The sequence below is a fragment of the Saccopteryx leptura genome, chromosome 2, assembly GCF_036850995.1.
Source record: "Saccopteryx leptura isolate mSacLep1 chromosome 2, mSacLep1_pri_phased_curated, whole genome shotgun sequence".
NCBI classification, from domain to species: Eukaryota; Metazoa; Chordata; class Mammalia; order Chiroptera; family Emballonuridae; genus Saccopteryx; species Saccopteryx leptura.
The window spans coordinates 211,554,295-211,698,473 of NC_089504.1; the positions used below are offsets into that span (position 1 = coordinate 211,554,295).

Sequence of the window (144,179 nt, forward strand, 5' to 3'; positions counted from 1 at the left end):
GACGGCGCTGCCCATGAGGAGGTCGTTGCCCAGGTGATATTAATGTGTGTCTCTGTGGGCAGGTAGAAATCTTGTAGCTTGGGGCTTGGTTTTGGGATTAAGCCTTTCCCACCCTGTTTGATGTGGGGTGGTACAATCCAATCATGCCTCAGAGAAGTGACTTTGTATTAGAGACTTCCCTATTTTGTATATTGGATTAAAGGTTTGGATTTCTACACTATAAAATAGGGGCAGAACGGGAGCTTGCGCTCTTGGTTCCTGGGATGATTAGCATGAGAGAGCAGAGGGAGCAGAGCAGAGAGCAGAAAGAGGCCATGTGGCCAGGAGAAGCAGCCAAGATGGCGGAGTGCTGAGTGAGATGCCAGTTTGTACAGAGTTTGTATCTGGGATAAGGAAGGAGATGGGGAACTGAGTAGAATAAGGCTGGTGAGCTAGAAACCTTTGCTTCTAGGAAACTCGGATAAGTCAGTGGCTTTGTGAGCACTGAATGTGAGTGGGTTTTGGAGCCCAGTGTGTGTTTTTACTTGCCCGCCGGGTGCAAGCTAGGATGAAAGACTATGGCCCACCAGTTTGTGGCTCTGTTGTTTCTTTACCGACTGTCCGAATCCAGTACGAACCTGCAAGAGCCGGGCTGCTCTGATGGTGGCCCTGGCCTTGGCTGCTGGCTTTACAGATGCATAATCTACTCATTTTTTTTAGTAAAATGATGGTTATATATCTGTTTTCATTAATTGATTTAATAGTTGGTTTAAACAGAAGTGACTCTTATTCTTCCGTAATTTCCCAGTTCCTCAGTGTCTTGTCTTTTTTTAGAACAAATTTGCTATTATCAAAGAGTCAAAGTCACCTAATGTTTCACAGTGTCTTTCGTTCTTGCCCCACCCCTTTAATTATACAGGTTAACCCACGCCAATAGCCATGAACAGGACATTAAAATGTATTATTTTGCTTATATTTTTGGTTTAATAGTGCTTCCTGGATCTCTTAATTCTGTCTGCTTCATTTCAGCAAGTACACTGGCTCCTCCAGATTTCTGAACTAGGCCTTAAACCACTGTTCTCTCTCTTTGTCCCAGAAGCCTTTGTTAATACCAATCTATGTTCCTATGGCTTTCCTCAGAATGTTCTTTGCTATGTAATGTCTTCTCAATTCCACACCCTCATTCTTGGGACTCAGAACAATACCAGGGTGGGAGCAAAAGCACAGTAGCCATTTGACTGCATTCCAGGTACTGAGTACAGCACCGTATGGGATGACTTGGCTTCTGACCCCTTGGGACCCACAGTCTAGTGCAGGGGTCCCCAAACTTTTTACACAGGGGGCCAGTTCACTATCCCTCAGACTGTTGGAGGGCCGCCACATACAGTGCTCCTCTCACTGACCACCAATTAAAGAGGTTCTCCTTCCGGAAGTGCAGGGGGGGGCAGTTAATTGGCCTCAGGGGGCCACATGTGGCCAATGGGCCGTAGTTTGGGGATGCCTGGTAGTGGGACAGGCACAGCATAGCTAAGTTTGGTTTTTGTTCTTGTTTTATTTTGTTTTTGCTAGGCTGCTAAAACCTGCCTTGCCTGTAAGCACAGAGAGGAGGTATGCTTGAGAATTGAGTTCTTCCTGGAAACAGCTCTTAACCAATGCCTGATGCATGGGGAATGGAAATATTAAAGTAAGGCAGCTTGCGGGTAAGACCCCTCCTGGAATACAGAGTGCCTCTGAATTACTGAGCACAAGTTATACTCTGTGGGGCTTTGTTGCTACCATACTCCTGTTTGACCTCTTTCCTTTACTGGTCCCATCTCCTCACTCTTTAATTATGTCCTGGAAATAACTTCAAATATATCACTTTCTCAAAATTCTTATATCAGTGTTAGCTTTGGGGGATCCAACTCTTTGTCAGTCATTTTAGGTACTAGAATTGGTTCTACGAAGCTGGATCTCATGGATGACATTCTGGAATAGGATCACTCAATGGCCAGATGGCAGCAGAGATTCTGTTGCTTGTAGTAAGTGAAATGGCGACAACCACTGGTCTCTGGTAGTATTACAATTGTTGATACTTCCACTTATTGCAAATTGAGATGGATACAAATGAACGGGGATTTTACTGTAATATACAACATCTAAAAATTGAGTAGTTATGGTAATTATAATAAAGTTGGAATTTTTAGTTGCTGCTGATTGATGTACTGTAGAAAAAAAATACTATACTTTAGTTAGCCAGTTCCCACTTAATAAGGGAGGAGGGGATCACCATTTTATAGACACTTAGTTTGTACCCAAGGGAGATTTTAAGGGTGGGGTGGGGTTGTGTGTCTGCAGATGGGATCAAAGTTAAGATATACACATCTTCAAATCACCACTACACACATAGTATTTGACACAATTTTTATTAATTGGAGTTTTTAATAGCAAATAATAAAAATTAGCAGGGATTATTTCAAGAAGAAAAGTATATTGGATGGATGTTAGGTCCATAAAGGCTGAGGAAGAGACTCAGAAAATTGTCATGAACAGGAGCTGGAGACAGGCAGAGCTGTGTAGACAATGCTAATGTCAGTTCCCGTCCAGAAAGGACATCTGCTATTGCCACCACTACACAACTTGGTGGCTCGGCTTCTACAACCTCCAGTCTGATTCTTGGTACTCTGGGAAATGAGTGTGGCTGCAATCAGTGTTAGAATGGGTTTCCCATCATCTTTGTTTCTATATCTTAAAGATTCCAATTTTAGTATATGTGCTGCTGAAGTGAGCACTCAAGAATTCCAAAATTGAAAATTAGTGAGTTTTTCTGATTGGACAATCTCAGACTGTGTGGCCGTGGGTCATATACAAGCTGCCCGTATAGTATGTACCTTCTGAAACTTAGGAGAATGTTTTTGACAGTCAACCACGCTTTGTGCATGATGCCAATTCATTCCTTTCTACTGTTGAGTAGTATCCCATTTTATATGTATACAAAAATTTGTTTATATCCTAAAACATCCTTGCCTTCCTCAAGTTCTCAAAGGCATTTTTCTATGTTTTCTTTTGGAAGCTTTATCACTTCCACATATGTATTTAGGTTTATGACCCATTTTGATAACCTTTTTGTGTTGTATGAGAATTAAGTATTGAAGTTTATATTTTCAACTTAAATACACAATTATTCTCCCATTATTTATTGAAAAAATTCCTTCATTGTATTCTCTTAGAACATTTATTAAAAATCAGATGAACATTATGTGTGAATCTATTACTAAAATTTTCCCTTTATTCCACTGAGCACCATGTTTATCTATTTTAAAAATACTACACTATCTTGATTATTGCAGCTTTATGGTAAGTATTCTCTCATTTAGTATAATTTCCCCAACTTTATTTTTCAAAAAATTTAGTTATTCTGACTATTTGAAATTGCAACATAACTTTTTAATTTGTTAATTTTTATCAAATAATTATTTGAAAAATATCTTGTTAAATTTTTATTGAAATTATCAATATATCAAATGGGGAGAATTGACATCTTAATATTGTCTTTTAACTCATGAGCATGATATATCTATTTTTTTTATTTTCTCTCCATATTTTATAATTTTCACTATACAGGTCTTGTATTTTTGTATTTATATTCATACCTAAACATTTTATTTTTATATTATTAAAAATAGTATTCAAAAACTGAATTATTTCATTGTTTGTTTGTTTTTTGCTGTGTATAGAATTAAAATTGATTTTTAGTATTGATTTTTCAGTATTGTTCTTTAATATTATATCCTGTGACTGTACATCATTGTAAATTTATCAGGATGTTCTAGATACATTTTTTTTTGTAGATTACTTGTCCTTCTTAATGTTGTCTTCAAGTAAAAACAGTTTTTTTTTATTCTGTATGAATTAGCGTTGAATATAGTCAAATGCTTTCCTCCCTTTTTTTTCACTCCTGTTATTATAATTGGTTATTCTGATTACTGTTGGACTGTTAATCAAACGTGCATTCCTGTGATAAACCCCAATTGGTTAGACTGTGTTAACCTTTTTTAGCATAGATTTTTGTGTTCGTGTTTATGAAGAACATTGGTAGTTTTCTTGTAATATCTCTATGTTTTGGCATCTTAGCTAAACTGGTCTTATAAAATGAGTTGGGAATTGTTCCCTTCTCCTTTAATTTCTGAGTTTATGTAAAATTATTTTTTCTCCCTTCCATGTTCAATAGATTTCACCAGTGAAGGCATTTGAGCTAAGGATGTTTTCTCCTGGATGCCTTTCTTCCCCCTAGTGGTTTTCAACAACATGATTAAGATATGCCTTCTGTGGTTATCCCTGTCTTTATCTTGTTTGTCAGTTTCTCAGATCTGTGGATTTATAAAGGTTACTAGCCAAAAAGTACAAAGTTTTAGTTATGCAAGATGAATAACTCCTTGAGACCTACTGTAGGGCATAGAACATACAGTTATTATAATATATGCTGAAAAACTTTGCTCAGAGATTAAATCTTATATTAAGTGTTTCATTACTCAATAATCATAACAAATTAAGGTGGGAGAAAATTTTGAAGGTGATAGATATGTTTAACGGTATAGACTTTGGTAATGGTTTCATGGATGGTTTCCAAACTCATCAGATTGCAATACATTAAATATGTACTGCTTTTTATTGGTCAGTCATGCCTCTATAAAGTGGTTTTCAAACATAATTTGGAGAAATGTTGACCATCTTTTTTTTATTTTTATTTGCCTTTTCTTTCTCTTTTCTGACAGTCCTTTTCTTCCACAGGTAACAAAGGTTCTGAGGTTCTGTTTATATATTTTTCAGCTTTTTCTTCTCAGTATTTTAGTTCTCATTTCCTTTGTTATGTCTTCAAGTTCATTAATCTTTTATTGTCCAGTTTCTAATCTGCTGTTAAGTCTGTCCAGTTGATTTCCCCTCTCAGTTATTATGTTATTATGTCAACTCTAATAATTACATTTGTTTTCTTAAATCATTCATTTCTCTTATTATTTTAATCTTGTTTTTATTTAAATCTTTGAGAATATTTCTAATACTATTAAAATTATTTGTCTGCTAATTTATCATCTTTGTTATTTCTCAGTTTATTTTTGTTAAATATTTTCCTAATTATGAGGTAGCTACACTTTCTTGCTTCTTTCTAAATACAGTAATTTTTATGTAATTAGAAATATTATGAATGTTATGATGATAAGGGTATGGATTTTGTTGCCTTTTCTCAAAGAGTCCTGAAATATATTTTGACAAGAAATTCAATTCCTTGTAAATTATTTTGAATTTACCTTTCAGAATTTTTAAGGTGGCATAAAGTAGTCTATAAAGTAGTTCTGGGATCTCTATTGAATTCCTGAGGATTTTCATTCACCCTTTCTCCAATTTGGATGTCTATACAAAAATAGTCGCTCACCCTTGTGTAGTTTGAATGTATTCAGCTTATATATCCCCGATAGCTTTTTATTTTTACTCAGACTTCTTGCATTTTACTCTATGCATTACTTATTTTATCCTACACATGCATTGCTTAGCAGTTGACTAAGGTCTTAAGGGACCCCATGCAGATGTGTGGAGCTATTTCTTTTGAAATTTCCTCATTATCAGTACTCTGCCTTGTGAATTCAGCTGCCTCATGTTTCCCAAACCCCATCCCTGTCCCCTACCCTAGTGGGACTGCCATGATTTGCTTGGGCTTCTCTTTCCTGGTCTGAAATTCAGCATGTGCTTCCAGGAAGAAACTTGCACTAATCATGTAGGCCACCTCATTTATTTCCCTTCTCTCCAGTAGCACAGTCCTGTTCTACCCTTGGTCCAATGCCTGAAAATAGTGGTTTCCAATATTTTGTCACTTTTCTCATTTACAATGGGAAGGTAAGTTCAGTTTCTTTGACTGTCACCGGAAGAAGTGAAAGTTTTTTGTTAACTTTTTAATATCTGTTTTGAAATGTAATGTGTCAAGATAATAGTTCATGATATGAAAATATACTTTCAAAATTCACTTATTTCATATATGCTGTCATAAATAGAATTAGTAATAGAAGCTTTTATTTTGAGAATTTTTACATATATGTGACTGTTGGAATAATAATATTACTTTAATTTTGATAATGGCATTGAAGATTAAAATCTTTTAGCACACAAATTCCTAAAAGCATCCTTAAAGCAACCAAATGTATTTTGAATTTTTGTTGTCTTTTATTTATAGTTTTCAAAGTATAATTCATATTCTTTAGATTGAACTAGAACTGCTGGAAATTTTTCATTTCTTTACCTCACTTTATATACTGGAATCATATTCTCAAATAGAATTCCAAAACAAAAAGACAAGAGAAAATTATAATATCAGCATAAAGGGGACAACTAAACATCAGTGCCCCTTGGCAGATAATAGATAAAGGTGAGTTTCATGTTTCTTTTTGGACACTTTAAATAGAGTCTGTGCCCATTCAGTACTTCAATGAGCCCCCTTCCATTCACAGAAATGTATAATCAATGCTTCTGACTCTGGTTAGAGTCTCACTTGGATCCCTTTATCGATGCTCGCTCCTTGTGTCCCTTCTGCTCTTGCCCTAAGTCATACTGGCACAGCACAGGGCTTTATGGGTGGGACCATTCCAGATTTCCTAGCGAGGACAAGTCCTGTGTATTTGCTGATTCTCTGAATCTCAAAGAGGTGTTAGTGTTGGTCAGTGTTTGTGGTGGGAGGGGAAGCAATGAGAGAGACTGGGCATGATACCTCGCTTGCCATGGATGAGGAGACCGAAGTATGAAGTGTTGTGTGGACATGAATGTGGACTTAGTCTCTTTGAATCAATAGATGAAAGGCTTTTGTTAATAAGACTGGCAGATAATTCGACTTCTAGTTATGAATTATTGTTTTCTACCACAAAAATGCAACAAGACAGGTGACTACGTGATTTCTAATTAGTTTTGGTGTTGTCATCATCATCATCACTAGTTTGGTCATCTCTCTGTGTATGTGTTTTCTTTCCTACATAAATAAAATAACTAACTGTTCTAGTGTGCCAACTCTTCCAACAAGCTTGGGCCATATCTCTAATTTGGCTCCACATAGACCAAACACTGCCTCCAACCGAATATTAGGTTCCGTTTGACTTCTCTTTTCTTAGGTCTACAATACTCATGAGTGTTTCATGAATGATTTCAATATATTTTTTTATCAAATTAAGTAAGCACTGAGTCAGCACTCAATCTCACTATCTTGGGTCAGTGTTACTGGTTTAAAGAGGTCTATTTGCCTGTGCTCATCAAAACCCAAGCAAATGCAAACAGGAGATTGTAGCCAAAAATGTAAAGGTTTATTTTTTAAAAAGTGACACCATGCCCAGAGTCACTGGTGAGCTTCTGCTTAAAGATCTGACTTCCCAATGGCTTCTAGAGGGTGGGTTATATCAGTGACTAAGGGAGTTAGCATCATGGTGAGGATCCTAGTCTCTACTGATTAGTAAGCACTAGGGTAAGGGGTAGTTGATTGTTGCATCTGGTCCTGACATCAGCCATGGTTTCACTCTCTCTGGTTTTGCAAAGATGTGGTTGGTGAAGTTCTGCTTTTTTGTGTCTGGAGCTTACACAACGAAAACCTAGATGTTATCTCTAGTTTGACTGAAACTCTGTCTCTGTGGTCAGTAGACCTAAGGCTTTGTTCCTAAGATTATTTGATGTCAAGCAGAACCTCACTCTCCCAACAGTTTAACAATTAAGAAGGTGTATGTATAAGACAGAAGGTGGTGGGTGAGTCAGGGTGCTGGATGAGGCCAGTGAGAATCAAAAGGAAAGAAAGAAGGCCTTATTAAAGCAATGAAGTTTCTGCACAGTTACAGCAGTAAGATAAAATGCTGCCATATTTGAAAGCATTTACAACAACTACACAGTACTATTTTATGTATAAGACAGTGGTTTTTGATTGCCGGTCCATGGACTGGTGCTGATCCACCAGAAATTTCATGCCAGTCTGCAGAAGGGTTAATTGCCTGCCCTGTTGTGTGAATATTATAGAGTCTATAATCATTGAGTATATAAGAGAAATACAGAGAAATTAAATTAACAAATCAAAAGACATAGTATGGGATAAGAAAGTCAAAGAGTGAATATACTTGAGGCCTCTTAACTTTTCAAAAGTGAGGAAGCCTAGATCCCATTCCAGTTGGTGTTTTTTTGTAAGGCTTCATTGTTGTGCACTTCTCAACTCACCTGGATATGTCTACTTAAATGTTTGAATTCAGTTAATTATGATCTCGTGTTCATTTTGTGATTTTAGCACTCACATTAACTATATATCAATGTTATGATGCCATTTGAAGGGCCCAAATAATTTTCATCTACATGAAAATAAAACAAAGATAGAGCTCCTTAAAGTAATCCTCTCAGATATTCTCATATTTATATTAAATTTAAAGAACACTATAGTTTTTATGTTTTTTGTTACAGAAGTCAGAAGAGTAAACATTCATTCACTTTCCCAACTTTCCCTTCTCACATTCCTTTTGTTTCACTCACTGTCTTTCTGTCTCTATTTTTACTCATGACTTGAGTTTGCTGGTATTCAGCCTGTCATTCATTCATTAAAATGACTGGAAGTGAAGTTCCCTTAGAAGTTCAGAACAAACATAACTGGTTTATTTCAGTGGAAACCCATCAACCAAAGGTGGAAAAAATATTCCATTTGCTGGAAAATTTGCTAATAAGCTTTTGGTTGCTCAAAGACCTGTTCACAATGTGGGACTTGAGGCAAGGGGACCTGGAAGAAGAGAAGACAAAATATAATAAACACAACAGAAACTCATTGGCATCAAACTAGAGTGCATTAGGAAAACACGTTTATGAGAGAGAACTGTGAAAACAGTCTCTCTACTTTGAAAGTAGAACATTTCAGAGATACCTATTATAAAGATTGGAACTAATAGCACTGCCCCAAAGCAATATTTCTGTTTCAGTCCTGAATATGCACATTTTATTCTTCATTCATAAAGAATCTTAGTTTGCAAACAGGATGCGTACCAGACCCTCAAAATGAGCTAAGAATTTCATCTACATAAAGAATCAATGTAAACACATGCCCTTTTTTTGAGTAAAAACAAGTTAAGCTAAAAGGAAACAAATAGCATTTAGCTTATCTGACTTTTTAAAAAATTAGAACTATAAAGTGTATAAATGAAGAATTCAATTTTTAATTAAAAACATATTTTAGCATGTTCTCTTTTTTTCTGGTACATTAATTTTTGTCTTCCATTTGTTGACTCTAATGTGAATTCAAGTAAGTTTTTGGTTTATTTGATTTTTTATTTTAAAAAGCAATGGATTAATTCTAGTCCTTAAATTTGGAAACATGTTTTTTCAGTAAGGTTCTTCTAACTTCCAGGAGGGAGTGGCAATCAAATTGACCCTTAGAGAAAGGGCAGGATTTCAATAACAAAAGGATGGCACAGAGTTCTCCTATTCAGAGGGTATGAGATCATTTTGAATAAAATTTTGTATTGAATTTATTGGGGTGACATTAGTCAATAAAATTATACAGGTGTACAACTTCATAACACATCATCTATATATTGCAGTGTATTTTCACCACCATCAAGTCCCCCTCCATCATCATCTAGCCCCCCTCTACTCTACTCTACCTCCTTTTACTCTCTTTCCCTCCTCTAATCCCCACACTGTTGTCTGAACTTAAAAGTATTTTTTGCTTATTCCCTTCATCATTTTCCTGGATCTCCCCAACTTCGATCTCCTCTGACAGTGATCAGTCTGTTTTTCGTACCTATGAGTCTGTTTTATTTTTTATTTTTGTTAATTTTGTTTATTAAGTTCCACATTTAAGTGAAATAATAGAATAGTTGTCTTTCTCTGACTGACTTATTTTATTTAGCATAATAATCTCCAGGTTTACCCATGCTGTTGCAAAAAGGTAAGATTTTCTTCTTTTGTATTGCTGAATAGTATTCCATTGTGTAAATGTACCACAGCTATTTTATCCACTCATCTGCTGATAGGCACTTGGGCTGCTTCCAAATCTTGGCTATTGTAAATAACACTACAATAAACATAGGAGTGTATATATTCTTAAAATTAGTGTTATGGGTGTATTTGGATATATTCCCACAAATGGAATTGCTTGGTCATAAAGCAGTTTTATTTTTAATTTTTTGAGGTAACTCCATACTGTTTTCCACAGTGGCTGCACCAGTCTGCACTTCCACCAACAGTGCACAAGGGTTCCCTTTTCTCCACATCCTTGACAACACTTGTTTGTTGATTTATTGCAGATAGCCATTCTGACAGTTATGAGGTGATATCTCATTGTGGTTATAATTTGCATTTCTCTGATGATTAATGACATTGATCATCTTTTTATATATCTATTGTCCATCTGTATATCTTCTTTGGAGACATGTTTATTTAGGTCCTTTGCCCATTTCTTAATTGGGATGTTTGTTTTTTGGTGTTGACTTTTATAAGTTTCCTGTATTTTTTTTATATTAAGCCTTTATCAGATGTATCAGCGAATATGTTGAGATGTTATCATTGAATATGGGTGAGGTCCAAGTCATTTTTGATGAGTGAGGGTGACCTTATAGTGTAAGACAAAAGGAAAAGAAGCAAAGTAGGAAATTAGTCTTGTGCATACTGCAGAATGCCAGGACTAAGAGTTTTACTTGAATAATTGGCCATTGGCAGACATAGACAGTTTTAAGTAGTGCTCCAGGAAGAGACAGTGGGTACGCTAAAAAAGAGAAACCAATGAAGAAAAGCTAAATGTTTGTGGAACTATTCCTTGTGCTATGTATTATATAGGCATGTCAAATCCTCCACTGTGCAGTTAGGGAAACTTGGACTCAGAGATGTTGAAAACTGCTAAGATCTATAAATTTAGCATTCAAATTCAAGTTTCTTGAATAAAAACCTATGTTTCAGTAGTGACAAGATATGAGAGCACTTTAGAACTAGAGAGATGGCAGAAGGGAAAGAAATTGGGGACAGGGACACCTCTAGACTGCATCCAGGTAGTCCTCCTGAACTATGATGTTAAAGAACATAAGCAAACACCAGAATTCTAGCTTATTTTTTGTCCAGGTCACATTTTAGAAAGTCAAAATCAGTGCAAAATATCTATGATGAACAACATACCAATAATCTAAGTAAAAACAAACGGCCTTTTAAAATTTAGATTTGCTCAGTAAAAATTAATGTTTATAGCATTTGCCCAAGCTAATATTCAAATACATGCTATGCAATCATTCATATAAGAAATCTGGAGTGATTGCAAATACAAGGATGTTAACATAACCTTTGTCTTAGAAGGACATAATCCATGTGGGGTGGTGAAGTCTTCAGGGTAGGGGAAGAAGCAGATGTACACAATCTTAAGACAAGGCAAAAATAAGATATAGGTACTCGTAATATGGGTATTTAGAAGACAAGGTTTCTGACTGGGAGTTTGTGTGTATGTGTGCCTATGTAATAGATTTGGGCAGTCTTCATGAGAAATATGACTTTAGGTTTGTTAGGAGAGATGATGGAAAGACAAACTTAAGGGATGAAGTGGCAAGGGCACAGAGACTTGGGGCTACAGGGCCAATTCCGGAAAGGAGACAGCTTTTGTGGCAGAATCCTAAGTGTGTATGATCAGATACGCTAGATGGCTGGGAAAGTTGGTTGGAATTTGAATGTTATAAGTACCCATCATCCGCTGGAGTCCAGAGTCTGGTCTTCTAGGGTGAAGAACAGAACTGTAAACACTCTTGAAAGTTCAGAATCCCCACAAAGGAGAACCCACTTTTTCTAAATGCAACAGTGTTTGGGAGGTTGGTAACTCTGACCTGGTAAACTTAGCCAGGAAGGTTTAGTTAAACATGAAGAAAATATGCTACCCCCAGAATTTAGCTTTGAACTGACAAAATTAATTATGCACTCCTACATCTAGATTGTAAGCACAATGAATCAGAACAAAGATAACACATTTTTAGAGATTGCCCTTGGTTTTGATGGTTCCTGAGTGACACTGTTCACTGTGTATCAGGGCTGAATGAAGCCAAGATTGACGCTAATGATTGAAAAGAATTGCTGTGAAAGGAAGCACATCAAAGAGCAATCATTTTTCAAATAGTACAGTCACTTCTGGAGATGTGGCATTTTTTGGCCTTGACTTGAAAGCTGTGGTGTTGAGTCTTTTAGGAGGTGGAAGGTAATGGTTTTAGACAGCAGAAATAAACGAGAACCTCAGGAATCCTTCTGGCTTGGCATGATGGAACCCAGTGGCAAGTATGCTGTATATATCTAAAATAAGTAATAACTTCATAAAAATGTAAGCAGCATTTCATAGTGTGTCCTCCCCTGATCTTATCTGACCTTAACCATAAGGCTTGCGACCTTCTCTCTCTCTCTCTCTTTCACACACATTCTCACACACACACTCACATACACACTCACACACACACACACATGTTCTACTTAATCTCTAAAATACTGTGTATTGTGCTTCCTTTTGAGTTTTGAATGGATTTTCATCTATTGTATTATCGGTGATTTTCTTTCTCTCTCTTTTTTTTAATGCTTATTTTATTGACTTTAGAGAGAGTAAGGGAGAGAAAGGAAGAGACAAAAACATCAGTTCATTCCTGTACGTCCCCTGACTGGAGATTGAACCAGCAACCTCTGCACCAACTGAGTTATCTGGCCACGGTAGTTTTTTCCTTCATTAGGATATTGTGGTTGAAAAAAAAGGAAAGAAAACCCCCTTTTTTCCCCTCTTTGGTCAATCAGAATAGAATTAGTGTTATATTAAATGACCAAGCTTAAGAATGCATAATTTGCCTATATAAAGCCTTTATATAACTCTTAAGCTAATTTTTAAAAATTTCAGTATCTATATATAGTGAATCATGTAAAAACTAAACTGAGATTGCTTATTGTATGACTGTTTTTGCATTTCCTAGGTTTACTATATTTCTGGAATTTCTAAAAATTAAAACATGCTCACTTATGGCACTTAATATTTAAAAACAAGTGCTATTTGCATGCAAAATAAAATGTTTAAAATGCTGTTGAAGGAACAAAACTTTCATTCTTCTCAATTTCTTCATTTGGCCACATGGAAAACATAGTAACTGCCTGTCATCGATCTATGCCATGCTCACCTGAATAATCTATCAATTTTCCCAGTAATGCCCAGAGCTCCTGACTTCTCTGAGGTTATCTGATTCTTGTGTGAGGAAACACACACCAAGTGCCAAAGTTCCAAGAATGAAGCTGCCCCCAGCAATGCTCCAACTTCCATAGCAACAAGGAGAAAAGAGTCGCAGGCATGTGGACCCACATCTAATTGAAAGGTAAGAAGTAGTCCACAGAAAATATGCATCACACAGGCAGAGCAGGACAGAAGTGGTCTACTAAAGCAGGGGTCTTTGACCTCAACATTTTGGACATTCTGAATGGGAAAATTCTTTGTGGTAGAGGCTGTCCTGTGCAGTGTAATATCTTTTGATTCTACCTGCTAAATGCCAGTAGCATCCCCTTCCCTGCATTGTGATAATAAAAAATATCTCCAAACATTGCCAGATGTCTCCTAGGAGACTACATTTCCCCAGAATGAGAACGACTATGCTAGGGGAAAGTAAAGCTAAGCCTTTATAATTGGGTAGCATTGCATACTAAATGCATGAAGTCTATAGCAGTCCATAGCATGAAAGGGGATAAGATGGCAAATATTTATTAAACATTTAAAGTAATGTATAGACAGAGAAAGCATAGATCAATACATTTAGAAAGATTTCAGTGGGGAGGGGAGTGGCAAAGATAACCTCCACAGTAATTGTATTTCTAAAGCACCTGTGTTTGGCAGAAAAGGAAATGGTAGGAACTCTTTTCTGCATTGGTCCCTAATTTGACCAACTCATTAGTTTTAATTCTACTCTTCTGGTTACAAAAAAATTGGAATTTTTCTTTCCCATGATAGCCCATCAACTATTTGAAAATAATTATTCTAAATCCCTTTCCAACTTTTTAATTGAATTTATTGGAGTGACACTGGACAACAAAATTATACAGTTTCAGGCATACAATTCTACAAGACATAATTTGTACAGTTATTGTGCGTTCACTCCCCCCAAGTCAAGTCTCCATCCATCACCATTTATCCAAGCTTTTTATCATCCAAAATAGGATATAATTTCAAATTCCTTCATCTTTTTAAATTTTTTCCTCTAATGGAACTTCAGTCTGTTTATATTACTTTTAAATTAGGATTCCAGGATTGAAAGTGGAACTTGAGACAATTAGAAATGCTTTTGTCTGCAAGAAAGAGAAAATCTGGTAGGAATTTAAACATTTAGAAAATATTATTACAATGTAAGGATTTCAAAGCATTAGTTCAGCTAAGATCACTAGCGTTAGTTCAATTGCTCCAGGACCTAGTCCCTTGCTGGTCATAGGTCTGACCATTATTAATACAGACCAAATATGGGGGGTGGAATGCATGTTAACACTAACGGTGTCTGCAACATATATTAACAATGCAAAATAAAAAGAAAAACACTGTGTGTATGTGTGTGTATATAACTGCGTCAGTATACTTGAAGAGCCTAATTCCTTCTTTGGCAACTATGTTACATGACTGATTGTATTTAACTGTATTAAAGAAACTATTCCACTGAAATATAATTTCCTTTTCCTGGTTTCAGATTCTTGACCACTGGAAACCTGTATTATTTGCTATTGCACCCTAACATTATTACAGCTTATATACATAAGTAATCAAATCTATTTTTGAAATTATCAATGGATTTCAAGATGTTCTAAGCTTAAGAGCAAAATTTTCATTTGCAAGAAGTGGTTTATTAGAAAACTACTATTTACAACACATTTATTTTTCTTTCGGCTACATTGGAATTCCTTGTTTAATTTCTGGAGGTTCATGAATTTTCTGGAAATTGGATGTAGTATTTTGTGTGCATGTGCATTTAGGAAGTGAACCACATCTTTAATCAGGTTCTTAAGGCAGTGTTTGGCTCAAGAAATTTTAAGTTCTTATGTGATATAGATTTTTCAAAATGGACAAATGGAAGGTCAGCGGAAAAGTACTCTGAGAAAAGAAATGTTTTCAAGACATTTGGACAGCTAGAAAAAGCCTATTTTGAAGATATTTCTGCTGCTTTCTACAATTTCTAGTTTTGTTTTGTTTTTTAAGCATCTTCAGTGTCTTCAGTAAGTCCTGGATTTCATATCAAATTCTGTTACTGAACTGGCATAATGGAGACTAGTCAATGTTAAAATCCAAGAAAGGTTTAAGAGTCTAATTTCGATTGGATTATGAGTATAAAAATAATAGGCTTCAGAAACACTACCAATGTTAAAATGGTATTATTCTTTCAATAGAATAATGATGCAACATAAAACTCTTTTCTATAGACTCTAGACCTATTTCCAGCAAATGACTTTTAAATTTTGTGTTAATGGATTTATACTAATTCATCCACTCTCTAATGGGTCCTCTGTAGAACAAATGGTAGAGGAACAGGTAGGATTTAGGAGTGAGGTCTGTCACTTTAAACTCGATTATTGCTACATGAAAGAGAACCAAATTAAGGAGCTAGATACATTTATTAAATAGCACATTTCCTAAATCTTCATCCTCCTAATTAGAGGGGTTTTAGTTACTTATGAAATGACCTGCAGATGACCAAACAATTTGTTATGCTATTTTATACATTTGGTTTAATATATTTTGGAAAATAAAGATGTCCCTCTACACATGCACAACTGATGCCAAAATCTTTCTTTGAAATCTTAAATTGGAGGCTGCCTTAAGTCAGACACTCCTGAAATACACATGTTTGAAATGTTTTTTTTCAGGGAAAGGTGCACAGACTTGGAAAACAAAAAAAAAAAATGTTTTTAATAATAAAATTCAGGCCATGGCCAGGTGCCTCGGTTAGAGTGTCTTCCCCATAAGCCAAGGTTGCTAGGTCAGCCCTCCATCAGGGCACAAATAAGGGCCAACCAATGAATGCATAAGTAAATGGAACAACAAATTGATGTTTCTCTCTCTCTCCCAGTCTCTAAAAGTCAATCAATAAAAAAATTTTAAACTAATAAAAATCAATTCATTTTCCCCACCCACCAATGAAGATCCTCTAGACCAGGGGTCTCAAACTCACGGCCCGCGGGCCGCATGCGGCCCGCCGAACAATTTTGTGTGGCCCGCAGACTAATCCACGAAGTTCAAAATATTTTGGATAAAATTAAGTAAGCCTAGGGGCCTACTTGTATTTTTCATTTCTCTAGCATCCTAGCTAGATATTAGCTTAGTTAACAGCAGTTGTGATGTGAACTACAGTTTCTGGTCGTTTTGTGACACTGAGTAAACTGCCTGTACGATTGTGCTTGTTGTACTGATTTTTTTTTTTGTTTTCAACTGCAGTGAGAAAAGTGTTGCATAACAGTTGCCTTTTGTAGATCTAGTGCAGCCCGCCGAACGGCTGTGATCTTGCTCTGCGGCCCACATGCTGAGTTGAGTTTGAGACCCCTGGTCTAGACTGTACAGCAAGTGGTTTAAGACTGTCTGCCTTATTGTCTGCAGCTTGCTTGTTTTGTACTCAAATGAATATCGAAGGTAATGATTTCCACTTGTTTGTTAAGTAATTATGCCTTTATATTTCTAAACACTGTTGTTTTTAAAATGAAAACCTCCATTGATTTGCATGTAGAAATAACATGTTTACAAAGAAAAGGTAACTTTAAATTAATGATAACCAAACTACAAAGAAGGGCATATTAGATAATCTTTTAACTTCTGAAAGAATCAAGAAAAGATCTCTGAGTGTTGATGATTCACACAGTATGATATTTTAATTAGTTGTATTAAAATGGGATGCTCAAGGACTTCCACGTCCTTGAATGGAATACAGATTCCATTCAGCCCTCTGGAAACACCTACTCCTGCAGCCCTGAGCCACTTTGCAAGAAGAGACCATAGGAAAAGGCTTGAGACTACACTAAAAGGGAGGAGCACAGTTGAGACTCGCCTCGCTGTCTCTGACAGGACACCAGGTATGAGGATAAACCGGTCTGGGGCCCTGTAGTCCAGGTCAGCCACTAAATAAATCTCACCAAATGACCCCAGGAGCATGGAGGGCACACATATGGTCCAACTGAGCCTTGGCTCAGGAAGTCAATAAACTGCCATCTTAAACCACTGAATTTTAGGATGATTTATTAAGAGCAATATATAACCAGAATATCTTTGTTCAAATTTCAATTTATTTGATCAAAACCTTTATTCATTTCTTTATTGCCAATGAAGGATTTCTTAGCAGAATTTTGGAAAACATTGTTCCAGGCAACAAATTCTCCCATTCATAAAATTCTATCCCTTTTGACCCCATTTTCAACCTTGTTTTTGCTTATTCTTATCACTGGCTACAGATTCTCATTTTAGATTAAACTTTAAGTTAATTCTGTCCTTGAGTCAGGGTGTTTATATGATCCTCTTGTCTGGCAGCCCATGGGACTTCCTATCAAAGTTAGCTTGGATGATCTTATTCCAAAACATTGTGCCAGTTTTAGAAACTGATTCTGTATTTATTTTATGCCCCTCCCTAGTATTGTATGCAGTCCCTATAACTGGGTCTTACCAGTTTGTTTTACTTAAGGGTCTAAGCCTTTCTAAGACTCCACTGTAAATTGAGATCCTTAAGTGTTTTCATTTTCTATGAGTGCCATCACAAATTGCCACGCATTTAGCAGCTTAAGATGATACCAATTTATCATCTCTCCATCCTGTAGATGTCCAGGCTCAGCATGGCTCAACTGGGTCTCTGCTGTGGGTTACCATGTTGGAGTCAGGTATAAGTAGGGCTGCATTCCTTTCTGGAGGCTCTGAGGATGAATTTGATTCCAAGCACATTCATGTTGTTGCTTCAATCTAGTTCCTTACAGTTATAGTACTGTGATCCCTATTTCCCTGCTGGCTGTTGGCTGGAGTTTGTTTTCAGCTTCTAGATACCACCTGCGTTCCTTGGGTTATGGTTCCATTTCACCATCTACAAAGCCAGCCATGGAGTAGAAAATCCTTTTCATGCTTCAAATTTCTCTGACTTCTCTTCTGCCTTTCTCTTCTGCTTTTAAGAGTGCATATGATTGTATTGTCCCTCTAGCCCTCCCCAGTCAATCCTGGATAATCCTCCCATTTTGAGGTTTGTTGGTTAGGGACATTAATTTCATCTACAAAATATTTTCACAGTAGTATTTGGATTAGCATTTGATTGGATAATGAAGGGATGAGAATTATGGAGGAATGCCTTTGGAATTCTACTTTCCACAACATGTCTGCTCAGGAACTGAGGATTGATCTTGAAATCAAGGAGCTGAGTTCTTGCTACCAACTATCTACTGCTTTCCTGACCTAACCCTGGCTTGCTTTTTGTCTAACATGTCAGTGCTACATGTTAAAAATATTGCCATTATCCCATTTTGTTCACTTTAAAGACACAGTTGACTATTTTCTGAAGCCCCTTAATGGTGATTATCTTCCTGGATTACCATTTATTCATTGTAAAAGTTCTTATTGAGTCATTACTATATTCCAGATATCTTTTAAAGAGCTGTTACTATGACAGTAAAAAAAGAAAAAAGACTATGCCCTCAAAATTTGTACATTTAAATCCATATATGCATATATATATATATATGATATTAGATATAGGCAAATAAGTATATAATGAAATTTCAAGTGTTGATAAGTGCCATGAGCAACAATGAGGGAGGAATGTTCTAGTCAGGGATTTTAGTGGAGACTTGAAAAGAAAGAAGAAGCAAGTGTCTCTCTGGGAAAGAATGTTCTAGGCAAAGAGTTCTGGACAAGATTTGTGCTTAGTGCAGAAGTAAAAGCAAGCAGATAAAACAGCTGGAGCCCTGGCCCGGGAAAGGAAAGAGGAGAGGAAGACAGAGAGGGGTATTTGAAGGTTACAGACAGTACACTATATATATTTTTTAATAAGATAGAAAGGAGGCCCTGGCCAGTTGGGTCAGTGATAGAGCATCAGTCTGGCATGTGGATGTCCCGGGTTTGATTCCTGGTCAGGGCACACAGGAGAAACACCTATCTGCTTTTCTACCCCTCCCCCTCTTGCACTTCTGTCTGTCTGTCTGTCTGTCTGTCTGTCTCTCTCTCTCTCTCTGTGTAAGTCAATTGGCCCTGGGCGCTAAGGATGACTCCATGGCCTCTGCCTCAGGTGATAAGAAGAGCTTCTTTGCTCAGCAATGGAGTAACGCCCCACATGGACAAAGCATCACCTCCTAATGGACTTGCTGGGTGGATCTCGGATGGGATGCATGCAGGACTCTGTCTCTGCCTCCCCTGAGGAGCCACTGTGCCACTTCACCTGCAGATGTTGTAAGGTACCAAACACTACAGAATTAATATTAATATTTTAAGAGGCTTGGAGAACATTTTTATTAATTTGGGTTAAGGTGTGCAGAGAAATTGTGAGAATAGTCTCTGTAATGTGTGATTGCATAACCAGGATGGCTCTTGGCATTGTGTTGTAAATGTAAAGGGAAGGAAAACATAATTCCCTGACATTCCACCACACCTGTGGGGAAAGGGGTGAATGGCTAGCCAGGTGCAGGAAGAGAAAAGCCAAAATAAACCTTTTCTTATAACTATGAGCCATTTGCGGGCATTTGTCCCCACGGAAACTACCTCTCTTATGTAAATGCATGTGGTTAATACGTCTGACTCTGGACAGAGAGATGACAGATGAACACTAGAAAATATAGGAAGGCCTTTTAATATGTAAAGAGATATCTTTCTACCGTTGTGTTGATTTGTAAATTTTGTTTTCTCCAAATGGATGTATGGCTTGCAAATTAAACATGGTCCTATCATGTTAAAGGACAATTGACTATAACCAATAGTGGTAAAGGGCTCCTAATTATAATTTTTGCTTCTGTACTTTCCACTTACAAAACTATAAAAACTAGGTAAAACAAAGGGCTGGCCTGCTCTCCTTCAGATTTCTGTCAGTGTTGCCACTTGGCCAAGGTAGACAATAAAGCTTTGGTGTGTAATCAACGGACCTTGTTCGTGTCTTCAATGTTTTGGGTCCCTCCAGATTAGGATTAACATTTTGGGGGCTCGTCCCGGGATCGAGGGACCGCTGTCAGTCTGCACACCAGAGCTTTATTGTTCAAACCCAGGGAAGTAGAACAAGGTCGCAATCGTTTGTTTGCCACGTGAGCCCTGGCTGACGGGCCGGGAAGGGGCCACTGGCCGTCTCCCCTCGGATGCAAGGTTGGGAGATTAGGGAGGGCACCCCATTTTTAGGGAACCCCGTTTAAGTTTAGATGTTCCGAGCTCAAGGGAAGTGTGGCGCCTGTTTGCCTATCTGTTCTTGCTGTTTGCTTATCTGTTTTTGCTGTTTGCCTATCTGTTTTTGCTGTTTGTCTGTTTTTGTCACTGCATTCGTCTTGGTCCTATTCTCCCCACAGCCAGACTTGGGTGGCAGAAGCAGCAAAGGTCCGCAGTCCCCCCTTGAATGTATGATTTCTCATTTTAAACTGGCTTATGTTCCACAGGAGGATGTGTACGGGGAGAAATTCTCCAAGGGCTGCCTTCGCACGTTGTGTGAACATGAATGGCCCACATTTGGGGTAAGCTGGCCCACCAAAGGGTCGTTCGACTCAGTCCTGGCTCGGAGGGTATGGTCAGTAATAACAGGCAGGCCCGGGCATCCGGACCAATTCCCCTACATTGACGTTTGGGTCACTCTCTGTGAGCAACCCCCTCCGTGGATGCAGAAATGCTCCCTGAAAAGAAGTAGCAGGCTGTTAGTAACGAGAGTGGCCAGGCCCAGAGAAGAACCCAGGCCAGCAGTCCTGCCGAGCGCACCAGAGATGAGCTCCTTTTGCAGCCCCCTCCATATCAGGAGCCTCCACCACAGGAAGAAACCCCGAATCCCCCAGATGAGCCAGAGAGGGAATCTACAGCTAAGGAGAACAGGGAGCCTTGTCCCGAACCCCTCCTTTCCCCTGCGCACACTAGGCAGGGCACCCCTTACCATGGGGAGGACAGGGACAGTGAGGCAAGCCCTGCCGGGAGGCAGGAGTCCACCCTCCTGCCCCTCAGAGAGGTCCCTGGGGGTGCTTTCTGCTTTCACCACTTCTGACCTGTGCAACTGAAAGCACCAAAACCCTTCTTTTGATGAGAAACCCCAAGCATTAACTGCCCTTCTTGAATCTATTTTTCACACACATAGACCAACATGGGACGATTGCTAGCAGTTGTTGCAGGTCCTGTTCACAACGGAGCCGTGGGAGCATATCCGTGCCGAAGCAAGACGCGCTTTCCTGGCGGGCCAGGAAGCCCCAGACACCCCCGCGGGGCGGGCAGCCCTAGAAGCAGCGCTCCCCACTGAGAGACCTAACTGGGACCCTAACGACGGAGGCGGTAGGGATGTGCTCACAACTTACCACCGGTATCTCCTGGTCGGGATGCGGGCGGCACCCACAAACTTGACCAAAGTAAGTGAAATAATGCAGAGACCGCAGGAATCCCCTGCCGCATTCTTAGAGCGGCTACTAGAGGCACACCGCACCTGGACTCCCATTGATCCCAATGCGGAACCCAATAGGCACGCGGTTAACCTAGCATTTGTTACCCAGTCGGCCCCAGACATTAGAAAAAAGTTACAGAAATTAGAGGGATTTGATGGGGAAACTAGGGAAAAATTAGTAAGCATAGCCACTCGGGTGTATAACAATAGGGACACTGAAGTGATAAAAGCGGCAAAAGAGATAAGCCGGTCCCTAGTGATGGCCCTACAAGAACAAGGGATTGTAACAAAGCAGGGCAGCTGAAAGCAGCGTAGCTGCGGGAAAAAGCATAACTGCGGAGAGCCCCTAGGAAAGGATCAATGTGCCTACTGCCGCGAGCACGGCCACTTCAAATGGGATTGCCCCAAGTTGAAAGGAAAAGGAACGGGCAGCCAGGGACAAAAACCCAAAGCCCTTCTGTTTGCGGAAGAGGACTGACGGGGCCGGGGCTCAATTCCGCTAACCCCCCTTGAACCCATGGTCACAGTCCAAGTAGGGGGAAAACCCGTATCCTTCCTTGTGGACATGGGGGCGGAACACTCTGTCCTGAAAGAACCCCTGGGGCCCTCTCCAAGAACACAATCTCCGTGCAAGGGGCTACAGGGAAAGCCAAAAGATATCCTTGGACCATGGCCCGGACAGTGGACCTGGGACGAGGGTTAGTCACTCATTCATTCATAGTAATGCCCAACTGGCCCTACCCCCTGATGGGACGAGACCCACTGCGGAAAGTGAGTGCCTCCATCACGTTCCAAGGGGGTATGGGAGCCATCGCTTTCAACAAACTGGAGACAATTGCATTCACCCTGCCGCTGGTGAGGAGCACCACCTGAATGAACCAGTAACGGGGCCCCAGACGGACGGACAGTGGAGGACTCAATTCCCCAAAGTGTTGGCAGAGGGTAACCCACCTGGGCTAGCGAGCCACCACCCACCCGTCATTGTGGCTGTAAAAGCCCAGGTGGTACCGGTGAGAGTACGCCAATACCCGATTAGGCCTGAGGCCAGGCGGGGGATAGCCGCCCAATATCCGCCGACTGAAAGAGGCGGGGATTTTAACTGAATGCCAATCCCCTTGGAAAACTCCGCTGCTGCCGGTATGTAAAGGGGACACAAATGACTACGGGCCGGTCCAGGATCTTAGGGAAGTAAACGCCTGGACAGAAACCATTCACCCGGTGGTGCCAAACCCGTACACCCTCCTGGGACAGTTGTCACCCGATTTAGCGTGGTTCTCGGTCCTAGATTTAAAGGATGCTTTTTTCACCATAGCCCTGGCTCCGCAGAGCCAGGCTCTGTTCGCCTTTGAGGGGGTAGATCCTGACACGGGTGACTCCGGTCAATTAATATGGACCCGATTGCCTCAAGGGTTCAAGAATTCTCCGACCTTGTTTGGAGAGACACTAGCGAGAGACTTGGCCCTGGTCCGTGTGGCACACCCTAAAGCAATTGTCCTCCAGTATGTAGATGACCTGCTGGTAGTGGCACCAAGCCTAGAGGAATGCATGGTGGCTACAGAGGGGCTACTGCAGGCCCTACAGGATTGGGGATATAGGGTCTCTTGGGAAAAAGCCCAGATTTGCCAGAAAACTGTTTGATATTTAGGATATGTAATCAGCCAAGGGACGCGGGCGTTAGCTGAGTCAAGGACTCGAGTCATCCAGGCCCTCCAGGTCCCTGCGAGCAAGCGACAGCTTCGGGAATTCCTGGACACAGTGGGGTACTGCAGAATCTGGATTCTTGGTTTTGCCCACATAGCAAAACCTCTGTACGAAGCCACAAAAGGGGATGGGCCTCTCCGATGGACCCCGGAGTGTGCCCAGGCTTTCAAGGATCTGAAAATGGCTCTGGTTAGCACCCCCTCTTTGTCGCTGCCTGACTTAGAAAAGCCTTTCAATCTCTATGTGACTGAAAAAGGAGGGTCCGCTGTTGGTATGCTTACCCAAAAGCTAGGACCCTGGAGGCATCCCATAGCCCACCTCTCAAAACTGCTCGACCCTGTCGCAAGAGGCTGGCCAACCTGCTTGCGGCATCTAGAGGCGGTGGCAGCCCTGGCACGAGAGGCAGACAAGTTAACCTTAGGGCAGAGCCTCACAATCATCACTTCCCATTCACTGGCACCAATTCTCACCCAGGCATCAGGGAAATGGCTCTCGAATTCCCGTCTCATTCATTATCAGGGCTTGCTCCTAGAAATGCCCCGGATCACCTTCAAGACTATAGGAGGACTAAATCCGGCCACGTTGCTGCCAGAAGGAACAGTGAACTGACCAGAACATGACTGCATAGAGGTACTGAATGGGGCACAGGGAACCAGAGAGGACCTTAAGGATGAGGCTATCCCTGGGGGAAAGGACATTTATATGGATGGCAGCAGCTTTGTCCAGGAGGGCAGTCGACTGGCAGGAGCAGCTGTGGTCTCAGGAGATGGGACAATCCTTTGGAGCTCAGCCCTACCCCAGGGTACCTCAGCCCAGAAGGCAGAATTAATTGCCCTGACCAAGGCCTTAGAACTATCACGAGGCGAGGTAGCCAATATCTACACAGACAGCCGATATTCCTTCGCCACAGCCCACATCCACAGACAAATTTACCAGAACAGAGGGCTTCTCACCTCAGCAGGAAAAGAAATCAAGAATAAAGAGGAAATCCTCAGCCTGTTAGAAGCCCTCTGGTTCCCGAAGCGAGTGGCAATCATCCATTGCTCCGGGCATCAAAAAGGGGACTCCCTTCAAGCTCCTGGAAACAGGTATGCAGACACCGCCGCCAGGGAGGTCACCGCTCGAATTTTCCCCCTCACCGTAGAACCCACCATCCAGGAAAAACCAGTTTACTCCAAAGAAGAACAAGAGACATACCAACGTGAGGGTTGGATTTTCTCAAGTGGATGGTGGAAGAACTCTCAAGGTAAGGTAGCCCTACCACAGCCCCTAGGTGAAAAGCTTCTCGAGGAAATTCACAGAGCAACGCACCTAAGTGGAAAGAAGCTGCAAACCCTGGTGTCACCCCGGTTCCAAATTCCACATGTACTCAGACTGGCTGAACAAGTTGCTCGCCGATGTCAGGCCTGCCTACAGGTCAATGCTGGCAGAGGCCCTGGGACATCTGGAATCAGGTATCAGGGAACAACCCTGGGGGAACACTGGGAAGTGGACTTTACTGAAATGAAGCCCGGAAAATATGGGTACTGCTACCAACTAGTGCTTATAGACACTTTTACAGCATGGCCAGAAGCCTACCTAACTCGGAGAGAGAATGCATCCACAGTAGCAAAGGCACTGCTACAGGAAATAATCCCCAGATTTGGCCTTCCCTTTTTTCTGGGGTCCGACAACGGCCTGGCCTTCATGGCCAAAATATATCAAAAGTCCTTGCTAAGGTGTTAGGAATAGATTGGAAATTACACTGTGCATATAGGCCTCAGAGTTCAGGACAGGTAGAGAGGTGTAAAAGGACCATAAAGGAAATGGTCACAAAAATTCATCTGGAGACTGGCTTAGGTTGGGTGGAAGCACTTCCCTATACCGTCCTGAGGGCTCGGTGCACCCCGGGGACACATGGGTTTTCTCCTTACCAAATCTTCTTTGGCAGGGACCCCCCAATTGTCCCTCATATAGGCCTAGAGCTAACTCCAGCACTCACTAAATCACAACTTATTTCTCACTTGAAGGCCTTTGAAGAAGCCCTACAGAAAATCCATGACAAGGTGAGGTGAGCCCGAGCCTTTGTAATCCTGGGGATCTTGTCCTCATCTGCAGGTATACAACTTCGAGCCTTGAGCCTCGGTGGAAGGGCCCATTCCTGGTGGTCCTCAGTACCCCCACGGTTGTAAAGGTTGCTGGCCACGCAGCGTGGATTCATCGAGCTCACATCAAGACAGTTCCTGATCAAACTGACACAGCTAAATGGAGGGCTCAACCGGACCCCAAAGATCCACTCAAGGTCAGATTTACTCATGTCGCACCTACCACATCTGGATCCTAGCCCTGCTGGTAGCAACAACAACAGGGAGCCCTCATCTCCCCGTCAGACGAGTATGGGAACTAGTAAATCCAGATACTAACCAGGTCGTGAGCTCCATCACCAAAGTGGCTTCTGCAATGGCCAACTGGCCCACTTTTGTTTTTGACTTTTGTTCTCTAGAAGGGGGCAGAATCAGTGGGAAGTTTCAATTTGTTGACTGTGTTGTTGGCTGGAGCTGTACACCTAACACTTGTGGACAGAAGAGGCTACAGCGCCACTCCTTTTACATTTGCCCTGGGTATGGGTCCCCCTTCCGCAAGCTAGCCTGCGAAGGACCCGATCAGTATTACTGTTATACTCCCAAATGCGCCACAATTGAGACTACCCCCTCCTCTGCCATAATTCATCAACCCGATGGCATAATGATTTGTCGGGGAGCCACCAACTCTGACTGTAAGAATGGATGCAATTCCCTTACTTTTAGCATTTCTACAGAGGGGCAACAACCCTTATGGGCCACACCAAAAACATGGGGGTCTCAGAGTACGGCCTGAGAACACATGGAGAACCATGGGTGGGAAAGGGCATCATTACGGATTCACCTTTAGCATCCGCATGACAGAAACGCCTTATGCACCCCCTATAGCAATTAGACCAAACCCTGGCTTGTACCCAGTGCAGCCAAAGTCCCACCCGAAAATAGGAACTCAACCTACTACAGGGCCATCAGTGGGGCCGAAAACAGCAATCGTTCCTTCCCCAGGACCCCTAGCTCCCCTGTCCATTATCCACCTGGCATATGAGGCTCTTAATAACTCCCTGCCAAATCTTACCAGCGATTGTTGGCTATGCCTGTCTAACAGGCCCCCATACTATGAAGGGGTAGGCCTCAATGCCTCCATCAGTACCAGCTCCATTGCAGACAGCTGCCAAGGGAACCTTGCCCGTCTCACCCTGCCTTTAGTCCAGGGACAGGGTACTTGCATCGGCTCTGAAACGCCAAATTCTCGGAGACTCTTTGCGCCAGCCGGCACCCCCTCCAGGAAGATAACTCAACCTACTATCTAGCCCCTACAGGGGCCTGGTGGGCCTGCCCATCGGGTTTAACCTCCTGCTTGAACCCTCTCATCCTCAAAACCTTAAAGGAGGCTTGTGTTCTAGTCCATATCTTTCCCCGAGTAACCTACCTATCAGAGGAGGACCTAGAGGCTCTCTATGACCAGTCACACTCTGACTCCCCTCACCGAAGAAAAAGGGCTATAGACCCCGCGGTGGTAGCTTTGGCCAGCCTGTTAGGGGCCGCCTCACTAGGAACAGGTATCTCGGCCCTAGTCGTCCAGGACTCCGGTTTCAGGGCTCTTCAGGAACTCATTGACCAGAACATCTCTGCCCTTGAGAGCTCAATCCGAGTTCTCGAGAAATCTTTGGGCTCCCTGGCAGAAGTTGCACTGCAGAAACGAAGGGGACTCGACCTGCTGTTCCTGCGCCAAGGAGGACTGTGTGCAGCTGTTGCTTTGCCAACCATTCCGGAGTCATCCGCCAATCTCTGGACCTCCTCAGAGACCGCCTGGAGAAACGCCGTTCAGACAGAGAAGCACCTGGACTTTGGGTCCCCGGGTTTACCTGGCCCTCATGGGCCACTACATTGCTCTCCTCCCTTGCAGGTCCCGTTCTGGTGCTCTTTGCCATGTTCCTGATCGGCCCCTGTGTTCTACGCACGGTGGCCACCCTGGTCAAACGCCAGTTAGGGGCCACCAACCTCCTGGTCCTTCGACCCACGCTTCAGCCTACCTACAAGCCTCTCCCCTGGGTAGATACCACGTCTTATCCTCCCATTCAGAGGGGGGAATGAAGAGCCACTGAGCCACTTCACCTGCAGGTGTTGTAAGGTACCAAACACTACAGAATTAATATTAATATTTTAAGAGGCTTGGAGAACATTTTTATTAATTTGGGTTAAGGTGTGCAGAGAAATTTTGAGAATAATCTCTGTACTGTGTGATTGGGATAACCAGGATGGCCCTTGGCATTGTATTGTAAATGCAAAGGGGAGGAAAACATGGATCCCCAGACATTCCACCATGCCTGTGGGGAAAGGGGTGAATGGCTAGCGAGGTGCGGAAGAAAAAGCCAAAATAAACCTTTTCTTATAACTATGAGCCATTTGTGGGCATTTGTCCCCAAGGAAACTACCTCTCTTATGTAAATGCATGTGGTTAATATGTCTGACTCTGAACAGAGAGATGGCAGATGAACACTAGAAAATTATAGGAAGGCCTTTTAATATGTAAAGAGATATCTTTCTACCATTGTGTTGATTTGTAAATTTTGTTTTCTCCAAATGGATGTATGGCTTGCAAATTGAACATGGTCCTATCATGTTAAAGGACAATTGACTATAACCAATAGTGGTAAAGGGCTCCTAATTACAATTTTTGCTTCTGTACTTCCCACTTACAAAACTATAAAAACTAGGTAAAAACAAAGGGCTGGCGCGCTTCTTCAGATTTCTGTCGGAGTTGCTGCTTGGCCAAGGTAGACAATAAAGCTTTGGTGTGTAATCAACGGACCTTGTTCATGTCTTCAATGTTTTGGGTCCCTCCGGATTAGGATTAACATCCCCTCCTCTCACTGAGTAAAAAATAATAGTAATAAGACAGGAAGGCATTGGAGAAATTTTTGCAAAGTAGTTAAATGATATCTGTCTTGTTGCTAAAGAAAACAGGAGGCCCTATTAGAAGGCATTTGCTGTTGATCAGTGTGGAAAAGGAGGTGGCTTGGACTAGCATGGTAGCAGTGGGCTGTTCTTAGTATAATCTTGAAGGAAGGGACATCTATTGCTTATTTCTGTCCACTACTAGTTTACATATCTTACATACCTACAGTGGGTCATGGCTCCAACCACTTCTTCATCTACACAGGTTCCTGTGTCTTTTGTGGAAAGAGAAATCTATATATATTGATAATATAGCCACTATTATGACTTCATGTTACAGTGAGGTCCACAGACTGCTTCTTATCTTTCTCCATCCCTGGGAACTGCCCCAGAGGGCTAATCATTCTAAGATTTGATTCTATTCACCTATGAGAAGGCCCTAAAAGGAAATAAGAATAACAAAGTTATACCCCTTCATTTATGTCTACATTAAGATCTATAATCTTTCATTCTGTGGGAAAAGTTTAATTAAACAGATAAAACAATAATGTATCAAAGAACACAACACAGAATCTAGGGATTAAAGATGATTATGACTTTCAAACCTCTATAACTCCATTTCTAACCATCTTCTTTGTTCATTGTACTCCTAATCTAAAATCTACCCCCAGGACCACTTTTATGCCTTTGACCTTGTCTGAACCAGCTCATTATTAGCTGTGAAGGAGTTTGTAAGGTTAAATACCATAGTTTTGGTTTTTTTAATCCTTCCGAGCTATTTACTAGTTTTCTAAATCAAATTCTTTCTCCTTGAACAACAGTTCTTTGTACATTCTAAGCTCCTGCCTCTAGTCTTACTGCTTGACTGGTTCTCCAAAGTTTCCTTCCCATTTTTATTGGCATTTTAAGACCACTCTTGCTTTTACACAGGGACCCTTCACATTAGGGTGTGTAAACAGTTCCATCATTTCTCCAAACTCACACAGTCCTCCATCTACCCTACACTCTCCCCATCACACTCATAGTCCAAAAGGATTTAAGACCCTCAGTGCTTAAAAAAGCCATAATTGAAAATACATATCTAAAGTTCTTATAACAGTGTCTGGCACTTAGCAACAGCTAGATGACTGTTAACAGTTATTATGTTGTGATGGTCATTCATATATTGGAATTGTAAGGCCAGGGTCAAAAGGGTAATGGGTAGAAACGTGTAAGAGATAGCTGGTGAGGGATTCACCATAGGGCCGCACCCAAAGAGATGCACAACAAATCTCAGCCATTTCTGACTGTTTGTGTACAAACTTTTTAAAAAGATAGGTGTTTTACATAACTTCTAAAAATAAACATCCTACTAAGAAGAAAAAATGAAGTACATAATGCTGAAAGATTACCATATTTTTCACTCCATAAGACGCACCTTCCCCCCCCCCCCCCCCAGAAGTGGAGGGGAAAATGCCCGTGCATCTTATGAAGCAAAAAATAGGGTATTTTATTAAATATTTTAACACATCATTTGGTTCAGAATATTTTTTTTTCTTATTTTCTTCCTTAAAATCCTATGTGTGTCTTATGGTCAGTTGCATTTTATGGAGCAAAAAATATGGTATTTGATATGAGAAATTAAATGTTCGCAATGCATACTAAACAGTAATAATTTCAGGTTTAGAAGGAATTGATATCCTTAAAAAGCTTAGTACCATAAATTTGTTAGCCAATAAATAGGGTTTTCCTAGTAAATGTCACCTCTTTTTAAATTTCTACACGTGCATTATCATTCTGACTCTTGAAGTTTATAGCCAGTAAAAGTTTATCATTTTAAAAGAAGATAAACCAGGTAGATTATGTTGATTGCTTGCTCTAACTTTATACTAAAATTTTGATACTAGAAAGGCTTAGGGAGTGGCAGTCTGTTAAGAACTGAAGCAATAGTTCCATAGTACTTCCAGATAGAGAAAGTAATACTTGTCTATGCCAAAAGGATGAAAGATGCCAGAAATTATAGAGAGCTTAGCATTTTCTTAAGACCTGCTTGTGTTCTACTGCTGTTATGAGAATGTTTAAAATGAATGGAAAACAGTTTTCAACTCTAACACATACTATATGTAGTACATTCTTTAACCTAGTTTACAGTTTACATTTATTATGCTCACTGAAATCACAAAGCCAATGTTTAATTTTACAGTTTAAAGTCACACATAAGGAAATGCTTTACATAATACGATATTGTTCCTCAATGAAAAATATTACAGTACAGGTCCCAAATGACTCAGTTCAAGTGATTAACCTGAATAACAGAGCTGTTATGGAATGCAGACTATATGACACAGTAATGTTTTCAATAGTCAATTCAGGTTTGAAATGTGCTAAAGCCAAAGAGACATTTTAAACGAGATTCATCTTAGTTTTTCAAGATTTTTGATTGTGCAACTATATTATATTTACTGAAAAAAAATGCCATCACTTCTAAAAAACCAGGGTTAATAAGCAGCCTACATTTTACTGCTTATGTACAACATGAAAATCTTCAACGTTTTACTCTATCTTGAAAGCACCTTTCAAGATTTAAAAACATCTGTTCTACTTAGATTTATTACCTGAATTTAGTCGCAGATTCTAATACAGAAATCAAATAGTTGTGCCACTGCTCACATCGAATTGAATATATTTGTGCAATCTGTTTAGTTACCTGCAGTCTATTTACAAAGCATGTGCATAATTTTCTCTGACAGATGTGACACTAAAATGTAAGTAGTATTTTCAACCCCTACATTTCTGTCATGCCTGAGTGTATAATGCAAAAACACCATCTAGAGACAATATATATTTCTTAATCAAAAGTCTTAAATGAAAGGCATAACCACACAATATGATCTAGTCTCAATAGGCTTTCAGTATGAAGTAAAGTGTATCTACTATGTCGTGAACTGTTAAAGCAAAGAGTGAGATGTAATAGTCAAATGTTTGCTCTGGACATAAAATACTGCAAAGCATCAAGTTAGGCCAAATATGCACAGAAATTTGCACAGAAGAACCAAGCAAGTCTGTTTAAAAGGAATGTTTGAAAAGAATGCTGATGTCTTAGTAGATGATGAAACATGACTCATCTAAAAGTCTGCTACTTCAGCCGGACACTTCAAGTTTTGTGTCACCGTAAATACCCTCAATGTACATATAACTTGTCACTTGAACACTGCTGAGCAGAAGGGCCATTAGATGTAATTTTCCTAACTTTGAGGATCAAGTTGTGCCCAGCCTTGACAAAAAACAAAACAAAACAAAAAACCTTAGTTCTTTCTTGAAATTGAAAAACAACATAGAATAAAATAACTCAGAAATACTACATTTGACCGTTGACCACTGAAGATGTTAGCACCTTGATAAAAAAAATTATAATTATTTATTGGATATGCTAAAGAAAAATGAAAAAAAAAAAAAAGGATGTCCTGATTTATTTAAAAATCACAGTTTTTCTCACAGTGTTACACTTGGGTCACTCCGCTGTGACAGTGCCTTCCAGGATAATGGGCCATTATTTGCTTTTTCATTTGACCTATGGTCCACGTGGACTAGTCGGAGCTATGGGACAAGGACCACAGACAGCAGACTTATTGCTAAAGTGTTAGTATAATAGGAAGGTGCAGTTAACTGTGTTAGCTAACATGCACATTTCAGTCCTACTTAAAACCTACATCTCCCAACAACATGTTCCTTTATTTTATCTGACAAAATCTGCATGGAGAAGTATGGTATCATGGCACCGGAAAGACATTTGCCAGGTTAAATACTTCCTGGTATGAACACCATATCTATTTATTTCCTTGTAACTATCACAGGGGTTTTATTTCAGTATGCTCCCATGCATTACTTGACCAGAGCATAATTATGCATTAGAGATTGATGTGTTTCATGATGATATAACTAGAGTAGTCATTTCTGTATTTCCTGCTAACAGGAAGCTATTAGGAAGACTGCTTTTTTTTCAGAGGACTAGTGAGTTAAGTTGATCTACCTGTTTGACAATCTAAAACTATAGGTTGTTGGCAAATGATAAAAATCATAGAGAAACATCCAGGGTTATTATTTTTGTGTCTAAATGATAGATCACCTTGACTTTGCACTTGGTTCTATCATAGCTTTGGATGGCCATTTCATCCAAAGTGGTATTCATTCATTTTGTAGCTTTGAAATGTTAAAAGGTATCAAGTGTAATTATAAGTAGAGTGGTAATATTCACTAATCACGCCAGTGAGATTTTACATTCAGCCATAAACTATTAGCAAAATTTGGTCATTATCACATTCAATCTTATTTCAATAACAGTGAACTTTGTCATAGCACAAGTCCTCGGTTTCTTTGAATCTGGCTGCTGTCCTCATCTAAACCAAGAAAATGACATTGATAATAAGAAAGAAATCAATGAGAGAAATATTAGAGCCAGAGGTTAATCTGGTCAATTGTGTGTCCAAGAGTGCTTTGTCTTATTGCCGTGACCAGATTGTGAAATTATAGTCAGAAGCAATTTGATGTGATCAAGGATGGCCTTGCCTGTCCCAAGTCCTATTATCACTCCATGAGAGACATTAGTAGTAGTAAAATGTCAACCTTTATCAATGGAGACCCCATATTTGTAGAAACAGTTATGACTACTGACATAAGAATCATTTAAATCCAATTTGTTTACTTTCATCTACAGAACACTACACATACTAGAGACTAAGTGATAATTTTTAAGGAGTGTTTCTAAAGCAGCAAAAGACAATATTTGGTTTTATTATCATTGATATCACTTGGAAGTTATGTGTATACAACTTTCATATAATCCATCAACAGCTCTTTGTCCAAATTTATCAGTGAAACGAATAGACATGATTCTTAACTGTGTCTTAGCTTTAATGGAAAGCTCCAGGTTATTTATGTTCTCAAATTTAAAACTTGAACCACAGTTACTTGGATGTGTTTTTCTTATTTGTGACTTGGAAAATTCAGTATTAGTGGAAACCAAAATATTTTTAACATAACTACAACTAATGAACACTACTAGTCATGAAGGATTAAATTTAAAACTCCCTTAGAAAGGAAAACTGTAGTATCAGAATAGAGATACATGAAAAATATATACATATACACCTGTTTCACACAGAAAACTTTCTGTAAAAAGAAATACAAAAGCAAACAGTGCTGTATATTATGTAAACTCACAAAGTGTACTTTATACACAAACATGAAGCATAAATTAAAAAGTAGGACAATAGCAAAACATTTTAAATATAGAATTTGCACATATTTTTGTTAAATAAGAATAAATAATTTTATCACACAAATTCACATACCAGTTGCAAAAACAATAAATTACTTTTCTCAGTGCTGCAACTTTTTTTTATTTGTGATTAATCCCTTAATTCTTAGTTTAATGGGATAAAACTGTTTCCACAGGAAGGCAAATAAGTTGAATTTGTTGAATTAAAACAACGGTTTTAAATCCCTAAACAACAAAACAGGACTTAATTTGACCTTTTTTTTCTAGAAGAAATAAATGTTGGGTTTTGTTTTTTTTCTGGGCTCCTTTTGTATTTGGTAAAACTAAATCTGGAGTGTTAATTTTGTGAGTGAGGTTAGATTCTTACCTCAGACAAATTCTTTTTTTTTTTTGAGGACACAGCCCCTAGCATCATGAACCTTAGATTTTTTAAGATCCAACTCTGAAAACGTGAAAGGAATAGTTCAAAATCAAAGTGAACTGAATTAGATTGTGCTATAGAGGATTTTCCCTTTGATTAACATTCTTTATATCTACTGAACACTCAATTTCTCTGAATTTCAGTCGCCAGTCTATATCATTTTTCTCAGGAGTTTAGATATTACATTCCTTAGTCTATTGATACTCATACAAAAAACAAATAAACAAAAACTAAAGAAAATTCCTTAGAAGCATGGAATAGTGGTTTTTTCATTCTAAGCTTTCTAGGATCACTCCAATGAAAAGTGAAAAACTGTAATATTTTGGGGAAAATGAATCCTTGATAAATCATATTAAAGATTTACGAATCCAGTATAGAGAAGTAGAGTAGAAGACAATCAAGTTTGCTTTACAATCATCTTTTAATGTTGCTATCAAAATACCCACAGAAAAGAACTGAATTCCTTGATTAAAATTATCTTGAAAATTGGAAAAAATGTTGACTTCTCTATTAATTCTCTCTGTGTAGTCAAATGGTCAATGTGATTTTAATTCTTTTCCTGACTAATTTGAATAGCTTTGCCCCCTATCCCTTATATCTGGTTGACCTCTATCAAGTGTAGGTTACTAGTCTTATATAGACCTCATTTCTCTAACTGATAATTTATTAAGAAAAAATGTCCACTTCTAAAGAAAGCCAAGCCAATCTATAAAAATCCAAATGATGATTATCAGTTTTATAAAATTATTATTTGTTTTACCAAATAATTTAAGAAAATACTTAAAACAGTGAGACATTTATCTCTTTTCCCATTGAAATGAATGTAGTATATGTAGCAAGATGAATTACATAATTCTTTTATATTAAAAATATCTTATAATAAAAATAAACTCTCACGAGTTTAAGGAAACTCAAACAATGGTTCTCTAGCATCTTTATATTAAATCTTCACAATAGGCACATTTGGTATGATTATTGTACAATTTTATAAAACAATTGACTTTGTGATATTTCACAAAGACAAAGAAATCCCAATGAAATGAAGCATTTTAGATTTTCTGAGTTATGGGGTTGAAGGATATAGTTTACTCTCTAAAAAATGGATTTTTAAGCATAAGATTATAAAAATTTTCCATGTCTGACTATTCAAACTTACAACCTACCTAGACAGGCTATGGAAATAAAAGCAACAAACTTCTCAAAAATCATCATATTTCATCACTAAAACACTTACTGGTACAACCAAATGTTTCCAGTTGGAGAAATCTTTAGTGCAGTATCAATATACTTGGATTTTTAAAAAGTGAAAGAAATTATTGCCTATATGGTGTGGAAACAGTCTTATTAATATCCTTTTTTTTTTGCACTAGCCACGTTAATAATAATCACTTCTAGATGTGGCTAACTACCAAGTGATCTTTAATCTTTTTACTAAACTAAGTCAACAAGAAGTAGAAAACCCTTGAACAAAACAAACAAGCAAAAACAAACATATTATAGGCTTGCTGGTAAGAGGTATACCAGTATCCAGCGTGTTGAATGTGATTAGAAAACTCTTTGCTGTGTTTATTTGGTATATATTACATATTGTGAGATATCAGATGACAGCCATAGAAAAGGAAGCAATTGCGAAAATATAAATTGAAAATATGTTGAAGTATGTTATTTTTTTCCTTTTAAATTCCAACATAAGGAAACTAATTTTTAGACTCGTGAATACTGATAACATACACACACGGAAACACTGCTCCTACAACCTAATTATGCATTAATTTGCCTCTCTGTCTGAAAAAATACAGGCTGTCAAATGTTTAAGTAGATGGACCCTTGTGTTTGTTTAAATGACTAGAAACACTGACATCTTTTTCCTTTTCAGAATTTCTCAGTAGATATTTGCTGTCAAAATGGTGTTTGACAATTTTTTTATCTCCTGTTTTCTGAAAGTGTACTAAATCTTATTAAAACAGCAGCAAGATCTTAATTTCCAGTAAAACATCCACATCTCTTTCCAGAAACTGGAAGGAGTTGAAATAGCTGCAGACCTACTTTGGTCAAACACTTTTTTTATAGAAATGTGCATCTATACACACACACACACACACACACACACACACACACACACACACACACACACATTTTTAATTAGAACCAAGTGATATAAAGATACACATACCAGGAAAGAATGTACTTATAAACAGTAAAAAGAAACTACTGTGTATTGTGGGTGAAAATGATTAGAATGCCTTTGAAGGCATTCTGTCAGAGGTAGGTGACAAGGGGGAGACTGTTGTTCTGCCATCTTCAAATGCTGCCTGATTCTAAATTAATCAGCAATGGTTCATGCTTGTAGGCCCAGGAGATGTTTGCTAACTTCCAAGTTTTTCTATATTCCAGGGTTACCACTGTCACATTCAGTGCACATCTTCCATTTGGTCGCGGAGAGCAGATTCTGCCCATAGTTGGACTCCTGCTGACAATGACATTGAAGTGTGACTTTCTGTGCTTTAGGTGGCTCTCCCGTTCACCACGACTGGTCAGTGATGAATCATCCAGTTATCTCTGCATCAGAGCACAACCACAGGCTAACACTTCTTTAGCAAGCATTGCTTAAATGCGGAAGGCCTCTGAGAGAGAAGACATCCCTTCGCTAACTTCCGATTTCCATCCTGACACTGTACTGTCCGGGTGTGCCAGCCTGTGTCGCAGGACCTAGAGCAGGCGAGCCATGGGCCCGTCACCCACTGCAGTTGGGGGGTGTGCAATCCCACTTTATTGCTTCCATGGCTAGTGACAGAGTTTCCTTTATGAGTGAACTTTTTGGGAACAAAAAAACTGTAACGGACATCTAAGACTTTCGTTGGGTCGGTGGCAAGGATCTGCACAATTAGAATTTCCTTTGTGGCTGAATAGCCCATCCCATGCAAGAAGTCATCCCTTTGGCTCCAACCACTGTAGTTCATGACTGTCCCATTGATGTCAACGATGGTTTCCGAAGTAGAGATCATGTACTTTCCGTTGATAATGTATTCACCATTTTTCTTCTTCAAGGCTAAGTAGGCAGTGAATCTAGTCTGGTCTTTGGCTTTGAACTGTCGGACTTTTATGTGGGTTGCCCCTTCAGGGATCCTCACAACGTCAGTATAACCCTTACTGGAGCAAGAATGTCCACAGAGGAGAGGGAAAGAGAGAGGAAAGGAGGGAGAGACAAATAAGTAAATACTTAATGATGGATAAACCAATAAAAATCTTCTAAAAGTTTTATCTTATCATAACACTAAGTTTCATTGTATTTAAGAGATCAGTTTAAAATTGGCTTCAAAAATAAATTTTCTTAAAAAAATATAACTGCAGTTAAATTATCATATGTTTTTATTATGATGTTCAAAATTAGAATGTTAGCAACCTGCCTTTGTTCTAAATATATATACTAATTTCATTTAAAGATTTACAAAACATTACACAACCTTATTAAATCTTATCATCTAGCCCTGATTGGTGCTCAGTGGACAGAGCATTGGCCCAGTGCCTAAGGATGTCACAGGTTTGATTCTCAGTCAAGGTACACAGGAGAAGCCACTATCTGCTTCTCTTCCTTTGCCTCACCTCCTTCTCTCCCTCTTCTCCTCCCACAGCCTGTGGATTGATTGGTTTGAGCATCACCTGGGCACTGAGGATGGCTCCATGGAGCTTCCCCTTCAGGTGATAAAAATAGTTCGGTTGCAAGTATGGCCCCAAATAGGCAAAGCATCGGTCCCAGACAGGGGTTGCTGGGTGGATTCCGGTCAGGGTTCTATCCTTAGTACCCAGGCCAATGCTTAAACCAACTGACCTGACCCACTGGCTATGAGATGGGAAGGGAGAGAGAGGGAAGAGAGAGGGGGGAGGAGAAGCAGATGGTCGCTTCTCATGTGTGCCCTGAGCATGGATTGAATTTGGGACATCCGCATGCCAGGTCAATGCTCTGTCCACTGAGCTAACTAGTCAAGGCTAATAGCATAATATGTTATGCCAGAAATTAGTACTTTAAAAACTTACATGTTTAAACTTAGAGTGTAAATAAGGATCATGAGAAGAGGCAGGAAGCAGATATTACTCTTTGTAGAGTAGATTTAAATCAGGATAGTTAAAATGGGACAACAGAAATTAACTTACATTTTTCTTTTTTTTTAAAGAGAGGGGGAAATCAGATAGAGACAGACACACATGAAGGGAAAGAGATGAGAAGCATCAGCTCATAGTTGGGGTACCTTAGTTGTTCATTGATTGCTTCCAATATATGCCTTGACCAGGGGTCTCCAGCTGAGCAAGTGATCCCTTGCTCAAACTAGTGACCTTGGGCTGAAGTCAGTGACCTTTGGGATCAAGACAGAAACCATGGAATCATGTTTGTGATCACTCAGCTGGTGACCCCAGACTCAAGCTGGATGAGCCCGCGATCAAGCTGGTGACCTCGGGGTTTCAAACCTGGGTCCTCAGTATCTCAGGCCAATGCTCTACCAACTGTGCTGCCACCCGGTCAGGCTAACTTGCATTTTTTAATGATAAATGGTTTCTCAAGAAAAATACAGCCTGAGGAGAAATTGTTTGTAAAAAGGAGAAAACCTAGGTAAGATGGAAAGCAGCCACCCTTTTCTAAATTACATTTCAGGAATGATGGACCTGCAAGATACAGCTCAAGTGCAATGTCACTAGATTTTTTCAGTTTTATATTTCAAGACTTTAACCTCATGACCACTGCAGTTCACCTGCTTCCAGAGGCACCACGAGTTTCCACTTGGCAACCTGAGTCTCTTCCTCTCCTCTCTTTCCATATTCATTCTCATATTCATAATGTGTTAACAGAACCCTGCCAGTCTCCTCCCACAGAGAGCTTATGATGTAACATGAGTCCTCCTTTATCAATATGGCAACAAGTTGAAAGTTTTCTTCAATCTGTATACAGGTGATTGTTCTATCACATTACCTTTTTTTATTGAAGGTTCCAACAATCTTTGTACAACTGGAGTTGTCTCCTCCACACACTCCACACTTGTCGTACTGCAGCTTTGAGCCAATGATGCCATCGCAGCCAGTCCGCACACACTTGCCCCGGACACAGATGGAATTGCTGTATGGCCTACACTCAGTTCCGTCGGTCACCTAGGTGTAAGAAGCGCATTAGCAGTGGGAAGTACCGGTGCACAGGTGCTTGGCTCCCTTGGTAAAAGTGCATGTTCTAACTTGTGAGTTTCGAGTTTGATTGGAATAGATAGTATATTGTAAAATACAGAAGTAAAGGTGCAGTAATTTAGAAAATGTTATTCTGTGAAAACTAATGGATAATTTCACATGTAGTGTGCACAACTAGAGGGATTTTGATTCAGACAAAGGGTGCAAGACATTTAAAAGTTTAGGTCAGAGACAGTGATCTTGAAATCTCTCTTCATGAATCACTAATAAAATTCTTAAGTAAATGATAAAAAAAGAAAGAAAAGTGTTCTTGCGTTCTAGTCCCCATTACCAATGTGCCTTGGAAATACCAGTTGTTTTCAGGGCTATTTTGAAGTTAAGGTCACATCTCACCTGACTTGACAAAGTTACACTTTTCAAAAATAGCTTTTTAAAACATTTACTTGTTCTGTTAATAAAAATTTTTATTCATCGTATAAAGTTTGAAAATGTAGAAATTATAGAGATGAAAATAAAACTCTTTAAAATCTAGCCACCTGTAAAATAATGATTGTTTATACTTGGTGTCTGCAGGCTGCCTTCTGCCAAATGACTTCCACCAAGGACGCCTGCTGTGGGTGGGCAGACAGTGTGCAATCAGTTACCTTCGGAGAAAACACCACGTAGTAGCCAGTGCCCTTAGCTCGGCAGGTTAGTTTGCACACATCCCCCTGCAGGACGCCGGCGTATTTGGGAACCCATTCCACAAATGTTTTGACTCCTTTTGCATCAGACTGATACCCATTTTTGGCCTCACATTGCTCATGACGAAAAGATTTACCTAAAAAACAAACATGTTGCACTATTACTCGACTGTTCTAAAACTTACATATATTCTTGTGCATTTAAATAATTTTCAGAAGATGTTAACTTTTTGTTCCAGAGCCTCTTTACACACCAAGGTTGGAGGAGTTTATCTGTTTGCAGAGTTGAAAACAGCAATGATTTTCTTCCTAGTCTGTGAACATTCAATTGTTTATAATAATAATTTTAAAGCCCTGGCTGGATAGTTAAAGCATCATCCCAATATGCCAACATTCTGTCCCCAGTTAGGGCACATATGAGAATTAACCGGTGAATGTATAAGTAAGTGGAACAACAAATTAATCTCTCCCTTCTTTCCTCTCTCTCTAAAACAGTAAATAAATAAATAAAGTCACTCATGTATTTGTTCTTGATTTTCATACTGGTAGAACTATGCAGTACAAGATTAACATTCTGTTTCTCCAGCCTGTCCTATTTATTACTGCTTGAAGAGAAACTGCCTGTGACACATGCAGGCAGCTGACACTTGGGAGCAGCATACCATTCGCAGGGCAGGACATGACACTGCAGGAACGGTAGATGGCCCTTTTTCCTGTGCAGTAGCGGCCACTGTTTCTGGGTGCTGGGTTATTGCAGTGGCGATAGGCAAATTGTACTCCTCCCCCACAGGAGCGAGAACACTGGCCCCATGACCCCCAGGATCCCCAGTTACCATGGCTTGATGTCTGAAAGAAAATAAAAGACATTTTAACTCAGAAAGGAGGAAAACATTTAAAATGCACATATAGAAATCACTGTCATTCAATGACAGTGGAAACTTCATCACAGAGTTAAATTTTCAGTGACTTTAGCACAGTCAGGTGTTGAATGTTCTAGAATTACAATGTATTTTCAATTCTAAGCAATTCATCTTTTCTGCTTCCCCTCTCCTCTGTACGTCTTAAGTACGCAGTGCACTGCCAGCATTACCTCCTGGCTTCTCTGGGCCATTGTCACTTCTGCACTGACATTGCATTTCTGTAAATCGCCACTGAACCCTGGTTCACTTTTTGTCCACTCTGCTCCTACACCTTTAACAAAATAGATGATGCTGGAGGTTTTGCATGCCAGGCACCAGCTCATGGTGCTCACACCTCTTCTCCCTCGTTAGTACGCAGGTCCTGGGGTGCCTCTGTTGACACCATGCATTCTGTCTGTGACAGTCCCTCTGCCACATGCATACATGTATTTGACCTGGACTTGGCTTTATTCCTAATTTGACGAGACCCTCAGCCCCGACAGAGGAATGGTGACAAATACCAAAGTGTTCCTGCACCACATGCACACACACCATGGGAAATGCAGAGCCCCTGAATGACACCCCAGGTCTGCTACTATGGCAACACTGCAGCAGGAAGCTATGACTCCAAAGTAAAGAGTATCATGCATTCCTTTGCCCTGGGGATGTGGGAAGAATGCTTGTGGGCTGCCTGGTCAGGTAGCAGAGAATGTGGCAGCTTTGGAAGACAAAGGCAACCTGCATGTGGCAACGCTATTCTAGGGATTTTGAAAATCTTGTGAGAGCAAACAAGCTTCGTTGGGCTGTAAAAATTAAGGTGGCAGTTGCTGACATGGAAATAGACTCCAAGGGGAGGGGGAGGTGTTTCCCTGGAGCAAGTGCAGATTACTTTCACTCCTGAACTTAGACTAATTTGCTGTGAGGAGGGAGATAGGACCATTTTAGAACTCATCAAGTATGTATGAGGGCCATGTGCCAGCTCTACTGCTATTTCCTTCATGAATTCAAGTAAATGCATTCAAATAACTTCGGTAAGAGATGCTTGAAAATAAATTTACAAAAAGTGGGCCCTAATTAGGGTCTCAGATAGAATCTGGGCTATATACTTATTTGTCACAAGACGTAATCCGGGAAGAGATCCCTTGGTCTGTACTCCCTCCAGTTCTTGGTGCCTGGATATGGCTCCTGGGATTAAAGGAGGAAGCAACAAATAGATCTATCAAGGAAAAATATCTTAGCTAGGAAATAAAGCCTTCTGGTGACAGTCCCCATATATGTCACAGGAATGTACTTCAGGCATAGGGTCTTCAGGCATTGCATGACAGGAAAATAACTTACTGAATAATATTTTTTCTTGGTTTTGTCCACACACTTGCCCTGCAGACAAATCCTCCCTTTCCCACATGGCGTCCCTTCCACGGCCGGCAACTTCTTGGTCAGACACACCATCTGGCCCTGGCGCACCACGGCGCACCACAGGCGGGCGCAGACGTCCATGCCAGGGCACACGGAATACTCAGGCCCAAAGGTCAGGTTGCATTGCTGGGTGGCATCATAGGTCTGTCCCGGGAGTTCTTCAGGGCCCAAGATCTGCTTGCGAGGTAGGTCTAGCAAACAGTTACCTGAAAGAATAATCAAGATGGACAACCATTCAGTATTTGAGTTTCAAATCACTAATGTCACGGAACTAAAGATGAACCACGGCAGCTGGTGTTGAAGCCTGATGCACTCACAGGTCTGTAGCATGGTGTCCTGGAACAGGGGCTCTGGGTGGGGGTGAGGTTGGGGCCTCCATGTGCTCCCTGCACCCTCCAGGATTTTTAGTGGGTAATATATCAGCTCTGGGGTATCTATAATGGTTAAATAAAAACATTTTGTAATAATTAATTGTGAAAGTAGCCATTGTGCTGAGGGATTAAAGAAATTTGGACAGACCTAAAGGAAATAAGATAATGGACATACTAACAACAATAATATATTAGCATTTACAACACTGTAACACAGTGTTTGGCCTTGGTGCTTTGTTTATACCCCATTCTCCACTTCCGACTTACCTATTCTTCATGTACCTGTCCATGTCCCCTTCCTATTAATTCGGTCAATAATAAAAATAATACTTCACTCATTCTTGCACTCACTGAAAACAATGATTGTGGGTATGATGTCCAATGTCTTTGGTTAGCACTTACAATTTCCTAACAAATATACTAGATATTGGGAAAACAGAGCAATGACTCAGATCCACCCCTCAGGGTCTCCCAATAAAGTGAAAGAAGTAGACTAAATAAACTTTCGCCCAGACTGCTAAGAATTTTAACAAAGAGATGTCAAGTGTCACAGAATAAAGAAGAGTGGGAGGAGAGAAACAATCTTTGATGGGCCGAGCCCAGTCATTTTACTTCTCCTTTTCCTGTCCTTCGTGTCAACTTTTTCATGTAATTAGTGTTTGTTGGGTGTTAAGAGTGTGTCTGCCCCCAATATGTTGGTGCCCTCATTGCAGAATAATATGGAGAGTGTACAGTGAGCTGGAGATGAGCAGAACCCAGAGCTCCCCACGAGTGATGCCATTTCAGAAGCCGAAACGTGCCCAAACTCCCCGCAAAAAGCTTCCCAGAGAAGCCTTGCTCAGTGCCTTAATTTCACGAACTTTCTCCCACCATATGGGAGCATGCACATTGCCCAACACCTCCTGTATTTTTTTGTTCATTTGATTTTAGGATTTACCTGCTGATTGTTAATAGTACTAAAAATAACAAGTATTTCTTACACACTTACTCTATTCTCAGTTATTTAAATGCACAAGTGTATTTAATCCTCATGAGAATTTTACTAAGCGGATTCTATCATTTTATTTTGCAGATGAGGAAATTGAGGAATATAAAGATAGATCACTTACTCCAGGTCACACCGCTATTAAGGTTTTATACTCAGAGCCTGTCCTCTTCATCATTTATCATCTTATCTCTGCTTAGCACGTGGATAGATTTCTTGTTTTATTGTTGAAAGGCAAGTGTGTGTAGTGATCATTTAAATGGTGGATATCATGCCTAATGGTAGAAACACTTGATCTAAAGTTTAATTCTGGCAAAGCACAAAAGGGCTGAGTGTTCTTGGCCAAGTTAGTTAACCTCTCCTTAATTGATTTTCAAGCTCTGTGAAATGTTTCCTTTTTCACTGTGACACTGTAAGGGTAAAATCAGCTAAGAAAAATATGAGAAGCCACCAGAAAAATACAAAACAATGATAGTTACTACTATACCCAGCATATTTAACAATGATTTAGATGTATTGGAGCTATTCTTTGTATTCAACAAAAAAAATTCATATTTCAATCCTACTTTCCCCTAAAAATGAAACATTCAGCACATTTTAAATAGACTGCAAATGTTTTTACAACTAGTACATTCAACTTTCTTCAAAGTGAATACCTTAGAATTTGTCAATCTGTGATGGAGGCATTATATGAAAATGAATAAAGAGCAAGGTTCTTATTTAACTTCTGCGCCAGGACTTTTGAAGAGGTAAAGCTCCTTAAGGCAAGCCAGAAAAAGCATTAAAAATAAGTATCCAGCCAAAGAGAACTTTGGGAGAAAAACATCAAGTTAAAAGAAACATCAACATCTAGTCAATAGGAAAGAATGACAGTAAAACCTCACTAAGCTTTGTTTAGAAGACAGAGTAAGACCAGGCACTTCTGAAGTCCATGGAAAGTGTTATCATTATTGTTACATAAAAAAAGAGCCTTGTGTAAACCAGGGAACTCTCAGCAGATTACTGATGGTAGAAGACTATCAACAGATCCCCTGGGACAGCAAGAATGCTTTCCAATTCTTCAAAAGTGCTGTTTTAACAAAAATGTTTTGATTTTACTAAAAAGTTCAGACTTTAAGACTGCATAACAAAAGACTAGCTGGTGAGTCTTTGTATGTGTGGGTGAATGTGGCATGGGTCTACCTGGTATGTCTCCAGCCAAAATAACTCAGCACATCTCTGTGGACATGCAGTCACCAGTATCCTCTCCACCTCACGAGTGGATGATGAGTGAAAGGAAATGTATAAGGCGAACATTCTGAAATCAGCTTACGAGAAGAGTTCAAGATGTGGTGTCTCGTCATGAAGCTTAATATCAAAGTATAAGTTTTAAAAAACGAATAATACATTTGCTTTGCTATTAGTATCTCAGCTGTGTGGTTTTCACTTACACATCAGCAGGAGATGACCTTTTCTTGCTTAAAATTATTTACTTCAGAATTCCCACTAATAAGTTACTCCAATGTTCTCAACTTTAAGATTTGTTGCTGGGACCCGGGTTTGATTCCCGGCCAGGGCACACAAGAGAAGCGCCCATTTGCTTCTCCACCCCTCCGCCGCGCTTTCCTCTCTGTCTCTCTCTTCCCCTCCCGCAGCCAAGGCTCCATTGGAGCAAAGATGGCCCGGGCGCTGGGGATGGCTCTGTGGCCTCTGCCTCAGGCGCTAGAGTGGCTCTGGTCGCAACATGGCGACACCCAGGATGGGCAGAGCATCGCCCCCTGGTGGGCAGAGCATCGCCCCTGGTGGGCGTGCCGGGTGGATCCCGGTCGGGCGCATGCGGGAGTCTGTCTGACTGTCTCTCCCTGTTTCCAGCTTCAGAAAAATGGAAAAAAAAAAAAAAAGATTTGTTGCTGGATTAGTTTCTTTTTACTTTGAAACATACACTCTATCAATTTTATCTACATATTGAATTATGTCCGTTGGCTATACAATAGGTACAGGCACCTCTACCAAATGGCAGACTTGTGCCAAAAAACAATAAGAAATCAATAAAAAACCCACCGTATCCTGCATTTGCAGTGTAAAATATTTAAAATCTAAGTAATAGTGGATTGGATACCGAGTTTCCATTTTAAAATTTGTGTGCATTTTGGGGAAAAACTGAAAGAGGAAATTGACCAATCTTTAGTATCATTCATATTGACCTCACAAGCATCCAGTCTACTGTTGCCTTTTCTTGATCTGCTTTACTTTTATTCTCAGCCAGTTCTCCACATCTATTTCATGTGTTTTTCAATTGACCCTTGTCTGAAATCCTACCCAGGTTGTGTTGCCGACGTCTGCCTGTTCGCTGTGTTCCACAAACTGCCAAGCTGCTTTTTCTTTTCTCTCTCTCCTTTCTTTAGTTTTAACACTTAGTGCATATAAATGGATTATTTCTAAAAGAGAGACAATAAAAATGTGTGCATGTTGTATGTTTGTTTTTACTACCCAGGTAAGTGAAATGCTGCAAGCAAGGTAAACATTAAAAAGTAAAATGCAGAGATTTGCCATGGACAAATTTAGGAAAGAGTAGTCTCCCATGGCCATAATGTACAGTAAGGGGTGATGGGGAGGTATGCTCTGCCTCCAAAAAATGCAACAGAAAAACCTTTTGTTTTTTAATTTAATTTTATATCTGATTTCCAGCATGGTTTGTCTTTCATATTAATGATTAGTGGAAATTACTGAACTAAGGTTAGTTGCTCTATTCTTTTTAATTTTTCTTCCCTATTTCTAACACAGTAGTTATTCTGTTTTCCCTTTCAGTATGCAGGAATGAAATTAAGCATTGGCCCAAATATCCATGGCCTAGGAGAAATCAATTCATATTCTTAATGAAACTTATTCAAGGGAGCCTAACAACACTGCAAACTCTCCCCTTTATTTCCTATCCTCATCTCCTTGGCCTTGCAACTCTTTTTTTAGTCTTCATTTGAATGTTTGACATTAAAAGAGAAACTGATACATTATGGGCCCAGTGACAGATAAACTAAGGAAGGCATTCAGGAAGCACAGGCAGTTATTGCTGATCAAGAATAATTCAAGGGGTCTGTTTGGGAAACCATTAGAAGCCATTAGGTACACTGGTTAGCAGATGTAATGCCAAAGAAATTAGATTAAAAATTCTCTATGTTAAGGATGAAGCTTAGCTTTTTTTTAATTGTCCTCTGCCACCTTTTATTTGGTTTTCTTTATGTCCCTCCCTCCCCCCCCCCCACCCTCCCTCTCCTCCCTTCCCCTCCCCCTGGTAACCACTGCGCTAAGTCATCATGGACTGAAAATATAAGTCTTATTTGCAGATGCTAGTCATGAGCACATTTATGGCGAACATCAAGACACTACTGTAATGGGCTTTGAATCAGTGAGGACTACCTTTAAAAGTGAAGGTTAAGTCTAGTAGATTTAATGGGGTGATTACATTGTAAGGTATATAAATGTTGAATCACTATATTGTCCACCTGAAACTAATATAATATTGTATGCCAAATATATTTAAATTTTTAAAAATGAAACAATTAAAAAGAAATAAATAAAAACAAGATATGAGTATGGATGCACTAGACATTTAAAATATAATGAGAAAGTTTTAAACAACTTTTTGCCAGTAATTTTGATTGAGATGAAAAGAAATTAAATGTTAAGATCATATTACTAGTTGCATAGTCTATACTTACAAGGGATTTCTAGAATTGATTTTCTAAGGCCATTTGTCCTCCAAAGTTCTGTGTTCAGTAAATGGCTGTAAACTTAAGACCTGTGAATATGCTCCATGTTAATTATTCAAAGCTGTCTATAGATTTTCCTCAACAGCCTATGGCATGGGTGTACTTGAGCCATATCTACTTAGGTGGTGGCCCTTCTCATCACTGCCACTTAGGGGTACAGCAAGCACAGCTATTGTTTTTGGCTTCAAGGTTATTGTGCATTTAAGAAAGGAAATTCAATAATCTGCTTTCACTGCAAAATTTATTTGCCAGTGTTTCCCTTTATTTTTGAGGATCATACTTCTAGCCAGCTTGCCTCGAGCTAATTTGTATAAACACTGCAGAATATCTACAAGCATCTTGGCCAGGCTAGCTGGACTTGGGGGTCCCCATTGGGTGTGACTTCCCTTTTTCTTAATCACAGACCTGCAGGCTGGTTGTTTTAGAGTGTACATACTGACTTTTCAGCCCTAGCCACATTGCTTCATATTTCTTATGGACTAAATCAGGGAACGCTCAGTAGTGATGAATTTAAATTTACTGCTGGTTGAGTGCTATAAATGTCCGGCTTCTTATGGCTATTAATTTTTAAAAGAAATCAAATGATTTGAAATTTATTGTCCTCTAAGACCTCATTTCTCCAACATTGCGGGAGGAAGGAGGTAGACGAATGAGCAATTTTTTATCCACCAAGAGATTTTTCCAGATAATAAATTCTTTAAGTACCATGTAAAAATTGTATACATTTTGTAAGGGCATCTATTTAAAAAGAGGAATTGCTTTTCTGCATTTATATTGTCACTATTTAATCTTCTTAAATAAAGAAAATAACTTTTTTCTGAGTATCAATTCAATTTTTCTATCACACTGAGATAAAGAACTGCCTTCACGAATCATGCCGGTGGGATAGGGTTTTTGACCTTCTGAAAAATGGTGCCAGACTGCTAAGCTTTTTCAGGGCTACATCTTACAAATTTTCTGGTTTCTCCTTTGTTGTCAAATGATATAATTTCCTGCTCCCAGTTTACCTGTCTGCAGTGCCCTCTACCCTTGCCATGATTATATTATTGCTTAAAATTGTTGGTGGTATAGAAAATTAGAATGAAAAACAATAGATCGTTTCTACTAAATATGAATGAATGGACTCTGGATAGAAGCCTGAGTAGCTTCCTACAAGTAATGTGAAAGGGTTGGATGATATGGTTCAGGGATATCAGTTTAGCCTTCTAACAGTGATGTGTTTGTTTGTTTGTTTGTTTGTTCCATTGACTCAGGCTTTGACTTTCTTCTTGGTTTTCTCCTGAGCTTTGCAGTGGAAATTGCAGAACCACAACCATCTGGAAATTGCATTTACTAGTTCCTACTGCTACCTTTCACTTAAGTCAGTCTTTCTGCTTGTAATATGAAATTTATTGTATTATTTGAATTCACATTTAAATGATAGTATTACAGAGAGCACTGCTGTGCATGCTATTTTGTAACAAGCATAGATGAGCTTTGCCATTGTATCATAGGGTCTTTGGTTTTCCTTATTCCAAAATTACTTTGTTCATTACAGCTACTAATAGACTTATTTTTTTTAAATGAGATACAAGAGTGTCTAAACAATATACTCGAAAGTGAGAGTCTAGGTTTGATTAAATTAATGAATTAATAACAACTAAAACTTTGTTGTCCAAAGAATTTAGGTATTTGAATTTATGATACTTGCGCGCGCGCGCGCACACACACACACACACATATATATAATATTATATATATGTATGTATGAAATTTAGATAAGGTTTTATCATTACAGGTGAATTAGATCTATTTCTACTAAAAGTATTTTCTTGGTCATTATATATCATGAGATCCTTTGAAATAGACATAGAGAGATATATAAAATATGTAAATTTGTTGCAAAAATTTAGCAAATCTGAGCATGAACTCAGATAAAGAATGTTAAAAAATGAAGACAATACTAAAAGCATATTTACTGCACAGAAAGTAAGATCATGGATTCCACAAACATGAAATAAATGAATCATTACAAAATTATGGCAATAGGAAAAAAAATTCTGCACAGCATTGTAATCAACTGACCTAATACTTGCACAGGAAAAAAAAAATTGGTCCTATTTTAGCCATAAGTATTTGCTGCCTTGGCAACTAAATCGGCTCATTCAATGATTCAAAGTTTAGCTCAACCTTTTGGAATGTGTAACGTGTGATGCTGAAATAAAATATTAATGTGATTTCATTTTCAGAAGGCCTGCAAAAAAAAAAAAAAAACAAAAAAAACAATAAAAGGAATATTAAGAGTGGAGAATAAGATTCTACCCAAGAGGGACTTTATTGTATATTAACTTGATCAATGCAGACAGGCAGATAATTAAGTAAACATTCATTTTGAGACTTTAGCAACATTTAACCAACATTGTAAACTAAGCTGAACAGAAAATGACCACTTCCAGGGCACACAGGAGAAGTCCCCATCTACTTCTCCGCCCCTCCCCCTCTCCTTCCTCTCTGTCTCTCTCTTCCCCTCCCGCTGCCGAGGCTCCATTGGAGCAAAAGATGGCCTGGGCGCTGGGGATGGCTCCTTGGCCTCTGCCCCAGGTGCTATAGTGGCTCTGGTCGCGACAGAGCGACGCCCGGATCGGCAGAGCATCGCCCCCTGGTGGGTGTGCCGGGTGGATCCCGATGGGGCGCATGCAGGAGTCTGTCTGACTGCCTCCCGGTTTCCAGCTTCAGAAAAAAAAAAAAAAAAAGAAAATGACCACTTTATTATAGTCTAAAATAAAAGCCTAGTTCGTTGATTCTTAGCATTGTTTCTAAATCTTTGAGATATTGAAATGCCCTTTCAATAAACAAAGGACATGCATTTTTGTCTTGAGAAAAATTCTAAACCAAACTGGACATAGATTATATTAAGGAATAGGAAATTTTAAAAATCCCAAGTGGATAAAACACTACTCACAGAAAAAAAAAGGAGTTAATGAACAGATTTTGTCTACAAGATACCAAAGAATGCCAGACCAGGTGGTGGTGCAGTGGATAGAGTGTCGAACTGGGATGTGGAGGACCCAGGTTTGAGACCCCGAGGTCCCCAGCTTGAGCGCGGGCTCATCTGGTTTTGAGCGAAGCTCACCAGCTTGAGTCCAAGGTCGCTGGCTCGAGCAAGGGGTCACCTGCACTGCTGTAGCCCCTTGGTCAAGGCACATATGAGAAAGCCATCAATGAACAACTAAGATGCTGCAACAAAGAATTGATGTTTCTCATCTCTCTCCCTTCCTGTCTGTCTGTCCCTAACTGTCCCTCTCTCTGACTCTCTCTGCTCTGCCACACACAAAAAAAAAAAAAAAAAAAAAAGGAAAAAGAAAAAAAGAGACCAAAGAATGATGTAACAGAATTTCATTGTGTCTGAAATTGAATATTTGTTTTGACATTATGGAACCAAAGCTGAAGATGGTGAGTTCACTAAGAAATTACAAAAATATGCCATAAACTTTGTGGTACTAAGAAAAAAATAGTTTTCACAGATTCTCTTTACTCAACTTTGAGTCCTACATCACGAGTTAAATTTGTGGACAATTATTTATGCTCAAGAATATCTGTCATTTAATTCAACCACCACTTTACAAAGAGACAACTATTAAGAGGAAAAAGAAACAAGAAATGAGAATATGCCCATTTCTGTAATACAAGAAACTTGAACTAAGTAATCTCAAGTTCTCTTTCAATTCTAATGAGTCTATTCTCTTTTGTTTCTAGTATTTTAAAGTAATAATGAATGGTAGGGAATCTGTAGCTGTTTGTTTCAACGATGCTTACGGGTCAGAATTTAATATACCTTAAAACTATGACTTCCTTAGTATTTTAATATAGTTCAGCAATCTTAGATTTACCAAATTTAATAAAGTATGCTGTGTTCTTGAACTGGATCTAAATGAGAAAGCCAAAGAGATTTTCTTTTGAAGTTCTTAAAGTGTTTTCCCACCATTGAGATTGATTTTCTATTTCTGTTCTTTAGTTCTCTCTGCTGTCAGGATGAAACCCAATTCTTCCAGTGACTGTAAATCTAAAGAGCTTCCTTTCCTGGCTTTCTGCTGACAAAAAGAGAATCTGACGGAATTGTCACCTACATCTGAACCACACCCCTATAATCGGCATGTAACAAATAATTCTGTGAGTCATATTAATAGCAGGGATACAAGATGTCTGCCAACATTCTTACAGGAAGCTGGTAGTGGAAGAAGGAATAAAAGCCAGGCTCTCAGGGCACTAGTCAGGCCTTCTGTGTGGTCTCCCACATGGCTCTGCTTTTGAACTTTTCAATTCAAAAGCAAAAATATCATTGCTATAGTGCCAAGGATGTTGGCATTATACGCGAACAGACAGTTCTCTTGCTCCTGTTTTTGTTTTGTTTTGTTTTTTAGACACTCTCAACAACCATTGTCTCAGAGGGCAAGGTGAATGATATGAGGATATAATAAAGTAAAAGTTGTAATGATACCAAGTTTTGTTTTTGAGCCTCTGTTGTGTCTTTGACAATACATACCGTGGCCATCATCAAGGAATTCTGTGATGGTGGCTGAGGCACATTTGGACCACGGCTTGGATGCATCAATGCTGGTTAGAATGGAAGACATTAAGCGTTTATCCTCTGTGGAACCAAAGTTTTCCTCACAAAATTTGGAATCGTCATGGGAGAGGCCAAGCAGATGTCCTAAGGGAGAGAATACAGGAAGTGCAAATCAGAGTGATTTTGCATTTTTACTTTTCTGTGATAATTATACTAACACTTGAATCCCCCCCCCCCCCCAACTGTACTTGAGAGTTCATTTTACCTGCCTTCTCATGCAGAGACTGAATCTCCAGGGAAACTAAGGCTGCATGTAGTTAGAAACAGTCACTTTTGGTGGACATTTAGAGGAAAACTGAAAAATCACACTAAAGAGTAGATGTTCTTGTAATCCATCTGGATCCCACATGTTCAATGATATGGAGAAATGAGGCCTTATTTAGAAGCAAGAATTTACAAAGCAACTGTGGGATTATGTCATATTCCTCACTACATACTATTGTGATTATTTGTTTAATTATCCTCCTCCTCTGGTCAACTGTCATCCCTATAAGATCAGAGAACATTTACCCCCGTTGACTGTTGAATCTTCTATATTTAACTCAATGTTCTGCAAGTTGTAAAACTTAGTAGATGATGTCTATTTTTTAGCCAAGTAAATAGGTTAGCCATACAAGAGATGACTGGTGGAGAGTAGGGGGAGAGAAGTGAAATTAATAACTTTCCGATTGCCTGCAAATTGAAGCTTGTTTCACCCTTTCTTATGTCTTTGTTATTTAATGAGTTGTGAATGCTTACTGTTCCACAAATAAATGGCATACTTTCATTTCCATTTAAGAAATGCCCGAAATACCAAGATGCCTATCATGGAGTGTTAGAGCTTGAAGACAAAAAAATATTGGGTAAGTAAGTGATTATTTAAAACCACTCAGCTAGATGGTGTCTGTGCTTATGCCTCTCAATGGCATTTTCCAGAATCTCAGCCACTTTCATCTCCTTTCTTTAAGATATATCACAGAGTTCATAATTATGTTCTTATAATCCAACTAAACTGGTTTTTATTACATAAGATTAATTTTTACATAGTCTAAGAATAAAAGGACATTGTACAATTAGTCTAAAATGCTGTTAAAAATAAATCTGAAGCAACAATGTAATAATTCTGAAAAGTAGAAAACAGATATTCCTGGTAGCAAGTTTACATAAGTTTATAGAACCATACACAAATCAGTACACGAGAATAAGCAAATCATATAAGCAAGAACTTGGGTCATTCCACTAAAAACATCCAGTGTGCACCAATAAAGCCCAACAGAGATGAAATCTTTCACATTGCATTCCAACTACTTTTGGCCAACTTGTTAAATCACCAACACTTCATAATGAAGTTGTCCACCAAGCAGCTGATTGCTGTGGTGGCTGAAATTAAGGGGTGAGGGCTTAGTGACCTTCGAGGTTTAACATTTTTATGCTATTTAGGCAGTTAGTTATTTCAATAGTATTTACTAAGCTAGCAAGTTTTCCTTGGGAAAACCCCACACCAGCTTTCATGTCTTACTTGGTAAGTAGCATGAAAGTGCATCACAGCTTGCAAAGTACACCCCGAATGACATGCCCAAGATTAGAGGGGCTCATCCAGTTTTGAGATGGTATGTTGAATTTTTCAGAGAACCCATGACTCACAGAAAAACAGAACCTTTCATTCATGTTCTATTAAAAATGGCTTAAAGTTAAGTATATCAAACACGGGTTGAGAATACACTCTGTGCTTCTTGAACTTTTCCAAGCTAGAATTTTTATCAACTGACTCTGGGATTTGTGTGGGAATTTTGTCCCCTGGCACAGAAGAGAGAAAGTGGCCTATGGCGACCTCTGCAACATGATATTTATTTGAATCCAGGTTTTATATTTAAAAAAATAAGCAGGTAGTTTTTGCATTTTATTTTATAAGTTATATTTATTCAACACTAATAGACTTTTATTCTTCAAATCTATATAAATAAATGGTCACTTTCCAAATGACTATCACTTCATTTGGAGCGTAGGTTTTAGATTTCTGACTTAAAATACAAGCCATGTGGCAGACACCAAATTCATTTGGAAGGCGTGAGAAAGAATCTCAATTTTTTTCTTTCATAAAGTGGTAAGACATATCATTGTCAAGATTGGATGATACAAACCAGGGAGTTTACTTGAAAATATTTTGGTGTAATTTTATGAATATTTTGGCATGTTCTATGGCATAATTTTGTGAATTTATGCTCCCTAAATTTACTAATTTATCAGTGCAACTTCATTTCTGCTGAAGATACATATAAGAAATTCTTAGGTGCCCAGCAAAGAAGATTGGCATTCTGAGAATCAACAAATCTTAGTTCCACTTCAGCAAGAGCTGAATTTGGTGAGATCTCCAAGAATCAGAAGCAGACTGCTTGAGTACCCACTGACAAAGATAGATTCTTCTGAAGGGAAGATCAATGTTCTGTCCTCATGAAAAAAATGTGTCAGCTGGGTGGGACAGGCATGCTCTCTCAAGGGCAATGGGAGTCATGGGCAAGCTGAAGAGCATTTAAGCACCCAAAGAAACAGACAGCCAGTTCCACAGCGAGAGACCCATGTGACTTCCCTGCAGGAGCGAGACAGGAATTAAAATAGAAGATCGATGGGAAATGTTTGGATGCTCTTCAAGAAAGACGTGACACACATACTAAAGGCTGTGAGCAGCGAAGGAAGTGGTCATTTGCCAATGTGATTCCCCCCCAATCATTATGCTAAGACATCTAACAGTCAAGTATGAAATTTGCCAATATCATTGAGATCTAAAGTGGTAAGGTACACATAAAAGCATTAACTGTTTTAAAGGACACTGTGAGTAAAGACAACAAACTAGAAAACTAATAGCTGATTAACAGAAAAATCCAGAACCTAGGAAATCTAAAATGTAACATCCCAGCTGACATTACATTCTGAGTATATGTTGTGAAAGGGAATCAAAATTTATCATGATGTCATAGACCACCTGGGACATCGCTTTTTCCAGTGAGAAGTCACTCATAAATCACTCACAGAGATACTGAAAATGTGGGTGGGAGATTAAGCATTTTCCCAATGAGCTGCCTCCAACAGGCTTAGCGTGGCTGGGATTGACACATGTGTCCCAGAAAATAAAACAGCAAGTGAAGAATGTAGAAAAATGCTGGAGAAAGTGTTTACAAACCCTAAAGTGACTCATTGTTTTCATCAAAAATATATTTTATGGTGACTTTCTAGAACACAATAAAACATTATTTGAGGGGTGACTTCTTGGAAGTGGAAGGAGATAGATTTCAGACACACAGAAAAGCCATTGCTACCCTTCAAAAACAGAGAGATATATCATTCTCAAGTCAAAGAATAGGAAAAGAAAGGTGGAGAGTTCTCCCAGAAATTTTGGAGGGCAAAAGAAGAGATTAGAGAAAGCTTAACTAAGCTCCCTCAATAAAACAGGAACAGAAAATTCCTAGTGAGAGACAAAAAGTAGATAGAGATTTAGGATGACAATTCATTGTCAGGGTTTCAACTAGAGGTTCCAAAGTCCTGGTTTAAGGAAAAATTAGTATTTGTATTTGTATTTGCAGTCACTTCTAATTAGTGGATATGCAAAAGACTGAAGAATAGCTTGCTTTAACTAAGTTAATCAATCTTGTTTCCATTACCATTTTCCTTAGTGAATCTTTACTTCTCAATTGATGTAACTAGAAATTTCTCACCTAAAATCCTGAGGCAATTAAGGACCAAATACACTTGTGTAGTGTACACTTGTTAATGGCATTCATTTTTATATACAAATAAAAAATGGTATTAAAGAAGTCAGAATAAAATGTAGAGAATAACGTAACTGTCTAATCCAGTATTTTTGCAAGTGATGCAAGCATCAGAACTGTACCTATTTAAAATCAAGGTGTAAATTGTAAGTGCTTTGGAAAAAAAACTCATCTAGTCTTAACTGATACTAAAGCACATTATAAATACAAAAGTCGTGTTAATAAGTGCCCATCACTCAAAGTAATATCAGAAAGAAGTTTTATTCAATTAGGCTAAGGGAATGAATTCCATGACAAAGTATGTCAGAGCAAAGACTGTAAGGCAAGAGTCCTCAGTTATAGTGTTAGTTCAGTTAGCAAATAGTCATCTGATAATTTTTCTAGTATGATAATTGTGGTTTTAAATTTCCAAATGGGTGTCATTTTTATTAAATAAATTTCATCTTTAATATTCAAAATACAAAAATTTTAAAAAACATCTTGCCTTCCTAAATTCACAAGTGAATCTGGTAAGATAATGTTCACCTGGGTGAAAACACTGCTTTAAAGGAAAATGTTAGTCCAGCTTATTTAACTCAGATATTACTATAAAACCAGGGCTGGCTTGTAACATTAACCTTGGAAAGGAAATTGGTTATTTTTCTAAATTTTGATCTGCCAATTAAACAGAATTTCAAGGTCTTGTCTCCTGCCCCCAGACTAACCAGTGGACAAGGGGATACAGCAAGCATCACATCCTGAAAAAATATGTCACAAGAAGCTCTGTAATGTGTTTACTTAAGAAAGCACTGCTCAGCCCAAGCATCTGTTTCTTAATGAAATCATTTTTTTTATTTTACCCAATTTTCCAGTTGGGATTATTGAGGTGCAAGAAGGTCTTGCCCGGGGTTGAAAAGTGAGTCAATAGCTCAGATAGGATCAGAATCTAGAATCCTTGAGGAAGAGAAGAGAAGCTCTACTAACAGAATTGTGTGTCTATTCAAATGCAAATTCTTATGAAAAAAATAATGAAACTCTTAAACTTCCATTTTAAAACAATAAACATAACTGATAAATGTTGCATCAATTGGAACAAAGAAAACTTAATTTTTTTCACCTTATAATTAGCCATGTCACTATCCTTTTAAATCCAATTCAAGATGATCTTCAAAATGAATACCAACAAACCATTAGGGCAGTGGTCCCCAACCTTTTTTGGGCCACGGACCGGTTTAATGTCAGAAAATATTATCAGGGACCGGCCTTTAGGGTGGGACGGAAACATGTATCACGTGACCGAGACAAGCATCAAGAGTGAGTCTTAGACGGATGTAACAGGAACTCTGGTCATTTTTTAAAAATAAAACATCGTTCAGACTTAAATATAAATAAAACAGAAATAATGTAAGTTATTTATTCTTTCTCTGCGGACGGGTACCAAATGGCCCATGGACCGGGGGTTGGGGAGCACTACATTAGAGAATAGTATCAAAATCTCGGGCTGAGGCCAGATGAGGTGGGTTTGCATTTTAGCAGTATACTAATTGTTGACCTTAGACATGGTTAGAACTTTCTCTGTGTGTCAGTTTCCTCTTCTCTTGGGTGACCCATTAAAAGTACTTACCTCATGGCATTTTGTGAGGATTCAACTATATAACAGATGCAATGTGCTTAGAATATAGGCTTGACAAATACCCAATGCCCAGTGATTGTTAGCTACTTTGTTGTTCTCACTGATATCTTGGATTTTTTTAAGCTTTTACTTATGCGTATTCTAGTCTTCAGTAGTTTTGATAAATTTTGACATCACTAGACTTTTTTGGTTTATGAGAGGAGGCATTTCTAATGATAAGAAGAAAAAAAACTGTGCATTAAGTGTGTGATGATTTACTTTTCAGGCCACCTTCAACTGGTTGGGTTTCCACATGTAGTAGATCACCCATAGGCCTCTCCTAAAGAAATACAAATTGGGATTTGATTAAAAAAAACAAAAACAACTGACACTAAATACTAAATCTCTCAATGCTGCTAGACATACAGCAAAGACCTATTCCCACCTTTTATCTCAGAGCCAAGAAAGACGCAGTGTGGCACTGCTCCAAACTGAAGAGAAAAAATGCTCAGTTCATGTTGATTAAAGCTTGGGTTTGGGGTAAATCCCAAGTTAATCCTCATTCCCTTTCATTTTCATTTCACATCTCACAGCCAGTCCTGACATCTGATTCTGTGCACTTGGCTTTGGTTTATGGTGTTTCCAGAGCCTCTGCAGCTTTTCAAAACACAGCGTTGTTTAATCTAATCATCTATGGGAGCGCAGTCACACGCAGATCAGCACAACTGAGAATTCCCTCCAGCCACAGCAAAACACAGGCAGCCATGCTGTTGTGTCTCTCCCACTTCCTAAGTCTTCTGCTGAGTATCTGGCTTCAGCCCTTTCAGTTGCCTGCCTTAGCTTAGGAAGCATTTTGGAAACTTTCATGGTGAAGAAATTCACTTAGCACATTTAATAATGAACTACCATAAAGCAAGGCTTGGACAAGTTTGCAAATCGTGGATTTCATTAGTCTAAATAAAATCAGATTGTTCCCCCCTCTGTATTAGAAGCTGGCCCAACATCAATAAAATTACTATTTTGAATAACCATGTGGGCAGCAGGTGAAATCTTTATTATTACAAGCCAATAATAAAAGTTTGACAAGTTAAAGATATAACTCAAAATATAAACTTACATTCACTTGAAACTTTCTATAGTTCACATTTGGATTATAAAATGACTGTAACCACATTCCTACCTCCACTCAAGGAACAGGGATGGGGACCCTTTTCTTGATAATCTAAAGCAACTTTCATAAATGTCCTAACGATTTTTTAAAAATTAATTTTAATGGGGTGACGTTGATAAATCAGGGTACATATGTTCAGAGAAAACATCTCTAGGTTATTTTGACATTTGATTATGCTGCATTCTCATCACCCAAAATCCAATTGTCTTCCGTCATGTCCTAACGATTTAGTCAATGTTTACATACACATAAAATAGGGTGGAGGAAGGGAAAGAATTGCTGCTTATGAAGAGTTGAAGGTCATCAAAATCTATTTTCTAGAAGCCTGTATTGGCATCAGTTGAGTCTGCACCTCCAAAATCTAGCTCATTCTTAGAAATAATTAGCATAAAAAGAGAAGTGTTGCAGGTAATGTGGGGCAGGAGAAGAATCACTGTCTGAATTAGTCCTTTAACTGCCTTCATGCTGACTTTGAAACCAGGGATAGAAATGGATCAGAGTGAACTTCAGGTTTGACTCTCTTTATCTTAATGTTAATTCTCAACACAAAGATGTCTTAGATGCAGGCGGTGAAAGAACAAAGAAAGTTCTCATGCACGTACAATGACTTTGCATTTTAAACCATTACGTATAAAAAGAAGATGCAGAGGGGGCACTCTAAGAAAACTTTTAAGTTAACAAAAAAGAAAAATGATGGAAAAGAAGAACAGTTTGGAAATTTTCTCCATCGCTTATGTTTTGAGCATAGTCATGTATTTATATCTGTGGGCTGGGCTCCAGCAAGTTCAAACCACTTTAGCAAAACTGAGGTTTCACAAGGTCAGTTTCATCACCATTTGTAGCCTGTATCTTCAACTTCCAAATCTGTAAAGCAGTTTATGGCTAGTGAAAGGGAAGGGAGGAAATTACACAAGAAAGAGGGAGTAGTATTAGAATCCAGAGCGTGAGTAGCCTGTTGCATGACTTTATTCAACAGCCTAAAAATATAGTGCTGGAAACAGACCCAGAGGTAGCATTATCCAAAGGCACATTGGCTACAGAAGCAATACCGTAATTATATACAGATGATTAGGAAATACTTTGTAAGGTTATCATCTCTAAATTTTGGAAGGCTCATACTTTATAGCACGTGCTCACAATTTTTAGGCAAAAAGTGAAATTAAAGAATAATAAAGCAATTAGAAAATGAAGGAACACCAGATCCCTTTATGAAGGGGGAATTAAATTCATATTTCTCTATGTGCAGACCTTAAATGTCTCAGATTGGGCAATCTGAATTGCCAAGAGGGAAATTAAGTAGGCAGAATTTGATGGGAGAATGAATTATAGAGAATTCTAAAGAAGTAAAAACAGAGGTGATTCAACTGAGAAATTAAAGTAGACTCAAGGTTATACTTATATGTTAAAGATCAGGTTTGATTTTTCAAATAGAAGCCAACACTTCTCCTACATTGTTGTTTTGTAAAACTATATCCAATATTCTTATACTATTAAAAAAAGTCTGTATTACACATACTTAGTTTTAATAAAATACTTGTTCTCATCAGTGCTTGACCAGTGGTGGTTTCATGGATAGAGAGTTGACCTGGGACGCTGAGGACCCAGGTTCAAAACCCCAAGGTTGCCGGCTTGAGTGCAAGCTCACCAGCTTGAGCATCGGGTCACTGGCTTAAGCATGGGATCATAGACATGATCCCATAGTAGTTGGCTTGAGCACAGAGGTCCCTGACTTGAGCAAGGGGTCACTGGCTCGGCTGGAGCCCCCTGGTCAAGGCACATATGAAAAAGCAATCAGTAAACAACTAAGGTGCCACAACTATAAGTTGATGCTTCTCATCTCCCCCTTTTCTTGTATGTCTATTCCTGTCTCTCTCTTGCTAAAAAATTTAAAAAAAAAAAAAAACAACAACAAAAAACCCATAAAACACTTGTTCTCATCAGTATCCAGCTTCTTGCCTCTCAGACTGCTACATCTGCCCGCATGACCCAAGATCCTCAGTTTAGGAATTCAGGAGGGCCAGGAAAGGTGATTCAGGAAGGCTTTTCATTCCAGCCCAGTTTGCTTAAGAGCCAACGTAGCCCCAGGGAAGATGCATTTATTGCCATCAGGTTCTCTTACAGCAGGGGTCCCCAAACTTTTTACACAGGGGGCCAGTTCACTGTCCCTCAGACCATTGGAGGGCCAGACTATAAAAAAAACTATGAACAAATCCCTATGCACACTGCACATATCTTATTTTAAAATAAAAAAAACAAAACAAAATGGGAACAAATACAATATTTAAAATAAAGAACAAGTAAATTTAAATCAACCAACTGACCAGTATTTCAATGGGAACTATGCTCCTCTCACTGACCACCAATGAAAAAGGTGCCCCTTCCGGAAGTGTGGCTGGGGCTGGATAAATGGCCTCAGGGGGCCGCATGTGGCCCGATGGCCGTAGTTTCGGGACCCCTGTCTTACAGGCAAGTCTCCCAGATGCTATCAATGTGTGAAAAGGGATCATCACAGGATAATAGGAAGAAACAGCCCTTCCTTCAAGGAATTTATAGTCTCTTCTTTGGAAGATCAGGATTTGGCTCATAATGGTATAGATTGGTGATGCCACAGTTCAACCCTGGTTCTTATTCCTCATTCCCCTCTACCCAGCCTGGAAAGAACCAGTCTCCTCTGCCTTCCCAGGAATTTAGAATCTTTCTTATGGGACTTCTTTCCCCTCTGAATAGTGGTGATTAATTACTGTTGTACTTTTAAAATCTCCTCTGTTTAATTACAATTATCTTGAGTATTTGGACTAATCTCTCTTAGGTTCTGATGTGAAATGGGAAGGTTGCCAATTCTTGGGCAGCTTTCATGTTTCTTCCGCTTACTCAATCATGAACATACACTGAAGTGTAATAAATATTGAGTAAGGATCTGTATGTCCAGGGGTCTCCAAACTTTTTACACAGGGGACCAGTTCACTGTCCCTCAGACCATTGGAGGGCTGCCAAATACAGTGGTCCTCTCACTGACCACCAATGAAAGAGGTGCCCCTTCCAGAAGTGCAGTGGGGGCTGGATAAATGGCCTCAGGGGGCCGCATTGCGGCCCACGGGCCGTAGTTTGGGGACGCCTGTTAGGCTGTAGTTTTAATCAGTTACTTTAATAGGCATGAGTGAAAGACAGGTGAAGATATAATCCCATCCCTGAGGCCCTAATGGCATATGGGTCTTAAAAATCCTTTCAGCTTTTGTAGCCCCTTTATCAGCCAATCACATAGTGAAGAAAGGATTCTCAGTGCGTCCAATTCACTGATCTGACACAAATCACAGAACACGGAGACAGAGCTGGGACTTCATCTCAGATCTTTGGCTCCTTAAGCTAAAGACACTTAGTTAATGAGGTGTGACACTAAATTATTATCAGTGGTGTTTCTGAATGCTTATGTATGTAACAAATACTTTCTTTTTTTGCTTAAATGATAAGAAGAGTGTCAGTTAAGAAAATGAAAGTCATGATTAATACAAAAGAGATGAAATTTAACTACTGATCTCTATTTTTCTGGGACAATACACTGACTTATACAAAGACACCTTGATTTGAAGTTATTTTGACTCCTCAAAGAGTACATAGCAGCTAGAAATAGACACTTTGTGGAATAGTCTTTGCTTACTAAGAATGTGAAAAAAGTTTTAATTTCTATTTTAAAACTATGGTTTTAGTTTAAAAACTTAAATCTGTTTAATAAACAGCAAAAAATTACAATACTTACCAAAGCATACTTTGCTCTTTGACAGCATGATGCTATAAATTGATATATACATTAAAAATGAATAACTAAAAAGAAAAACAGATGTCTATGTAGATATCAATAACCATGAGATCTATAATTTACCCAATTTGGTTCATGAAATGGGCCCTATTTTTCCTACATTTCAGATATAAAAACTAAAGCTTAGAAAATTTAATTAATAAGACTAACATAACACAGGTAGAAAATACTTTAGTAATATTTGAGCCCAGACATGTTTAATTTTAACATCTAATCCTAAGTACTAAACTATATAACTTCTCGTATACCCAGTAGCCTAGGTCAATGATTAGGAAACACATATTTCTAATTGTTGAGATACTTTTAATAATTAACTCAGTTCTAAACTTCTAGTTTTAGAATTTAGATATGTTTATTATGACAACAAATCAGGAAAGTGACATTTTAAAACAAGCCTATTGACTATTGGGCTTGGTTTCATTTGCTTTACTATTAAAAATGAAACAGGCATGTTTACCATAAACTATTGATTACTTTTGATTGGACCTGAGTACTGTCACTCTCAATGGAAGAAAACATGATAAATTAGTGAGCAGACTGTTTAGCCCGGGATGAGTCAATAGAGTTCTGAGTAGCTTCTAAGAGGAATACCTCTGCATTCCCCAGTCAACTGTGACAAATGTCCTCTATGAGTCATTTAAGGATGCTTAAAAGACAGTAACAGTAGCAAATTTCTCTCATGCTTTTAAATGACACTGTCAGACAGGAAACGTCTACTGTGTGCCTGACTTTGCCTTCCCTCTCCCTTAGTTAACCGTAGAAGGGCAAATGTAAACAAATGTAATCCCCAAGGGTACATCTAAACCAGGAGAAATCTGGAATTAATTGCCAAGTATTTCGATTCCTGTTGCAGCTGTTACAAGTGTTTGATTTGGCGAGGGAAGAGAAAAGGCACTGCATACCAATTTCATGAGCCACAGTGAAAGCTGCATGGAGGCCATCATCTTCAATCACAGCACAGCTGCGCTCCGGAGAACATATGGTCCCAACGTCTGCCATTCCCAGGGTGTCACATGAATGATGCCCACATAAATCCTTTCCAGGAGAAAGAAAAAAATCATTAAAATCAATTTACATCCAGAAGGAGCCACCTTGGAGAACCACTTGCTCACTGAAAAAGGCAACACTGGAGTATGTTTATGGTATCACCTGTTCAGCTCTGGCAATGTTCCAAAGGCAAACTAATGGCATCGACTCTTCTCAGCTTCTCTGGGTCCCAGAAGTGCTGAAGGATGAGGGGACTCAATTACATTTTAAAAGATGTCAGAGGTTTGTGGCTTGTCCATTATAATGGCAGCCAGAGCCCCAACAAAGCTGTGCCCTATGTATGCAGGCACATATGTCAGGAATCACTTTCCCATACGGTCATACCTGGGAAAGCCTACTATTCTGACCTAAATTCATATTCACTCTGTTAGAGAGCTGGCCTAATAATATATTTCTCATCACAAGGGCATACTGCAACCACATATTTGTGGCAGAATATAAATTTATCAGTCATTTAGATAGGAAACTAAATTTTAATCCAAAACATAATTCCTTGAAAGATCAAGGAGTTTCCAAATTGAGTTGTAAGTTCACAGGCTGTGTCTTCAGCACTCTTATTCATAGCATTTAATGTAGTATTTCTCAACCTGGTCAATCCTCAGAAAATACGTGTTATATATTGTGTTTATATAGGTCAGTGTATCCATTTTTCTTGTGGGAAGATGTATTTTAAGAGATTCTTGAAGGGGAACATGATCATACCCCACTAATGATTAAAAGTTATATATTTGATGAAAGACACAAAAAAGAATTTAAAAATGAGAAGCATAAAGAGAAAATATAAGCCAAAATTTTTGACATGATAAATATATCATGATAAACTGTCTCTTAAATGCTATTTGAGTACTCATAGACATTATAAGTTCTTATGCTGTTTTTAATAAAAATGAACTGACAGTGTATATATTTATATCCCAACAAGTAAGATAGTATCTTACTAGGCCATAGGTAAATAACTGTAGCATGAAAATGTTTAAACATTATTAATTACTATGAAAACTGATGATTTACTAGTTGAAATAACATGTGCTGTTTCTATTACAACTACCAGCTTTGTAACCCCCTCTACCACAAAGTCTGGCTTATGACAGGAACAGACATTTGCTTAACCGAGGTGAATTGTGATGTACAGTCAGACGCAATGTAGACCTCACATACCTTTCACACGGTGTATGCTAGTAAGACCTCAACAGATTTCAGAGAGCCAGCACAAAGGGTTACTACTACATAACTAAGGCTACCTACTTATTGTCAACATACTCTTCTAACTCTTCTCAGCTTTGATGCATAAAAATACAACCAAGGTGAAAAATATGTGAAAGTGCATCCTATGAGATTCCTAGTACATTTTCAAGTTGTTATTGTTTCCCAAGTATAATGAGATCCTAGCTGTGATGAATTACACTGTCACTACTGTCTTAATATAATTTCAGAAAGTGGAAATCTCGGCCAAGTGGCCTTGGTGAATCAAGTCACCAAACCAACAATAGCCTACCAAAGTTTCCTGTGTATCCTTATACGTCATCCCGTGGGATCTCAAATTACAGCTGTTGAGAACAAATTAGTAGTTTTTAAAATTGAAATTGGAACACACTTTTTGTGTAATAATCAGTCTTTCAGATAATAATATAGTACAATACATTTTTAATCTATTTTCCCCCAATCATTTTAGTAGTTTTTAAGACCAAGTCCCAAGTTATGGTTTAAGTGAATTGCTAGACACTTGAAGTTATTTCTGCACACACCTATTTCTTTAAAACAAATTTTTGTTTATCTTTACAATTTGGGATTCACTATGTTCAAATAGAATAATAAAATCAAAGAATTGTTTCTCTTTTTTATTCTTCATTAATAAGCTTGAAGAAACAGAGCAAGTAGAAATGGTTCTGTTCTTAACAAAGTTTAAACTGGATTTTTAACAGCTCTGTGTTTCCTGGTAATCAGTGGCTCATTAGAGGCCATCAATCCTCCTTGTCATTCTTGAATAGCATTAAATGCATTTGGCCCTTTGCCATGGAAATGTATTCATGTGACAAAATTATGAACAGAAGAAGCTATTATTGAAAGATACACACACACACAAACACACACACACACTGATTAAATCCCTTGACTAGATAGCCACACTCTCTAAATTTCTGTAACTACAATTATGTAAATTGGCAGTATTTCCATTGAATTCACATAGTTTCAACCTTGGCAGCCCAGTTATGGTTTCATTCTCAAGATTAGCAATAAACACCTATATTTCTTTGTGATCTAATTTCCATTCCAATGTATTAAAACTCAACTTGTGTATCACAGTATTAAGAATATAGCACATCACACTCTTGTCTGCTTTTTGGTGATAATTTATAATGATGTTTATAAGTGAGAACTTTATTTGCAATGTATAGGAATTTTTATTATTCACAATGAGAGTAAAAATACTGTTAGGGCAATAGTATCTCTCTCTCTCTCTCTCTCTCTCTCTCTCTCTCCCTCTCTCTCATCTATCTAACTAGATCTGGGGGCAGGAGATACTGGATAAATGCGAGCCACATACAGTCATCACATAAGAAGTAAATGAATTAAAAGTGCTGACAAGAGTTTTTCTGCTTGGTTAATGCAGCTCTGAAAGTAAATTATATCTTTATGTTAAAGATGGTTCTTTTCAAGAGGGATCAATATCTTACACTGTGGTGTAGACAAACAATACTGCAATGGGAGATAATAAAAAGTGAGGGTTACAAGAGTAGGCAGAGATTTAACCAGAGGGTTTGTGCTATACTGTTGGCTAAAAGACAAGACTGAAACATTGTATCTAACTCAAAAATAAAGTGGAGATGATTAGCAAGATTGATGTAGACTTGACAGAGAGGTCATTGGCATGGTGACCATTCACCAGGTTTGGCCATTTAAAATGGTTTGGTCATTATGAATATGTCCATATCTGTGATTCATCATGGAATTTAGAAGAACTAATAGTACCCCAGAGTTGAGGACAGGGAGCCAGCAAAGTATACTACCTAGAGAAGCAGATCTTGAGAAGACAGTACAACTTGGAGGATCCTGGTAGTCAGTGCTGGGTGGGGAAATGAGCCAAACAGATGTGACTGTGCAGAGTAGAACAAATAACAAACAGAGTTCTAAGATTTCTAGCCTTGTCCAGAAGATAGGTCTCTCCTACAGCATAAATGTGCTAAGGAAAGGAGCTAAAAGGAAACACATGCTGATAAAAGTAGATATCATTTCAAGTGCAACAACAGCAGCCATGATTAAGAAAGACTGCCTGGTACAGGAGAATCTGGAGTTAAATAGCAGCAACTTCCATTTTTATAGACAGTACCATCTAGTAAGGGCAAGTGTGAAGCTCAGGGGAAGGGCATAGAAGAGGATTTGACTAGTCTCAGATGTCTATCTATCTGTCTACTCAATTCCGATGAAGAGGGATTAGTGATATAAGAATTAGTCTGGTGTGGAACATATTTTAGTCATAGTATTACACAAACATACACTCACCACAATCCACAATCTCAGTGTATCCAATTTTTGAGGTGTCATTTGGCTTTCTGGCTACCCTAATAATAAAGGCATTGATTTAAATCTCAGTAGAAACTCCACTAATTGGGTCTGTTATTCCAGCCATTACAATCATCTATATTATACAATCTCTATCCATGCTTCTGGGTACAACTAAGCAATACTGCACATACACACAGCCCAGCTGGATCAGGGGCCAAGAGATCCAAGAGTGTTTGTTTCTCAGACAATTGTGGTGTGCCCAGAATCTGCTAGACACCATACTAAGTGCAGACACTGTGCTACACAAATAAAACAAGAGCTGGTTCTCACACTGAAAAAACATAAGGATCTATTGAGCAAAACAGACATACTATAAGGGGAGCAGAGAGTGACATGCTGTTATGAACAGATTGTAGAGGAAGGACCAAAGAGGAATTGATAAGCTCTTTGGGGGAATCAATAAAGGTATCTGGAAGGAGGTCATTGGATCTTGAGGGATGAATAGAAGTCTGACAGTCTCAGAGGAAAGGTACTCTAACAAGGAAAGATTGGTAAATCCATCAGGGCATGGTAATTGGCAGGGTCTGCTTTGGAAATGACAAGGAGTTTGTTGTGGCTGGAATATTCCAGATTTGTTAGCTGCAGGGCAATCAGGGGAAGCTGCAAGGGTAGTCTGGGTCTGGAATTCCAAGACAGGACATTTTCTCTGAGAAATGTGCAGTTAGAAGAAGGGGAAGATGGGATGGAGCAAGTTGAAGATTGAAGGGAGTAGATGCTTGAAAGAGTCATTTTGGAGAATGGAAATGGAAGCTAATTAGAAATAACAAATGGAAGGGCAAATGCTTTTTAACGCTAACTCTATTAGAAAGAATCTTACATATGCTTTGAGACAAAGTTCCTTCATGGGCAAATGCTTTTTAATGCTAACTCTATTAGAAAGAATCTTACATATGCTTTGAGACAAAGTTCCTTCATCATTAACAAGGAATTTAGGCCAGGTGATCTCTATAGCTTTCCAGCCATACATGTGTTAATATTAAATGAAAACACTGCAATTTATTGATAGAGAAATTAAATCTCAGGGGCAATAAATGCTCAAAGTGGGAAGCACAAGACTAATGAAGCTGATATTCAAACCTATATCTAATGACTCCAATTCCTGAACCTACTTCACCATGATACTATTATGTCATCACATAGGTTATTCTTGACATTACTTTTATCTTTTACATTCATAAATGGTCAAGCAAATTTCTTTTTTGCAAAAAATAATTCAGCATAGTCTTTATCTCTATGGTGTGTTTGGTAAAACTCAATAATTTAGAGGCATACTAAATATATAAACCACATTGAGAAAGATGTTCCAGAAAACAAGAATATGGAAGTTCTGGATAAGAAAGCTGGTGACATCATAAACTTGCATCTCTCCCACAACTGCCCCACCTGATGGTGACTGTAAGTCACTGACTGCATCTACTAAAAGTCTCCTGTAGCTATCCTTTCTGTTTTATTCATTCAATTACTCCTTCGTGACTAATCTATCACCCAAAGCTGGTCTCATTGTCTTCTGTAACTTCCCTGCCTATATGCCACAATAGATTACCTTCTTAGACCCCAAATCTTTTTTTAATTTATTTAACTTTTCAATTACAGTTCACATTTAATATTATTTTGTATTAGTTTCAAGTATACACATATCATAGTGGTTAGACAATAATGTACTTTACAAAGTGTTCAATCCAATTTTTTCCAAAACACTAATTTGGAAGAATATATGCATCCTTATGTTCATTTTAGCACTATTTGTAATAGCCAAGATAATGGAAACAACTCCAATGCCCATCAATAGATGAGTGAATAAAATGTTGTGGTATATGTATACAGTAGACCCCAGATCTTATAAGATTCCTCCACTCCTTCAACATTGAAGAGACACAACAACCTTAGTCTGCCATTCAACCTTGCACAATGCAATCCAAGCTTTCTGTCAGCCTCTACAACACCTTTATGATCTATCTTGTCCATTATTTCCTGTGTATTTCATAAACATTTGGTCCCAAACCATAGCCTCAATATTTCTTCTGCCAGAAAGGATGAATTAACTCACATCTACCTCATTTTAATGTTTGACCTGATCCCTGCTTCTTTGTTTCTAATGCCACTGTTTTCATTTAGACTTCGTCATGTCTCCTGAAGATTACCGAATCTATACAACTATGTAGGCAAGAAGGCTTTTATTCCAGAACCCATCTCTGGTCAGTGCTGTCTCTTTCCACAGAAATCCTTTGAATTTAATTTACAATTTAAACTCTTTAGCACAGTTGTATGAACTGACTTGAGTTCCCTTCCAAATTGTTATGCTGAAGCCTTAAATCCCCAATGTGACCCAATTAAGAGATAAGACCCATAAGAAGGTAATTAAGAATTGAGGATAAATAAGATAATCAGGTTGGGGCCCTGATTCAAAAAAACATTAGTGTCTTAAAGAAGAGATACTCTTTTTCATTCTCTCTCTCTCTCTCTCTGTGTTTAGCCATCACCACCTTCATCACTGAACCTTTAGAGGAAAGGCCTCAGAGTCCACAAGATAGGAAGAGAACTCTCACTAGAAACTGAGTAAGCTGTGAACTTTGATCTTGAACTTCCCAACCTCCAGAACTGTGAGAAAATATGTTTCTGTTTTTTATGCCACTCAGTATGGTGGGGGTTTTTTTGTTTGTTTGTTTTTTATGGCAACCCAAGCAAACTATTACATGCGGCATACAATTTCTTTCATACCTTTTTTTTTTGTCTTCTCTAGATTAATCTATCACCCCTTGCACTCTGACATTGTCCTATCACATTTAACCCTCCATTTAACAGAATCACTGTGCTGCCTCTGGGCCATTGCATTTGATAGTCTGGGGTGTCTGCAATGCCTGTCTCCTCCTTAGGAGTCTGGCTGATGCCCACTCTTTCTTCCAAATTGAACTAGATGATTTGGTTAGGCAACCTTCCCATGTAATTGTGTGATATCTAATGACCACATCTATCACAAAAGTCATTATGCTGTACTGGAATGACCCGTTTCCTTGTTTGTTTCCTTAAATAAGAAAGAGGCCACTTTTTAAACCTCTGAGTCCCTCTCTGCCTATTAAGAACATTTTGAATGTCTGAATAAAGTAATTATAATATTTTAGTTTAGAGAGCACTAGATGTAGAACAGACTACCCTCTCTCTCTGTCAGCTGTCAGCTGTAACTCTGAAAATTACCATCTCTAGTTCTCTTTGTATAAATGTCCTTACCTGTCAAATTGCAGCAATGATACCAGGGTTGCCTATTGTTGAAAGGATTAAATGTAAAACTGCTTATGCTTCTGGATAATATGCAAAAATGTTAATTAAAAACTGGCTGATTCCAAATAAAGGTAAGCCATCTTTCAAGGGTCAATTCAATTCCACATTTCACTTTTTTTTTTTTTTTTTTTTTTTTTGGTGGCAGAGACAGAGAGAGTCAGAGAGGGACAGATAAGGACATATAGACAGGAAAGGAGAGAGATGAGAAACATCAGTTCTTCATTGTGGTTCCTTAGTTGTTCATTGATTGATTTCTCATATGTGCCTTGACCGGGGGGCTACAGCAGACCGAGTGACCCCTTGCTCGAGCCAGAGACCTTAGGCTCAAGCCGGTGAGCCTTGCTCAAACCAGATAAGCCCACACTCAAGTTGGCTACCTCGGGGTCTCAAACCTGGGTCCTCTGTGTCCCAGTCCTATGCTCTATCCACTGCACCACCACCTGGTCAGGCTCAATTCCACATTTTCAGTGAAGCCTGTATAAAGATGCTTGAGCAGAACTGATTGCTCCTCCCCCTCTCCTTTTGCAGACTTAGTTGTAGCATTTATTGTAGCTCAGTTGTAGCATTTATCAGAGTTTTCCACACATTAGAGTAACTTATACATGTATCTGTTTCCTCTCCCCTGGTGAGAAACCCTACCGGGAAGGGACCAGGATTTTCCATCTTGCGGCTGAAATGAGCACCTCATCCACAGAAAGCATTATTGGCATGTTCTAGGTAAGAAAGACAACCATGAAATAGGTTCTGTGCATTGTGCTATATTGTCTCCAACAGATTTTAGATTTTTCAGAATATTCTTCACAATTGTTTTTAAATGATATATAATTGACTTATAATATATTAGTTTCATCATGTACAACATAATGGTTCCATATATTTACATATTGTAAAATGATCACCTCAGTAAGTCCCATTAACATTCATCACCACACATTGTTAAGATTTTTTTTCTTATGATGAGAACTTTTAAGATCTACTCTCTCAGCAACTTTCAATTCATCAGTCATTTTTCAAATGTCAACTAGAGCTGTTTAATTTGCTCTATTCTTCCCATTTCTGAGTTACTTCACCTTTTTTTGATTAGGGCTGACCTATAGGCTATAAATCCTTGCTAAAGTTTCACTTTTGGCTTTAAATGGGATTTAAACTCAGCTATGAGATTGCTTTTGTCACTTTAATCAGTAAGTAAATAAGAAAAGGCACATACCTTTTGCTTCCCCCAAGCTTCTGGTCCCCCTCTAGGGCCCTCTATTGTCTGAACCTAACAAGGAGCCAGATAGTAAAAGAGACACACTATCTGTGGAGTCCCCACCAGCATTATAAGGCAGAACATAAAGAGAGGTGCTGGCTGAGAGACAACTGTCTATTAAGTGGCACACTGATATTTAATGAAAGTGAATAAATCTTTTTTACAGCATAGTCTCGTAGCTGGTTCAATTTCAATCCAATGCTTTCCATCCATGAATGAAACCAACTTTCACTGGTGTTGTACTAGGAAGGGGATGCTAAACATTGCCAATATTGTTATCAAGCAGGTAGTGCTTTTGTTTCTAAAGAAGAGTGCACGGTCTCCAAAATGGATTTAAGAGTTTGTCTTTAAAGATAGTACTTTTGCCTGACCTGTGGTGGCACAGTGAATAAAGTGTCAACCTGGAATGCCGGTTCAATACCCTGGGCTTGCCCCATCAAGGCACATATGGGAGTTGATGCTTCCTGCTCCTACTACCCTTCTTTCTCTCCTCTCTAAAACAAATATTTAAGAAAATATATTTAAAATATTTTTTAAAAATTAAAAAAAAAAAAAAAAAGATAGTACTTTAAAATAAAAGGATTCTGGAAAGCACAATTGAATCCTGGGAAGATTGGATTTATATAGTTTGATGGCAAAGGTGGTGTGAATTCCAGCATAAGTGCCATTCCAGAATGAAAAAAAAAATAGCTCTTATGCCAAAAAACTGACTTGTGCTAAAGTTTCTCCAGTTAGAACAGTCTGGAGTGCTGGGGTACAGTCCTGACAATGAGGCATGCTAGTTTGATAAATGAATTACTAACACTATTCTGCTGACTCGTAGACACCATGCTCAAGGTGGCCTCAGTGAGTAAACAGGGATGGAAAACATTCTCACACAGTTCTTCATGCCTGAAAAACAAGTAATTTAGGAGAAGACATCTGGACACAGAATATGAACAGAGCTCAGAGCCTATCAAAACATGAATTTCATGGCTTGGCGTCTGGCTGCTAAGCAACGGATTTCTGACATCAAAACAGAGTTGTAAAAATAGGATCCTGATGCCAACTCTGGGTATTTCTTATTGAAAAAAAAAATAGCTGTGAACATTTTTTTTTTAGGTTTTAAGATATCTAATTTCCATGGGATAGAAGAGCTCAGATCATTTCTTCTCTAGCCCAGAATGTGTTTTCCCCGTTCTGAAGATTTAAGTGGAGATTAACTTTACATTTTTAAAGTACTCTCAAGTGAATGCTGCATAAGGGTCTTATAGGATTTTTCTCAGCCCTCTGTTAACAGCACTCTTCGAAATTATGCATGTATTCATAACACACATGCTTTTCAAATAGTTGGTTCTCATCAAGTTTGATGCGTATACCAGAGGCCAGCCACAAAGTAAATGACAACTGCTTTACTAAAAGTGTACTTCTGCTTGGTGAGGAGAACAGGGAGAGCCAATGTAAAATACTTTCCATGTGTAGAATAATGTGGGAAATAAATGTTATTATATTACTTATTAAAATTTAGATAGACTGTTAATTTATTTCTCCCTTGCCTTTATCTATTTAAAATACACTGATGGGTTGCTCAGAGCTTGGAAAATAGTAAATATTAGCTACTCAAAATAGAAACAAATCCAGAAAAAGCAACAGACAGCTCATTTAGTATCACTGACTAGCTTTCCCCTTTTCAAGGAAGCAGGAAAATCATGGAACAGGAGGTAAGAAGTAATGAAGTCTTTTATTCACTTTTATTTATTAAAAATATGGAATGTGCATTTATATTCAAAAATGAAATTGAAGCATTAAAATGACCTATTCTTTGGAGCATTTTGCCTACAAAAGTATTTTTTCCCTCTGTCTTTTTTTTTTTTTTTCCTCTGTCTTTAGCAAACTTCCTTCTATAAACTCTCTGAAGCCCTCTTCTTGGCAGCCTCTTGTGATGGAGCAAAGCAAGAAATCCAGACATGGAAAGTTGCTCACACACACACAAAAAATAACTTGGAAGCCAAATAAGAAAGAAATAGTTTTACAGGACAGCTTCATACTGAAGGCTACAAAACGAATGTTCTTCCTTCCGTTTCAAAGATTAATGTGTGCAGAGACATTAAAGGGTGGTGGTTTCCAGGGGATCGTTTCATGAAGAGAAAGATTTTCCATTGTGCACAGCACTGTGTCTGCTGGGCTCTCCTTAAACTGCTGCCCTCTGGTGTCTTTGTTTACATGTGGTTTATATTTATGTCTATCCCATAAACCGCAAATGTTTCTCCACTCCAAGTTTATCAACACTTTGCCTTCATACCAGGGGTGCCTTAGTTTTTAAAAAAAGAAGAATTTGGTCGTGGAACTCTGTGATTTTAAAACCTCCTGCTGGCATCATTGAATTTCCTATCCTAGCTCTGGTTTCTCCAATCCATCTCATGACTTTGAAAATATTTCAAAGCTTCTAATCCTTCATCTATCCTGGGTGGATCTCAAACACTTAAAGAATGAGCTATAAAAGTCAATTTTACCAGGCATCTCAGAGGCATACTTTAAAACTGCCAATCAAAGTAGAGCTGTGAAAATTGAGGCTCGGAGCTCTGAGCAAGCCAAGATCAAAACCAGCCCAGCCTTTGTATCTGAATGTCACACTTGCATGGTGGTGGTCTAGTGATTGTGCAAATAGCTATTGTGTTCTTCCCAGAACCTCAGGGCCTATAAAGATCAGTTTCTTTCCCTTTCTGTAACCATCTTTCTTAAAAGAGGAAATCCTGGGAAAACATTCTTCCCCAAGTCTTCTTGACTCTTTGCCCAGATCTTTCCACACTGGGACTTCAGAAACATTCATCCAAAACCCCAAAATGTAAGCTGGATGTGACCTTTTACTGGAGCAGGCGGTGCTTGCCATGGACTGGGCAACTATCAAAGGAGTTATTAAGAAACCTCATAAGATTGGGTTTCTATATCCTTCTCATACTTCCGCATTCCTATCTTCCTGGGAAGAGGTTCCACCAGGGTGCACTTTTAAGAACTCCCTTAGGAAGATTGATTGTAAAAAGAATCTTTCCTCTGGAAACTCTTCTCTCAACTTGATGTGGAAAAGGTTAAAGTAAGACTACATGGACATTACAAAGGAAGGTCATGGATAAAAGTGACTACAGAAGATGAACTATCAAATCTACTCCATTAGGTTGGACAAAGTTCTATATCTGGCTTCATTGGAAAATAGAAGATCTCTGATTACAAAGACAAACTTGCTTTCCCATTTTCCCACTGAGCTACCTACATTTCCCCAAGCATTCTGGCTCCTTCTTATCAAATTTATCCATCTATGATGCCATATCTGGGACTAGAGACATTCTGCCTGATTGAATTTTTAAGCAGGTGTGGTTCTTTAAGGTGGTGTTTGTGTAGAGGGTGGGCAGCGCCTGAGGGGTGGGGGTGGGGGGGTGTTGTTGTTGCTGGGGTCACCCTGAATACAGGACCAGAATTGTTGATTGGCTGGGTTTCCTGAAAGAAGCAGTTAAGCATATCAAGAATGGCAGTTGGTTTGTGGGAGAAGCAAGGAGGTCAGTAAGGTTGTCCCATTGACCTACCTCTGTAACAATGTTTGAACGACCAGCCCAGACTGGACCTACCTCTCTAGTAAACAGGATAGCCGCATCATAATGCTCCTCATGGTCATCCCCCAGCTGGTTATGCTGGTGCTGCCACTTGCAAAAGTTCTTGAGCGTGGTGGCCGCGTTCTTGCTCACCTCCAGGCTCTTGTCCTTGTCGCCCAGCACCACCACCTTCACCACGGCCAGACGGATATGGTTCTCAATGCTGGCGTGGCTGTACAGCCGATTGGCGATGGAGGCCAGGGTCAGCAAGTAATGCTGCAGACCCCGGCCATACATCTGCGCCATAGACGCGTCAGCCACCAGGAGCAGCTCCACCTGGCGGGCCCTGGAGATGGAGCGGCGCCGCCTCCGCCACCAGGTCTGTGGTTCCTGGCCCCCAAAAGACGAGGGAGTCGACTGGTCCAGAAACTGCGGAGCCAGCGTCCAGCGTCGGTTGTGGCTGTTGTGCCGCGGGGGGCGCTCGCGGGGCCCTGGCGGGGACGCGGGGGTCTCGCAGCTAGTGCGCGGCGGCAGGGCCTCAAAACTGAAGCCCTCCCGGGTGTAGGCGTGCAAGATCCGCACGGACCCGTCTCCGTACACGCGCCCGGCCTCAGCCTCGGCCCAGCGCCTGTGCAGCAGTGGTTTCAGGGAGTAGCGCGCGTGCTTGACGGCGAAGAAGCCGTCCAGACCACCACAGAGGTCAAAGACAGCCAGGGATCGGGGGCTGCCGTCCACCGTGCCCCGGTAGAAGCAATGGCCCTGGTGGCCCTGGGTCGGGTTCGGCCCTCTTCCTGCGGGCATAAAGCCAGCGGCGCCCAGCGAACCCTCCCGCTCCAAGTCCAGGAGGAATCTTCGGCCGCCCGCGTAGATGAGGTAGCCCACCTTGCCGCCGCCGGAGTAGATCTGATCGATGTTCTGCACCAGCCCTTCGCTCCTGCGCTGCAGCGCCAGGGGGTGCGGGTGGCCAGGAGTCCCAGCCCGCTCCTGCGCCTCCTTCCCCTGCCGCCGGCGGGGTTGGGCGGCCGTTGCAGCAGCCCCAGGCTGCCCAGCTTTATCCTGGGCAGGTGCCGCGGCGGGGCCGGCCTCGAGCAGGGGCAGGCGGAGCGCGCACAGAAGCAGGGACGCCCACCCGAGCAGCATAGTGCGCTGCCCGCTGGGAGGGGCTGCGCGGCGGGGACTTTATGAGTATTTGTTATTCGCTATGGAAGTTACCCAGGCGGGAGGTGGGGGCACACACACACTTGCTTGCAAGTTGAGTCAAGTGTCCGAGAAGGGAAACCCAGCGGCAGCGCCAGCCCGTCCGTGCCGCGGTGCCAGCGTGCGAACTTTTCTTTGTTGGTTTGGAAAATGTTTGGATTCGTGCTCCGGAAAGAGGAAAAAAATTAAAAAGAGAAGAGCCGGATTGTAGAGATTCAGCAATTACGAGTAAAGGGGGAAAACCCCAAATCCTCCTCGAATGCAATCAGGATCGCTGCACCAAGAAAAGTAAGGAAGGTGCCGCGCACCAGACGGGTAACTGGTGCGCGCTGCCTCCCTCCGCCTTGCTGCCTGGGACCCGTCGGTAGCGGGAGTTCCAAACTCCGGTGCCCACTTCCTTACTTATTTTATGAGTTTCCTCGACTCTAATGAAGACAAGAGGAAAGGAAGAAAGAAAGAAAGGGGAAAAGCCATTAAAAATTAAAACAAAAATGCAAGGGGCGGCCTGCAGCGAGTCAGAAAAGAGGAGCGTCCGTGTCTCTTCGGATGCAGTGTCTTCCTGAACGCCGTCATCCCCAGTCGGCCGCTGCGAGCGCGGAGAGCAGCGCGAGCGCTGTGAAGATGCGAGGAGGTGGAACAATGAATTTATAGCGGCATGCCATCCTGCAATGGCAATTTCAACAATTCGTCACTGCGAGCTGCCTCTTAAAGGGAGAGCTTCCCCCACCACTCCCACCCTTCCCGGTCCGCGCCTAATCAGATGGGGGGAGGGCGAGCGAGGGGGCTGTTCGAGGAAAGGGAGACCGGGAAGGGACCCAGCGAGGTGGAAGGAGGGAGGAGGGAGGGAGCAAGAGCGGGGGTGGGGTGGGGGGGTGTTGTATTTGGATAAGAAAAACAGAAGATTTCCTTGGCCTCATTTAAAGTCACAGCAGCTCTGGATTTGTCTGATATTTCACAGCGAATCGGGGTTGTCTAACCTCGGATTACCTCATCTCCTGAAGGGGTGTGTGGTGTGTTTTTAAAGGTACTGAGACATTTCAAGTCTCTCCCTGCCTCCTTCTCTCCTGCTTTTCTTTCATCGCTAGGAAGTTCCTGTCGCAAGTTTTTTCCCATCTCATGCTGGTGCGCTCGGGCCCCATAGACCTTCCAACTCCATCCACCAGCAAAAACCTTTGACTTCCCGTGCGCACCCCCGCCCCGCATTCCTCTCGCCTCCTCCCAGCCGTCGTGGTTCCGAGTTCCTTCCCTCCCCATCCCCGGGTCTGAGCGCTCCGACACTCGCCGGGTTAGGGCTCCGGGTGACTAACTTCTTCCAGCCACCAGCGGAGAGGCCGGGCAGCCCGAATGCCACAGGCACTTCCTGGCGCGTCGCTGCGCCGGGAGAGCTGCTGTGCCCATAGCGGGGCCTCCCGCGGCCTGGGAACTCTGCGCCTTTGTGTGGGAGCCCCGGGCTCGCCCTCTTTCTCAAGCGTGCTTTGCATCAGTGCCTACAATCTGTCACTTAATCCCAGATGACTGGAACTTCCTTTGCTTTGCTTTGAGAAGGCTGGGCCGGAAGGAGTTAACTCTTGGAGGGAACTGAGCTCATTTATAAAACAGAGTTTTAAAAAACTGTACCCACACTTTTCTTCCTTCTGCTTAAGAAATAATTAAATGATAAATACTGATATTTGTATTTATTCCTTCTAAAACAACCACTTATCGCCCAAGGCCATGACTTGCTATCATTTTCAGAAATTCTTTTTAGGAGAAAAAGAAGATGATAGGAGGTGGTGTGATGCAGGTTCGTGCTTATTAATACATGAGTGACATTGTCACTGTGCCTTGGTTTCTAATGGTTAGAAGGTTTATTGTAGGGGCAGGAACATCCTCCTCCTCCATTATTCTTCAGGCAAACACATCAGTGAAAAATGAATCCAGTATAATTAGCACATGTCTTTCCATGTTTGTTTAATTTACAGGGATGTGGAGGCCTCAGTGAACCCTAAGCTGAAGGTGGTTTTCCCAGATCCTTGCTAAGAGATCTGATTACTTTTTCAGGGAGGGACTCAAGAGGGTCCTGGATTGATTTGAGATCGTCAAAGTGGTAATGAACCCAAGGATGGAATCCCAGAACTGCCCAGCAATGAGTCCAACTGCCTGTTCCTGGTGCACTATCTGGGATCGTCTGGGAGGCATGGGAGTGAAACATGCCCTGAGATTTAGTTCACATTTATAACTGAAGTTATCACTGGGATCCCCATCCATCCAACAACCCCTAGTAGATTCTGAAATACCTCCAGACTGGGGAAGAAGTTACTATTGCTGAAGGCCATTGCCTTTTAATTCCCCAACCCCTCAGTCTCTCAGTGGTCAGTTAGTTGCCTATCACTAATAATATCAGTTGCATACTTTGAAAAACCAGAGAAGTTTAGGATCAGGATAGAAAAGAGAACCTAGGTTCCGGGAGTTTTCTCTATTCCTCCAAAAGCCTTCAAGTGTCATGGTCCTAGTGCCTATCGAGAGCACATTTTTTACCCTATTACTTTCAATGAAAAGTAGTTCAATATTTGGCACTAAACACCATCTCTGAAACAACTTTGATTTGAATTTTAACTATTTCATCATTGTTAATTTCAAAGGATTATTTTGATAGGCATTTTAGATGACAGGGATTTAAATGTATTAATTACAGTTATTTACATTCACAGACAGGAGATTTTTTAGCATGTAAAGAAATTACAACTGAATTATTTTAGTGAAAATTTTCTCTTTCTTTCTCTCTCTTTCTCTTTCTCTCTCTCCTTCCTTCCTTCCTTCCTTCCTTCCTTCCTTCCTTCCTTCCTTCCTTCCTTCCTCCCTCCCTCCCTCCCTCCCTTCCTCCCTCCCTCCCTCCCTTCCTTCCTTTCTTTCTTCCTTTCTCCTTTCTTCCTTCCAGTAAGAGGAAGGGAGGCAGAGAGACTCCTCCATGCGCCCAGACCAAGATCCATCTGGCAAGTCCCCACCTGGTGATGTCCTGCCTAGCTGGAGCCACTGCTCTGTTGCTCGGGTAACCAAGCCATTTCAGGGCCTGAGGCAAGGTGTCAGGAGAAGAAGAGAGAGAGAGAGAAAGGAGAGGGATGGAGAAGCAGATGGTTGCTTCTCCTGTGTGCCCTGACCAGGAATCAAACCTAGGACTTCCATAAGCCAGGCCGACTCTCTACTGCTGAGTCAACCAGTCAGGGCCCTCTTCTTTCTAAAACACTACATTCCTCACATGAATCATGTCTTTGAATTTGATGCTTAACTCTAAGTTTAAGTAAATAATGACATTTGTACTCAGATAATTTAAATTTTAGAAATACATTGAAGAAAGGGATAGAAGCAAATAAAACTCCAAATGTGAATATCAAGTACTAAATATTTATTAGAATCATAAAAGAAAGAAATTAATATAGCTTATAAATCTGAGTATTTTTAAAATTTTTATTTATTGATTTTAGCAAGAGAGGAAGGGAGAGAGAAGGGAGCATTCATATGTTCCTATGTGTGCCCTGACCGGATATAGAACCAGCAACCTCTGCACTTCATGACAATGCTCTAACCAACTGAGCTATCTGGCCAGGGCATATGAGTAAATTCTTGCATATTCAGAAAATTTCTATTTGGATATAACTTTAAGTTTTCCCCCCATTGATTTGAGAAAGAGAGAAGGAGAGAGAGGGAGGGGAAGGGAAAGAAACATTGATCTCCAACTTCACTTAATTGTCCCATTTAGTTGTGCACTCATTGCTTGCTTCTGTAAGTGCCCTGAGCGGGAACTGAACCTGCGAATTCCAGGTGACCAGATGACGCTTTACTCACTGACCACCTGGCCAAAGCTTGAATGTAACTTTGGTTTTTGTAAAAGAAGTTTGAATACTTTATGAAGTACATTTGGTGATACTTTCAATATATTAACCCTAATAGATTAGGATGAACTGCTCTGTTCTGAAAAATGTCATGCCAGTCAGTCCAAGGATGTACTTTGCACTGAATGAAAGTAGCTTTTATTTATTTAGTTTTTACAATAGAAAGATAATATATATATTAGCAATCATGTTTAGATAGACTAATTGCTACTTTATTATTTCATTATCCAGGTACCAGTTTGATATGTGCATATTTAATGAGAAATTACCACTGAATTTAGAGTGCATGATCAAATCTGACGTATACTTTCACATTTTCCAAAAGGAAGAAAGGCTTTCTACTGCAGACTGTTAGAGTTGAAAGTTATCTTGGAGGTCATTTAAGGCAACTCCCTCCATTTACCAATGAGAAACTGGGAGTAGAGTCCAAAGTGACTTACCTGTGGTTAAAATGTCCATGAGCAGCCAGCTTTCTCAATCCAGTTCCCTGGATTGGTGCTCAGTCTATGACACCTCTTAAAATCTATCCAGTTTAACAAATACTGTTGAGGGACTGCTGCAAAGTGCTTTCTGAGATTCTTTGAAGGCGTATAAAGACGAATAAGCCATGATTAATGTTCAAAGAAGATCACAGTTCAGAGATGGGGCCAACTGTACCAAGAGATACTTGGAATACAAGCTGAAAAATGCAAGTATAGAGGGAAAAAAGCAAGAGTTCAACTCCTGCAGGTTCTCCAAGATGCATATTTCCAGTACAGCTTAACTCCACAGGGTTTGTGCATCCTTGTAAATTGCATTTTCTCAAATTTCCACTTGCCAAAGTGTCATTTTCCCCCTCTCCCCCATCTATAATTTTTAATGGTACAAGTGAGGAAGTAACTGACAATAAAACATTCCCCTCCAAGTGCGCACCTACTCCTTACCTCTCATCTAGGAGAATTGCAGTCCTCGACTCTGTAATAGTGTTTCTCTCTTACACAAGATCCCTACCCTGGGCTTGGCAGTATTTTGAGCTCCCTTAACATCATCTTCCTCAGTGGCAGGGTGGTGGAGGCTGGGAGTTGAACAACCCACAACTACTGGAGGTCATATATGCTGCCTGAGAGAACTTAGGCCAGTTTTTTTTTCCGGGTGTCACTTAGCTTTGCAAATTCTAGCTGTCTGAAGATGATATTCAAAACCAAAGGTTACTTTATGTACCTCATTTAAATGCAACCATACGGTAATGGTTCTTCTGTGACTGGCTTATATTTCACAGAGCATACTATCTTGTAGGTTCACACGTCAACACACATAAAATAGACCCACAGAAGCAGAAAGGAGAATAATGGTTGCCAGGGACAATAGGGAGTTGTTGTTCAATGAGTATAAATTTTCACTTTTGCCTGAAGAATAATTTGTAGAGATATTCTGTACAACATTGTGCCTGCAGTTAACATTATCTGTTGAACTACGAGATAACAACACTTCAAACAATACTGAGGGTAGATTTTGTGTTAAATATTGTTACCACAAAACTAAGCAAAACCAAAGATAATACTTTGGAAATAGGGAAAGGAATGGATTAACTATGTTAGCTTTGAGGTGAATCCCAAATTTTTAAAGGGTGAAACTATACCTGAATAGTCTTTTCCTCTTTTTTCAGCCCATAACCTCCCCTTCTGCCTCCTCCTATATTCTACAATGATCAAACATGCATCTTGACATGTAGGCACACATGTGCAATCTTACACACATCAGGCATATCAGCACATGTATGCTCACACACACATTTGTCGCACCTCAATTTCCGCTCTGCAATGCACTGACTGGTAGCTTGAAAGTCCCAATCAAAGCTGAGATAACAGAACAAGGTTTTACCAATTCCCTTTGCTCGTTGAAAAGAAAACGTTTTTGGAACCTGCACTGTGGAGATTTTATTTCTTCAGGGACATTACCTACATTCCAGACAAAACTCAGAACATTTTCTGCTTAGGACATATTACAGAACAGTATCTGTGGCAATGGATAACATATGCTTCAGAATCAGGTTTACTTAATATTAAAGAAAATAAATTTTCAGAAAAGCTACATTTTTACTTTTCTTATAGACAGGAATTTTATACCATCTTAAAGTCTTTAAATGAGTAATGTACATGTATATTTTTTAAGACATACAGGTGCTATCAGTAAAGTGAAACCGACAAGTCAGTTTTATGCTGACCAGCTGTGAAATGTTGTTTTAACATTTCTCACACAATTATGTGCATATTACTTGCCTTTATGAGTTACCCAAGTTCTGCTTTTCCCCTTTATTTTCCGGAAATCATCTCAAAATCAAACGTTACTGAAAACACATGGAAAAATCAGAAATTTCCAGCCTAGGGTAATTTGAAACATTGGAGGTTTTTATTTTTTTCCTACATGATGGCAAATTCAAGCAAAGATTTCAGATTACTGAAGGAGTAGTGGTTATAGTTGTAATTGTAGTAGGTAAGAGTTGTTGTTCACAGCCTTGCAATTAGTTTTTTATCTGAAGTATCACAAGCTTCTATAAAACTATCGAAGCTTCCCTTATGGGCTGTATTTCCATTATTCTGATTAACAAGGTTACTGCCTCACTCACTCCGGCCAGTAGGAAAGTGGAAACAGTAATAGCCTAATCAGTAAGTCTACCTCCCACCAATGATGCTGGAGTCATTGGAAGTTGCTTACATGGTTTTATAAAAAGAAACATAGTGTCCGTATTTCATGACTGCCCATGGACTGTTATTATACCTCTATGCTACAGACCTTCTTAGTCAGGTACTAGCTGGAGGTAAAGCAGTCATCCAGATTATGATCCTGTATGAGAGTGGAGGTTTGGACAAAGACATTGCAACTTTTCTTTCTTTTATTTAGAAGGTGTCACTCTTCTATACCCTTCTGCCCAACCCCTGAATCCTGTTGGAAAGAAGAAGTGACAAGGCCACCATTACTGACTGACTGACTGAATGGAGATTTGATGCTGAGTCCCAGGAGGGAAGCCCTTACATGACAATCCCCTTTAACACCCTCTGCTTCTTTGCTCTTGTCACCTGGTCAGACCTGAAATCTTCCCTTTCACCACTAGCTGAAGTGCTCCACTGGCCCAACAAGGTTGCCACCACTGACCTTTGGTACTATGGGCAGATGAGCTTGAGGCACAGAAAACAGTAGGAAGTGGGACTTGATTGATTTCCAGTTCAAGGAGCTAATGTTGGCCCACATTTTCCTCTATCCTGCCCAGAAGCCAGACTTTCAATTTTGCAAATCTCTTTTCGTTATTTCAGGAAACTCTTCCAACTCATTGATACCCTTTTCATCTTTGTTAGTGATGAAACAAGATTCCCTTTGTTCTTCAGGCATGGGACTGGGGGCTTCACATTCTTTTGAGAGCAGAGGTGGATAGGAGGGCACGAGGCTGTGGTTCTGTCACTCATGAGACTCAAACCCAATGTTCAAAATCATCCTTCACAACAGGAGTCCTCCTTCACTGCACCTGCCCACAAAGGTAATCAGACCCTTGATGACCTGTGTCAGTTTGGGCCGAAATGTTTTGGGTGACTGTTGAATGAGATCTGGAAGAATTCTTTTAATTCATGACTTTATAATTAATCACCAATACAGTAGTTGGTTGTGAATTACATAACATGATCAACTATCTGATTATTAGCCTGTTTGTACCTAACTCAGATCCTGATTTATTTATGCCAATGCATTAACCAAATAGGTCATTATTTTATTCATCTATTTGCTTATAAGATATCTTTCTTTTAGAAAAATCAGATGAGAGAAATTGTGCAGATTGGAACTAAAGCAGGCCAAAATATTAACAGAGAGAAACTATCAGGTATGACACAAAGAAAACCTCTCATGTATATCACACTGCTAAATTGTACAGAATTTTGAGAATCCAAAAATAACTTAAAAAAAATATTTGTAACAGAAGATTGAAAGGCAAATAACCCCAACGGACTCTTTACTAGCTTCCTGCCAAACAATCTACCATCCCCAAAATGCAAAAATATGTTGGTCTTGAGACTATGACATGTTTTTTTGTTCCCTCTCCCATCTCCATCATAAACCTTGTTTTTGTTTTGATTGTTGACAAGTCTCATGGTTGGGTCCCTCCTACACAAGTTAATTTTTGCATGCTCAACATAATGTTTCAGAATTATTCATGGCCTCCTATTCTTCCTTCTTTCCACACTCATGCCCTTCCTTCCTCTCTCTGTCTTTCACATCTGTCTTCTCCACTAGAATGCATGCTCCATGGAAACATGAACCATGCTTGTCTTTGTCACCATCATAACTCCAGTGTCTAGATCAGTAGCTGGCAAATAGAAGGCAAAACATGGAGGTCAATTATTTTTTTTAAAAAAAGATAATAAATATTTGTCTGTCACTCTTCTTAACCATTTTTTCTCTAATAATAAACACACCTTTTCAGGGAAACCTAATCCATGTGTTTGAATAAAGTTAATCCCATTCTTGTTTCTTTCCCACAAGACTGGGCACTTGATACCAAACCTGAAACTCTGCCCCATGTACGTGGCTATGACCATTATTTCCAGAAAGAGCTCTGCTCATTGGAGTTTTACTTGGGACATTTCCCCAAGTCATTAGCCAAATGTACTTTTTCTCCATGATAAACAGCTCTAAGGACCATGTATTAAAATGGAAAACTAACTGCTATAGTTAACAGCCATAAATCCTCAATGATCTCACACAATCGAAGTTTATTCTGATTGCTGTAATAAGTACCCTGACATTCTCAGTGGTTTTATCAAATCAAATTTTATTCTTTGCTCATATCACAGGTCTTTGTGGGTTGATAACAGTCTATGCAATCATTCAGGAATTCAAACTTGCTCCATTCTGTGATTCCACTCCATCCTCTGCCTGTTACCTCAATAGTAGACTTAGAAAAAGAGTAGACAAGTCACCCCCTCTTACTTGCCTCATCCTACAAGTGGCATACATCATATCTGCTTGCAGTCCCTTGGCAAAACTAGCCATTTGGCCCCACCCAGAGAGAAGGTGGAGGTCGGCAGCTGGGGCATATAGAGCAGCTGTGAACTCAAGAAGACAGGGGAAGAAAAAAACAACAACTAGTCTGTCTCTGCCAATTGCCATCTATCTTAGTGATGTCATCAAGGAGAAAAAGACTGTGAGTAAAGCCAAGCAGTGATGAGAAAGAGAGCAAGAAAGAGAAAGTAAGAAAAAGGAAGAAAAATAAACAAACAAACAAACAAAAATAAATCCACTAGAATCCTTGAGTCCAACAATGTCAATAAAATCCTGATTTTTTGATTATGCTAGTTCGATTAGGACTTTTGTCACCTAAAAGAGAATTTAGGTGAACACACCCCAGTTTTGCTTGCCATGGTACATCTGCCTCCAGCTCAATATTTTGCATATGGTAGACAGTCTAAATAATTTTTTTGAATCAAAGATTCTAAGAATAAGTACTCATTGTTAATATGTTGGTTTAATATTAACTAGGAAGCTGATCCTATATATTGTTCTTGAAAATTGTTGTCATAAGTAACTAATAAATACATGGCACTTAATCTGTGATTGCATTTTCTGTTATTCTGTTCTATGTTGCTCACTTGTGCATGTCTCATGCACATCTGTATGAAAATTGTCAATATATTTTATCTAGGTGGTTATATTAATTGCAGAATCTTCACAAGTATGATTAGTTAACACTGAGACTTTCACTGTATTTGTTATTCTAAATTTGTTTAATTTTATTAAATACTGAAATGTGTGAAATTCTGAAACATAAGGACACCAAAAACCCTACCAGAGTGTAGTCGAAGAGACGTTTGGTCCCCTGTCTCCTCTCTGTGTCTCACTCTGCAGTGCAGAGAGATGCTGATCTCAGAGCTCTTCCCTTGAGAGCAAAGGCTAGAGCTAAACATTGTAACAAAAATCCTCCATCTAATGCTGAGGCCTGGGAGTAGCAGGAAATGTACATTTATGCTAACTTTTTATATGACTGGGCACACCCCTCCAAGAACAACAACAACAACAAGCCAGCATGCTTAAGTTTGCATACCAGCCCAGGTGCTATCTGGGATCCTGGGGAAGTTATGCGGACCTTTGTGTGCCTGTTTCATCTGCAAGAACATGACAATGGTAACATATACCTTACTATCAGGTTAGTGTGTTGGCTTCCAATACCTAGTAAGATTTTTATTAAGATGAAGAATATTAAGATGAAAAATTTAAATATATTGAAATGCTTGGAGCACAGTCAATAATTAATAAATGTAATATAACAAGGATGATGACGATGACTATGATTCCAGTTTAGCAGTTGAAGAGTTAGTCTTAACTGTTTCATGTCCATTTATATTTTGGCTCAAAGAGTGTATCTGACTTTGTTCTGATAGAAGGTTTTGGAAAAGAATCACTATGGCTGTGAAGAATAAAAATATTTAAGACATTCCAGGTGCTAACATTGGAGAAAAGACTGATGCAAAAGAGAAACTCCAGTGAGGTTTAGAGAGATGCGTTTCATGGTCATTACCTCTGATGTCTATGTGAACTGCAAAAAGGAATTTTAAAAACCACTTAATTTGTCCCATTCATGTCCTCTTGTGTTTATACACCCTGGGAGAATTAAAGCCATTGGTATGCTTGTCTTTTTCTCTCTCCTACATGGGCAAGGCTGCCATCGCAGACTATGAGGACCACTACTTCCATCTGCACATGCCTCCCACATCTAGCACAATATCAGAACTTATGGTCTCTAACATGACTCTGGCTAATTAATTTCAATTAAATCAATTTCCTCTAATCTCAGAAGGTTTGGATGAGGAAAGACAAAGCAAAAATTATTCAATTTTATTTTTTATGACTTTGGTGCAAGTTGGAGAAAAAGGGAAAAAATCATAGCTTATGAAAGTAATCATGACTATCTATTTCTCAGTTTGATAGAAACTTTTGCATTCCAGAGGCCTATGCCCAGAAGAGAATTAAGATCATGACAACAAAATATTGGTTGTTGGTACTTGAGGGAAGACTCAATTCTTACCACATAATGTAATAAATATATTGTACCCTTAAAATTAGTGAATATGGTATTCCCACTTCTAATCACTGGGTGGTTCTTGAAGAACTTAGATATATAGAGCACAGCAATTCATAATCTGAAATGTGGTCAGCCTGTGCAGTTGTCAGGCATTTCTGGTCCTGGGTATTGTTCCCTTTGTTTTGAATAGTCATTATCACATAAGAAGCAGCTAAGGTAAAGAGATTCAACATAAACTAAAACCAGAACTCTTTGTTTGTTTATTTATTTATTTCAGAGACAGAAAGAGAGTCAGAGAAAGGGATAGATAGGGACAGACAGGAACAGAGAGAGATGAGAAACATCAATCATTAGTTTTTTGTTGCGACACCTTAGTTGTTCATTGATTGCTTTCTCATATGTGTCTTGCCCGTGGGCCTTTCAGCAGACCGAGTAACCCCTTGCTCAAGCCAGTGACCTTGGGTCTGTAGCATCCACCGGGTACGAGAACAAATGTCGGAGACTTTCAGGAGTTAAGATGTTACTTTATTGGCCAGTTTAACCTGCGCAGGGCTAACTCCCGAGATGTCCGGAGACACCGTGCCCACAAGGAGCTACAAATGGGAGCCGCGCCTGGAGCTTACAGCCAGGCCCTTATATATCCTAAGTGAGCAAGCATAGACAGAAGCAGATGTGGCAGTTTAGCTATTGGCTAGGGAGGTCACACGCAGCATAGCAACAGGGGCCGGCATAGCAACAGGGGCCGGTTTTAGCTTAGTGGCGAATTTCAAACCTAAACTTCTGATAAGGGTCTCTGACCTTCTTTGTTCCCAGCCTCACAGGAGCCATATCAGCACTTACTGTTCCTGCAATAGTTACACTCTTTGGCAGCCCCAGTACTCCCTGAATCTAACATTCCCCCATCTCTTTTGGGCATAAATCAAACCCTTGATTCTTCATCATTGGGGAGAATGGTATAAGGCTGGGGCTCATGAGAATTTTCTACTTTAGCCGTAGCTATAAGCTAATTGGGTCTTATACACTGGCTAGTGATTAGCCTACTACGCCTCTCACAATGGTCAGCGATGAGCTCAGGGGGAGAGGGGTATTTATAGGCGAAACCTACAAGGTTACAATGTTTTCAGCACATTTGTACAATATCTTTGCAAAAGTACACAAGCACACACTGTTTTAAGATAATAAACTATTGATACTTTCCTGCAATATCGGAAGGGCTGATACACAAGGAACGTGTCCTGCCTTGTATTTTTCTTCTTTGTACTAACTTCTTACAACTTGCACAAACCTTCTGCAACTTACACAAACCTTCTGCAACTTACATAAACCTTCAACTTTTATGCACTTTCTTATCTAGAAATAACTGGCCTTCATAACAACTTGCTTTTCCCTTTTCTTTTCAAAAGTACCTCTATATTTTATACTTTCTATTATCAAAACTATACAATTCCTTTTTAGTCAAAACTCTTGATTTAAAAATCTTTAACCTTTAGTAACAATTAAGTTGACTTTCTTTTTATCCTAGTTTCCCTTTTCCTAAAGCCTGATTAAAAGAGTCCTTAGTTAGTTCCTCTAGGCATTAGCCATGCGTGGACCAGTTAACTTCTGGTTTGTGGCTGAAGCAGGGCATGCTGTCCTTCTCAGGGTCAGCTTACAAGGGTTGGCAGGGTCAGTCTTCGCTGTCCACAAAGGTGTCTCTGCTGGGACTGCAAGCTTCAGCCGGCTGCGTTGGACCCAGGCGGGTATGCCTTCTACCTTGGCAATAGTGGGGGTGCTCAGGATCATGGTGTGTGGACCCGTCTACGTGGGAGTCAGTCCTTGGGTGGTGTACTTCTAGAAGTGCCTCTTGGACAGTCTTTGAACAGTTTGCTGAGTAACCTGTAAAACCTTCTTATGTCCTACTTTCTACAGCACAGACGTGTTCCTTGATGGGGCCGGGAAGCCTGGCAGGCTTTCAGTTCAATGACCTTTCTTTCTACTCTGGAGCAGGGCCTGCAAGAACTTGAGGAAATTATGATTAGAAATCTCTAGTCCCCTCTGGTCAATCGAGGTACAAGGGGCATAGGTTGCCCAAATAAGATTTTATAAGGGGTCTATTTATTGAGATAGGGGGTATATCTGGTTGTAAAAAGGGCGAAAGGGAGTAGCTCAACCTAGTTTTTGCCGGTCTCCCCTCTCAGCTTAATTATAGTTTCCTTCAGAGTCCTGTTCATTCTTTCTACCTGTGCTGAACTTTGGGGCCTATAAATGCAATGAAATTTCTAATTAATACCTAACTTAGTGGCTAATTCTTGAGATATCCTGGATATGAATGCAGGTCTATTGTCTGATCCTAGGGCTAGGGGAATGCTATATCTAGGTATGATTTCCCTTAATAAGACTTTGTAGACTGTGGAAGCAGCCTCTACTCACGTGGGGAATGCTTCCACCTATCCTGAGGTGTCTAATAATACTAGTAGATACTTATAACCTGACTTCCCAGGGGTTATATCTGTGAAATCTATTTCTTACAGTTCTCCTGGAGCTTTCCCCCGATACCTCATAAAGAGGGGTAGCTTCTTATTCTGTGCATTTACTCTGGCACAGATGCTGCACCTTGAGACAATGGAGTGGACAATATCTCTGATGTTGGGCCTTACATAATACTTCCTACTATTTCTCTTACTATTCCCTGGGGTAAATAGAGCCGGGAGTCTGGAAGCTCTATCTCTCCCTGCTGATTTTTCTTCCCTTTCAACTGCATCCCTTCCTGCTCTTCTTCTGGGGAATATCTAGGATCCGGAGGTAGCGTTGGCTTAGGCAGCAATGGCAGAAGGTTTTCTTGTGGCCTAGTGGCTGCCCCTCTCTGGTGTCCTTTGCAGTGGTTGATGGCAACTTTGGTAGGTAGCCAAATGGCGTTTAGGAGGGCAAGAATTTCATTGCAATTTTTAATGTCTTTCCCCCCTGCTGTCTGTAAGCCTCTCTCCTTGTATATGGCTCCATGGACATGGGCAGTGGCAAATGCATACCGGCTGTCAGTTATAGATGTTGGCAACTTTTCCCTCCTTATTTTCCGTGGTCACTGCTGCCCCTGCATGTCGCTGTCCATCCTTAATAAAACTGCTCCCGTCTGTAAAGAGGGTCAGGTTTGCCTTCCTATATGCTTGATCCTTAATTCCGGGCGGGAGCCAGTTACTATGTCAAGGATTTGTTTGCAACTGTGGACCAAAGTGGAGTCACTGGGTTCAGGGCAGCAGTTTTGAGAAACTGAACAGATGGAGGGTTCAGCAGCTGAGCCTGACACTGTATTAGCCGCACATTAGATAGCCACCTGTCAGGAGGTGCTCGCAGCACTTGCTCTACGTAGTGTTCCTCAATGACTTTGATGTCCTGCCCTAACGTCAATTTACTAGCCTCCTTGACTAGTATGGAGGTGGCAGCAAGTGCCCTCAGACATGTTGGCCATCCCAAGGCTACAGGATCAAGTCTCTTGGACAGATAGGCGACAGGCCTCTTCTACGGCCTAAGTTCCTGGCTCAGTACTCCTAAGGCTACCCCTCCCTTTTCTGCTATAAATAGCTGAAAGGGTTTGCCTAGATCCGGCAGGGCCAAAGCTGGGGCAGCTGCCAGGACCTCTTTCAGTGCTTGGAACGCTTGCTTCTTCTTATCTGTCCATGTGAACTGCTTTTCCTTACCCCTGGTTAGTTCGTGCAGGGCTTCAGCTAGTTCTGCAAAGCCTAATATCCACAGTCGGCAGTATCCTACTGCACCCAGGAATTCTCATACCTGTCTCTTGTTAGTAGGCTCAGGGATCTGCAAGACCATCTGAATTCACTGGCTGGATAATGTCCTTTGCCCTCCCTGTAAGTTATAACCCAAATAACTTACAGTTTGCGTCACAATCTGGGCCTTCTTGGCGAAGACTCGATACTCCATTCGCCCGAGATCTTGTAGCAGGTCCAAGGTAGCTTCCTTACACTCTCCTTCATCCTTGGCAGCTATGAGGATATCATCCACATACTGGAGCAGTACGATTGACGGATGGGAGAAGCGGAAAGCCTGCAGATCTTTGCTGAGGGCTTCATTAAAAATGGTGGGGGAATTCTTAAACCCTTGTGGTAGTCTGGTCCAAGTGAACTGCACCACCAGTCTATTATCTGGGTCATTCTATTCAAAGGCAAAGATCCCTTGGCTCTGAGGTGCCAGGGGAATACAAAAGAAGGCATCCTTCAAATCTAGGACAGAATAATAGGTATGGGTTGGGGCAATGAGCTCAGTAAGGTATACAGATTGGGCACCGTGGGATGAATAGTCTCTACCTGTGCATTCACCTCCCACAAGTCCTGGACCGGACAATAGTCTTGGCTCCCCGGTTTCTGGACAGGAAGCAGCGGGGTGTTCCAGGCTGATTGGCACCTTCGAAGGATGCCTGCCTCCAGCAGGCGTTGCAAGTGCCGGGTGATTCCCTGTTTAGCTCGGGCTGGGACCGGGTACTGCCTGATCTTAACCGGTCTAGCAGTGCTAAGCAGTTGCACCAAGACAGACGGTTGGTGAGCAGCCAAACCTGGGGGGTTGGTTTCTGCCCAAACCTCAGGTACCCGGGCACGCAGGGTGTCTGGAACCCTTTCCTCAGCCTCCTTACCTTCTAGGACGGTGGCAAGTAAGTGTTCTTCAGACAGTAGGACAGTTACTTCTATGCTGACCTCTGCCTCTTTGTTCCCTATAGGGCTTTCCTCCCATCGGAAGGTTATGGTGGCCTGAAGTTTCTGCAATAAGTCCCTTCCAAGCAGTGGGTAAGGGCAGTCTGGAATGACTAGGAAAGAATGGGTTATGGTGCCTCGGCCTAAGTCAGTAATTCTTGTGGTGGCCCATGGGTAGGCTTCTGCTTTGTCTGTTGCCCTTCTTATCTTAGTAGTTGTCTTCTGCATCTGGCCCTGTGGTTTCTTTAGGACTGAGTAGGTGGCTCCCATGTCGACTACGAAGTCTATTAGTTTTCCTTCGACTGTCAAGGTGACCATGGGCTCCTGGGAGCCGACAGGAATGGAGCCCTGGCCCCGTCAGTCTAAGGTTTGGAACAAGACCTCTGGGCCCTGTCTTGGCCCTTGGCTGTTGGTCTTTAACCTTGGACACTCTCTTTTCTAGTGCTTTTTCTCTTTACAATAGGCACATTGATCTTTTGCTATTCGCCATCCCTGGCCCTTTTGCTGTCCCCCTTTCCCTTTGGGAGGAGGTTTCTGGGCAGTGGCAGCAATCAGAATTTTGGCAACTTCCTTCGCCCTACCAACCTCCGGATCATCCCTATTGACATACATCTTCTGGGATATCTCTAATAGCTTGCTTCTATTCTCTCCCTCGAACCCCTCAATCTTCTGAAGCTTTTTCCTAATATCTGAAGTGGCCTGAGTCACAAAGGCTATATTTACTAGTCTCCTGTTCTCTTCTGCCTCAGGATCTAGAGGGGTATATACTCTATAAGCCCCTATGAGTCTCTCTAGAAAGGCTGCTGGGGATTCCTCTCTTCCCTGGATGACTTCACTTACTTTGCTAAAGTTGGTTGACTTTCTAGCTGCTGCCTTGAGCCCCCTCAACAGAGCCGGCGATACTGGGGGAGCACGTCCCTTCCCCCAGTGGTATTAGGGTCCTAGGTAGGAGGTTGAGACAGGAGAACGTCTTCTATTTCCCTTCGTCCCTCCTAAGTTTCCCTTTCTTCTCCTAATACCGCCTTAGCAGCTTCTCTCATTATTCTGTCCCTTTCTTCAGAAGTGAAGAGGGTTTGTAAAATCTGCTGACAATCATCCCATATGGGCTGATGGGTCCTAAAAATGGTCTCAAGGAGAGATATTAGTCCCTGAGGTTTCTCGGAAAATGGGGGATTCTGATGTTTCCAATTGTATAAATCACTAGTGGAAAAAGGCACATAGATGAGGCGAGGAGGTGCCCGTGGGCCAGCATCTGGTGCCAGCGGCGCCTCCCGGAGAGGCAAAATAGCTGCGCCTCCTGGAGGAGGAGGCAAAAATGGCTGTTCCTCCCAGAGGAGGAGGCAAAATGGCTGCCCTCCCGGAGGAGGAGACAAAATGGCTGCCCTCCCGGAGGGGGAGACAAAATGGCTGTATCTACCCACACATCCATATTCAGGTATTGGTCTGGGTGGGGAGCCCTATAGACCGTGGCTCTGACAGCAAACAAAGTTGGAAGGTCAAAAGTGCCCTCTGTGGGCTGTCCTACATTAAATGCAGGCTATTCCAGCTGGCTCAAGGTCGGGAGGAAACCTGGACTTGGCTGCGGACCTCCGTACCCCTGAGCCCTCTTCTGGAAATCAGAAAAATTCTTCAACAGGCACTCGAGCAGGGATCCCAGCACAGACTCCTGTTGCCCCATCCTAGATGACTCAGGAATAATGAGAAAGGGTAGGATACAGGCAACACACACTATTAACACAAGGAACACACTTGTCTCTCTCACACTCAACTCAGTCATTTGAGCTCAGACAAAACGCAGCGCAGCGAAGTGCAAAACGGATTCTAATGTGACCGGTCACTCCCAAAGTTAACTCCTAGAGTTAACAATTCCTTTCAGAAAACGGCGTCCCGTTCTGAAAGCCCTGGGTAGGTTACCAGCGGTGTCCCACCTACTACCTCAGGTTTATATGCTCCGGAGCCCAAAACCAAACCAAATGAGGATCCTCCGTGAGTACTTACTCAGCTCGAGCTGTCCTTCCGGTCTCCAACCCAAAACTCCACCAAGGGAGAATCCGGGGCGAGCCCCCAAAATGTAGCATCCACCGGGTATGAGAACAAATGTTGGAGACTTTCAGGAGTTAAGATGTTACTTTATTGGCCAGTTTAACCTGCGCAGGGCTAACTCCCGAGATGTCCGGAGACACCGTGCCCACAAGGAGCTGCAAATGGGAGCCGCGCCTGGAGCTTACAGCCAGGCCCTTATATATCCTAAGTGAGCAAGCATAGACAGAAGCAGATGTGGCAGTTTAGCTATTGGCTAGGGAGGTCACACGCAGCATAGCAACAGGGGCCGGCATAGCAACAGGGGCCGGTTTTAGCTTAGTGGCGAATTTCAAACCTAAACTTCTGATAAGGGTCTCTGACCTTCTTTGTTCCCAGCCTCACAGGAGCCATATCAGCACTTACTGTTTGCAATAGTTACACTCTTTGGCAGCCCCAGTACTCCCTGAATCTAACAGGTCCAAGCTGGTGAGCTTTGCTCAAACCAGATGAGCCGGCGCTCAAGCTGTAGACCTTGGGGTCTCGAACCTGGGTCCTCTGCATCCCAGTCCGATGCTCTATCCAATGCACCACCGCCTGGTCAGGCTCTTTTGTTTTTTTTTTAAAAGAGACAATCTGAAACCACAGATTGTGACCTTATTTGGAGAGAGTTGTTGCAGATGTAATCAGTTAAGATAAGGTCATGTAGGATTAGGGTGGGCCCTAAATTCAGTAACTGGTGTCCTTACAAGACACAGATCCAGACAGACGCACATGAAGGGAAGATGGCCTCATGAAGATGGAGATTAGAGTAATGTAGCATCTATAAACCAAGGAAGGCTTAGGGTTGCTGGAAACCATCAGAAGCTAAAAGAGACCAGCAAGGAATTTTCCCTCAGGCCCGCAGAGGGAATGTGACCTTACTCACACTTTGCTTTTGGGCTCTGGCCTCCAAGATAGGAGACAATATCTGTTGTTTTGAGAAAAAAAAAAACCAAAAAACTTTTAACACTAAAGCTTTTTTTAGTTGTTTCTTTAAAAGGGATGTTCCTTCAAAGGAGGTAACTATTTTGCTGGTGGTAGAAGTGAAGAGAAGATAAATAATGCATTTTTTAGAAGGTAACAGTTGCATTTTTAAGGCAGAAAATATATTGGATATACTTAAAAAAGGAATTCAGTAATGGTGCAGGTCTACCATGTTAACAGTTTGATGTATGCTGGCCGAGGTATAAGAAAAGGGAGTAAATGGGATGGAGACTGAGTGACTCGTGCAATGCAGTGTGTACTTACCAAAGAGATAAACATTTGAACAAGTTGCAAGATGGTGAAATGAGTTGTTATGCAAAAAAAGCACCAACTGTAAATTTTTATTAAAATTAGGTTGAAGGAGCCTGACCAGGCAGTGGCTCAGTGGTTACAGCGTTGGACTGGGATGCGGAAGGACCCAGGTTCGAGACGCCGAGGTGGCCAGCTTGAGCGTGGGCTCATCTGGTTTGAGCAAAAGCTCACCAGCTTGGACCCAAGGTCACTGGCTCGAGCAAGGGGTTACTCGGTCTGCTGATAGGCCCATGGTCAAGGCATATATGAGAAAGCAATCAATGAACAACTAAGGTGCTGCAATTTGCAACGAAAAACTAATGATTGATTCTTCTCATCTCTTCGTTCCTGTCTGTCTGTCCCTGTCTATCCCTCTGTCTGACTCTCTCTGTCTCTGTAGATAAAAAAAAAAAAAAAATTAGGTTGAAGGAAAAGTCCAGAGTGCAAACATTCCTACAAAGCTATAGGTGGTGAAGGTAAAAGGAAGCAGTTGGATTAAGCATATGTTGTGGTAAATGTTGGTTTGAGACTTCTAGAAGCATTTTATTTTGACACATGGGAGGTCAACAAATGCCTTATTGAACTTATTGTTCCAAAAGTATTCTCCTGAAGAGAAGAAACTTATAAAGAAGAAATAACATGTTCAATAAAGAAACTACCTTCCAAAATATTCTTTCATCCATGAGATGGATAAGCAAACATGAGGACTTAAGGCCAAGGATAAACTGACTCATCTACTTTTGTGGCAGTGTCACATATTTTGGGATTAAGACTCACTTGTTTTTCTGTTCTGTCATTTCCCAACATTAAGGGACTTGAATAAAAATGCTGTGGATGTTTATTGACATTCTATTAAAAAGAATATGAGACATAGCTAAATTTTTTTCTCTTTCAAAAATACTTGGTGCTAAGGTGGTGTTTTAAAATGTGTGAGTTGTCAATGTTTTTTTGACATCTATATGAAGCAGAATAGTTTATTCTTCTTCATCATGTTTCTGCTGAAACAGTAAACATAAAGTTTCATCCTCTCGACAGAAATGAATCTCAAATATTTTGGTGTCCTTTTATCTCTTTAAAAATTATTGAAGATGCCAAAAACTTTGGTGTATATGGAGTCCTCAGTATGTGATCATATCTATTGATAGTTATCATAATAAGAAATAGAACTCAAAAAACAAATATTTGTTTATTCATTTTTAATAATAATTGCTTTTTATATGCTAATGTAGAAAATATATTTTCCATAATTTATAAATATAAAAAATATATTTTTAAAATATAAAACTATTTGAATTAATTCCATTGTTCTATGATGAGGTCTTAATTTATAAAAGTGACTGAGTGACGTTACAGGAAGGTTAAAACCATTGAAAAAAAGTTTGATTCACTCAATCACAGCTAGCATTACAGGACTACAGAAGCAACACTGGGTTTTAGTCGGGAAGCACAAACAGAAGCAGAAGTAGAGAGTGCCTAGGCCATGGCATTTAAAAAAAATTTTTTTTATTTATTTATTCAGTGAGAGGAGACAGGGGAGGCAGAGAGACAGACACCACATGTGCCCGGCCAAGATCCATCCTGCAAGCCCACTAGGAGGTGATACTGTGCCATCTGGGGCCCTTGCTCCATTGCAACCAGAGCCATTTCTTAGCACCCGAGGCAGAGGCCATGGAGTCATCCTCAGTGCCCTGGACCAACTCACTCCAATCGAGCCACAGCAATAGGAGGAGAAGGGGGAGAGTAATGGAAGTAGATAAGCACTTCTCCTGTGTGCCCTGACCGGGAATTAAACCTGGGATATTCACAAAAGTTCCGACACTCTACCACTGAACCAACTGGCCAGGGCAGCAATGATTTTTTTTTTTTTTTTTTTTACAGAGACAGTCAGAGAAAGAGTCAGAGAGAGGGACAAATAGGGACAGACAGACAGGAACGGAGAGAGATGAGAAATATCAATCATCCATTTTTCGCAGTTGTTCATTGATTGCGTTCTCATATGTGCCTTGACCACGGGCCTTCAGCAGACTAAGTAACCCCCTTGCTCAAGCCAGCAACCTTGGGTCCAAGCTGGTGAGTTTTGCTCAAACCAGATGAGCCGGCGCTCAAGCTGTAGACCTTGGGGTCTCGAACCTGGATCCTCCGCATCCCTGTCCGATGCTCTATCCACTGCGCCACTGCCTGACTGGTCAGGCGGCAGTAATGGCTTTTATTGGGGTATTTACAGCAAAGAGGCAAAGCGGTGCAGAAATAGTTTAAGATTGGCTAGTCTGAATTATTTTGTCTAAGCTTGTTATGGTAATTTGGGTGTATGTGAATGCTATGGACTTAGGGATATAGATGTGGTCCCTACTTCCCTGGGACTTGTCCCTGGAATGAATAAGGCAGAGGAATATTGTCATATCTGTGGTGCATAGGCCAGAGAGGAGGTATGGCTTTGGATGGGCTAGTTTGCAAATCAAAGGCATGCCATGCAGCTGAATCCCTTTCTATCTCTAAGAATCATAGTATATGTACCAAAGCTTTTTAATCTACTCGTCCACTGACAGTAACTTGGACTGTTTACAGGTCTTCGCTATTGTGAACAATGCTGCCATAAACATGGGGATGCATTTCTCCTTTTGGAACAGTTCTATGGTGTTCTTGGGGTATATTCCTAAAAGTGGGATAGCTGGGTCAAAAGGCAGTTCGATTTTTAATTTTTTGAGGAATCTCCATACTGTTTTCCACAGTGGCTGCACCAGTCTGCATTCCCACCAGCAGTGCAGGAGGGTTCCCTTTTCTCCACATTCTTGCCAGCAATTATTCTGTGTTGTTTTGTTGATGAGTGCCATTCTAACTGGTGTGAGGTGATATCTCATTGTGGTTTTAATTTGCATTTCTCTAATGATTAGTGATGTTGAGCATTTTTTCATATACTGTGGAATACTACTCAGCCATAAGAAATGATGACATCAGATCATTTACAATAACATGGATGGACCTTGATAACATTATACTGAGTGAAATAAATAAATCAGAAAAAACTAAGAACTATATGATTCCATACATAGGTGGGACATAAAAATGAGACTCAGAGACATGGACAAGAATGTGATGGTACGGGGGGGGGGGGGGCGGAGGAAGGAAAGAGAGGGAGGGAGTGGGGTGAGGGGAGGGGCACAAAGAAAACCAGATAGAAGGTGACGGAAGACAATTTGACTTTGGGTGAAGGGTATGCAACATAATCAAATGTCAAAATAATCTGGAGATGTTTTTGTTAAACATATGTACCCTGATTTATCAATGTCACCCCATTAAAATTAATAAAAAATGTAAAAGAAAGATTAATATACATAATATAGAGATAACTTCTAAAACTCAACAATAAGAAAGGAAGAAACAAACAAACAAAAATTAGTAAGCCCTGGGAAGAGAATTCTCTCCCAAAGCATAAAAATGTTTTAAGATGTCAAACATCATAATGAACAAGAAATAATAAATACAATCAATACACCCAATAAACTCTGCATACAGTTGAAGATAGTGATTTGGAAGAAAGTAGTGAGAATTCATCTAGAGTTCATCTGTCTTAATCCATTTGGGCTACTATGACAAAATACTATAAACTGGGTGGCTTACAACCACCAAATATTTATTTCTCACAGTTCTGGAGGCTGGTACCCAAGATCTGGATGCCAGCATAGTTGAAAAAGGGCTGTCTTCTGGGTTACTAACCTTTGTTATGTCCTCATATGGTGGGAGGGGCTGGGAAGCTCTGTGAGGTCTCTTAGATAAGGGCGCATCTCATTTATCCAGGCTTCATCCTCATGACCTAATCACTTCCCAAAGACCCATTTCCTAACACCATCACATTGCATTAGGACTTTAACATATGAATTTGAAGAGAAGATATTTATGGAGACCATAGCAGCACCACAGAGAGACAAAAATAAAAGAGCAGGTAAGAGATGTGGGCATTAATTAGGAAAGTCCAACACAATGGGGAATAGAGAGAATAATAGAGAAGTGTATGAAGAGAAAATATTGGATATACTTTCAGAATTCATGAGAACAAATGTTAACTCTGAGTACCAAGTGAATTAATAGAAATAAAATTTCTATTTAGGCTAATTATGGTGAAACTTTCTAATATAAAGGGCATTAGAATATATTATTAAATAAATAAATATAATGGGGCAAATTTTCATAATAATTCCATGTAATATGTCAATACTTTCTCCTTTAAGGAGATGAAGCTGAACCCTTTATCCCTTGAGTATGGGTGACTTGCATCCAATGAATAGTTTAGAAAAGGGAGAATATCCTTATTGTGGAGAAGTCCTACAAACACTACCTGACCAGATGATCGAGATTAACAATGCTAATGGTAAGTAATGTTAGTAGCATGTACCCTTGGTACGATGCGATGAGGATAACATTTCTTCTTTTATCTCCCTCTCTTCCTTCAGAAGACCCTTAACCTCATTGTAACCATGAGAAAAACACATTGGAAAAATGGGGGGCTAATGCTGCTGAGATCACAGAGAGGAGAGGAAAGAAGCGGGAAGTCAAAGGAGCCCAGAAGGCTTCATAGTGAAATGGAAATGTAAGTATAGGAAAAGAAAATGAGGGAGAGTAAAGATTGGTTCAGGCCCAGTGAGAGGGACAAAAAGAACTAGTGAGCTGGTGAAGCTTTAATAGCAAAGAATGAAGAGACAGAAACTGTCTGGTAGTGTGTGCCAATAGCCAGGTAAGATTTAACTATAATGTTAGAAAGAAAAATTGCCCTAGCAAAGCTGAAGGGAAAGAGAAAATAAACAGATTTTGTGAATGGTGATCATGTTCTGGTTTAGGAAACTGAATTAAAGTTTAAGTGTGTTTATGTGGACCAGAATTTAGACTGAGTAGGTAAGATGGGGCTTCCTAAGAAAATTCTTGCATGAAGCTAAAAGGAAGTAACTCTTCATTTTTTAGAGCAATCTACAGTGTTGCAATGGAGGCAGAATCATAAGGGTATATATATATATTCTTTTACAACATTGTGCATTAATCTAAAAAATAAAAAGAGAAGTTATTTTCATATATATTATATATAACTCTATATAAAATATATTTGGGAAATTTATATATATTTGCTCTGGGGGAACCGAGATTCCTGTTTCCTCCAAAAAGGAGGCTCAGAAGAAATGCTTTGACCAGATATAGAAGAGGTACAGGACAGAATTCCTAGAAAGTACTTCAAGTTGGAGTTGAGGCTACATATTTTGCATCAAAGAGATCACTCTTTCCCTGAGTTTCTCATGCTCTAAAAAATTCAATGAGATACTTGTTTTAACTACAGGTGGTTCCTCACTTACTGCCATTTGACTTTCAATGGTTTACTTGCTCAGTGCTCTGCCAATTACTCAGATCCCTGGCAGGAGGCCACACTGTTGTTTTGTCTGCTTTCCCACATGCAGGAACACTTGGGACCCTAGGGCTTGGGTCCTTGACTTCAGATGGTCTCCTGGCAGATGGTGCCCAGGTTCTCTTTGGCCCTCAGTCTCAAACATTCCTTGTCAATAAGCAATAATAATAATGATAATATAGAATATATATTTAAAGCTTTGCTATTCACTGTTGTGCACATGTTCTTTCATTTTGTACCAATTGGGGCCAATAACCACATATTTACTGAACACTTACTATGTGACAGTCATAGAGTAGTCATTTTGAATAAATGAGTATGCTTAATCCTTTAACTCTCTTAAGACAAAGACATTAGAAATGATATATAAATTATAATTGGCTTATAGGTACATATATTAAAGTTTTGACAATAATGTGTAATTTAGGCAAAACCAAAGAGTTAGTATGTGGAAGAACTGGCACTAATTTAGGTGTTCTGACTTTACATCTTGTTCTTTCTTGTACAATATTGTCCCTTTTCAGGAGGCCCTTAGTTGTTCCAATTCCCCGGAGCTTGAGGGTGTCTTTGTCAAGAACAATGCTTGATGCTTTTGATAGGTTATCATTCAAAGGTATCAAGGGACTGTCTTCTGAGATCAGCTTTTTGTCTATCACAAGACCTCAGAGATTCGTATTACCTTGATGAGTTTTCATGGTCTGAGATCTGATTGTTAGCTTGTAGATGAGAAAGTGGGCCTTTCATCTCCCAGGCTCACCCACTTTTCAGTGCTGACAACCTTCTTTGATACGTAATTTCTTTGGCATATTAAATTTGCTGATAAAACCGGCACCTCCTTTAGTCTGGAAAACATTTTGTTCTTTCTTATATGTGGGGACAGCAAAGAGTCATCACATCTTGATTACAGTGGGAATTTATGTACTCTCCTCTCTCCCCACTATAGAATTCTTTCTTTTAGAGAACACTTTTAAAAAGTTTTCTAAAATAGAATAAAATATAAAAGAAATTGTTATTCATACAGATGTAATGGTAAATTATTTGAATTATGTAACATTTAAAATGTTGAGAAAAATATGATGAAATTATCATCCAAAAGAATACCTTAATAGTCAGGTCATTAAAATTTTTGTGTATCTTATTTCAGTCTTTGTTTTTATAATTTTATCAATTGTATTTTTTATTATATAGACTTTTTTTACATGTAAAAAGGCTTAGAGTTAAAAAATAGTTTGCCTCTGATTCTAGACTCACTAGTTCTTATCCTCAGAAGCAACTATTTCAAAATGTTTAGCTGTTCCTTTTGATACTTACTTCTATATTGTTAGGTAGTATGTTAATAATGTTACTTCTTGATTTACTAATTTTAATCACCACCCAATGACTTCATGTGTTAGCTAAAGATTGATCTTTTTTATAGCTCTCTCATCCATCTTCTGTATATATATATACATATATATATATGTATACACACACACACACACACACACACTCAATGGAGTTAAACAAAAAAATTTTTTTTAAATAAATTTTTATTAATGTTAATGGGATGACACTAATAAATCAGGGTACATATATTCAAAGAAAACATGTCTAGGTTATCTTGTCATTAAATTATGTTACATACCCCTCGCCCAGAGTCAGATTGTCCTCTGTCACCCTCTATCTAGTTTTCTCTGCACCCCTCCCCCTCCCCCTAACTCTCTCCCTCGTTCCCTCCTGCGTCATCCCTCCCCCCACCCCTGGTAACCACCACACTTTTGTCCATGTCTCTTAGTCTCATTTTTATATTCCACCAATGTATGGAATCATGTAGTTCTTGTTTTTTTCTGATTTATTTATTTCACTCCATATAATGTTATCAAGATCCCACCATTTTGCTGTAAATGATCTGATGTCATCATTTCTTATGGCTGAGTAGTATTCCATAGTGTATATGTGCCACATCTTCTTTATCCAGTCTTCTATTGAAGGGCTTTTTGGTTGTTTCCATGTCTTGGCCACTATGAACAGTGCTGCAATGAACATGGGGCTACATGTGTCTTTACGTATCAATGTTTCTGAGGTTTTGGGGTATATACCCAGTAGAGAGATTGCTGGGTCATAAGGTAGTTCTATTTGCAGTTTTTTGAGGAACCACCATACTTTCCTCCATAATGGTTTTACTACTTTACAGTCCCACCAACAGTGGATGAGAGTTCCCTTTTCTCCGCAGCCTCTCCAACATTTGCTATTTCCCGTCTTGTTGATAATAGCTAATCTAACAGGGGTGAGGTGGTATCTCATTGTAGTTTTGATTTGCATTTCTCTAATAACTAATGAAGCTGAGCATCTTTTCATATATCTGTTGGCCATTTGTATTTCTTCTTAAACAAAAATTTTTGATAAAAATCAGTAGCTTGTGCAATCCCTACTTTCCAATATTTAGGAAGCAAGGTTATGGCTGAAAGTAGAGAAAAATAAGATGTTGAAGGTTTGATGAGAGAGAAGAATCTGATACAGGTAGGCTAAGAGAGTAGGAGAATAAATTGGTTAATGATTTTATTTCAGTGTGTTCTTGAGAAGGTAAGGGAGAGAGTATAAATATTTGTGGTACATTTTCCATGCTTGTGAGAACAAGTCATCATTTTTTTAAGAAAAAAAATTATTATTTAGAAACATGAATATGACTCACTATGCTCTGAGTATTTATTTATCTTAAATATGAATAAAAATTATACATCTTGGTTAAAAATAAATAAATAAATAAATATATGTATTGAATTCCAAAGATGTGTCACCTCTAGTTAAAGTATGTTCTCCTTTACTTACCTTTTTAAGCCAACTAAAGGCAATGCCTATAAATATGCAAAAGTTAGATTATAATAGAAAAAATATGCTTTTTTCAAAGAACTAAATCTGTGTCAAAATGACTCCCCAAAATAAGTATTTTTATTATTCAAGGATTGTAAGTTGTACTTTTATGAGGTAGCTTACAGTGCAAGGAATAGCTGACTTTTGGATTGAAGAATCACGTGTTTAGTTTGAATCTTAACTCTGCCAAGTAAATTTCCTCATCTATTAAAATATCTTAAATAATATTTTCTTCATCTATTAAAGTGAGAAAATTACCAGTTCCTACATCTATTACAATAACATTTCCGTTTCAGCTATGTTGGGTGCAGTTGAAATGATTTTTATGTAGTATCAGGTACTTTGGAGGCCTTTAATTATTGGAAATAGCTTTGCTGCAGAATTACAGATTAGCAAGGCTGTGAACTATTATCCAAGAGGTTATGGTGAAGTTTAAACTCTGCTCAGGATAAAAATAGGACCATTTTTCATCCATGAATTGAGCCATTCACAGTTCAAGAAGAATGCCAAATACCATGTACAAAATTCATGCTACAGAAAGATTCTGTATTATTTCCATTATTCTCTTTTGAATAAAGACATCAAATTTGTGAGGTTTGCATGTAGCCATTCCAATACTTATTGGCCTGTGAAGCACTGGCCATTCATTGATAAAAGAGTCATCATGCCCATGGACTAAGAATGATGTTGGCTTTCTAGCACAAAAGAAAAATCATTATTGTTTATTGTATCTTGCCTTTTCCTACAATTGCACATGGATGGAAATAAAAAGAGAAACATTCTGGTTGATTTCCTAAGAGGCTATTATTTTTTTAAGTTGTGTTTGGATGACATATATATGTAATAAGTATCTCAGAGTATACAAAGATATCGATGTTTTTACACAGACAGAGAGTCAGAGAAAGGGATAGACAGGGACAGACAGACAGGAACAGAGAGACGAGAAGCATCAATCATCAGTTTTTTGTTGCAACACCTTAGTTGTTCGTTGATTGCTTTCTCATATGTGCCTTGACCATGGGGCTACAGCAGACCAAGTAACTCCTTGCTCGAGCCAGCGACTTTGGGCTCAAGGTGGTGAGCCTTGCTCATACTAGATGAGCCCGTGCTCAAGCTGGCGACCTTGGGGTCTTGAATCTGGGTCTTCTACATCCCAATCCGATGCTCTATCCACTGCACCACCGCCTGGTCAGGCGACCCTGAAATTTTAATGAAGTGCAATACTGAGTGTCTCATTACCTTGCAGTCATAAACATTTTGGAATGTACATGTTACTAAACCACCGTGAATTTTTTACCCAGTGATATAGTCTAAAAAGTGCATGGAGGAGAAGGAGGAGATGGAGATGGTATGTCATTATACTTAAAGCCAAAACATGTCAGAGTCAATCAATCCTTGAAAAGTTTCCATGTTTCATTTCTATTCAAGAAGACAGAATATTCTTATTGACAGCTGATGTACTCTTTATTTTGATAACTCCTCACATTCCTCATGTCCATGTGCACCACCCTCTTAAACTACACCTCTTCACCTATTGTCTCCCTTTTCCACACTTCCACCGCCAACCTACTAAAACAAAACAAAGAAAAGCAAAACAAAACACCCAATATTAAACAGTCCTTGAGTGACTTGCTTCCCTCCTCATTCTTTTCTTGTATTGCTTGACCTTGTTAACGTCTTGGAATCACCCCAAGCTGAACATTACTAACCCAGAGCCTGAAAAAAGTAGGTGGACAGTAAATATTTATTAGGCAAATAAATGAATTGCATAAACAACCCACAAGTACCCCCAATCATTTATTTTTCAGTTAATGGCATTGGTATGCATCATCTGTTGCAGAAAAAAAAATCCTGCAAATTCTTCTTTATTCCTGACACTTATTTGGTCAGCAAGTACTAACAATTTGACCTAAAAAAAAAATAACTCTAACTTCATTTCCTCTTTTCTGTCACCTTTATCACATTATCTCACTGTGGTGTTGCCATTGTTTTATAACTGATCTCTTTTCTGTCTCACCCCACCCTAGTTTTCCACATAACTTCTAAGATGAAAGCATTTTTGAAATTGTATATATAATCACAGTGCAAGAAAGATGCCAAATACCATGTACATATATTCATATAAATCAAAAGACATATTTTATGAACCACTATTGACTTTATTAAAATATCGAGCGCTCCCCAATTCTTATATGAATAAATCTATAATCCTTAGTTCCATATGAAAGGCTATCAACAAGAAGGTCCCAGATCACCTCTTACTACTTCTTACTCACTTTTCTTTCATTCATTCCATATTTCAGTTAAATAGAATGTCTTTCTATTTTTAAACACCCCTTTCTATTTTTAAACACCCCTTAACTCTTTCATTTCTCCTACACTATTTCTTGTCCCTGGTAGTTTAATAACCTCCTTTTTCTTATTTATCTGAATAATATGCATTTAATCTGTAATTATGGCAAAAAATATTTGTGATGCATACCTCGTCTCAAGGAAAAACATCTTCTTTGGTGTATCTGCTGCAGATGCTAAAGGGGTGCTGTAATACCTCATAATCTGCTAAGTGGTCAGGTCATGGTGGGAAGTTACTCCCCAGGTCTCAGTGACAGGTTTTTACGCCAGCCCTGTCCATTGTTCTTGCGCATCTAGCTTAACATATCTCTGAAATTTCCCTTTTCAGACCCCTCTTTCTAAAGGAGACTCCTTTCAAGAGAGCCCAAAATCTTAACCATCCTGTAATCTGATCCCTGCCTTGCTTTCTCCCATCTGCCCATAATCTTTATTACATTCCTTCCTTAATTTTAAATACATAAAAGAAACTGCTTATTATTATTCTCCAAAGCACTTGAGATCTTGTTCCCTGGCATATGGTGTCAGCTTGGCTCAAATAAACTACAAGGTTGGGCATTTCTTACATAAACACATTATTATTGCAAGGGGTTGTAATTACTCTCGTCACGCCTGAGGCCCTCATGAAACTGTGACACTCTCTGTGGAAGAATCCTCATTCAACTCTTCTCTGTACTTATATTAGTTTCCTGTGGCTTCTTTAAGAAATGATCACAAACTTGAGAGCTTAGAACAACTAAACGTTTTTCTCACAGTTCTGAAGGCCGAAAGTACCACATTAGTATCACTAGGGCAAAATCAAGGTATTGGTGTGGCTGTGCCTTCTGAGGGGTTTTAGGAGATAAATCTATTCATTGCCTCTTCCAGCTCCTGGGAGTGGTCAGTATTTCTTGCTCTGACCACTCCCAGGTGGCATCTCTTGCCTTTTCATCACCTTCTGTTTGTGTCAAGTCTTTGTCACTTTTAAGTATATGTGTGATGAAATTTCGATAATACAGAATAATTTCTTTATTTCAAGATCCTTCATTTAATTACATCTGCAAATATATATTTCTAACTAAAGTAACATTTACAGATTATAGGGATTAGGATCTGATATCTTTAGGAACCACTATCCAATTCACCATAGTTCACTCTAACTCCCAAAGTTTCATATCCATATTATACGCAAAATACACTCACACCATCTCATCATTTTATAAATCTCAACACATTACAGCATCAACTCAAGTCCAAAATCTCATTTAAATATCCATTAGATTCCAAGTTCCAAATTTTATCACCTAAGTTATCTAAAAAAGAAAGATGAGACTCTGGGTATGATCTGTCTTGAAGCAAAATTCCTTTCCATCTGTGGACCAGTGAAACTAGAAAACAAGTTACCTTTTCACAAAATATATTGGTGTGATAGACATAGTGTAACAGTTATACAAATTCCCATCCCAAAAGGAGTAGCAAATGGAGAGGAGAGAGGTCACTGGTCCCATGCAGATTTAAAATCTTGTGGGACAAATTCCATTAGGTGTCAGGGTTTGGGAATAACTTCCTGTGGGTTAGAGGCCCTGGCCTTTGTGGCTCCACCGTCTGGTCCTATGACCTTCACCTCTCTGCCGACTGTTCCAGCCTCTATACCCATGGGGCTGGCCTCTGGGACCAAGTCCCTGCTTTTGGAATTTCACTTCTTTTTTCTTTAATGGTAGCACATGTTTACACTTGACTAGTCTTATCAACATGTTCTCTGCTTCTAGAATTTTGGGAGAGTGACACCCTTATTTCATTTTCTGTCTCTTTCAATTTCAATGTAAGCTAACAGATTTTTGTCACTATAACATTCTTTAAAAAATGTTGTGGCTCTCCAGTGTATGTCATGAGGATTCACTCCTTTAGACAAAGGTGTCCCCAGAGATCTTTCCTGTGTAGTTCCATCTCTGGTCCTACCTTCTGCTGGAATGGCTAAGGAGATCCACGAGCCCTAGCAAAACATTGTCTATTTGACTTCTCCAGAACAGACCCTTTAACAGTGAATCTCTAACTTTTAGCTTATTTTTTTTTCTTTTTTGCAACCTGCATAGGCTGAGAACATCCCATTATCAGGTACTGGTTCCTTTTTGCTTAATAGTTCTTTCCTTAATTAACTCATAAGCAAAAGGAAAACAACAAGTTGCATCTCAACACTTTGCTTAAAATCTCCTCAGCTAAAAATACAAGTTAATTGGTTACAACTACTGTTTTGTACACAACTATAGGACACGATTCAGCTAAATTTACTTCCATTATCTAACAGGAATTGCTTTTCCTCTAGTTTCCAATAACATGTTTCTCATTTCCTTCTAAACTTGACCAGAAGTGCCTTTAACATCTATATTTCTACCAGCAGTTTAAGACAATTTAGACTTTTTCTTTCGTGTGTCTCAAAATTCTTCCACCTTCTACCCATTGCCCAATTTCAAAGCTGCTTCCACATCGTTACTTGTTACAGCGGTTTCCCACTTCCTGGTAACAAAATTTATAACAGTAAAGTTTCCATCAGAGTAACAGAAGAAATAGAATATATATTAAAATATCTATCATCTATCTTTTTTTCTATCTGTCTATCATCTATGTGTTTATTTATTTATTGCAAGGAACTAGTTTATGCAATTGTGGGGATTGGCTTTGTCAATTAAAAATCCACAAGGCTGGCCCTGGCCGGTTGGCTCAGCGGTAGAGCGTCGGCCTGGCATGCGGGGGACCCAGGTTCGATTCCCGGCCAGGGCACATAGGAGAAGCGCCCATTTGCTTCTCCACCCCCCCCCCTCCTTCCTCTCTGTCTCTCTCTTCCCCTCCTGCAGCCAAGGCTCCATTGGAGCAAAGATGGTCCGGGCGCTGGGGATGGCTCCTTGGCCTTTGCCCCAGGCGCTAGAGTGGCTCTGGTCGCGGCAGAGCAACGCCCCAGAGGGGCAGAGCATCGCCCCCTGGTGGGCAGAGCGTAGCCCCTGGTGGGCGTGCCGGGTGGATCCCGGTTGGGCGTATGCGGGAGTCTGTCTGACTGTCTCTCCCCATTTCCAGCTTCAGAATAATACAAAAAAAAAAAAAAAAAAGAAAGAAAATCCACAAGGCTGACTCTTGGGGCGGGCAGGCTGGAAGGCTCAAGCTCAGTCTGAAGCTGTGGTCCACAGGCAGAATTTATTCCTTAGGACGTCTCTCAGTTCTACTCTTCAGACCTTTCAACTGAGTGAATCAGGTCCACCCAGGTTGTCAAGGATAATCTCCTTTACTTAGTTCATCTGATTATAGATATTCATCACATCTATGAAAGGCCTTCACAGCAACACCTAGATCACTGTTTGATTGAATGACTGGGACGATAGCCTTGTCAGGTTGACACTCAAAACTGACCATCACAGTGCTCTAGTAGTTAGGACAGTTCTAGCACACAGCAGGCTGTCATTACAGTTATGCTGGTAAACAGATGATGGTGTCTCAGTCTATGAGCCGTACTTCTGCTTTGCTACACTTTCTGTGGAGGTTGAATTCTATGTCTAGTTTTTAAAATAATGTCATTACCAACATATTCCAGCCTCTATGACCAGGCCATTGTCCAATCTTAAGTCAGCTCTACTGCACACTTCCCCCCTTTCTAATTTTGAGTTACAGTCACAATGCCTTGAGCATAATATAGAATCATGATTAAGAGAGGAAAAGGGCTAATATATATATTAAGTCTCAAGTATTTAGTAGGTATAAAGGCATAAACCTTTGCGACGTTTTTTATTCTTTGCTCATTAAACATTTATTTAATTTGAATTCTCTCATTTTAGTTTATTCTCCCTATTAATTGCTATTTTACATCTTTTCCACACTTATTCCTTTCTTTCTTAACTCCTTTGCTGAATCATGAATTGGAGAAGTTATCTAGTCATAGCCCTTCCTACACACAGTTTTCCAGGTTCTCCTGAAAAACTTCCAGTAAGTCAAATGGACGTTAAATCTTCAAATTCCTCAGCATAGGAATTAAAGTTAGTATTTTAATATATTGCAAGTACTCCACATACCTTTACTGCTCAAAGTTGAAATCTGCACTCTCAACCACTTTGAAAATGAAAATAATATATATTATCTCTTTTAATCATGAGTTACCAAAGACTACTTATGGGGACTTGGTTTGTCCTTTGAAATTTGGTCCTGGTTCTTACAATACAATTCCCCAGTACTAGGCAATGGAAATGCATTAAAAAGTTAATGTCCTTTGATATGTGTGTGTGTGTATTTTACTAATTCAAGGCTTCAGTTTTAACTAAATAAATTATTTAAGTTTAAAAATTACCTTCCTTGATAGAGAAACTGAAAGCAATATATAAGATGTGTAGTTTATTCTACTGTTTGAATCCCAGCTTCTAAAAACTTCTATGACTCAATTGTGTATGTCATCTGTTTGGATCTTGCTCAGAATGTAAACAGTTGTTGAATGAACATTTTTATTGTTCTTAGCACTTCTCAAAAGCCTCGCTTTTTTTGCTCACTTTCTTCAGTAACTTTTCAGTTGTAATTTGTCCCTACGAACCACTACCTATCTCTTTTATGATTCTGTTTTGGCAAATAGTCACGCACCTAAGAGTGTTTAGCTCAGATTTATAAATTGCCTTAAGAACGTCCACACTTTTCCCCTCCATGGACATAATTGTTAATTACTTAGAATTTCACTTTTGATATGTCACCCCCCTCTCTCACTATTTCTTCTCTTCCAGAGTTCCTATTCATGTGGTCATTCTTATATAGTCCTTTCTGAACTTTTTGAAACACTGGTCATGACATCTAGACCTTATGTTTGAAAGGGTAGAATGCCAGGCAATACGGATATATTCAGTTGTTCAAACTGAAAATTTTAAATTGGATCAACTTCCCAAGGGAATTCTTGATCTTGTTTGGTGTGAAAATTCGAGTCAGGTCCATTCTGTGGAATATTTTAATCTGAGTTTCCTTTAAATTGACTGGAAAAATGCCAGAACATGTGTTGTTCATGATTTGTTTTTCCATCCTACCTTCTCCAGCATTACCCACATTCATCTGACCGTAAAAGGCCTTCTAACTAGGGCAAAGCCATCCATGTTTGGGTTCCTCAAATGTTTTAAGCTATTTTTCCAACTGTTGGGGCTTGGCAAACTCTGGTCAGTTTTTTGCCAAAGTGGTTATTTTTTCTTTTTAATTTTAAAACCTGAGTGTATTTTCAGGGAAATGCAGTCCATACGTTTCTTATTTACTTATACATAACTCATAAAAATAGTTTCTAATAATTATTTTATATTCATAATAGCTGGATGCTAGAGGTCAATTTGTGCTTTGGTCAATCCAGAAATGTTTTCCCTTTTGTATTTTTACTTAGATAAAAAATTTTGAACCAAATTTGGAACTCAGATGGGCCAGAAAATTGAAAGTCTGGCAAAATGTATTTTTATTTCTCTTATTACCCCTAATGGAAATGAATGTTGCCCTTTTGCCTAATTCAACAAAAAGTTAGGTCCATTCAAACAACTAACAAGTAACACATGTAAATAGTGTGTTAGAAATCAATCAGGAACAAGGTTTTTATATTGTATTCTTAATTGCCAGACCCATTTATTTTGGAATTTGCCTCCTTTTCCACTCCTCGAGAGAGACTTTTTCCAGAAATGAACACAATGCTAGTCCTCACATAGAATTCATTGTGATTCTTTCCATTTTTATCCATATAAAGTAAAAATTCTGACATGAAGTTAAATCCTGATGTCTGAAGTTACTAGCACTTATACTCAGTTTTAACATTTTTCTCTCTTTCATTTTAATTTATCCTATAACCATTCAATTTAACTTTTGTCCCAAGTATGTTTTTCCTGAGTGCACCTCTGCCACCATCATCACACTATGGCCACACTCCTCACCATCACCCAATGTCTCTTTGAAGAGGACCCCTTGTGTCCATTTCTCTGCCTCTGTCCCCAATTAGCCTCCACACTGTTACCTGAGAGAATGAAAAATTGTTGGACTGAAAAATCGTGTGGGGTGCTTTCTGAACCTCAGTTAATTAATCTTAATCCCAAAGATAGATAAAGAGTTAAATCTCCAGAAGGTTAAACATAATTGGTATTCAGTGACCAACCCTCAATTTTAGCTTGTATATGTACAAATTTTCAATGAACAAAATTAAATCCATTTATCTGTGACAATATACAAATAGAACCCTAGAAGCTGAGTTTAGGGATCAACTTCAGCTACCTTTTAAAAGTCTCTAGAAAGTGAGGATGGTGTTGTGCATAAATCATCCAGCCAGCAGGAAACAAATAACATGTTTGATCATGATGATTCCAGGAAGCTTTAATAAAGGGACTGTTTGCAAATGAGTGGGCAAGGTGTGGGGAATCAAGGGACAGGGCATGGTGACTGGGTTAATTACAGTGGTTTCAGTTGGGCATGCATGGCAGGAAAAGGGGCGAGATTAATTTCTATGATCAGGGAAAGAGAGTGTATAGAAAGAGTCACTTGGCTGAGGACTGTAGCCAGCCTGAGGCAATCCCACAAGAAGTCAGCTCCAGAGGTAAAAATCTTAAATTGACTTCCCTCTTCTTTTTGACCAAAGCCAACAGAAACTAGAGGGCAATGATGCCCACTAATAGAGTTTATACAAGTTAGCCCCTTGAGAGAGATAGTACCATGGAAATGAATGAGAAATGAATTTGGGTAGAAAACAAAAATAATCTGGGACATATTAAAAGGGCCATCAAAGACTCTTGTTTTAGCAAAAATACAGAAGGGATACAGTGCTGATTGAACTAACTAGGCTGGATGGTTCTAGGTGACTTCAACGCCTATGTAATTCATTTACTTCTAATATGTTTCTTGAGTCTTTGTGGCTGATATCTCCTATTGCATGTGGACAATGAACATATTATAACATCAGGTGTAGAGAGCCATTGCATCTGACTGCATCTAGCCTGCATGCAGCTGAGAGCAGAGAAAGATCCCTCCTCAGCCCTGAGTGATCTGGCAGGGCAAGATCACTAAAACAACTTGAAAGTTTTTCATGGCATTGACACCAAAAGCAGGGCTAGGGGTTGACACAATGGATAGAGTGTTGGACTGAGATAACAAAGGACTCAAGTTCAAAGCACCAAGAGATCGTCAGCTTGAAAACAGCCTTGGGGTCACTGTGTCTCTGTCAGAGCACAATGTCCCACCTGGTCCAAACTTTATCTATATCTCTGTGTTTTCCTTCATCCTCCGTCACCCCCACTCAGGTCTGCACTTCCCCGCACTGGTCGCAGCAATCAGGGTAATCTCATGCCCCTAATTGAGAATGGGAAACATAATGCCCAGTATGAGTGCACATTTGAGAAGGACTATCCCACTGGAGGACACAGCCTTCAAAGAATATATTCAGTTTCCGTCCAAGTGTTTTTTGGAACACAATCCTCAGATCCAGTTATTGCAAGCATCCTTGTCCCCTGTTCATATATAATAAGCATTAAGAGAACCTCTTCTAATGAAAGGGGATAAGATAAGGCAGGGGTTGTGAACCTTTTTGGCTGAGAGAGCCATGAACGCCACATATTTTAAAATGTAATTTTGTGAGAGCCATACAACAACCCGTGTACATTATGCATTATCCAATAAAAATTTGGTGTTGTCCCGGAGGACAGCTCTGAATGGCTCCAGCCACCCGCAACCATGAACATGAGCGGTAGGAAATGAATGGATTGTAATACATGAGAATGTTTTATATTTTTAACATTATTTTTTTTCTTAAAGATTTGTCTGTGAGTCAGATGTAGCCATTAAAAGAGCCACGAGCCATAGGTTCCTGACCCCTGGGATAAGGAGTTCAACATTCAAGTGCAAATTTGGGTTTGGTTCTTAGAAAAGCCATTTAATCTTTCCTAAGATTTACTAAATGCTTTACATGTAACCTTGTCATCCACCCCTTTATTTTTACTTTTTTCTTTTAAATTATTCAAACATCTATGTACTCTTTTATTTTTAAATTTTGAAACTAAAATATGATAGAGGTAAAAATGCTTTGAAAACTACAAAGCTAATTTCCCATTGCTTCCCAGTCTGTGCTCATCATAGCCACCCAGGCAATTTTAAAAACAATATAGATACCTGGGTTCTTGTTACCAAAAAGATGACTTAGTAGGTATAGGATGGTTTCTGGTGCTATGTTTTGACAAAGTTCCACAAGTGATTTTGATGTGTGGTGGGGCAGTTGAGAAGCAGTTCTACCAAGTTGATATGTTAACTTCAAGGGCTACATAACACACACTGTTCTCTGCCTCTTAGTCCTTGTTTCTTTGTTTCTAAATACATACTACATGTCCTCAGTCATCTTCCTGAGTTTTTGTTAGAGCTAGGTACTGATGAAGAAATAAGGGAGAAAAAGAACACAGGGCCGATTTAAAGATCAGATTATACTCTTGTCTCTACATAATGATTTTTAAATTGTGTTCTGTAAAACTCTTAAGTTTCCACAAAGCTGCTTCTGATTTTCTATCAATGTTTGATTTAAATTTCATTTATATATATATATTTTAAATGGTTCATGGTACCTTAAATTCAGCTATCTGTGAATGTTGCTTCAGAATTCACCTTTATACAAACAGAAATGTCTAATGAATGTATTACTGCTTAGGATGTTTTAGTTTTGTGCTATTTTTTAATAAATCATTCTGATGCATATGTGCAAAAGCAAAATAATATTGGAAAAATACTCTGACACCTGTAATCAGAGAGAAATATTAGGGGCATTCACTCAGTAGATGAGTGGATCACAGTTTAATTTCACTTGTGAAATAAGTAATCTTATAACGTCTCGATATGACAATTTGATAGTGATTGCAGGTATTTGTTATAGGTACAGCATACCAATATGAGACTCTAAGTGATTCAACTTTGAAACAGAAATTTATCACTATGATCTTTTTCAAGAATTTGAATTGGTTAAGAGTGTCTTGAGATTACAAAGTGAGGCACTAAAAACTGGTGACATTTCAAATGCTTAATGTATGTCCCATATTTTCTCAAAAGAAAAAAAACTATAAAGAAATAAAATACCTACCAATGTTCATATAAAATGGAAACAGACAAATATAACCCATACTTAATTGTTTTTGTTACCCAACACAGTCTCATTTCATTGATTGATTCTGCTAAAAATGTTAACTTGCCAAACAAACCTATACCAATAAATGGTACTTTTATCTTATTATTATTTCCAGTGACTGTATGGATGAGATTTAATTTAGTAAGCATTTTCCTTGCTAAAAAATACAACTATGCAACTTTTTCTAACTACAGATTTTGTAGATCTGTATCCACAGAGAACATAGTTAATAAGCTAAAATGAGTTGGCTGTTTGAGCCTTGGTGACCATAATTGCATTCTTTTTTAAAATAAATTTTCTATATTCCCATTTCTGTCTTGGGTCTGTCTAGCTTCTAATCTATTTTATTTCATTTGTTTCCTTATTTGTGATGCAGGTTTTCCATTTATTTCCTTAGACAATTGAGTTTCCCAATAAAGTGGGTGGATGTCTGGTTCCCTAATTTATTAATTTACTCATTCAATAATTATAATGAGCCATGTACTTTTCTAGGCATGGGATATAAAATGACAAAAAGAATTTTAGAGATTCTTGTATTCAATCATTATACTTAGTGGTTAACATCTTTCTCTTCTAATAGCCTTTTAGGTTTTTGTTGTTGTCATTGTTATTTCATTGTTCTTTTCTTTTTCTCTTACTATACTTTCAAGATATCCAATCTACATTACCTTCCTAAGTCATCAGATAATATTTCCTTAGAAAGAGAACTGAGACTGGGATTCTTGTGCAAGTGCTTTATTGACAGAGTGGTCTCAGAAAAATCCTTTAAGAGAAATGAGAAAAATAGAACAGACCAGGGAAGACACTAAGTAAGAATGTTGGTTGGGAAAAGTCCAGACTGATCCACAGGAAAGTCTGAAGCACAAATCATATCACAGAAGCTTTCCTGCCAGGGGCAAGGGAATGGACTGTTAGACTCTGATATATTAGTCATTGTCTATGAAGCAACCCCACGGGTAGAGAGGTTTACCTTCTATGCATGTTCGGGTGAGTCAGTTTCCATTCTCCAATGGTCATCTCCTGGGAAGGGTGCTGGTATGGACTGTTAGCAGTTAACTCCTACAGCTTTTGAGGAGTGAATACAGTAAGTCAGTAAAAAGAATCTGAATAAGGCACCAAGAATTATGCTGCAAATATTTTGGGGAGTAAATGAATTTCATTTGTAATAAGAATATGTTTTTTTGAAAGATAGGTAATTGGTAGAGGTCAAATGATACACATCATATAATAAAGCACTTGGAATTTGGGCTCACAGATAAATCTTATCACAGGAAGACATCAGATTTCCATGATTGGTTTACTCTTAAAAAATTTATCATCTATATAAATTAGAACCAATGTTTTCTTTTTACCATGAAATTGTACAAGTATAGCACCAAGAAGATTCATGTGTCCAGGGCTACACCCTCAACCATTAGTTAACCCACGGTAACATGAGTATGTAACAATGAGATGGCATTACCAGGTCCCAAGTGCAGTACTCACATTACTTTACCATCAGCCACCAGTAAGAATAAGAGAATAATGGAGCCACCATGGCAAACTACAGATTGTTACAGTCTGTGAAAAAACAGAAACCTTAAAAATGGTGAGGGTCTTTAGTATCTCTTTCTACATTCCAAATGCAAGTTCACATGTGTGTACAGTAGTAAACACCAAGAATTCTCTAGAAATTGATAGCTTTTTATGACCCCACAGGCTTTATCAATATCTAAATTCACCATTCTGCTATTATCTGATTACCAAGCCGAGTCCTTAAAGGAACATAGAACTAGGCTACAAGCAGTAAACACTGACCAGAATGTTAATGTTACCCCTCAAATCATTTTATGAAAAGTAATATCCTACTTGGTGGCACAAATCAACAGTCAAAAGCTACTGTGTGAGGACTATTGGAACTAGTTTGCGGTTAGATCATTATAAGCTCCCACCATGCCCACTAACCAGCTAAACCTTCATCAAGACTAAATTATGAAGAAAAAATGTTACTAGGTTCCAATCACTGCTAAGATACCACAAACTCCTGCCTCTGGAACAACATATTAAAGGGATTAACCAAATTGTCCAAAAACATATCACATTGGGCCAAGATATACTATTGGATCAAGGTGCCTCTGAGACCAAACCACATCCACCATGACATTTCTATGCCAAAAAGGCCACAAACAGAAGTCAGACGCCTGACTAGTTGCTCAACAACAACACTAGACTCCATAAATCTTCAATAAGTACATAAAGTATGATAATAAGTAAATTCATGTCACTAGGCCCAGCCCCCAAGCTTACATCATTGGAAATACCCAAAAGAGAGCTCTTTCAGCTTCTCCCAGCAACAGGTCTTTAGACTAAATGGATGCTCTTAGTCCTGCAGTGATCTGTGCACTGCCTTCCCCTCAAACCAGGCTCAGGTTAAGGTTGGGCAGAAACCAAAGATCTTTGACCAAGTTCTTGCCAAGTTCAAGTTCACAGAAACTCTGCTTACTCTTCTCCTTAACAGAATTAAGAGCCTAGAATTTTAATTTCCCTAATGATAAAAGCTTCTTTTCTAAGTACTGAATTTTAGATTTATTGTTCCTACAAATTGTTGAATCACAAGTCTCAGATAAGAGGAAAAATATATACATGTGATTTTCACTCTGTTTTTCCTTTGGCAGGGATGAGATCTGAAACAGTACCTGTTTGGCAGGCTTCCCAAATTATCTGTTCAGGGCCATTAGTAGCAGTTCTGAAAGAAGTCACTTTCTAACAAATGAAAACCTCACTAACCAAATCCTTAGGAAACACCAACATAGAGGTGCCAGTTATGTGCCACACACACTATGGGGATAAAACGGTGAACCTACAATGGACCTTGTCCATAATGAGCCCACAGTCACATGCAGAGATAGGAAAAGCCCATGAAAAACATGCCCCACAGAACGGTCATAAGGTCAACTGGAGGTGAGCACCCAGTGCAATGGAAAATGAGAGGAGGGATGATTGCTTTAGCCGGCAAGATCAATAAAGGCTTTATAAGAGAAAATATCAAATGTTTGTTAAAAAAGATTTTGGATCTAATTCTCCTCTGTTTCTTATGAGCACCCACATAATTTCCTTAGCATAATTCTCATTAAAGAGGCCATGATCCCTAAGACAGAAAAACGGAGAAGACCACAAACCCAAGACTGGGCCCTTGATATACCCACAACCTGATAAAGTCCAAGGAGGTGGGCTTGTCTGTCTAAATTAGTTGATTATATGATCAGTTAGTCCTTTTCTGTCTGTGGACAGAGCTTCCCTGTGACGTCTGGGAACCAGGACCTGAGGCCTCTTTTTCACTCACTGTCTTGCACTGGATAGCTATTTCCTGGACTTAAGCCATTGTAAAGTTTAAGTCCTTTAAGTAATATTTCTCAAGTCCATCCATTCTCAATCAGCTTAACATTTGTGAACTAGTGTGTTGTCAGTTAGTGTTTCTCAGAGACTCTGGGTCATTGGCTTCAAAAATAGTTGAGTATTATTAAAATGTAGATCTTGGATCCTTATCCTAGACATCTGAAACTCTAGGGTTGTACATAGAAATCTGAATTTCAACAGATCCTTTGTTAAATTTTATTCACACTAAGAGTTTGAGAACCTCTACTTTATTTTATCAACATTATCAAATAGCAATCAATGTACGCTTAAATAAGTCAATTGAATAATTCATTCCTGATAGGTATGCTGCCACGTAGGGGGTCATTCTGGCTCTGTCTACATTACAGGATGACCGAGAAAGTCCAATGCTCTGTCAGTGTAAGCTCTAATTATTGAAAATCAACATTTCTTCATTATATTTTCCTAATTTCCCAAGTATTGACACCCACACCAAGGTTTCTCTTAAAAACTTAACATACATAATCATTCACAGAATCTGTCAGCTCATGAAGATGTTACTTGTAAGTAGAGATTATCTTAATAAAAACATAAAGAGGTCAAGTTTTATTTGTACTACCTCTTCTTTTAGTTGTTATCACACGTGACCCCCAAATTTACTGTCTCAGGTCCATCCTTCATGGTGTTTAGGCCATTGTGGTGTTTTTCAGGATGAAAAGTCTTACAGTGCTACCTTTTCCCTAGCTACAAATGTCTTCCCAACAGAAAATTCTCTCACCTTAACACCAACTAATTAACCTGAAAAAGGAATGTGCACTAGAAATATTTATGACCTTTTTCTTTTCTTTCTTTTTTTTTTTTTTCTTTTTAGATTATGTCCTTACCTTGCTTCCTGACCTTCTGATAGTTTCCACACACAGAGCCATGGCAGGCTTTGTGAGACTGTTTGGAGATTGAGCACCGTTTGGCACTCTTATCAAGACCGAGGCTGGCACTTCTACCATAAGCTCCCTAGAGAAGGTGAGAGAGCTGCTACAAGCTGTCTTATCTGAAAGATGAGGGGGCCCACAGGACATGCACTCACGACTGTCTGAAAGGCAGAGAATGGAGGCTTTGGAAGCACATTAACTGCGTTTGGGTCCTGGGTCAACTTTTGTGATGTTGGAAAAATGGAGTTCTTTCACTTCTAAAAAAGAATCAATTTTATTTGAGGAATCCAATGAACAATGTGAACTGAGGAACAGAACTGAGGCAGAGGAGGGATCAAAGGGACCAGAGGAAAAGAGGACAGAGGGAAAGGGATGATAGGATGGGATAAACCTGAAGGGATGGGGAGGGGGGCAAGGGAGATGTTGAGGGGAATACGGGGGAGGGGGATGCATTTGGGGCGACACTAGAATCTATGTAAACACAGTAAATTAAAATCAATAAAAAAAGAAGAATTATTTTTCTCTCTTTAAAAGGAAGGATCTTCATATTTTTCCCTCAGGTTGTTCTAAGGATTAGATGAGGTGCTCAGAACAGTATCTAATACACAGAAGAAAGGGCTAGCTATTTTTATCCTTGCTGAAAATGCAAATAAATAAATAAATTCACAGAGATTGGATCAACCTGCCTTCCACAAGTTTGGGATCTTTACAATATGATATTAGTATTGTCATAGGTTTGAAGTATAACTTAATCATTATCTATATTTGGCTCATATTCTTACATAGTCAAATACCATTAGTTTATGGATAAATGAAACAATTCTTGTGAACATACCTCTTCATAAAATAGTAAATCATGTATTTTTTTGAAATTTCTACTTCCAAGAAGAATTTAAAAAAACAAACAAAAATAATTTACTCAATCTATCCTCTCCTTGATTTTGGCTTTTTAGTGAGACAAATTAAGTGTTGTCTAAACACTGAACATGTACATTTTATGGGACAAAGGCATAATTTTATGATGTTGAATTTTTGACAACATAAAATGCTATACATGTGCATTTCCTCTCTCATTTTCTTCTCAGATTGTACCAAAAAACGTGGACTTCAGAGCCATGTAGAATTACCATGTCACTTATACTCAAATACAAGTAGCAAATGGCATTGTTCCATTTCTATCAAAAATGCCTCTGCTGAGTAGATAGAAATTGAAAGCACTTAGCAATGAACATGTCTTTAATACAGAGACAAGTTTCCGTATGAGCAAAACAACAAGTTTCTAGTTAAGTTCACTTCAAATTTATGAATACTTCATTTTTTTTAAGGAGTGGGATATTACACTGCAGTCAAAGTTATTGAAAGAACCAAAATGGCAAATGGTGATGTAAACTTACACCAATAGGAAAATATGTTGAAAAAACAATCAGCCCTTAAAAGTAAATCAGCTTTTAAAAGTAAATTTCTTTAATAATAGTGATCTTTGGGTTTAGATGAAAAAAAATCCCAATTGACAGTCTTAATGCAAACATTCATAGATAAAACCATTTTGGAAACGGCTTGATTTGCTTAAAAATAATATCAATTATTTTTTTTATTGTGAAATATTGTTAAATGTACAGAAGAGTAGCAAGGACAGAAAAAAGGGGTTTTTGGTTTTTGTTTGTTTTTTTACCATTAACCATTTTCCAAGAAATTGCTGTTTTGATGCTTCATCACCTCAGAATATTTTCATGTGTAATTTCAACAAAGAAATTGTCCTATGTAACCGCAATATAATTACCAAAATCAGAACATTAACACTGATATGAGACTACCATCTAATCCTCAAGTCTCATGAAGTTTCCCCAGTTGTCCCAATAACGTCCTTCATGGCAAAAAAAAAAAAGCCATTTCAGGATCTTGCATTACATTTAATTGTGGTTATTTTCTTCAATCTGAAAAAGAATCTCAGTCTTTTAATGACTATCATGATGTTGGCACACTTAGAGATTACAGAATATAGATATATATTGTTTTGAGAATGCCTACCCCCCCCTTCTTGAGTTTATTTGATTTCTTTTCCCTGATTATACTTAGATTCTGCATGTTTAACAAGAGTTTTACACAAATTATAATTTGTTTTTTTCATTGCCTTTTATCAGAAGGTACATGATTTCAATTTATTCCATTATTGGTGATGTTAATCACCGTCATTTAAGGTGATGACTTCAAGCTTCTTCATCACAAAGTTACTCTTTTTCTCTTTGTAATTCAAAAGCATATTTTTGTTTTGTTTTTTGGTGGAATGCCTTTTGAAACTGTGTAAATATTCCATTCCTCACCAAGCTTTTAGCCACAGTTTTAGCAATTATTGATGATCCTTGAATAAATAATTTGTTATTCCAATGTTTGCCAAATGCTAATTTTCTTTCTTTCTTTCTTTCTTTCTTTCTTTCTTTTTTTTTTTTTTTTTGTACTTTTCTGAAGTGAGAAGCAGGGAGGCAGACAGACAGACTCCCTCATGCGCCCGACCGGGATCCACCCAGCATGCCCACCAGGGGGCAATGCTCTGCCCATCTGGGGCGTTGCTTTGTTGCAACCAGAGCCATTCTAGCACCTGAGGCAGAGGCTATGGAGCTGTTCTCAGCACCCAGGGTCAACTTTGCTCCCATGGAGCCCTGGCTGTGGGAAGGGAAGAGAGAGACAGAGAGGAAGGAGAGGGGGAAGGGTGGAGAAGCAGATGGGTGCTTCTCCTGTGTGCCCTGGCTGGGAATCGAACCCGGGACTTCCACATGCCAGGCCAATGCTCTACCACTGAGCCAAGTGGCCAGGGCCAAATGCTAAATTTCAAACTCCATTATTTCTTCTAAATTTATTAATTGTCACTCTACTGTGAGAAAATGTGGTCTCATGTTCCCCATTCTAAGTTTTCCCTTTGAATGGAAGACAGCAAATGTTTTGCCTAAACCAGGGGTCCCCAAACTTTTTACACAGGGGACCAGTTCACTGTCCCTCAGACCGTTGGAGGGCCGGACTATAAAAAAACTATGAACAAATCCCTATGCACACTGCATATATCTTATTTTAAAGTAAAAAAACAAAACGGAAACAAATACAATATTTAAAATAAAGAACAAGTAAATTTAAATCAACAAACTGACCAGTATTTCAATGGGAACTATGCTCCTCTCACTGACCACCAATGAAAGAGGTGCCCCTTCCGGAAGTGCGGCAGGGCTGGATAAATGGCCTCAGGGGGCCGCATGCAGCCCGCGGGCCGTAGTTTGGGGACCCCTGGCCTAAACCTTGTGGTAGGTTGTTATTACAAAGGTCATACCCTGTTCTTAGCAGGATTCTCTGAGACTTTGATGCATCTGCAATTGCTTCACATATGGGAATCACAAGGCTTCTCTCAATATGGGAATTCTGTAAGGGCAATGTAGTTTCGACTGTTAGTTTCTTCATTACATTTATTTGCATTTTTTGTATAAAAACACAAACAATGCATATGTAGAGTAAAAAGTTAAGTGTATTAGTTTTCTATACTGTGCAACAAATTACCACACCCCTAAAAATAAATGTGTTTATTATCTCACAGTTTTTATGGGTCAGGAGTCCCACACAGGGCTTCTTGGGTTCTCTGTGTCAGAGACTCACCAGGCTGCAAAGCAGGTGTTTGTTGGGGCTGTGATCTCATTGGATATCTCCCACAAAGAATGTAAATGATATTATTTCATTTGAGTAATGCATTTTATTTTCACTGAAAGACCTTTTTTAGTTGAAACAAAAAAAAACAAATGAAACCTAGAGGACTTTTCATTGTTAATAAAGGAATGCCATTGAAAACTACACATAAACGTTTGTTGGGTTAAAATGATTTGCTTCTACCCCATAAAATGATGAACTTGTCCCTTTAACACAAGTTTTTGGAATAACTACAGGCTTCTGCAGGATAATCAGATGATGCTAAGTCTTTTCTTTAATGGCCCTGTCAGCATTCTGTCCTTGGATTCCAGTAGTAGTCAGCATGAAATAAAGACTTGTTATTAAACAATTTTTTTGGCAGATACTGTTTTGTTTATCTCATCCTTCCTTAGCTAAGAATTTTGTGGCTTTCTGAATCATTTACAAATAAATCTCTTGGATAGAAACGTCAAGAACCTGTTAAATTTCTGCTGTTTTCAGGAATCTCATTTTTAGACTTTAGTGTATTACCACTACTTTAGGCCATTTCACAGAAATATCTCTTCTGAATTTCTAAAACGTATCTTCACCAATTATACACTAATAATCAATGGTTGTGTCTATGTGCGTGTGCACATGCATGCATGTGTGTGTTTCTTGATACTAAAGATAAGGTATTTTAACCCCTCACATATTTGTTATACCATAACAGAGTATGGTTTAAAGCAATATATAAGTAAGAGCAATACACAAGTAAAAGTAGTCTGTAATTCACCCCCAATCTCACTTACTTTCTGAAAGCAAACAATTTTACAATATATTCTATTTGGTAAACATTTTGGCACTTTTTTTTCTGTTTCTCCTTATTGGTAAGAATCACTAGGAGAGATTCTTTGTGGTAATTAGTTTATACACATCCCATTTTATTGAGTGTTATCTCATGGCTTACTTGGCAGAAATATTTGAGGAGCAAATACCCAGAAATTAATGATCCCTTTCGGCATCATAAGGAACATCTGTGAGATTACATATAAAAGTTGTATTTTAAATTGATAGTTTCCCATACTTCACTAGGAAACCGAGTCCTGACACATGGCTTATTGGAAACAATACTAATGTTACATGAACAATAAAGTCAGTAGCCATCAATTCAACTTATATATCAGGCAACTGCTAGTTCTCTTTGATTCTGAGATAGTTACCTCAATTTCTTTATGTAAAAGCCTACAACATAGAATACAATCTGGGTGGGTGATCAACTAAGATGCTCTATTTTAAAATAAAACAACAAAGACCTCATCCATATAAAATAAATTATAAAAATACATTATAATTACTAATAAAATTTTATTTGTTACACACATGCATATGAAGATCAACACATAAGTAACAATATATTACCTCCTCAATAATATCATTGTATGGTACTCCATCTTGGAGATCATGCCAAATGAGTGTAGACAACAATATGTGATATGTTGACAACATCACTTTCCTAGAGAAAATTTTTGGAATGTTCCATTTTAAATGTTTGTAATGACTAAGAATAATGCATGTTTTTTTTATTACCTTTTAAATAATAAGTTATAAAGAAGAATTTCAGAACCTACCATTAACCCAAAGAAAAAAGTATAAGTAGAGGACAGCCAAAATGTCTAACAGAAGATATTGTAATTTGCAAAGAGGTTAACAGTGGGTCCAATATAGCATATCAAGTTACATAAACAGTGGGACAGTCTGCCACACAATTTTATTCTCTGTGAACAAAGCAGTGAATGCTTGTGGCTAAACATTAGTATGGGGAAGATAAAACTCCAAAAACATTGTGGCATCTGCCATCATGTTTAACTTGAAAAAGTTAAAAACCAAGGTTTGATATGGAAGAATTTAACAACGGAATGTGGCAAATAACCTCTTAGAGCTTTACAATATTGTTTTCATGGTCGTTAATGTGAAGAAGTAATAAGAAAGACTGAAGTTCACTTATTACTTAAATAGTGTCTCTTGTTTCTGTTACTAATTTCAACCATAAAATAATTCAATATTTGAATTCACTTCTTATTTCTTTCATTTTGTAAAAAAAACAAAATGCTTTCATTATTGACATCTATATTTTTTTCTAATGACCATTTTTGCAAATGCAATGAGTAATCAAGACAAGGAATAAAATATTTCTATCAAAACTCTCAATATCTAATGACTTAAATACCTGCAAAAAGTTAGTAAAAAAAAAAAAAAAAAAAAAAAAAAGAACTAAAACCAAATCTGGCTTTGAAATCTTGGGAAATTTTCTCAATCCCTTTATACTTTAATATTTTATATGTAAAAAGGAAATATTAATAGCATCCACTTTGTAGGATTTTTTCAGGATTCCAAAGGGATCCATTTATTAAAATCTTGAGAAACCCTGTTCTAAGATCTTGTATTTTCCTGTGTATTAAATAGGGCCATGCAATAATAATCTAAATTCACCATGGGAGCTATTGGTGTTGGTGGTCCACAGCGTCCTATCAGTCTTGCCTCCTCAGTGCACACTGTTTACCTGTATCTCACCAACTGCTGGCATCTGTGCCTGAGACTGTTCTCCTGATGCCAGAGCCCCTTAACTCTCACTGAAGACCAGGAATGCATCTCTCAAACAATGTGTTTGTTTGTAAATACTCCAGCTTCTGCACATCTCATGGATGATAACTGTAAAATTTGTATTCTGTGTTAATCCCAGAGCTCTCTTAATGGAGTTGAGCTCTAGTCCCAATAACGGTAGCTACCTTTTATTAGCAGGCTTCTCTATCTCTTTCCCAACTTTCTTATCAGGACTCTTTTATATCCATAAATAAATGTTTTATATACAAATTCCTGTCTCGGAATCTGTTTCTAAGGCACCAAAACCAAATACCCTATTCATAAATATTTTAACTTAATTATTCCCCACCATGTTCAGCTGATTTATTTAAACTAGTATGGAAAGGTATCAACAAATGCTCCTGGTTACACAGTGATAAAAGGGTTGGAATTCATTTTATACTTCTCAATTCTTATGGGTGGGCAACTGCCAGCCACAAATTGTAAAAATACATAGGAAGGACATGCCTGGCCTGACCTGTGGTGGCGCAGTGGGATAAAGTGTCGACCTGGAACACTGAGGTCACCGGTTCGAAACCTTGGGCTTGCCTGGTCAAGGCACATATGGGAGTCGAAGCTTCCTGCTCCTCCCCCTTCTCTCTCTCTCTGTCTCTCTCTCTCACTCCTCTCTCTCTAAAAAATCAATAAATAAAATATTTAAAAAAAAGGACATGCCCTTGCCAAATAAGATTTCCAAGAAGAAATATTGAACATATTCGAGTCAATGATTACATTGCAAGTATGAGATCTTAGAATACAAGAAATCTCGCTCTACAAATCAATGATGAAAGGGCAGATTCTTTAATACATGGTGTTGAGAAAACTACTTCCTCTATGGAAGAGAACAAAATTTTGGATTGATTAAAGGAATAAATATACTTTAAAAAGCTCTACAAAGTTATTAGAAGAAAAAGTAGGCATTTGTTGTTTTGACTTAGAAAGTGTAAAGAATTTCTTAAAACATCAAAGGCAAAATTATTGACACTTTGATAATATAAAAATAAAGGATTTTTTTTCCAAAGAAGGACACCACAAATGAAGTTAAAGACAAATTGCCAGAATAGAAGAAATAATGGTAATATCTAATATTGAAAAGGGCTTAACAACACGCATGAATAAAACTCATGAAAATCAATAGCATAGAGATAGCAGTTCAGGAGTGTGAAAAAGTTGGTTTATAGTTGTATGTAAAACATACAGTTATTCTTGTATTATTTTTTATTAATTATTATATTATTTATTTGTAATAAAACTATAAACCTACTTTACCCATCCCTGTATAAGATAAGTAGCATCATGAACAGGAAAATTGAAGAGCAAACACAAAAATAGAATAATCATATGATAGGATATACAGAATATTAGGCATTAGAAAAAAATGCACATTAAAACAATAATGGAATATAAATTTATATATTTAAGACTAAAAAATTATAAATCTAGCTAATGTTTGAGGCTGGTATGGTTATGACTATCTGTCTTGATGGTCTAATCTAAGCAATAAAGATGAATGACACCAAAATCTTAGTGGCTAAAAATACCAAATTTTATTTATTATGCTAGGTGCATGTTATAGTGTCAATAGTAGTCCTCTGTGAAATGCACTCAGAAACCCAAGCCAATATCGCATAACCAATTGAACACTGTTGATCACCATGCTAGAAGGAAAAAGAGAACTTGGGCAGAGAGTGGGGGAAGGCATAAAGTTGAGATGGGGCATGGGTTTTTAATACAATAATTCATTACCCAGAAGTATCCATATGTCCCTAGCCTCATAGAATGAAAGGAACCTGTCGGGAGCCGATCAACAACTGCTGGCTGACAAGGTCACAGCAGAAGAAGACCCACAACTGCTGGCTGACAAGGTCACAGCAGAAGAAGACCCACAACTTCTGGCTGACAAGGTCACAGCAGAAGAAGATCAAAAACTGCTGATTGACAAAGTCACAGCAGAGAAGACCAATGGCTGCGGGTTGACAAAGTCACCCAAAGGAGAGACACAACGATACTTCCCCCTTTGACTTTTTGAATTAATCTGGTCTTATATCCCCCCTTTTCCGGGTGTGTGCTATTATTTATGGCACAGGGATAATAGTACCGTGCTTTCCCTGTAGATTCGTAGTGATTTCTTTGGAAATGAGACAGAGGGTGTGAGTTCCACAGAAAAGCCTGTAAGCCCCTTGAACTGGGCTCATAAACATAAGAGGCTGGCTATGATATCCCTCGTAAAGGGTTAAGTTTGTAGGAGAATTCCTTCTTAATCATGTTAGAAAGAATAGATTGTGACTTGTGAATGAATAGGAGGCAGTAGCTGTGCACAGAGCGCCTTTCGGCCTTCACTTAATTCAACATTTTTCCTCCCTAGCCTTTTTATGTGATAGAGTAAAGAAACATTCCTTTCTTCTTGCTTATTTGATCTGCAGATAGTGGTACATTCTGAGAAGAATAGAGTCAGAACTTAACTAGTGTTTAAATATAATAAATAAGTAATATTTGACTAGACAATAGTATCTTAGGTAAGGTATAGTAGAATGGCCCATTGTGTGGCCTAGGATGAGAGCACAGTCAGCAAGAAAAGAATGTTTTACTAAGAGAATTGTCTTTTGACTAAAGGCAATTGCTAGGCTTTCTCAATGAGATGTTCTCATGAGATTTATATGCTTTCCAAGATTTTTTGATAATGAGAGGAATGTAGGGGAATCCATAGAAGTAATAACAGTTAATGTCTTCTGAAATTATGTTGCTACTAGGCTATCTTGCAAGTGCACTCTGTATATCTTTGGGTGAAAGCTACTCTTAATGTTATGTCAATTTCTTTATAGGCAAGCCTTTTAGAATCTTGTGAGAAAAAGTAGGACACTGCATAAACTCAAAGCCATTTACCTGAGCAAGCGGTGGTCCACTGTTAGTCCTTAATGATTTCGTCTGCTAATCTCTCTCTGCCCCTTGACTCACAACAGCAGTAAAGTTAGTTAACTATTAGTACTAATACTTTAAAAGCTTTTACCGATGTTGTTATCGCTATTCAAGTTATTTTGTATTTTGAATGATTTGCTACCTGGTTTGTGATTTATAGATATAAATTAACTGTTATCCGGAAACATGTAAACATAGTGAAACAAAAGTAATAATTAACACCATGTAATTGTAACTCAGTGTGTGTATAAAAAGGGACCTATAATAGCATTTTGAGAGAGATGCCTGGCAGTATGCTAACCAGAGAATAAAGAGAAAGAAAAGAATCCGGCTCTCTCACTCGATTCGCGCTGACGCCGTCTCCTCCTGTGGGACCCCTGGATTCCCCCCTGGGGCTGGACCCCGACAGGAACCTTCATTCGTTTCTGCTGGAAGACTGCCATACTCATTCTGCAGAGCAACAGGGCCATACCCAGTCAAGTCAAGCTATGGCTTTACCCTTTCCCAATGTTAGTGACTTTATAACATTCGTCTCTTTCAGTCTGAGGACAAACACCTTTCAATTGCTCTTAGCCTAGGTTTCTGTAGGCTTTTGGTTTTGCTTACTAGAACACCCTTTATTGCATTAGGCCCTTTTTAAAAATAGAAAGATATATTTGTATTGAAACTATGAATACCACTGAAGCCAAATACTTGGATGTTCCTAGATTTTACTTAAATAATAAAAATTATTTCTTTTTCAGTTAACTTTTTAAAAGATGTTATACTTTTTACTAAAACAATAAAAATCGAAATCAAGCATATCTTTTATACAGATGTTTCTGCATAATACATGACAGCTAGTAACATCAAGCTACCTTCTCTTGATTTAAGAATTGGATCTTCTTGCTCACATGGGGCCACAGTCACCACAAAGCCAGAGAATCTTGCCTAACTTCTCTGTATCCTTGTTGTTACTTTTAGTATTTAGTTGGCCCCTCCCCTTTCTTCTCATATGCATGCTTCCCATCCACTTTGTGGTCCATGTAAATCTCATCTCAATATGCCTCTTGAAAAATTGTTTGCTTAAATTGCTAGTGGTAAAGAACAAAGCATAAAACAAAAATCATTTCTAGAGTACTTCTTTTTCATTCCTACTTCTGAGCAATAATTGCTCCAAGTCTTAAGTATACAATCCAAACAAACAAAACCAATCAGTCTCTGTTTGCCAGCCTACAGATGCTCAGTGAGCCTTTGAAACCCCTCTTGTGAAGTCTGTTTCCTCTTGTTAGAAATTAATTCTAATGGAATATCAGCTTGTCCCCTAAACTGATTATTAAACATGAAAAATTAAGCTTTATAAAAGTCATACAAATAAGTAAACAAGTTCTTGACTTCTTTATTGTTTTGTACCTAGAATAGTTTATTTTCTTTAATATCTAAAATTTCTTGATCATTAATTTCTCTATCGCCTTTTGACTGTTTCTAATTTGATTGTAAGTCTGTTAGAGCTGGAGATGTTTAGTGTTTGTTTTACCCTATGTTCCTTGTACTGAAAAGATAATCTATGCTTATAAATATATGCTAATTGAATGAATGAATGAATGATTGGTATTGTCTCTAAAAAAGATGAAAATGCATTGGAGTTCTGAATATTCAATATATCAATATAAAGAAGTAATAGAAATGAAAAAACTTGAATTTGGGATACTGGAAATAATATCAAATCATGAATCAAGTAGTTGTTAACTCTGAGGTAATAGTTTTACAGGTTGAATTTTTGCCCCCCCCCCCACATTTTTATGTTGAAGTCCTAGCCCCTACTCTTTTAGAATCTGACCTCATTTGGAGATAAGGTCATTGAAGACAAAATAAGTTAAGATGCAGTTTTATTGAAATATGGTAGGTCCCTAATCTAATGTGACTGATGGCCTTATGGAAAAAAAAAATTGGACACAGGCACACAGGGAGAACACTGTGTAAAGATTGAAGCTATGCTGCCATAAATTAAGGAAGGCCAAAGAATTCTGCAAACCACCAGAAATGAAGAGCAAGGCATGGAATGTATTTTTCCTTATAGCTCTCAATGGAACCAACCTTTGCTTCTAGCCTTTGGAACTGTGAAGCAATAACTATCTATTGTTTAAGCCACCTAGTTTGTGGTACTTGCTATGGTGTCCTTAGAAAACCAGTACCATCAGTAACGGTGATCTTATTTTTACCAATGGTAATCAACTTTTACCAACAGTAAAAGTTGGTAGAGGTCGGGCCAAAGTCAGTAGCCCAGACAACAGTTCCCACTCTTTCTCAGATCTAACTCATTCAGGGAAGAGACTTTCTTTTGACATATAAAATTTTAAAAATCTGAGTAGTGGTTGTTATATTTATTACTGAAATAGAAGGTGTGTGTAAAGAGAAAAATTTTAAAAAGCTAGTTGAGCCTGACCAGGCAGTGGCACAGTGGCTAGAGCGTTGCACTGGGATGTGGAAGACCCAGGTTCAAGACCTTGAGGTCTCCAGATTGAGTACAGGCTCATGTGGTTTGAGCAAAGCTCACCAGCTTGGACCCAAGGTCGCTGGATTGAGCAAGGGGTCACTCAGTCTGCTGTGGCCCCCTGGTCAAGGCACATATGAGAAAGCAATCAATGAACAACTAAAGTGCCACAACAAAAAACTGATGATTGATGCTTCTCATCTCTCTCCATTACTGTCTGTCTGTCCCTATCTATCCCTCTCTCTGACACTCGCTTTGTCTCTGTAAAAAAAAAAAAAAAAGCTGGTTGAGTTAAGGAAATGTTTCTATTGAATATTTTGAACATACCAGTTGCTCAAGCTTAACAGGTCTTAGTTGAAGGTTTCACATAATTCAGTTATGGGTAAAAAGACACATTTTTCCAGTACCTAATCCACTTTCCCAATTTTAGATTAAGAATAGTAGTAAATCCAATGGGTATCTAGGGACATCCATACCTTCATTAGGACTAGGGGTCTGAGAACCTTAACAAATGGGGAACAATTTAGCTGCTGAATCTTCTCTGAAAGACAAAGGCTTGGCTGACTGTTGGGAAGACTTATTCTGTTATCTTTGTGCTATTCTACAGGGGGAATGATCATAGAGTAGGACAGAGAATACTGCAGAGCATCTTTCAAGAGACCTAGTTCAGTAAAAAAACTGTATTTTTACAATATCTTTCATAGGAAATTTCTAGAACAAAATTTGTTTTTTTCTGGTATAGTTGAGTCTTGGATGCTTTATCTATAAAATATACACATAAAACAATAAAACATATGACCAGGGTCGAGGAAAAAAATTTTTTCTTATTTCTTTGAAAGGACCTCATTGATAAATTTTCTTCTCTTCATCAAAGACTGGAAAAAAAGCAGTGAACCCGAACTGGACGTTTGAAATGAGGTGGAGACTGGAAGCTGTTTACATGACTTTAAAATTTTTTTGGTACAGTGGCTTTCCCACATCCTATTCTGACTCTATTTAAACTTCACATTGGCCCTGCAGAGCCAGGGAACATTTTAGGGACATGTTAACCTGTTATGGAGACAGCTGCCCTAGCATTTGGGGCTTGTGTGGGAAGGAATGCCTCAGCCACAAGCCATTCCCGTTGGCATTCACACTAGGACAGCATTTAAGAAGATCCTTCTACCCTTCAAAGTGTAAGAAAACACACATTTTAAAAAGAGCTTACTCATTTATGAATACTTCAAAATAACCTCCACTTAACTAGTTAAGTCAGGGAGTTGGTACTTTGGAATGCCGAAAGACCGGGCAAGCATCGGCGGGCACTCTCTTTTCATATTCGTTTTATTATTATTATTTCTTATTGAAAAAGATATTCAATTACTACCTAATTTGGAAACTATGTGCTGACAAAACAATTCTTATGCTATAAGCAAGATCTATGAAAATAACAGAGGTAGAAAAATATAGTACGTGTAGAATCAAGAGTAGACAACAATGTCAAAGAGAGAATGGTCGGAAGATTCCAAGTCACTGGTTCCAGCCAATGACAGGAAATGAGACTACCAATCTAAATACACCAGTTCATTTCTCCTTTTACAAAATTATGTGAATTTTGCTTTGTTCATTTACATAACTTGGAATTCTTTCTTTTTTCCCCCCTTCAAGAGATAAAAGACAAGGAAAAACATATATAAAGGAAAAACATCAGATATTCCAATAAATATCTAAAAATGAGTTATTAATCATACATTGACACAGACAAAACTTTATTTTTGTCACTTTGTTTGTCTAAATAAATGAAAAAACAGAGGAATCCAAACTGAATTTTTCCTCTGCTGTTATTAGCCATCCAAATATTTGCTTTCTTTTTGAGTTAGGGTTTTAGTCTAAATAGCTTTCAATATGCTAAAAGAAGTAACTTAAACTATTAAGTGCTAGTAGAGTTTTTAATTTGAAAAATTAATTTATTATGTAGTGGTGTATGTTAGTGAATAATTTTTAAAATACATTCTAATTAAAATGATTTTTAATAGTATTACATTTACTAAACTATTTAAATAGATAACAATATTGCCCAAAGTTAAATGTTTTTTATTATTCTTTGTTAGGTTAAAAAATAAGAACTTTAAAGATTCTTTAAAATATAATACAGAAAAAATAGATTCAATTACTGCAAAGCATATGCTTCTACATCTAAAAAAACACATTTTGCTTTTCTGTATAATTTTTACTATTACACAGAATATTCTTTATTATATAAATATAGGGTCAAAATAAGATTTCTATCAAGGTGGTACAATGTTTTTTCTGCACATTGTTGTGTTGACTTACAAATTAAACTATGTATTTTTATACATATAATGAAATATTTATTTTAAATGTAGCCTTCAAAATGCCCTTTGTTAGGGTTTGAAAATAAAACACACACACACAGAAGAGATTGGTGATACACCACATTTAAAATAAGACAGTGTTGCTGATGGAAAATGATTTAAAGAGGAAGTCATTGACCTTGTTTCTGAAGAGATCTATTCCACTTACACCTACTTACTACTTAGTATAGCTTGGAATTGGAAACAACCTCCTACTCCCATCACCTAAATACCAGTACATTTTGACTCCACCCTTTCACCAGAACTGATTGTTGCAAAGAATAATTTGAACCAAAAATATTTAAGTAGAAAGAATGCATAAAAGTCTGGCCTTCTTTGTGAACTGCTTAAAACAACAGGTTCTTGGCAGAATGACCTACAAAAGTTGCTCTGTACAGCAAGCATCAGTATCAGCTAATACTTCTTAATTTCTCCAGGGTACCCGAAGTGTGGAAACACAACGAAGAGAGGTCAACAACCCTCTTACCGGCTTCGTTGCTGACTGTTAATATTTTGTGAACTGCCTGCTTTTAATTGTCTACATCCATAGTAGCCTGTTAGCAGGTGAAATTACTTAACTCCTCAAGGAACTCATGTAGTCTCAAATCGCAATTTTTATTAATAACTTCTCCTTAGAGGAAACATATCATACTAATGGAACCTGTTGCTGGGGAAATAGAATTCATCCGCGGTAGCCCAGGAAACGCATCTCAAGGATACATGCATAGGAGGATGAGGTGTAGTGGCAAACAATTTTGGAGCAAAAACAAAAGACTGTCTCCAGGTGCCCGATGTGTCATACACAACCAGGTGGCTCAGCTCCACCATGCTGTAGAAGAAGTCCAGCTGGGGTGCACCACGCCCAGGAGGAGGGTCAGGATCCAGAGCTGCTGTGTGATTAGCCTGGCATTAGAGGTTCTAGTAGTCTGGCCTGGACTCTGTTCCCTCCCGCCCTGCTTTCAGTACTGGCTTCCACCTGCCAGGTTGCCGCAGCCAGGTCCACTCTTCTGCTGTGTGGAGCGAATGTGTGAAAAAGCCTCAGGCCTTTGTTAAGCTTTGATTATATTTCCTTTGTTTTGGGGGAAGGGGTAAACTTTCTTTCAAATTAACCGATCTTCTTCTTACTTCTTTATAAGATTGTGCTGCTCCCCGCCCCCCATTCCCCTTCCTGGATCCTCTGCGGTTTCATGCCCTTATCCTATCCCATCCTTTCCCCCGGTTTTCCCAGGCTAGACTCCTCCCTTTATGGTTGCCATTTTGACTCCTATTGTGCATGCCTCATAGTTTTGCCTCCTCATCTGGCTTCCACTTCTCATGCCTCAGCAGAGGAATTTCCTCCTTACTGTATTATTCCTCCCCTAGTAAACAAGGGGAACGGGGCCTGGCCAGGTAGCTCAATTGGTTAGAGTGTCCTCTTGATACGCCAACGCTGCAGGTTCAACCCCAGGTCAGGGCACATACAAGAACAAACCAATGAATGCATAAATAAGTGGAACAGCAAATCAAATGTTTCTCTCTCCCTCTCCCCATTCCTTTCTCTCTAAAGTCAATACATTTTTTTAAAAAAATTAATCAATGGAAGGGGCTGTTGTGGTGACAAAAAGATGTTAATCCCCCTGGTAGGGCAGTGCAGTTATCTCCTGGAGCGTCTGGAAGCCCTAGATTTCTAGTTAATCCGGCTTAATTAGATGTCTGGCTCCCTTCTCTTTTGTTAATATCTAACTAGCTGCCTACTCTAATAAACCCTCCCATCTGCCCCATTTTATAACAGAATTAATCTTTATTATTCCTTGTAAGCAGTTGAAAGGGTACAACAGTGAAAGCATGCACAATGCCATGATAACTCTTCTCAGTCAAGGTGGAGACAAAGCCAGACTGCTGCACGGGAGAGCCTGCTCAGACGTCTCTTCCCCACATGGACGACCTCCTTCCCTGGCCATGAGCACCCAGCCCTGCTTTGAAAAGGACTGAGAAACAATCTTACAAGCAACATGGACAGGGTCACCGAGCGGGCGGCCATGATTCATAAACAGTGAGACGGGGCAGAAGCACATCACACAGGGAGACACGCAGGCCTTTAAAAGAAAAAAAAGTAAAAAATGAAAATTAAATTATAGTGCTGCTATTATGGTTTCCTTTACCCTGATGTGAAGACCAGCATGAAGCAAGATAGTAACAAAACTTTGGGTGGTGACAATGCAGCTGACTGAATTGTGAGAGCAGGATGGCAGCACATATATTCCCAGTCAACTTTTCTTACTACGTATAAAGTTCAGATTCTCTGCTCATTGCAAATTCATCGGCCCTAGGGATCAGCCCTCCTTTCCAATTACATCGTACTCTGGAAAGGTTTATTTAGACTATATATAGTTTTATATGCTTATTCAGCTATATTTATAGTTATCTTAAAAATTTTATATATTTAAATTTAAAATATATATGTATATTTTATATTTAGGTAAACATACTATATTTGAAATTATTTAACCACTTTTTTTTCTTCCTAATATCTACATGAAATTCACAGAAGAAAGTTAATGTTAATGAAGAAAACAGGAGAATAGTTAATTTCTTACAATGCAAAGTTGGAGGACAACTTTGGTGCCTCCTATGGCATGGAAACTTGTGAATCTGAAAGGAAAGAAGTAGAATGCTGGGTTTTGGACCCTGGAGGGATGGGTGCAGAGTGCAGGATGAGGGGATGAGCATTGAGGGTTTTGCTTGGAGCTAGTGGATTAGTCACTGTCAGATGCTACCATTCTTTCCTAATTTATATCATGGTGCTTGTGAGAAAAAAGTGCCAGGTAACAGTTTCTAATTAAACAGTAAAATTGAATACAAATTCGTGGCACTTTAGATCTGCCTCGATATTTGCCAATGCCTATTTTGAAATCTAGCATCTTTTTAAAAAACATTTTTTAGTTTTAATTTTTTTATTTATTGAATTTATTGTGGTGAGATTGGTTGATAAAATTACATAGGTTTCAGGCATACAATTCTATAATACATCATCTGTTTATTGTGTTGTGTGTTCACCGCCTCAAGTCAAGTCTCCTTCTAACATTATTATCTCCCCTTTACTCGTTTCTACCTCCTCCTAGCCCCTTTCCCTCTGGGAACATACTGTTGTCCCTGTTTATGACTGGTGTTTATTTTTGCTTTTGCTTAATCCTTTTACCTTTTTCACCCAGTCCTGAATCCTCCTCCCCTCTGACAACTGTCAGTCTGTTTTCTGTATCTATGAGCCTGTTCTTATTTTGTTTGTTAGTTTATTTTGTTCATTAGATTTCACACATAAAATTATCTTCACCACACAAACATACTCTCAATTGATATAATTAACAACATAGGAAACACTGTTATTTTTTTATTCTAAAACTCAGATACATGTATTCTCTGGAGGGCATGTTAGTAAAAAGTGCAAAAAAAATCCAGACTCTATGCCTACCATCCTGGATTAGCTCTCTTCAATTCTGCCTGAATTTCCTTTCTATTTTCATTAGTGTATAATACAAAAATCTATTTTTTTCATTAAAAGAGATATGAGTATATTTTACATAGGCTGAAAATTTATACAACTCTAGATACTTTCAAGAAATTTTCTGCTTCTTGTGAATGCTTCTATGGGAAAGTTTTAGAGCTAATGAATAGCATTATTTTAAGATGAGTTTTGGCCTGACCTGTGGTGGCACAGTGGGATAAGCGTCAACCTGAAACACTGAGGTTGCTGGTTCGAAACCTTGGGCTTACCCGGTCAAGGCATATATGGGAGTCAAAGCTTCCTGCTCCTCCCCCTTCTCTCTCTCTCTGTCTCTCTCTCTCACTCCTCTCTCTCTAAAAAAATCAATAAATAAAATATTTGAAAAAAAAAAGATGAGTTTTGCCTTTAATTAATTGTATGAATTTAACACATCTCACTTCTCTACATCTATTTCTTTATCTGGAATTTAAAAGGATTGATATAATAGTTTCCTGTCTCCCTTGTGGGGACGCAGTTGCAATGCTGTATAACATATTTACAACACCAGTTTTGACTTAAAGAGATGGAGCACTCAGAGCCACATTTCATGGTCCATGTCTGACGAGAACTTTGCTAACAGATGTGGGGAAGGACAGATTGTGGAATTCCTTAAGATAATGTTATGCTATACCAAAAATATCTACTTGGGTTATATAGAAATGCCAGATATTTTAGTAGTAACTTTGGAATTTTTGCAGAAATGTTTTAAATAGGCTCTGTCATTTTTAATGTGCAAATTTTTATGTGATTTCATCATGGAATATTTTACCCTTTCAAATATATTTTTAAGAAACAAAGTTGAGAGATAATTTTTTCTATAAGATAAACAACCTTCATTATCAAGTGTAGAAATATGCTTAATTTCAATAGAAGAAAAATATTCTAAATTACAAATATAATATAATTTAAATATGTATTTAAATAGAGTTTAAATATAAATATATATACCTAAGTTATTTCTAATGTATGTGAAAATACTTTCAATATTGAGACTGGAAATTTATACTAAAGTAATTTATTTAACTATTTAATCTAGTTTAAATTAAATTAATTTATTTAACTCACTAAGGAAAGATAATCTTAGCATGATGTATTATTACTATAACATTGCTTTTGTTTTGTTATGGAAAATATATTATATGTTATGGAATAATACTCAGCCATAAGAAAAGATGAAATACTGCCACTTGCAACAACATGGAAGGACTTTCAGAATATTATTCTAAGTAAAATAATCACTCAGAAAAAGCTAAGAACTATATGAGCTCACTTGTATATGGAATATAAAACTGAAACTCAAAGACACGGACAAACAAGATGGTGGTTTGTATATGGAATATAAAACTGAAACTCAAAGACACGGACAAACAAGATGGTGGTTACCAGAGGGAAGGGTTGGGAGGAGGTGAAGGCAAAGGATAGTTCGACTTTGGGTGTTGGGTCCACAATACAATATACAGATCATGTATCAGAAATATATACTTGAAACTTATATAATCCTATTAACCAATGTCACCCCAATAAATTTAATAATAATAAAAATAACAAAATATTTTGATTAATTAGATCTTTGAAAACAGGTCTTTAGAGTTTATTTTGCAGGGAAACCCAAATATGTCCTCGCGATGACATGAAAACTCAGTAGTAAAACAGAAATAGTAATGATCTATTAGCAGAGAAATGCCTTGCTTTATGACCAGTGGTCATCTTATAAATGGCATGTAGAAGCAAAACTGAAACGTTGCTTTTCCTTTACAATGAGTTATGGATCCATGCGCTCATCACATTCTATTTAGGGGAAACAAAGAAAAAAAAACCAAAAAACGATTTCACAACCTCTGATAAAAACCAACCAAAACTTGACAATGTAAAGGAATATAAAAGGGTTATGCTCTCCAAATCCAATTCTTTCCAAATAAACAAAACCATGGTAATTATACCAAAAAAGGAAAACCTTGCTTTGATGATTAATTTTATGTGTCATTTTGATTAAGTCACAGGTAATAGACATTTGATTAAACATTATTTCTGGGTATGTCTGTGAGGGTGTTAATCTGCTGAAAGCCTGAGTAGAACAAGAGACTAAATGAGAAAAAATTCTCTTTCTCTGCCTGGCTTTTTGAGCCCATACTGTCTGCATCCACTGGACTTGTACTAAGACTAGAACTTACAACATTGGCTCTTTGGGTTCTCACGACTTCCAACTTGGACTTCAAAAACCAATAGATAAAACAGACAAAAATTCTTTTGAATATTAAAAAATTTACAAAGTTATACAACTTGATGTAATATATATGATGTGCAATATACATAAAAGTGTGTATATAATCTCTTTCTCCGCACACAAAACACTGTATTTGATAACTGCAAAATGAATTCTTTTTTTTTTAAATAATTTTATTTTTTTAATGGGGTGACATCAATAAATCAGGATACATATATTCAAAGATAACAAGTCCAGGTTATCTTGTCGTTCAATTATGTTGCATACCCATCACCCAAAGTCAGATTGTCCTCTCTCACCTTCTATCTAGTTTTCTTTGTGCCCCTCCCCCTCCCCCTTTCCCTCTCCCTTTCCCCCCTCCCCCCCGTAACCACCACACTCTTATCAATGTCTCTTAGTTTCACTTTTATGTCCCACCTACATATGGAATAATGCAGTTCCTGGTTTTTTCTGATTTATTTATTTCACTTCATATCCTGTTATCAAGATCCCACCATTTTGTTGTAAATGATCCGATGCCATCATTTCTTATGGCTGAGTAGTATTCTATAGTGTACATGTGCTATATCTTCTTTATCCAGTTATCTATTGAAGGGCTTTTTGGTTGTTTCCATGTCCTGGCCACTGTGAACAACGCTGCAATGAACATGGGGCTACATGTGTCTTTACGTATCAATGTTTCTGAGTTTTGGGGGTATATACCCAGTAGAGGGATTGCTGGGTCATAAGGTAGTTCTACTTTCAGTTTTTTGAGGAACCACCATACTTTCTTCCATAATGGTTGTACTACTTTACATTCCCACCAACAGTGGATGAGGGTTCCTTTGTCTCCACAGCCTCTCCAACATTTGCTATTACCTGTCTTGTTAATAATAGCTAATCTAACAGGTGTGAGGTGGTATCTCATTGCAGTTTTGATTTGAATTTCTCTAATAACTGAAGAAGATGAGCATCTTTTCATATATCTGTTGGCCATTTGTATTTCTTCCTGGGAGAAGTGTCTGTTCATGTCCTCTTCCCATTTTTTTATTGGATTGTTTGTTTGTTTGTTGTTGAGTTTTATGAGTTCTTTGTATATTTTGGATATTAGGCCCTTATCTGAGCTGTTGTTTGAAAATATCATTTCCCATTTAGTTGGCTGTCTGTTTATTTTGTTATCAGTTTCTCTTGCTGAGTAAAAACTTCTTAGTCTGATGTAGTCCCATTCATTAATTTTTGCCTTCACTTCTCTTGCCTTTGGAGTCAAATTCATAAAATGCTCTTTAAAACCCAGGTCCATGAGTTGAGTATGTCTTCTTCTATGTACTTAATTGTTTCAGGTCTTATGTTTAGATCTTTGATCCATTTTGAGTTAACTTTAGTACAGGGGGACAAACGGTAGTCCAGTTTCATTTTTTGCATGTGGCTTTCCAGTTTTCCCAGCACCATTTATTGAAGAGGTTTTCTTTTCTCCATTGTGTGTTCTTGGCCCCTTTATCAAAAATTATTTGACTATATATATGTGGTTTGATTTCTGGACTTTCTATTCTGTTCCATTGGTCTAAGTGTCTATTTTTCTTCCAATACCATGCTGTTTTGATTGTCGTGGCCCTATAATATAGTTTGAAGTCCGGTATTGTAATGCCCCCAGCTTCATTCTTTTTCTTTAGGATTGCTTTGGCTATTCGGGGTTTTTTATGGTTCCATATAAATCTGATGATTTTTTGCTCCATTTCTTTAAAAAATGTCATTGGAATTTTGATGGGAATTGCATTAAATTTGTATATTGCTTTGGGTAATATGGCCATCTTGATTATATTTATTCTTCCTAACCAAGAACAAGGTATATTCTTCCATCTCATTATTTCTTTTTTGATTTCCCTTAACAATGGTTTATAGTTTTCATTATATAAGTCCTTTACATTCTTTGTTATGTATATTCCTAAGTATTTTATTTTTTTTGTTGCAATCGTGAAGGGGATTATTCTTTTGAGTTCGTTCTCAATTGTTTCATTGTTGGCATATAGAAAGGCTAATGACTTCTGTATCTTAATTTTGTATCCTGCGACCTTACTGTATTGGCTTATTGTTTCTAGTAGTCTTCTAGTGGATTCTTTGGGGTTTTTGATGTATAGGATCATATCATCTGCAAAAAGTGACACCTTTACTTCTTCTTTTCTGATATGGATGCCTTTTATTTCTTTGTCTATTCTGATTGCTCTGGCTAGAACCTCTAGTACCACATTAAATAAGAGTGGAGAGAGTGGACAACCCTATCTTGTTCCTGATTTAAGGGGGAAAGCCTTCAGTAAGTGCCATTTAATATGATGTTAGCTGATGGTTTATCATATATGGCCTTTATCATGTTGAAATATTTTCCTTCTATACCCATTGTTGAGAGTCTTAAACATAAAATTGTGTTATATTTCATCAAAAGCCTTTTCTGCATCTATTGATAAGATCATGTGGTTTTTGTTCTTTGTTTTGTTGATATGGTGTATTACGTTAACCGTTTTACATATGTTGAACCATCCTTGAGATTCTGAGATGAATCCCACTTGATCATGATGTATTATTTTTTTAATATGTTGTTGTATTCGATTTGCTAGTATTTTGTTTAGTTTTTTAGCATCTGTATTCATTAGAGATATTGGTCTGTAGTTTCCTTTTTTTGTGCCATCCTTGCCTGGTTTTGGTATGAGGGTTATGTTGGCCTCATAAAATGTGTTTGGAAATATTCCTTCTTCGATTTTTGGAAGACTTTGAGTAGAATAGGAACCAAGTCTTCTTTGAATGTTTGATAAAATTCGCTGGTATAGCCGTCAGGGCCTGGACTTTTATTTTTGGGGAGGTTTTTAATGGTTTTTACTATTTCTTCTCTACTAATAGGTCTGTTTCGGCTTTCTGCTTCTTCATGACTCAGTCTAGGAAGGTTGTATTGTTCTAGGAATTTATCCATTTCTTCTAGGTTGTTGAATTTAGTAGCATAAAGTTTTTCATAGTATTCTACAATAATTCTTTGTATATCTACGGTGTCCATGGTGATTTCTCCTCTTTCATTTTGGATTTTGTTTATATGAGTTCTTTCTCTTTTTTCCTTGGTGAGTCTTGCCAAGGGTTTGTCAATTTTGTTGATCTTTTTAAAGAACCAGCTCCTTGATTTATTAATTTTTTCTATAACTTTTCTGTTCTCTATTTCATTTATTTCTGCTCTGATTTTTATTATCTCCTTTCTTCGGCTGATTTTGGGTTGTCTTTGTTCTTCTTTTTCTAGTTCCTTAAGGTGTGAAGTTAAGCGGTTCACTTGGGTTCTCTCTTGTTTGCTCATATACGCCTGAAGTGATATGAACTTCCCTCTTATCACTGCTTTTGCTGCATCCCATAGATTCTGATATGTCGTATTGTCATTTTCATTAGTCTGTATATATCTTTTGATCTCTGCACTTACTTCTTCTTTGACCCATGCATTTTTTAAAAGTATGTTGTTTAGTTTCCACATTTTTGTGAAATTTTTTTCCTCTTTTTTGCAGTTGAATTCTAGTTTCAAGGCTTTATGATCAGAAAATATGCTTGGTACAATTACGATTTTTCTGAATTTGCTGATGTTGTTTTTGTGGCCCAACATATGGTCAATTCTTGAGAATGATCCATGTACACTGGAGAGAAATGTATACTCAGTCACTTTGGGATGAAATGTCCTGTAGATGTCTATCATATCCAGGTGCTCTAGTGTTTTGTTTAAAGCCACTATGTTTTTCTTGATTCTCTTTTTGGATGACCGATCTAGAGCCGTCAGCGGTGTATTGAGGTCTCCAAGTATGATTGTATTTTTGTCAGTTTTTGTTTTAAGATCAATAAGTAGCTGTCTTATATATTTTGGTGCTCCTTGGTTTGGTGCATATATATTAAGAATTGTTATGTCTTCTTGATTCAGTGTCCCCTTAGCCATTATGAAATGGCCATTTTTGTCTCTGAGTACTTTTGCTGTCTTGTAGTCAGCATTATCAGATATGAGTATTGCTATGCCTGCTTGTTTTTGGATGTTATTTGCTTGGAGTATTGTTTTCCAGCCTTTCACTTTGAATTTGTTTTTATCCTTGTTACTTAGATGAGTTTCCTGTAGGCAGTATACAGTTGGATTTTCTTTTTTAATCCATTCTGCTACTCTGTGCCTTTTTATTGGTGAGTTTAATCTGTTTACATTTAGTGTAATTATTGACACTTGTGAGTTCCATATTGCCATTTTATACTTGCTTTCTGTTAGTTTTGTGTCTTGTTTGATCCTTCTCTTTCATTTTTCTAACTTTTGTTTTTATTTGGTTGTATTCAATACATCTTTCCCCTGTTGCTATTTTTTAATCTCATGTGCTTCTGTTGTGGTTTTTTCAATGGTGGTTACCTTTAAGTAATGAAAAGGGTTCCTACTCTGTTCATTGTAGCACACTATTTTGTGAGTACTTTTGCACTCTATCATCCTTTGCTACTGTTAATCTCCATCTTCTCCCCCCCTTTCTTTTTGTTGTTGTCACAGTTTAAATTTGGTTTTATTGTGTTCTTCTTGGAGCTTTTACTTGTGGCTTTTTTTTTTTTTTGTTCTTTGTATCTGATTGGAGAACCCCCTTTAGTAAATTCCTGGAGTGGGGGTTTTCTGATGATAAATTCCCTCATCTTTTCTGTATCTGTGAATGTTTTTATTTCTTCTTCATATTTGAAGGATAACTTTGATGGGTATAGTCTTCATGGCTGAAAGTTGCTCTCTTTCAGGACTTTAAATATTGGGGTCCACTCTCTTCTAGCTTGTAGAGTTTTTGCTGAGAAATCTGATGATAATTTAATGGGCCTTCCTTTATATGTTGTATTCTTCTTTTCCCTGGCTGCCTTGAGAATTTTTTCTTTGCCATTGGTTTGTGCCAATTTCATTATGATGTGCCTTGGAGTAGGTTTGTTGGGGTTAAGAAAACTCAGAGTTCTGTTTGCTTCTTGAATTTGAGGCTTTAGTTCTTTCCACAGGCTTGGGAAGTTCTCATCTATTATTTGTTTGAGTATGTTCTCCATTCCATTTTCTCTCTCTTCTCCCTCTGATATACCTATTATTCTTATGTTATTCTTTTTGATGGAGTCAGATAATTCTTGTAGGGCTATCTCTTTTTTTTTTAATTTTTGAGTCTCTTTCTTCTTCTCTCTGTTGTGCCTCAAGTTGCTTGTCTTCTATTTCACTAATCCTCTCTTCTATCTGGCCTGTTCTATTAGCTAAGCTTGTTACCTTGTTTCTCAGCTCGTGAATTGAGTTTTTCATCTCTGTTTGATTTGTTTGTATAGTTTCAATTTTTTTGGAAATATGTTCTTTGTGTTCATTGTGTTGTTTTCTGAGCTCCCTAAATTGCCTTTCTGTGTTTTCTTGTATATCTCGGAGGATTTTTAGGATTTCTATCTTGAATTCTCTGTCATTTAGCTCCAAGGATTCCAATATATTAAATTTTTTCTCCATAGATTTTTCCTCATCTAGCTGTGTTACCTCTCTTTCTTTTGTATCCATGATATTCAATTTTCTCT

The 144,179-nt window shown here is 38.8% G+C and overlaps 1 protein-coding gene across 1 annotated transcript; it reads right to left on the reverse strand.

The window, feature by feature from the left end:
- Nucleotides 1-30,331: 30,331 nt before the first annotated feature.
- ADAMTS5 (ADAM metallopeptidase with thrombospondin type 1 motif 5) lies at nucleotides 30,332-77,528 on the reverse strand. Its single transcript, XM_066369944.1, has 9 exons — nucleotides 76,957-77,528; nucleotides 74,809-76,632; nucleotides 62,976-63,108; nucleotides 51,671-51,838; nucleotides 41,969-42,252; nucleotides 40,394-40,577; nucleotides 39,693-39,868; nucleotides 38,843-39,018; nucleotides 30,332-37,029 (listed from the first exon to the last, which is right to left on the reverse strand). Exons 2-9 carry the CDS (start codon nucleotides 75,910-75,912, stop codon nucleotides 36,462-36,464), a joined length of 2,793 nt encoding a protein of 930 aa, XP_066226041.1. The 5' UTR covers nucleotides 75,913-76,632; nucleotides 76,957-77,528; the 3' UTR covers nucleotides 30,332-36,461.
- Between the last annotated feature and the right edge of the window lie 66,651 nt (nucleotides 77,529-144,179).

What these genes read in the sequence shown, in the direction of transcription:
- ADAMTS5 (XM_066369944.1), bottom strand. Translation starts at nt 75,912, where the DNA reads ATGCTGCTCGGGTGGGCGTCCCTGCTTCTGTGCGCGCTCCGCCTGCCC. An exon ending in CTATCCTGTTTACTAGAGAG is followed by an intron (nt 63,109 to 74,808) that starts GTAGGTCCAGTC and finishes TCTCCTGGAAAG; the next exon opens with GATTTATGTGGGCATCATTC. An exon ending in CCAAGAAAAAATATTATTCA is followed by an intron (nt 40,578 to 41,968) that starts GTAAGTTATTTT and finishes ATTTTCTTTCAG; the next exon opens with ACATCAAGCCATGGTAACTG.